This window comes from Microplitis mediator, chromosome 2, assembly GCF_029852145.1.
Source record: "Microplitis mediator isolate UGA2020A chromosome 2, iyMicMedi2.1, whole genome shotgun sequence".
In the NCBI taxonomy this organism is placed as follows: domain Eukaryota; kingdom Metazoa; phylum Arthropoda; class Insecta; order Hymenoptera; family Braconidae; genus Microplitis; species Microplitis mediator.
In genome coordinates, this window is record NC_079970.1 from 1,926,851 (window position 1) to 2,063,516 (window position 136,666).

General features: G+C 31.9%; 24 protein-coding genes across 46 annotated transcripts; 11 read left to right on the plus strand and 13 right to left on the minus strand.

The window, feature by feature from the left end:
* Positions 1-259: 259 nt before the first annotated feature.
* LOC130678794 (ubiquitin-fold modifier 1) lies at positions 260-3,939 on the minus strand. Of its 2 annotated transcripts, XM_057486277.1 has the most exons (4): positions 2,956-3,846; positions 2,707-2,763; positions 1,276-1,406; positions 260-450 (listed from the first exon to the last, which is right to left on the minus strand). In XM_057486277.1, the coding sequence occupies exons 1-4, from the start codon at positions 2,958-2,960 to the stop codon at positions 380-382; spliced, it is 264 nt and encodes an 87-aa protein (XP_057342260.1). In that variant the 5' UTR covers positions 2,961-3,846; the 3' UTR covers positions 260-379. The 2 variants fall into 2 exon arrangements, with proteins under 2 accessions (XP_057342260.1, XP_057342259.1); XM_057486276.1 differs by lacking the exons at positions 260-450; positions 1,276-1,406 and adding an exon at positions 1,418-2,555 and having other exon boundaries at positions 2,956-3,939.
* Positions 3,940-5,330: 1,391 nt separating this feature from the next.
* Positions 5,331-11,048, minus strand: LOC130678791 (serine/threonine-protein phosphatase alpha-2 isoform). Its single transcript, XM_057486270.1, has 5 exons — positions 10,728-11,048; positions 9,674-9,805; positions 9,152-9,382; positions 8,699-9,027; positions 5,331-8,519 (listed from the first exon to the last, which is right to left on the minus strand). The coding sequence occupies exons 1-5, from the start codon at positions 10,780-10,782 to the stop codon at positions 8,280-8,282; spliced, it is 987 nt and encodes a 328-aa protein (XP_057342253.1). The 5' UTR covers positions 10,783-11,048; the 3' UTR covers positions 5,331-8,279.
* A 444-nt stretch (positions 11,049-11,492) lies between these two features.
* Positions 11,493-13,950, plus strand: LOC130678795 (ran-specific GTPase-activating protein-like). Its single transcript, XM_057486278.1, has 4 exons — positions 11,493-11,651; positions 11,800-11,942; positions 12,000-12,286; positions 12,740-13,950. Exons 1-4 carry the CDS (start codon positions 11,637-11,639, stop codon positions 13,054-13,056), a joined length of 762 nt encoding a protein of 253 aa, XP_057342261.1. The 5' UTR covers positions 11,493-11,636; the 3' UTR covers positions 13,057-13,950.
* Positions 13,951-14,099: 149 nt separating this feature from the next.
* Positions 14,100-15,840, minus strand: LOC130678796 (endoplasmic reticulum resident protein 29). Its single transcript, XM_057461815.1, has 3 exons — positions 15,207-15,840; positions 14,446-14,847; positions 14,100-14,372 (listed from the first exon to the last, which is right to left on the minus strand). The coding sequence occupies exons 1-3, from the start codon at positions 15,312-15,314 to the stop codon at positions 14,136-14,138; spliced, it is 747 nt and encodes a 248-aa protein (XP_057317798.1). The 5' UTR covers positions 15,315-15,840; the 3' UTR covers positions 14,100-14,135.
* A 606-nt stretch (positions 15,841-16,446) lies between these two features.
* On the minus strand, positions 16,447-24,616 carry LOC130678793 (alpha-tocopherol transfer protein-like). 4 transcript variants are annotated; one of them, XM_057486272.1, is made up of 5 exons: positions 24,303-24,616; positions 19,577-19,954; positions 17,356-17,719; positions 16,782-16,887; positions 16,447-16,702 (listed from the first exon to the last, which is right to left on the minus strand). In XM_057486272.1, the coding sequence occupies exons 2-5, from the start codon at positions 19,855-19,857 to the stop codon at positions 16,485-16,487; spliced, it is 969 nt and encodes a 322-aa protein (XP_057342255.1). In that variant the 5' UTR covers positions 19,858-19,954; positions 24,303-24,616; the 3' UTR covers positions 16,447-16,484. The 4 variants fall into 4 exon arrangements, with proteins under 4 accessions (XP_057342255.1, XP_057342257.1, XP_057342254.1 ...); XM_057486274.1 differs by lacking the exon at positions 24,303-24,616 and adding an exon at positions 20,702-21,066 and having other exon boundaries at positions 16,447-16,697; XM_057486271.1 differs by lacking the exon at positions 24,303-24,616 and adding an exon at positions 20,702-21,059.
* LOC130678783 (RIMS-binding protein 3-like) lies at positions 20,617-41,523 on the plus strand. 6 transcript variants are annotated; one of them, XM_057486248.1, is made up of 17 exons: positions 22,819-23,489; positions 25,518-25,623; positions 26,397-26,522; positions 27,005-27,330; positions 27,419-28,082; positions 28,160-28,475; positions 28,551-29,128; positions 29,199-29,325; positions 30,084-30,292; positions 30,418-30,822; positions 31,225-31,717; positions 31,813-32,016; positions 32,077-32,276; positions 32,362-32,607; positions 32,708-32,963; positions 34,699-34,961; positions 35,823-41,523. In XM_057486248.1, exons 2-17 carry the CDS (start codon positions 25,585-25,587, stop codon positions 36,333-36,335), a joined length of 4,965 nt encoding a protein of 1,654 aa, XP_057342231.1. In that variant the 5' UTR covers positions 22,819-23,489; positions 25,518-25,584; the 3' UTR covers positions 36,336-41,523. The 6 variants fall into 6 exon arrangements, with proteins under 6 accessions (XP_057342235.1, XP_057342236.1, XP_057342231.1 ...); XM_057486249.1 differs by having other exon boundaries at positions 27,005-27,327; XM_057486250.1 differs by having other exon boundaries at positions 22,820-23,489; positions 30,108-30,292.
* Positions 41,524-41,616: 93 nt separating this feature from the next.
* LOC130678790 (uncharacterized) lies at positions 41,617-43,343 on the minus strand. Of its 2 annotated transcripts, none has more exons than XM_057486268.1 (5): positions 43,043-43,343; positions 42,639-42,954; positions 42,409-42,570; positions 41,928-42,333; positions 41,617-41,847 (listed from the first exon to the last, which is right to left on the minus strand). In XM_057486268.1, exons 1-5 carry the CDS (start codon positions 43,156-43,158, stop codon positions 41,747-41,749), a joined length of 1,101 nt encoding a protein of 366 aa, XP_057342251.1. In that variant the 5' UTR covers positions 43,159-43,343; the 3' UTR covers positions 41,617-41,746. The 2 variants fall into 2 exon arrangements, with proteins under 2 accessions (XP_057342251.1, XP_057342252.1); XM_057486269.1 differs by having other exon boundaries at positions 41,619-41,847; positions 42,651-42,954; positions 43,043-43,341.
* Positions 43,344-44,669: 1,326 nt separating this feature from the next.
* Positions 44,670-47,456, plus strand: LOC130662888 (inhibitor of growth protein 5). The gene is made up of 3 exons (XM_057461838.1): positions 44,670-44,915; positions 44,999-45,627; positions 46,375-47,456. The coding sequence occupies exons 1-3, from the start codon at positions 44,879-44,881 to the stop codon at positions 46,474-46,476; spliced, it is 768 nt and encodes a 255-aa protein (XP_057317821.1). The 5' UTR covers positions 44,670-44,878; the 3' UTR covers positions 46,477-47,456.
* A 49-nt stretch (positions 47,457-47,505) lies between these two features.
* LOC130662883 (beta-1,3-galactosyltransferase 6) lies at positions 47,506-49,384 on the minus strand. The gene is made up of 2 exons (XM_057461829.1): positions 48,551-49,384; positions 47,506-47,791 (listed from the first exon to the last, which is right to left on the minus strand). The coding sequence occupies exons 1-2, from the start codon at positions 49,252-49,254 to the stop codon at positions 47,506-47,508; spliced, it is 990 nt and encodes a 329-aa protein (XP_057317812.1). The 5' UTR covers positions 49,255-49,384.
* Positions 49,385-49,406: 22 nt separating this feature from the next.
* Positions 49,407-52,555, plus strand: LOC130662882 (cell division cycle 7-related protein kinase-like). Of its 3 annotated transcripts, XM_057461827.1 has the most exons (10): positions 49,407-49,460; positions 49,565-49,650; positions 49,736-49,952; positions 50,030-50,123; positions 50,607-50,749; positions 50,824-50,947; positions 51,020-51,200; positions 51,290-51,439; positions 52,079-52,194; positions 52,284-52,555. In XM_057461827.1, the coding sequence occupies exons 2-10, from the start codon at positions 49,605-49,607 to the stop codon at positions 52,404-52,406; spliced, it is 1,194 nt and encodes a 397-aa protein (XP_057317810.1). In that variant the 5' UTR covers positions 49,407-49,460; positions 49,565-49,604; the 3' UTR covers positions 52,407-52,555. The 3 variants fall into 3 exon arrangements, with proteins under 3 accessions (XP_057317810.1, XP_057317809.1, XP_057317811.1); XM_057461826.1 differs by lacking the exon at positions 49,407-49,460 and having other exon boundaries at positions 49,473-49,650; XM_057461828.1 differs by lacking the exons at positions 49,407-49,460; positions 52,284-52,555 and having other exon boundaries at positions 49,473-49,650; positions 51,290-51,442; positions 52,081-52,194.
* A 92-nt stretch (positions 52,556-52,647) lies between these two features.
* LOC130662875 (protein unc-45 homolog B) lies at positions 52,648-56,578 on the minus strand. Of its 2 annotated transcripts, none has more exons than XM_057461816.1 (3): positions 56,303-56,578; positions 54,823-55,583; positions 52,648-54,733 (listed from the first exon to the last, which is right to left on the minus strand). In XM_057461816.1, the coding sequence occupies exons 2-3, from the start codon at positions 55,573-55,575 to the stop codon at positions 52,661-52,663; spliced, it is 2,826 nt and encodes a 941-aa protein (XP_057317799.1). In that variant the 5' UTR covers positions 55,576-55,583; positions 56,303-56,578; the 3' UTR covers positions 52,648-52,660. The 2 variants fall into 2 exon arrangements, with proteins under 2 accessions (XP_057317799.1, XP_057317800.1); XM_057461817.1 differs by lacking the exon at positions 56,303-56,578 and adding an exon at positions 55,795-55,813.
* Positions 56,579-57,066: 488 nt separating this feature from the next.
* LOC130662880 (short-chain specific acyl-CoA dehydrogenase, mitochondrial) lies at positions 57,067-61,543 on the plus strand. The gene is made up of 3 exons (XM_057461824.1): positions 57,067-57,224; positions 57,756-57,852; positions 57,929-61,543. Exons 1-3 carry the CDS (start codon positions 57,203-57,205, stop codon positions 59,034-59,036), a joined length of 1,227 nt encoding a protein of 408 aa, XP_057317807.1. The 5' UTR covers positions 57,067-57,202; the 3' UTR covers positions 59,037-61,543.
* A 996-nt stretch (positions 61,544-62,539) lies between these two features.
* On the minus strand, positions 62,540-65,411 carry LOC130662887 (phosphatidylinositol transfer protein alpha isoform). The gene is made up of 6 exons (XM_057461837.1): positions 65,032-65,411; positions 64,044-64,074; positions 63,458-63,721; positions 63,294-63,371; positions 62,841-63,221; positions 62,540-62,738 (listed from the first exon to the last, which is right to left on the minus strand). Exons 1-6 carry the CDS (start codon positions 65,046-65,048, stop codon positions 62,694-62,696), a joined length of 816 nt encoding a protein of 271 aa, XP_057317820.1. The 5' UTR covers positions 65,049-65,411; the 3' UTR covers positions 62,540-62,693.
* Positions 65,412-66,235: 824 nt separating this feature from the next.
* On the plus strand, positions 66,236-73,274 carry LOC130662876 (E3 ubiquitin-protein ligase SH3RF3). Of its 3 annotated transcripts, XM_057461818.1 has the most exons (9): positions 66,241-67,718; positions 67,790-67,904; positions 67,985-68,083; positions 68,156-69,359; positions 69,444-69,640; positions 69,712-69,863; positions 70,147-70,314; positions 71,008-71,112; positions 71,232-73,274. In XM_057461818.1, exons 1-9 carry the CDS (start codon positions 67,258-67,260, stop codon positions 71,413-71,415), a joined length of 2,685 nt encoding a protein of 894 aa, XP_057317801.1. In that variant the 5' UTR covers positions 66,241-67,257; the 3' UTR covers positions 71,416-73,274. The 3 variants fall into 3 exon arrangements, with proteins under 3 accessions (XP_057317803.1, XP_057317802.1, XP_057317801.1); XM_057461820.1 differs by lacking the exon at positions 71,232-73,274 and having other exon boundaries at positions 66,236-67,718; positions 70,989-71,117; XM_057461819.1 differs by lacking the exon at positions 70,147-70,314 and having other exon boundaries at positions 66,240-67,718.
* A 4,644-nt stretch (positions 73,275-77,918) lies between these two features.
* Positions 77,919-81,834, plus strand: LOC130662884 (transmembrane protein 53-A). 5 transcript variants are annotated; one of them, XM_057461831.1, is made up of 8 exons: positions 77,923-77,940; positions 78,018-78,098; positions 78,180-78,367; positions 79,586-79,750; positions 79,823-80,095; positions 80,724-80,992; positions 81,063-81,240; positions 81,350-81,834. In XM_057461831.1, the coding sequence occupies exons 4-8, from the start codon at positions 79,658-79,660 to the stop codon at positions 81,494-81,496; spliced, it is 960 nt and encodes a 319-aa protein (XP_057317814.1). In that variant the 5' UTR covers positions 77,923-77,940; positions 78,018-78,098; positions 78,180-78,367; positions 79,586-79,657; the 3' UTR covers positions 81,497-81,834. The 5 variants fall into 5 exon arrangements, with proteins under 5 accessions (XP_057317813.1, XP_057317816.1, XP_057317817.1 ...); XM_057461830.1 differs by having other exon boundaries at positions 77,919-78,109; XM_057461833.1 differs by lacking the exon at positions 78,180-78,367 and having other exon boundaries at positions 77,919-78,109.
* Positions 81,824-83,907, minus strand: LOC130662879 (probable ATP-dependent RNA helicase DDX49). The gene is made up of 4 exons (XM_057461823.1): positions 83,696-83,907; positions 83,250-83,443; positions 82,250-83,126; positions 81,824-82,083 (listed from the first exon to the last, which is right to left on the minus strand). The coding sequence occupies exons 1-4, from the start codon at positions 83,766-83,768 to the stop codon at positions 81,824-81,826; spliced, it is 1,404 nt and encodes a 467-aa protein (XP_057317806.1). The 5' UTR covers positions 83,769-83,907.
* A 124-nt stretch (positions 83,908-84,031) lies between these two features.
* LOC130662881 (vacuolar protein-sorting-associated protein 36) lies at positions 84,032-87,090 on the minus strand. Its single transcript, XM_057461825.1, has 6 exons — positions 86,870-87,090; positions 86,171-86,366; positions 85,743-86,098; positions 85,253-85,417; positions 84,874-85,089; positions 84,032-84,684 (listed from the first exon to the last, which is right to left on the minus strand). The coding sequence occupies exons 1-6, from the start codon at positions 86,963-86,965 to the stop codon at positions 84,511-84,513; spliced, it is 1,203 nt and encodes a 400-aa protein (XP_057317808.1). The 5' UTR covers positions 86,966-87,090; the 3' UTR covers positions 84,032-84,510.
* A 73-nt stretch (positions 87,091-87,163) lies between these two features.
* On the plus strand, positions 87,164-88,672 carry LOC130662886 (protein SCO1 homolog, mitochondrial). The gene is made up of 4 exons (XM_057461836.1): positions 87,164-87,477; positions 87,572-87,974; positions 88,069-88,271; positions 88,358-88,672. The coding sequence occupies exons 1-4, from the start codon at positions 87,412-87,414 to the stop codon at positions 88,544-88,546; spliced, it is 861 nt and encodes a 286-aa protein (XP_057317819.1). The 5' UTR covers positions 87,164-87,411; the 3' UTR covers positions 88,547-88,672.
* Positions 88,673-88,928: 256 nt separating this feature from the next.
* Positions 88,929-92,616, minus strand: LOC130662878 (phospholipase A-2-activating protein). Its single transcript, XM_057461821.1, has 6 exons — positions 92,331-92,616; positions 91,369-92,238; positions 90,926-91,247; positions 89,957-90,350; positions 89,474-89,892; positions 88,929-89,363 (listed from the first exon to the last, which is right to left on the minus strand). The coding sequence occupies exons 1-6, from the start codon at positions 92,465-92,467 to the stop codon at positions 89,034-89,036; spliced, it is 2,472 nt and encodes an 823-aa protein (XP_057317804.1). The 5' UTR covers positions 92,468-92,616; the 3' UTR covers positions 88,929-89,033.
* Positions 92,617-93,220: 604 nt separating this feature from the next.
* On the plus strand, positions 93,221-97,573 carry LOC130663692 (speckle-type POZ protein-like). 2 transcript variants are annotated; one of them, XM_057463094.1, is made up of 6 exons: positions 93,223-94,459; positions 94,550-94,631; positions 95,047-95,457; positions 96,027-96,298; positions 96,372-96,582; positions 96,889-97,573. In XM_057463094.1, the coding sequence occupies exons 1-2, from the start codon at positions 93,397-93,399 to the stop codon at positions 94,600-94,602; spliced, it is 1,116 nt and encodes a 371-aa protein (XP_057319077.1). In that variant the 5' UTR covers positions 93,223-93,396; the 3' UTR covers positions 94,603-94,631; positions 95,047-95,457; positions 96,027-96,298; positions 96,372-96,582; positions 96,889-97,573. The 2 variants fall into 2 exon arrangements, with proteins under 2 accessions (XP_057319078.1, XP_057319077.1); XM_057463095.1 differs by lacking the exon at positions 95,047-95,457 and having other exon boundaries at positions 93,221-94,459.
* Positions 97,574-97,920: 347 nt separating this feature from the next.
* Positions 97,921-99,755, plus strand: LOC130663994 (ruvB-like helicase 1). Its single transcript, XM_057463608.1, has 3 exons — positions 97,921-98,194; positions 98,273-98,948; positions 99,033-99,755. Exons 1-3 carry the CDS (start codon positions 98,054-98,056, stop codon positions 99,584-99,586), a joined length of 1,371 nt encoding a protein of 456 aa, XP_057319591.1. The 5' UTR covers positions 97,921-98,053; the 3' UTR covers positions 99,587-99,755.
* Positions 99,756-99,929: 174 nt separating this feature from the next.
* LOC130663992 (glycine dehydrogenase (decarboxylating), mitochondrial) lies at positions 99,930-104,787 on the plus strand. The gene is made up of 10 exons (XM_057463606.1): positions 99,930-100,178; positions 100,609-100,687; positions 101,032-101,167; positions 101,333-101,723; positions 101,793-102,313; positions 102,389-102,671; positions 102,740-103,389; positions 103,453-103,916; positions 103,984-104,129; positions 104,582-104,787. Exons 1-10 carry the CDS (start codon positions 99,984-99,986, stop codon positions 104,690-104,692), a joined length of 2,976 nt encoding a protein of 991 aa, XP_057319589.1. The 5' UTR covers positions 99,930-99,983; the 3' UTR covers positions 104,693-104,787.
* Positions 104,739-107,499, minus strand: LOC130663995 (HMG box-containing protein 4). 3 transcript variants are annotated; one of them, XM_057463611.1, is made up of 5 exons: positions 107,234-107,499; positions 106,092-106,639; positions 105,947-106,022; positions 105,490-105,654; positions 104,739-105,373 (listed from the first exon to the last, which is right to left on the minus strand). In XM_057463611.1, exons 1-5 carry the CDS (start codon positions 107,352-107,354, stop codon positions 104,964-104,966), a joined length of 1,320 nt encoding a protein of 439 aa, XP_057319594.1. In that variant the 5' UTR covers positions 107,355-107,499; the 3' UTR covers positions 104,739-104,963. The 3 variants fall into 3 exon arrangements, with proteins under 3 accessions (XP_057319594.1, XP_057319593.1, XP_057319592.1); XM_057463610.1 differs by having other exon boundaries at positions 105,466-105,654; positions 106,092-106,633; positions 107,234-107,497; XM_057463609.1 differs by having other exon boundaries at positions 105,466-105,654; positions 107,234-107,496.
* Positions 107,500-107,751: 252 nt separating this feature from the next.
* On the minus strand, positions 107,752-108,906 carry LOC130663996 (U3 small nucleolar ribonucleoprotein protein IMP4). Its single transcript, XM_057463612.1, has one exon. The coding sequence runs from the start codon at positions 108,801-108,803 to the stop codon at positions 107,868-107,870; it is 936 nt and encodes a 311-aa protein (XP_057319595.1). The 5' UTR covers positions 108,804-108,906; the 3' UTR covers positions 107,752-107,867.
* Between the last annotated feature and the right edge of the window lie 27,760 nt (positions 108,907-136,666).

Genomic DNA, 136,666 nt, shown 5'->3' on the forward strand with positions numbered 1-136,666 from the left:
TTATCCGACCAATTTTACTAACGGGTCGTAGCCTAAAAGTACCTCGAAACTCTGCACTTAGTGCTGATACTGGTGATTTGCCATGTAGTTGTTTTTTTTTCAGTAGTGACGTCTCTTTGTATCTACTTTATATCTTACATGTATTTCATCAATAAGATATTTCTACCAAATAACATTTATTTTAATTATTATTACTATTAACATTTATCCATTTTTTCCTATTAATTTTTTTAGAAATAAAATATTTATCAAGTTTAAATTCTTAAAACATTTAAATAATATTTTTATTGATTTAAATTTTCAATTAATATAATCAAAGTAATTTTTAAATTTATATTTAAAAAAAATATGTTTATTTATTTATATGTATAATTGTAATTCATCTAGATCCTCCAACTCGGTCTCGTGGTATAAGTCTTAGTTCCGAGCCGTGTTTTAAAAATACATTGCCTGTAATTAAGAATAATTTTTATAAATATTTATTATTATAAGTAACTTATATTTATTTTTAATTATGACACCTTTATTGTGTCTCTAAGGGCATTTTTAGACAATACCTCGTCTTTTTAAGGACATTCTCAGGCAGTGCCCACTTTAAAAAAACTTTCAATTGTCATAAGCATATAAAATTTAATTAAAAAATAATTGAAACTTTAATTGCAATAGAATTTGAAAAAAATTACTTACGGTTGATATCAAATGGGAGTTAAGCGAAATTTATTAAATAAATTTTAGTCTACAAAATTTTAAAATTCGAATTTAAAAATTAACATGAAGATTTCACTGAAATTTATTTTCCAAATTTTGTTTAACTCCCAATTTATATCAACTATAAGTAATTTTTTTTAATTCTATATCTCGGCGAAACTACTTTTACGTCGCCCTTTTTTGCAATTAAAATTTCAATATTTTTTCAATTAATTAATTAATTAAATTTTAATACAGTTACGACAGTTGAAAGTCATTGCATATTTTTAAAAAGCAGGAGTACTGTGCTCTTAAAACCAATAACTTTTGCATACTGAAATTTAAAAAATTTTCTTTTAGCGGGAAGTTTAAAAATTGACAGACGCCTGCTACTTTTAGTGTCATATTTAAATCAATAGACTCAGAAATAATAAAGTTCCAATATTTTTTAAATTAATTAATTATTAAAATTTTTAACAGTTATGACAGTTGAAAGTCATTGCATATTTTTAAAAAATGGAGGGGGGGGGCACTGTCTGAGAATGCGCTTAACTTAACGATATTTTTAAAAAATAAAATATAATTTACCAGCAGTTTGTTGAGGGTTAATACCAATACCGTCATCAGTAATAATAGCAGAAGTTGCTGGTGTGACTCTAAATTCTTCAGCAGCGTATTTCAATACTGCTGTGAAAGGAGTATTTTCTGGTACTTTAAGCCTGAGTAAATTAAAAATAATAAACGATAATTAAAATAAAAATACGTATCAATATAAATTTATTAACATGATTATACAAAAAAGTCATTCCATCATTTAAATAAAAAATATTAATTAATTAATTATTAAAGTAAACAGTCCCGTTCAACTTCGACCCAAATAGATCCATCAATCTGTGCTTTAGCCAACTGCAAACGATCAGCAATAACTTTATTTATTTCATCCGACACAAACAGTAATTTACGTATTATTTTAATTAAATGCAAGTAACTAAATGAATGATCAGCTTTCCACGTGCTGCCGTCCCAGTTCATGTTACGCCCGAAATAAAAAATAGCATCGATAAAATTATTTTTGAAATCACAGTCGTCCAAAAGCAGACGTAGTAATTTTTTATCGACATCAGTGATAGCCAAGCATACAGGAACGTCGTAGTCATGGGTATATTTACTTAAATTATTTAAAATTAATTTTCTCGCTGGGCTGTCGGTATTCAAACTAGAAAAGGTGTCAAGTACTTTGTCAACACGTCCATCGATTACCATTAATTGGATCAACTGATCGACTTGTTCATGCCGACCACAAGAAGCTTCGTGATCCCAGGCAATAGTTCGAGCTTCATCTTCGATTGTTTCAATGGGCAATCCGATGTCGACAAGTGAATTTAATAAGACATTGGCAGCTAACGTATCAGTTAAAAGAGTCTCTATAAAAATATTGAATCTGTCATGGCCACAATGCTGGACATACAAATGCAGTAACTTATCAATAATATCACGTGTCGTCTTACTGTCCTTCAAAAGTACTTCCAGCAACCGGTCACATGCTAACTGTAATTCTGTACACGTGTACAAACGTGTACGTTTCTTAGTACTCCAGTATCCATGTAAATTACTTTCAAATATTTTTAATTTATTGTCGTCTTTAGCTCTGGCAACTGTCGCCTCAACGAACAACGAAACGTCAAATGCTTTTGATATATTTTCAATTGTTATTTTACTATTTTTTTTTTCTATTAATGATATATATGTATCTATTGTTTTTATTATCTCTTCAAAACCTTCTTCAGCCATTTTTACTTAACAATATTTTATTATTTATACAAATAAAATCCTCCCTTCATCTTCTGGCAACACAATATTGGATTTATCTGTTTGAAAAAATAAATATAAGTGAGTGATAAAATATATAAATGAGTAAATAAAAAATATATAAAAGTAAATTTATTTATTGTCGAAGCCAGAAGATTTCAGGATTTAAACTTAATGTTTAAAAAAATATAAATAAAAATGTTTACTTACACTTTGAACGGGAGTTTTGGATCAGACGTCAAGGTTATTTTGAATGTTACTTTAGATCTATAAAAAAATTTAATAAAAAATGTTTATAAATTATTTTCTTTTTAACAAAACATATGGCAATAACAAATGTCCCAACAAGGTTAAGTAAATATTAAAAATATCACTCATATGTATGTATGTTTTTATACATTAACAATTTAATATATAGATAAATAAATATCAAGTTGATAGTAAAAAAAAATTACTTACGTCATGGTTATATTTTTATTTATTTATTAAATTATTAACAAAACAATATATATTTATTTGATATTTAATTAAAACCTCGTGCAACTTTTATTTGACAGATGACTTGTCGGAACACTGAACCCTTTTTTTGTCCTACGTGTCCAAGTCGATAAAACAATAATCTAATTTATCAATTACGATAAGCGGGAGTTTTTAAAAAATATCAAATTAATAAACGTCAATAATTTTACAATTATTTTATTCCAATAATAAGATTTGTATTAATTATTAATTACCATAAATATTTAGTACAACCCACCAGACACAGTGACAGTTACTATTGTCTAAAGCCTTGTTTTTCTTTTATATATATGTATATTGATAGATTTATAAGAATTGTTAATCTTCTTTATTAATTAGTACTCCTCAATGTGCTTAATGACCATGATTTATCAATGACATCAATGTCTAATTACTTTAGTTTATCATAAGTTTATAAACGACGCAATGACACGTACCCTGTTTCAATTATTATTATTTGGGTTATGGGGCACTAGTTCTTTGTTATTTATTATTTTTGAGTCTATTAATTTAAATATGACACTAAAAGTAGCAGGCGCCTGTCAATTTTTAAACTTCCCGCGAAAAGAAAATTTTTTAAATTCCAGTATGCAAAAGTTATTGGTTTTAAGGGCAGACAGTACTCTCGCTTTTTAAAAATATGCAATGACTCACTTGTCATAACTGTTTTAAAATTTAATTAATTTATTAATTTAAAAAATACTAAAACTTTAATTGCAAAAAGGGTGACGTAGAAGTAATTTCGCCGAGATATAGAATTTAAAAAAAATTACTTATAGTTGATATAAATTGGGAGTTAAACAAAATTTGGAAAATAATTCAGTGAAATCTTCATGTCAATTTTCAAATTCGAATTTTTAAATTTTGTAGACTAAAATTTATTTAATAAATTTCGTTTAACTCCCAATTAATGTCAACTGTAAGTAATTTTTTTAAAATTCTATATCTCAAAAATTACTTCTACTTTTATGAGTGTGAATGTAGCAGACATCAGACAAATTTGAAATTATTATTAAATAGAGTTAACAATTAATAAAATTAAATTTTAAAAATTTAAAAATTAATAAGTGCATTTTTTGTAAATATTATTTTTTAAATTATTTGCTCTATTTATTTATAATTTTAAATTTGTCTGATGTCTGCTACATTCACACTCATATACTTTTTGCAATAAAAGTTTCAATTTTTTTTTAATTAATTAATTTAATTTTGATATGGTTACGACAATTGAAAATTTTTAAAAGTGGGCGGCACTGTCTGAGAATGGCCTTAATTCAAACTTTAAAAAATCAAGCCATTAGATGTAAACGTTTTAATAAAAATATTTTTTATTTGAAAGTATGCGCGTAAAGATTTCAAAGTCATTCAAAAATGGCTCATTTTAAATTACGGGAAAAAAACGGAGTCTTGCAGATTTCAAAGTAAAAAAATCGTCTGATGTCTGGTACTTTCACTGTCATATTAATTTTATTGTAATCGGATAAAACTAGGCATCTACGTGATCTATAATTTATTATTGATATATATGTATGTACTTATTGATATTTATTTTTAATGGATTAATTTTAAAAAACAAATTTTATTGCTACGGTAATTTTTTAGGTCCGATCGACGACCCGCGTCGTATACTTTGTTTTAAAATTTATTTTTTAATCAATAGCATTTTATTATTTTAAATTGCACAAATTAATTCATCTATAACAATAAAATTACGTATCAGTGCTAGTCTTGTATTTAGTTTGATTTATCGCAAAAAATCTTTTATACAATTGTATATATATTATTTTATCTTAATTAGTGAGCATATATATATTAATAATAATAATAAATTATAAAAAGAAAATTTTCATTGTCACCGGATTAGAAATCACATCCGGTTTCATCTCACTTGTATATATTTATACATATATAAATATATAAATGATAGAAAGTAGCTGAGCCATATGAAAAAATGACATCGCAGCCGTCTAATAATTTTTGAATTTTTTTAAAAACAGTAAATTTAAAAAAAAATATTTTAAAAAATTGCACGCGTAGTTTTTAAAATTTTCTACATGTGCATATTTTTATTTTTAATTAAATTGTTGAAAAAAAAATTCGAAGATTTTTATTTGTCTGCGAACTTCAAGATCATTCGCATTTATAAAAAAAATGATTTAAATTTAAATAAAAATAAAAACAAGTTATGGATTCAATGAAACATGGAAATTAAATGATGACATATATTTATTGTTATTTATAAAATGATTAAATGAAGTCACAATGATTAAAAAAAAAAAACTTAATTATTTGTTTAAGGTGTTTTTATTTTTGTAAAAAAAAAAATTTTTTTTCATTTAATGTACATATATGAGGGAGAATAAGTGAAGGAGAGTAATTAGGAGGATGTAGGCGGGGCGCGCAAGTGAATAATTATGAATTCTTGATATAATAGTGCATTTTTTGTTTTATGTTTTATGAATAAATTTTAGATGGCATCTCCATGTCCATTTCAAATGTATGTTAATTCTGTTGTGCATTTAAGTTTTTACAACAATGTCATCGAGTCTATTTGTGTTGATGCGTTACAATTTATTTATAATTTATAATCAAAAAATTACAATGAAGAAAAAAATCGCTAATGATTTGATGACAATGACATTCGATGACGCGACAAAAAACAAAAAAAACATATATAGATATATAATTATGCATATATATTTATATATAATGAAAAAATAAAGAGATATAATAATGAATGATACTTAATAAATACAAATATCTCGATATACATTTGTCGAGATGAAAGTTGACCTTTGTTAGATTTATTTTTCATTCTCACTCTCATTCGCTGTTTGTTTTTTTTCTTACGATTCTGCTGATTCGCTTTATTAGTGTAATGTTAATTTATTTTGTAATTTAAGTTTAATGATATTGATGATGATGTGTAAAAAAAAGTTAAAAGAAAAACAAAAAGATTGACAATGATTGGAAGACGAGACCGGAGACATTTTGCAAGTCATCAACATCTTTAAGCAATTCGATAAACTCGGAGCTAAAATCATTATTTTGATAAATAATTAATTAATTTTTTTTTGTCTCTCCCTTCTTTAACGAGGATTTAAACTTAGCAATTTCACACGTACATATTTTTTTTATACACAGCCTCTCTCTTGCTTGCATTCTCTTGTCATGACAATTTACTCATCAGTGCATGGATGGAATTATTTGTTTGCGAGAATTAAAAAAAAGACATTGCGTGCCAAGTTTATATCGCATATTGGATCAAGAAATCTCTTTCTTCATTTTTAGTCTCTCTCATTTTATTAAAATTCGTTCCAAGTATTTAAATTTATTTTTTTTTCAATTTTTTATTGTAAACTTCAAAGAAGGCTTAATTTATTAATCGAGTGTGTGGATGTAAATTAAGCGAAAAGAAAAAAATATTAATAGACAAAAAATAAACTGGGCGTGCGTAGTCAAAATGGCTGATAATACATGGGGGCCATTGGGTTTAATATATATTTAAGTGCGTGGGTGAACATAAGACTCTAAGCGAGGTCAAAATCACATGACGTAACTCACGTTCTCATTATAATTTTTGTACTTTGGCAAAACATTACTACGCCATTAAAAATAAACAGATACAATTATTATAATTATTTATTAAATTAATTTAAATTTATATTCAATAAATTTTAGTATCGCATTACTCATAACTTGATGAATAAATAAATATAATTTATCAAGTTATTAATAATTATAAAAATAATAAAACGCTAGTGAATTAAACAGACAAAAACAATTAACAATAGTAAGACTCAATTACGACCAACGACAACTAATTCAATGATTAAGACAAAGCGACAAATACAAATTTATGTAATTATTATTTTTGAATGTAATTATTTTTTTTTTTTAAATAACATCAATTCTTATTACCTCTCATTATATTCACACGAGTAATTCCTTATTGAATAATTAAGTTATAAAAAAAAAAAAATTATCGTAATATTTATACTGATTAAGATTAACAATTAAACATACTACCACACAATACCGAAAAATAATTAAATCTTAATTTATTTGTTAAAATATAAACTTCGAATTAGCATTCAAAAGTCCAGATAATTACTTAGAACTTTGCTGGTAAATTAAATAATCAGGTTTTTTGTAAAGAGAATTCGCGACGGCGCAAGCTCCGGGGATTGGGATTCTCGTCTTCATTATTATGAAAATCATTGCTCGATCATTTGTTTATTTATTCTTTTTTTTTTTATTTTTCATTTTTATATATTTAATTATTATTATTATCAATATTAATATTCGAAGAGTTGATTAATGACAATGGATCTTTGAGTGTCACAGTGAACAAGGGCCGGAGTCGCGAGGTGCTTCCGTTGTTGAATCAGTAATGTGTTGCGTTGTTGTTATTATTATTATTATTATTATTAATATTAATTCATGTTAGAGTCACTTCCATATAAATGTTATAAACTTAAGTGTATCAGGGAATTAGGAAAATGGTAGTCAACTCCAATTAAACTATTGTTGATTTGCATTGATAATAGCCTCGTGAAGACGAACTACGTCGGATACAGGAAGATTGAAACCATGAGGATGTTCACATACCGGAACATTCGATGACGAATGACTTACTGATGAAATACTAATGGACTAACAAGCTGATATGTGCACATTGCCACTGATTATTATTGGCAGGAAAATTTTGATGACGTTAATAAATGATTGAGCCATGTTCGTTGAACTAAAAGATTCAACCGTGAATGAAAATTTTTAATTCTTGTCAACAATTTGCATTCACGGTTGAAACTTCTTGCTGTTAGTTTCGTAAAATTAAATTTTATATATTCCGGAATTTAGTTCAACGAAAATGGCTCTATCATTTATTAACGTTACCAAAATTTTCTTGCCAGTTATAATCAGTCTATTAGTATTTCATCAGTAAGTCATTCGTCATCGAATGTTCCGGTATATGAACATCCTCATGGTTTCGATCTTCCTGTACCCGACGTAGTTCGTCCTCACGAGGCTATTATCGATGCAAATCAACAATGGTTTAATTGGAGTTGACTACCATTTTCCAAATACCCGTGATAGACATAAGTTTATTAATATTAATATTATTGTTGTTTTGATCAATGACAATAGGGACGGGAGTAGGTGGGAAGTGAATGATGGTGTTGTTTACTGGGTTTGTAATAAGAGAGGTCTTAAGATTCTAAAAACTCCGCGTCAATAAATTACGCTCCCGGGAATCTCATTCACTTCTTTTTGTTTTTATTATTGGGTCCTCTTGGCGGCGTAACCGGTCGACCAGAGTTGAGGCCGCCGTACGTAAATTTCCTTTTGTCTGCTGGCTTTAATATTTGAAAACTGCACATGAGTGTGTCATCGACTGACATCATGGCACCCGCGTTGTCAAATTCACCGCAGTAATTCGGCGCTGAGAATAACGTAACCAGTTGTCGCTTTGCGAAGAATTCGTAGCCATCTTCGACGACCTATTAGATTACAAACAAAACAAAATATATTGTTGAGAAATATACGAGTGTCATGGTCAGATTGCTGACATGCCGGAACTTATTTAAAGTGTACCGATGATTGAGCGACTAATTAAATCATTAATACTCATTTTCATTGTCACTATTGATATTATTATTATTATTATTGTTGGGTTTACCTGATGCGCACGGCATATGAGGTCAAAGTCGTGCTTGTGTAAAAATTTGGCAACGACCTCGGCGCCAAATGTGAACGATACTCCACGGTCGTTTTCACCCCAGCCCATAGTGTCCTTGTCTGGATCAGACCAAAGAAGATCACAGAGTAATCCTTGATCAGGAACATCAGTCGGCCGCATAATACGTCTTATTTGCTCCATATTCTGTAGATCCGGACTGAGCCCACCGTGACAGCAGAATATTTTCTCGTCGACGATCGCTGCCACGGGTAGACAGTTGAAGCAGTCCGTAAATGTCTTCCAAAGTTTAATATTGTAACGACGTTTGCCTATTGTCAATATCATAAAATCCAATAGTTTAGTCAATGATCCGGATAATACCAGATACAAATGCATACATATAATGTCAATGCCAAAGTTATTAAACTTTTTTTTTTTTTTTTCTAAACTTACATTCATCATAAAATCCGTATATCCTGTTGATAGAGGCACACTCGTGATTACCTCGTAGCAGGAAAAAGTTCTCTGGATACTTGATCTTGTATGCAAGAAGCAGGCAAATAGTTTCTAACGACTGTTTCCCCCTGTCGACGTAGTCACCCAGGAAGAGGTAGTTACTCTCAGGCGGAAATCCACCGTATTCAAAGAGCCGTAGTAAGTCGTAGTACTGCCCATGAATGTCACCTGATTTAAATGAACACAAAAAAAACTCGCATCAAAACATCGACTCAACACATGTGACTTTACTATTATCATTATTGCCGTATTAATAATGTTATGAACTAGTACCAATTATGACAAGTATGCTAATGCCACCGATAATTGACATCAATAATTACATCTCATGCTAGTTGTTTTTGTTATTTTTTTTTTCTCTTACATCCCGTGCCGTCATTATGTAAGGCATTGAATACTCGCGTTTACAAAAATAGTTAAAATAAAATAAAAAAGTAGCTCAAGTACTAAAATACTCACCGCATATTTTCAACGGTGCCTCTAGCTCAAGTAATATCGGCTGAGATAGAAATATTTCACGTGACTTGAGACACAGCCCGCGGATTTCACCCTCTGTCAGCTGGACATTTTTCCCCGGTCTTGATCCTCGTACTGTAAACAAATAAATTATAAAATAATAAATATCAATCGATATAAATAAGGCTGTTGGATAATAATACGTAGCGTGTTTTATTGCTCATTATTATTATATTTATTTATATATGTATGTATAGACGTATACATATATATATTGTGTGTCGCGTGAATGTTATATTGCGTGTGCGATCGATTTGTGGCCAAGACTGTCTTTACCAAATAAAATGCCTTACTATGACTGCCAAGGTCAACGGACCATTAACTGGTGACATTTTATGCTTTACTCTGCAATTAACACTGGGGTCATCCATCAATGACTTTCCCCTCCCGCTGCAAACTACTGGCTGCTGGATTTAGCAAACGTAATATAATATCTAATAAAAAAATATTTTAAGTTATTTAAATTTCCCGCGGGATTATAATTAACAACAGACGGATGGACCTCGCCCCAAAACGACTAGCAGTCCCTCTGCGGTTGTCAACGGTGTTTTGTGTAAACAAACTAATACGCCTACAGGCTTTTAACAATCTTGATGATGATCATCATCACCACCATCGCCATTATAATCACAAACTAAATTTAATTCCCAAGTTGCGTAATAGTGAATCTGCAGGACTGGATGTCGTCCGTGATAAAAATATTAAAATTCATTTTTTGGCAAGACGTCATCCTTCTGCAGTGACGGATAAGTCGCACGGAGAATTGCTGGAGTTTTATGCCCGTGGTGGGGGAAGAGAAAACGCGTTCTCAAAGAATACTCCGCAAGCGGGTTAATTGATACTCGATTGGAGAAAAAAAATAAAATATGTTAATTAGCTGATTTAAAATAAATAAGAGGCACAATTAATTATGAACAAATGGAAGCGAAGCAAGAGGAAAAAATACTTGCGAGACGTGGAGCGTCCCTCGTGTAATTATGTCGGATTCACACATTACCTTCCAAGAGTCGAGCGATGATGTTGTCAATGTTTAATTTATCTGTCTCAGCCATCGGGCCGGGTTTTGTTGCGCGTCCCGGGCTTCACAGGGTGCACCTCGCGACTAAAATGGCCCTTTATTTGAGTTTATTTAAAAGCTCTTGATATCTCTGACACTTGGATATTTTAATATAACTTTAGTTCGGTGCTTACGCGGCTCAGAACGTACGACGAGAGATTACTTGCAATGGCCGCCCGGACTCAACCGCAAAACTCCCTCTACCTCAACTTTATACTCTTCTCTCTGGTTTTTCGTCTTATTACACCAACGTGTGCGCAACAAACCAACGCGACGTATGCTCCTGCTCTTGCTCATTTCCTCTCTCTCATTCCTTCCTCTGTCCTTCTTCCCCGACTTGAAAGACCACTTGAATTTGCGCTCATTACTCGTGACTCATCATTGCCAACTGCGCTTTTAAAAATACCGCGCAGTGCTGCCCTCACTTTCAAATTTCCGCGCCATTTTAACTTTTTCCCGCTTTTTTTAGAAAATCGTATTTTTAAATCATAAAAGATTTTTTTTTAAATAGTTTGTTAATAAAAATTAATTATTTTTGCAGTTTTGAGTCTAAGGAGAAGTTGTTTTTTGAAATTTATTTTTTTGTAAAGACCGTTGATTCTGCCAACGAGTAAAAAAAATATTCTGACGGGTTTACATGAACTCTGAGTATTTAAACCAATCAGAGATGAGGATTTTCATACGCATGATCTTGTAAACGGATGGTATGAGTTTTTGTAAAACGCATAGGCATAGATTGCAACCGAACGCTTGTGTTTGGAAAAAAAAAACGTTAATAAATTAGCAGTTGTTTTAACGTTGGTTCTTTTAAATTCAATACAAGTTAATAAGCTCGTAATAATTAACAACATGCCGGAAAATACGGTGGGTTTAATTAAATAAAAATATTTTCAAAGTTTTTAAATTAATTAGATAAATTTTCGTTAATTATGGAGGTTATTAAATTAAAAATTCCAGTCAGATTTTATTTACTTTTATTTAATTAATAATTAAATCTATTTTTGGTTTATAGACAAATGGAGAACATCACGAGCCAAGTAATGGTGAACATCAAGAGCATGAAGAGGAAATAGATCCTCATTTTGAGCCGATTATTTCATTGCCTCTGATTGAAGTTTCCAGCAACGAGGAAGATGAAGTCGAGATGCTTAAATTGTAAGTTAATTTCCCGGTACATTTTTAAAAATAAATAATTATTTTATTTTGTGACAGGCGGGCTAAACTTTATCGCTATGACTCATCAAACAATCCTCCAGAATGGAAAGAAAGAGGAACCGGTGACGTTAAGTTATTGAGACACACAACAAAACATACAGTACGAGTTGTAATGCGACGAGACAAAACATTGAAAATTTGCGCTAATCACTTCATCACACCTTGGATGGAATTAAAACCAAACTGTGGTAGTGATCGTGCTTGGGTATGGAGTGTATTAGCTGATTATGCTGATGAGTTACTTAAGCCAGAGCTACTTGCTATCAGATTTGCAAATGCTGAGCGTAAGTATATTATATACATTATTGTTAAATTTAATGATGATACTGAAGTTAATCGACGTCTAATAATTTTTAAAAAACGATAAATTATTTAAAAAATTGCACATATAATTTTTTTATTTTTCTACATGCGCATATTTTTAGTTTTTCTCTTTTTTTGTAATTGATTTGTTGAAAAAAAATCAAAAAATTGTCAATTGTCTGCTAACTTCAAGATCATTAAAATTTAATAGATCATTAATTAGTTAATTAATTAATTAATTAATTAATTATGAGTGTGAATGCAGCAGACATCAGACAAATTTGAAACTATTAATAAATGGAGTAAATAATTGATGAAATAAAATTTGAAAAAATGCACATTTAAAAAATTTAAAAATTAATAAGTGCATTTTTTATAAATTTTAAATTTTAATTATCACTCATAATTAATTACATATTTTTATTGTACTGCAGATGCTTCACTTTGGAAAGAAACATTTGAAAAAGCTAAAAAAATAGTCGGCACTGAATGCGAGATCTATGCAGGAAAAAATCCTGATGGAGATAATGATTACACTCACAGCGACTCCTGTAGTTACGACGAGAGTGACGAGAGCGATGCTGAGGATAAGAACACAGTAGATAATCAAGAAAAAGAAGAATCCGCAAAAGAGGATAAGGAGAACAAAGAAACTGAATCAAAAAATACAAATAAAACAGACTCGAGTGCTGATCAGGTGACTGAGCAGCTTACGAAGCTTGATGTTAAAGATACTAAAGAAGAAAAGTAACCAAGGACTTTTTGTAATCCATGTAAATTTAATATTAATTACTTATAATTATATTAATGATAGACAAACATTCCCGTATACAAGAATGGTGCAGATGAAAATGTTAAGATTGCATGCTTCAGTTCATTTATTTTCTAATTGTTAATAACTGATAACATTTTAATAATAATCACAGACAATTTTTGATTCAAGTATTTCGCTCTTCATTCATATATTTGTAACGCTTAATTTATACGACTCCGCATACTTATCTGTGATTTTTTTCTTTTTTTATTAATATGATATCGTATGACTCACATGTGAGTGTGATAGTAATAAACAATACAAAGTTTGATGATTGATTGTAATATTGGATTTTTAATTTAAGTATTTGTACGGCATTTATAACTATTGGATTTATAATCACTTATTTTTAAAGCTGTTTATTTTTAAATTAAACAGCCATTCGAATAAAAAATTCAACTTGTTGCTATAGAATGTTTTGTTTGACTCTAAAAAATTTTTATTTTCCTGACACTTCAATTAGTAATTAATAGTTATTAATTATTTGTTTTTATTTCACTATACTCAATAAAATTTTTAGCAGCTTCAGTTTATCACGAAAATGAAAAATTTTTGTATGTACCTTTAAATCGGCCATTGTAATTTCCGAAAGTAAATGCACACTTTAATAAAATAATGATTTTTAATCGATTTATTTATAATTACAATAAGTAAGAGGATATATATGTATATATATAAGAATGTATTTTGAATAGTTGACATGTCAGACTTCTGCTCACTATTATAAACTATAAATATATTTAAATATCCAACTGGAATCCCTTGGAACTTGAAAAAAGTTCATCACAAAGTAATAGCTTGATTGTAACGTTTGGTATACAGAAAACAAATGATTTCTTGGCGCGAAAAATATTTTGCATTATGAATTGAGACAAGAAAATTTTTTCTCGCCCTAAGAAAATTCTGTTCTCAATTTATAATGAAAAAATTTTCTTGGGGCGAGAATAAAATTTTGCACCAAGAAATTATTTTTTTCTGCGTAGCCAACCGTAATTAAAAAATAAAAATAAATAAATTTATAATTCGTCTTTGTGAGCGAAAGACTGTAAAATATTTTTCTTCTCTTCCATTGTGCGTTTCTTGTCATTGGACAATTTTCCTTTAAGCAAACCATCTATTCTCGTGTGCTCTGATTGAACGAACTCGTCGCCCTTTTCCAGTATTTTCTCCATCATCTTCACATAAACCTTTGCCGGAAGTCGATGTTGGTGTGGAAGAGTCGTCTCCAAGTCTCGAGCCTTGCTTAGTATTTCCTGCAACAATAAATAGTATAATGGCCAATTTCCAGCAAAGAAAGTCTAAAAAATTTAAAAAACCAAAACTAACTTGTCTCTCCTTCTCATCAGCTGTTTTGAATTCTTCAGCGAGTCTGTCTAGTTCTTCAACGCAACCAGGCAGTCCCAAATAAATTCCAGTTTTAGCTCTGACCAATCTTTTGATATTAGTACTCGTGAAATCTTGTTCATTCTCTTTACTCAACAGTTTTATGGGTTTTGTCTGTCCCTGTACAAATAAAAGTACCACCGGAAAGTCCTTTTTATCAACGTCAAATCGCTTAGCCAAGTCTGCGTTGTCCTTATCTCCAAAATCCTTGACCCCAACAATAGCAACAAGAAGATCCTCAACATCTTTGGTCGTCTCAGCAACAGATCCAAATTCTTCATGCATATTTCCAAATGGGAATGCCACATCAAACTTTACCACCGCAGCTTTGAATTTGCTAATTACCTAAAAACAATTACCGTTTATGAATAATTAATTACTTAGATTCATAAAATCCTTGATTATCAAAGTCTGCATGACAAATTCAATCAATATTAGCACAATTTCTTCCACGATAGTGCTAAATAATTTATGAACTAATGTTCTAATCGATAATAAAATGACTATCATTATTTCGTTATCATACATGACACAGTTTAAAATAAACGCGGGAATGACATAAACAAATAGCAAGGATCCAGCAAGACAAGTTGTCATAGCAGCAATTATTAAGCTCTGGGAATTTAAAAGGTAGTTAGGAAGTAATAAATAAAGTCATTAATCTATCAAGGTATCAGTATAACAAATGTCTGATATAAACTCACTTTATCAAACGTTATAGTATCCAGTGGAACACATCCTTTGCAATCTTCAGCATTAGCTGATACGATTGCCACCGTGGCAGTGATAAATATCAGCAAACACGACTTCATATTACACTAATATATTTTTTATCTAAATCTTAGTAAAAAAAAAAAAGCAATAATGCTTTTAAAAAATTTTTATTGTCCTATTTAAATATTTTATTGATATACTAATTTTTTGTTTTGTTTTTTATCAGAACTAGACTCCCAATGATGATGATGATGATGATGAATGTAAGCCGGTTCGACGTTTCAATAAAACTACAAGTCCAAAAATATTTGTGAAATGACTTTAAAGGTAAAGTTTATCACCGAACGTGCTGAGTGTAACGCAGTAGTGTATGATACTGAAAAAAGTGTGCTATCACAATAACATGTTTGCTGACGGTGGTAATAATGCTAACACATATCGTATTATATGTAAAGAATGGATGTGGATGGTTAGCCGGACTTGGTACCGTCTACTCTACTGGGAACTGGGAACGCGGTAAGTCGTCGAATCAGCATCAGCCACGAACCAGCATGTGAATGTATGCTTGTTGATGGTTGCTGGTTACTGGTGTTAGATTATACGTATACAGTTATATTAACAGTCACATACAATCAACAGCTACAGAGGTTTACTCTGTGTACTAGAGTTTTCAGTTGGTCCCCTCACCTTTCGCTTCTCTCTCTACCTCCCATTGCCGGTTCGTTTGATTTAGTCATAGGGTAGGTATCGCGCATGCTTCGGGTTCGGAGTCTTTTGATCTTGGTGTTGGTGACTTGGATCAGAGTATTCCTTGATATGATGTGATGCTAGGTGTGGGCGTGATAGACACATACTGAGAACAGTTGACTGGAGATGATGGAGAGGTCATGGAAAAGAGTACAGACACTTACTACCTGGTACCTGCTTGGTAGTAGACTAGTGGGTAGTATATATAAATATAAATATAAATATAAATGTATGTAATACACAACAAGGCATTGCCACACATATTTATTTTGTGTATACAATTTACGCTTACGTTTACGTTTACGTTGAATGCCGGCACAACGACCCACGACTTGGATAATTCAATTGAGGGTAGATTACTACCCTTTGTTTTCCTTCATTCTATACTCTGGTTAAGTTGGAGATGATGGAAAGAACAAAAGTCTTTTTTTTATTATATTATTTATAGTAAATTAAATGTAGGCTTCCATAATAATAGAAAAATTTATTTTTGTTCGAGTAAAAAGTTTTTATTGATTTTATTATTTAGCATTGTCATGATTATTATTGTCATTATCATTGTCATTGCCATTGCCATTGCGATGATTAACGTTATTGTCAGAAATAACACTTGCGTTTATATCCGATACCTCGGAGTCGGAGGGCGAGGACTTTTTTTCGGGTGTTTGCCAGCCACGGAAAAGACGTTCTTCTTCTAAAAAGTAATCTCGGAGCTTGTATAATTTCTCGCAGTGCTGCTCTGTAATAATAGTAAAAATATATATTAAATATTTTATAAAACTGGAATAATTGTTATATTTATATGTAGATTAAATTACCGTGAAGAGTCTCTAATGAATCCAATTCTCCTCCAAAGTCCTTGGGTAAACATTCAGGTGGAATATGTGAATAAATCTCCGCAACATCTCCAGTATAAAGATGAAGCTGTAGTTTTTTAAAATTATCATTAATTTATTTATTACAAGAAATAAAAACAATTAATGGGCGGAGTCTACACAGAAAAAAAGGATTTTTTGAGGCAAGAAATCTCTTTTTTTGTGTATAAGTGACCCAGTTTATACTCAAAATTAAAATTAAAAACGGCTAGATAAATTTTTAATGTTGATTTGCTGTTTAAAAATTTACAGTATAAAGAAAATTCATTTAAATAAATTTAAATAATTATTTTAAATTAAAAAACAAATTAAATTCGTAATATCTGCGGGTACCTGAAGCTGAATAGAATTTTAATATACAGGTGCTAATAATAAAGACTAAAAGAGCAAGCGCACGAGTAAGAGCAGCAGCAAGACAATGTTATATAAGCTGTGAGTTTATGAGAATTATTTATTATTATATTAATAATAATAATAATAATAATAATAATAATAATAATAATAATCGTATACTTACGTTGTCAAATAACTCGCGCTTCATGAAAGGTCGAATAAGCGCGAGAACCTTGTCCATGAACCAGACGGCATTGAGTACATGGATCCCTTTAAGTCTCACTGGTAGACCTTCTTGCAAATATTCAAAGAATCTTCGTATGCTGGTGATTGAAAGCCTGGTCAAGTGACCTAGACGTACACCCTGCATGTCAAAAAGAAATATATAACCTGGAGCACAGCCTTCGTTGTAAAGACTTGCGTCTACAGACATCTGCAGCAGTTTTATCCCGTCATCGAACATGTACTGATTGGGACGCGTGTCAGCAAGACGATGAAATATTATTTGGTTACCATTTTGGTCTCGTTTTGGTAAACTTACAAATTGTCTGAAAAAATTTTTAATTGTCAAATATTACTGATAAATACTCCATTTTTTTTTATTTTTGACTTTTTATCATTTATAATTTTATTTATAAGTAATTACTATTTATTGGAGTAAATATAAAAAGGAGAAAGGTACGATACTGAAAGTTAATGTAGTTAAGTATAACTATTTATAAATATATAACTATAATTATATTTTCATATCATTTCAGATATCGGAAAAGTATAAACGTATTACGTACACTTGTACAGTAAAAAAAAATTTTTTTTTTTAAGTCTAAATCATAGAACGCGTTAGAGACTGAAATAAATATTCATAATGCGTTGGATTTATATAAATGTACTGTGATAATATTTTAGTGTCAGAAAATAACAAGCAGTATCTTTATATATTATCGCAGGAAACGGAAATAAGATAACACCTGGGATGCCAAATCGGCTATACCTAATAGAAAAGTATTAAAAAAAAAATGTTATTGACATATGCTCAGCGGGCAAATTGATCCAATAAGTTGCTGAGAATTTATCGTGGTTTCTTATTAACTTAATAATAATTTACGTTGAGGTACACGTTGTATCACCAAGGTAAGCTGCTAATTTACTTCGCCGCTTCAAGTACGTTTTATAAACTTCGGAGAAATAATATTAAATAAACTGTTAAAACAAATGCTTGTTAAAAATTAACACCTGATAATATTTCAAATAAATAAACTGCAAAAGGCATTAGAGTAAATAAGTTTTAAAAAATAATCATAATAATAAATAAATAAATAAAAGACAATGACAGAATTTTCACAATTATTTTTCAAGCATTTAATTTATTGGCTCGTTAATTTTTAGTTCGTTTAATTCACTTCAAGAGCCTGTGAAGAATGAACTCATGATTTTATTTATCTACTTTTTTTTTCAGTATAACATACACGGACATGAGTATATGAGACAACGTTGAATTGCAGAGAAATTAAAGCTATAATTTTATCCGACTATTTTTTTCTACTATTCATGCACTAAAAAAAAATTTGCGGAGTGAAAGCGGATTAAATCCGGAGTAAATGCGGAGCTGGTGGCCATTTGTTTTATTTAATTCCCTCGGAGTGAATTTCACTCCGAGAGGAGTTTCAATATTAAAACTCTGAATCGGAGTGAATGCAGATTGAAATAAAATCCAGATCACTCCGAATTCATTCCCGATTTTTTACTGTGTATACATACATTTATATATAATAGCATATATGTGTAAAATGAAAATAGTTCACTGTAAAAAATTAGCGGAGTGAACGTGGAGTAAAACTCCTCCCTGATTAAACAACTGAATTCGATCGAATTAAATTTTTAATTCTATTTAATTCAGTTAAATTCTGTTAATTCGGTACCTAACTTAAAAATGAATTCTGTCTAATTCGGCAGGAAAACCAGAATTTGTCAAAATTAAAACGAATTTAAATAATTCTATTCGGTTTAATTCTGATTAATCGAAAATAATTCTCCGATTTCTGGTACTGAATCCGAATTAAACTTAATTAAAACGAATTTGAAATTTTTGAATCGGTTTTATTCTGTTCAATTCAAATTTAAATTTTCAATTCAGTTGAATTCTGTTTTGCAGAATTTGACAGAATATAACAGAATTAAAGTTTTTAATTCGGTCGAATTCAGTTGTTTAATCAGGGCTAATCGGAGTGAATATGGATTTGTATGAAATCCAGACTACTCCGAAATTACTCCACTGAGTATTTTTTTTTTTTAAACTCCTAAGTGACGGAATAAATTAAAATCCTTAATCACTTGCAATTTTTTACAGTGTAAATGTAATACTGTTAATTAATTCCATTTATCGTAATGTATAAATTAATACGTACAGCGCTCGCAGTGAATGTTGGAGATATTCAGCACGAGGGTCACGATTGCTGAAAAATTCAGGGACTGTTGCTCTTAGCTTATAATATACAGTCATACATTTTTTTGCCGCCTCGAGGTCAAAGTAACAACTGTGAGCAAATAGGGCTAACTTTTCGTCAGGAACTTGTGTTACACCTCTGGCTGCTATCCACACACGTAATTCATCCAAGATTTCTTTAGTAAGCTCTGGGTAATTCTTACGAGAGTCTTCAATTGTATGTCCAAGTTTCATTGTATTCATGAGCAGTAATACTTTTAATTATGATAATAATTATAATGACAATACTTATAATTATAATTCAATTGGTGAATTAATTCGATAACAATTGAAGCGGTTTCTGTAAAATTAAATGGAATAATTTATTATTCTAAGATAATTTTACTTTCAATTAGTCGAGATTTAATTGTAATCTAATGAGGCATAATTTATTTTAAATTAATGAGGTGGAGTTTAAATACTGACCTTAAATTTATGTTTTTTTTTTAATAATTTAGTTTTACTGAGAAAAATGATCGATAAATTTAATTTATAAGTGTATTTACATGCAGAGTAAATTATTGGTGACTTCTGGGAAGGAAATTATAAAAACAACTATGCCCGTTTGAACCTCTATTGTAAATCATGTGAATAATTCATTACTTAGTAATTAATATTTATATTTTTTATTTTGCTCAACGCGCAATTGCTGCAATATTTGACTGTTTCGAAATAATATCTGTTGAGTGGATTTTATTTGTTGCGAAATTATTAAAGCCAAGTACTTGAGTTATTTAAAAAAAAAAATAAACAAATGTTTTAATTAAAAAAAAAAAATAACAATGAAGTAATGAGTTAAAATGTTTTGGGTAAAAGTGTGTGTTGTATCACTTGTAAAAGTTTCATAATGGGCAATTAAGAAGTTAGACTAGTAAATTTATAGCGGGTAAAATAAAAGTAAAAATAAAAAAATGAGTTTCGTTATAAATTTAATTAAAATTTTTAAAAACATCATTATATTGATTTATTGATCTAATATGAAGTAAGTACTTCTTGTGAAGACATACCATCTTTTGAATAATATAACAAAATATATGAGCGTGCTTACCAGCTATTTCCTTTACTTCATATGTTTTTAGTCCAACGTTTAAAAATTTTATTCCGTTGAATCAGTGCTTCGGAATTCGATTTCTCAACCACTCAATCATTTGACAATTTTTTTCGTTTTTATTTTTATTGTTGTGATTTTTTTATTTAATCAAAATGCTTAGTAAATATTTTTTTAAAGAGACATGCAGACATCAACGAATGATAAATGAAAGTAAGACTGGTGTCTTACTTACAGGTATATAAAGAAAATAATTCTAATGATTGTGGTGGTCGTTGTCTGAACCGGTTGCTGGTTTAAATCACACACGCGCAATTGCGCGTTTTACATAATCGGAGAAAACACCGATCTCAAACGAAAAATAACGTCATCAGAGAAAGGAATAGATTGTGATGGTTGATAGAGAGAGGGAATTTTTTTTTACTCTTTTCAATCAACGAGTACGAGTACATAAAATAATTATGTATATTCCGGTATTTTATTATTAAACAGTTACTCTAAGTATTGAGTATTTCTAAACACGGCATCAGCAATAATTGATAATGATCCACAGACTCCCAAAATTAATTAATAATTTATTCTGGTAGGTAATTAAGGCAGATAAAAATCCTGAAATAGTGTAATTAATGTAAAAAAAAAATGCATCAACTTTAGCTGAATAAACTTTCATGAACTTTTCTAATTATTTGAAGCTGGCTGTGTCTTATTAAGATGTACAGTTTCTACTTAAATATATCTCTTTGAAATAAGTCTGACCCTCACCCACTGTATTTACTTAATCTAGATTTTTGGTACATATTAAAAAAGCTGGACCTTTCATCAGGTTTCATTACCAACATTTTCATTGACCGTCATCATCATCCTCATTATTTTTATTATTATATAAATTATTCATGAGTCAATTAATCATCATAGTAATGGATTTAATGCACAATAAAGTGATACGTCAGAGAATGGTTGAAGTCCAGTGTCATACTACAAGAAAAAATGTGTGTAGAAGTGGCGGGAGTGAGAGAGCAAAAGAGAGAGAGAGAAAGAGAAGACAGAACCGCCACCGGCGGAAGCTCTCCGTACGTTCATTGATAAGCCCGTACGACCTACCAGGGTGAGAGAGCGAAGGCGGTGGTGGTAGTGGCATGCAGACCAGCCAGAAAGAGAACTCTGTTGGTGGTGTCCACGACATGACGTCATACATTGAAGGACATGAAGGATAGAGAGAAAGAGATGATGTTGCTGGTGATGATGGTGATACATGCACACAACAGCGCCTAGAGTATACTCGCGCCCCTTGTTCTCGACCAATTGACAGACTGGGCTGACGCATGCGTTGTACTCCAGTTTATTTCTGGATACACCGTCGAGGGTATGAGGAGATATAAGAGGAGAAGAAGGAGTAAGGGAAAATAATATTTTACCCCCTTTTCGTTGAAACGGTGGAGGGATGATTTAAACGGCACGCAAGCGCTCTACTGCTTTCCTATACACAAGTCTGTCAATTGCATACTGAGGCAATTAGCTGGAAATCAAATGATTTTTTTTTATTTTTATTGTTTTGTAAAACTATAGAGAAATTAACTGGATGAATGAAAACGAGATTGGGAAAGCTGTCGGCCTTAAAATCCATCCAAATCCCTTTTTAAAATATATAGGCACGAGGAATTTGTCACAGCCAGTAGATTTATTTAAAATTTTTTTTCCTTTTTCGGATCAACGTCAGCGGAATGAAATAATGTCTGTTCATGATGTGAGAGGAATGAGGAATGATCATATCATGTAGGGATCAATGTATATATTAAGAAAATTAAGGTGTCAGCAGGTTGGTTTGGTTGGCACAGGAAAAATCTTATAAGAGATGAGTAAGAAAAGAAGAATAAGAAAAGTCTAAGCGTAGCAGTAAGATATTGGAGATTGCTACGGTGTGTCGTTATTGATTGGTCTTTTGTGATAGGTAGCAGAGCAGTCGGCGTGTGCCAGGCGTCCCTCTCATCGATCCACGAGTGACCCATATCTGCCGTGACGGTGTAAGAAGAGGGGACGACACTACTACTCACCCCCGAGCTTGCGCAAGCTACGAGAGCGCTCGCGCGTCGTCCCCGTCGCAGGGAAGTTTCGTTAGCAGCGGGGGTGGTAGTTAGTGAGAGCTTACAGTGGTAGGTGTCGCTTGACTACTCTCAACTCTCGTCTATGCCTCTCGCGGGGGCCTCGGAGAGCTGGCTCTCGTCGAAATCGTCGTCATCGTCGTCGCCGTCGCCGTCGTTCTCATTCCCGTCGTTATCGCGCCCACCCACCACCGCCACCGCCGAGCAATCCAAAACCAGCAGTAGCACCAGCAGCAGCCCTGCCTCACCGTGACCGAGCAGAGATCACGGGGGCTGACTGAGTAGTCGTCACTCGAGATGGTTGCCCAGTGAAAAATATTTAAATACACGGGATTTTCCCGAGAGCGAGTGTCTAAGTGAGGATTTAACCAAGATCGTGGATTTATTTTAAGTGGGTGTACAGCTAAGGAGGATTTAATATACATAAAGACAACCAAGTTTTAGAATAAGTTTAAGTAACAGGAAAAAAAATCTAAGAAGAATACAAAGAAGAGGGAAAGGGAAATAGAGAATAAGAATAAGCTCAAGTTTTAGGGGTTGAATAAACGAAAAATTACCAAGACAAAAATTGAAACGTCCAAGACACTGACTAACGAGAAACTCCCTCGTTTTCTCTCTCGCCTCTCGCGGAAAGTTTTTCATCACCAGCAGCAGCCCTGGCCTGCCACAATCCCTTCGATTCGGTTATCGTGAGTGTTATCATAGTCTACTATTAATCTCTATCACGTTTTATTTTTAATTACTTTTTAATTTCATTAATTATTTTTTCTCTGTTTTATTTTTTTTTTTTTTATTGGTCGATCAAGTACTTGTCTAGTGGTGTGATTGGTGCGTAGGGAAGATTTAGCAAGTGCTGAAATAAATATTTTATCGACGCTTATTGATAAGATTGTGAGGATGAAGAGATCTGTTATATATAGTTTGGCCTAGAGTCGAGATGGAGCTAAAGTGTAACGATGGCGGCGAGTGAAAAAATTTTTTAAAGCTTTTTTCCCCGTAATTCTTTTTCATTATCTTTTTTCAACGTCTTCAGTGTCTTACACTCTGCTAACTCTACACATGCATGTATCCATACATACGCGCATATTTCCGTACCTGCAAGTCTATATATATATATATAGACATTTGTACGAACATACATACATACATCTACATATATGTGTAATTGAGTAGGATGTATGTATGTAAATGTGTGTAGGTGTGTATTGCGTGTGTGGGAAGACTTGTCATGCACCCGGTGGTAGTACGCAGAGTGGTGTGTGACGCCCGGTGAGACTCGTATATGTATACTACGTATCTTTAGTAGTGAGATCAATAAGCAGTGCCGTGCTGCTGATTTAACCGACCACCCTCATCTGGATTCAATCCCCCTTGACCCACACCCTCTTACTTACTTACTTACTTAATTTACATTAAGTCTAGATAAATTATTGTTACAGAAAAAAAAATTTTTTAATAAGGATCAAATGAAATTATTTTTTTAACTAAAAATGAATTCTCACCGTGAATCAATCTCTGCGGCTTACTTTAGTCGTATACTGGCTTTAGAGTTTATCTTGACCTCACTTTTAAACCACGAATAATCTCTTTCTCTCTCTCTCTCTCTAGTAGTGTGTTCTCGCAGTAGATTCGTTGGTAGTAGAACGTACGGCCACATTTCCACTGGTCGACGTTAAATTGCAAATTCTTAAATTTACCTCCGACTGTCAGGTAACATGTCATTTAAAATTACGAGTTTGCTATTATTCAAAAGCTATCACATTCGTGCATCTACTTCCTCTGCCGCTTCTTCTTATTATTATTCTTATTCTTATTTAAACTCAGATCTTATAACTATCTCTTGAAACTTTAACAAACAATCACGTTCTTTTGGTTGTACCTCTTAGCATTTTTATTTCTCGCTTAATGCATATAAATACTCAAGAAGACAATCGATCATTCGACGAGTTGATTATTTATAGTTTTACATCCAGATAAAGCGACTGAGAGAACAAAAAAAAGCCTCAAGCTGAGCTTAAAAGCTCCTGGTTTTTACCGTGGGGAGGGATCATTGTCGTGAAACTGGATCACTCTTCACAAATGTACAAATCTAAATACCACTGGGATTATATTTTTTTTGATCTTATAAAAATGTACTAGACACTTTTAATTTATTAAAATTTTTTAAAATCATACTAAATTTAAAATAAACCTTTAAAATTAATCAGCTCTAGTACATTACTGCGAGAAACTGCTGCTCAATAGAATGAATCAAAGCTACTAGAAACACATGCGTGTGTGTTACACATTATGCGTACTCAGAGTAATTACTTGGACAGGTATATAGTCCGTCAGTAGTACTAAACTCGATGCGAGTCGACTAAGTAGTAGAGCGTACACGTTAATCAGACGATATGTCGTTTCCCTTTCATTTAAATTAACTCATCACACATCACGTCGCATAATCGTACCGTTTATTCTTAAATTACAATAGATAATCAACCAGTCGATTTGCATAAATTACTCAACACCATTGATTAACCCATCAGCTGTTATCAGTTATCACTGATCACTAATTACTAACTACTTACTACCAATCACCAGCCCATTAATTTAAAAAAAAAAATATATATGTATATATATTTTTGAAAACCGTTTATAATCTCAAGCTCTACAGTAATTCCTGATAAAAAAATCGAAAACATGAACAGTTGGTTCTCTCTGTTATCTATTTCCAGCGCAACTTGCAATTAAAAGCGCGCGAACGTCGCTCATCATCAGCCAAAGGGTGACGTGCTGTTCAATATGTCGTTCGGCACTTCGTATACCTACAAAATGTACAAGGTCAGACTTAGTTGATCATCTAGATAAAATTAAATCCGGCTCTTTGTACGTTATTAATTTTTACACATCAGTATATAAAATAATAATCATTTTTACTGTCATCATTTAATTATTACTTGTACTGTTACTATTTCCATTGCTATCACATACATCATCTCCAATGCCTTTGACATGAGCATAAAACTCAGTACCTCTTTGTACGTACAATTAGTTATTTCATCGTCATTTAGATTGAGTAAGGATATAGTCCAACAATCAATGCCATATTCTCTCCATTGATTTGAGAGTACGTAGAGTGAGTTTAGCTGTAGAATCAAGGAGAGTAATGAGAGTTATAGTGGGTAGTGCGTGTAGGCTAGTATCTCCTCGACATGCGTAGGTGTCTTCTGCTGCTGTTATTCAATATATGTACATATATATAATACAGATATATATCTACTACATTTTCAATGGGATTTTGGAATTTATAGTCAAGATGTATTGATGCAGGAGGTCAAATTGGATACTATATGATACCTATTCAATAATGAGTATGATTATTCCATGGTATTGATCAGTGTCCCAAGAGGACTTGTGATAAATTGTATTATTGCTCTTTAGTTGTAGTTAATCTACAGTATGCTTTGTATATAATTTATTTATTTATTGATTCAATGCTACTTGTTGTCAATTTTAATTACTATTATTTTTTTTTATTACTATTAATGATAATTATTAATATTGCGGACTGTTTGCTGATGGACGAGATAATTCATTGTGGAGTTTTGTTCCAGTGCTGTGGCGTTGGAGGTGGCGGGTCCACGTTACCCCAGGCCGTACAGCATTTGGGTACTGGAGCTGCCATCGCGGCCTCCGGGAGAGCCATCATGCAGGATCCGGTGCTTGAATCTATTTTGGAGGTAATATATATATATGTTTATTTTTGAATGGATATTATATAAAATACGTTTAGTTAATTATTTTATTTAATTAGAGTTGATATAATGTTATGGTTTTTTAAATTTCAAATTAGGTAAGTGAAACAGCATTTTTATTGAATACGAGATGATGGTACAGAGAATAACGCCCACGCGACGGCTCCGGGCAATGCCAGACACAATGAGAATCTCTTTCCCTCAAATTTTTTTATTCTTTCTCTTTATTTTTATATATATGTACCTCTGCTTCAGCAGTTATTAATGCCACGCAAACGATTTTTGTCGTCGAGTCTTTCCAAAATCAGCCAGACATTTCGGTTATTAAAATTTACAAGAAAATGAAAAAGCTCTTACTGATAATAGATTTTTTTTTTTTTTTTTATACATAAAAATGTGAACATATATAAATAAAAATGTAAGATGTGGTTTTATGTAAGTGAAAAATTTTTTTATTAAACTTTCAGCAAATGCGCGAGACGGAGGCTCGCAGGGCGGATTTGGAACGACAGCATGCCGATGCACAGAACCAGTTGCGGGAAAAGCTAGCAGGCAGATATCAAGGACCGGAGTCTGTTGAGGCATTGCAGTCCAAGATACGTGAATTGGAGAAAAAAACAGAGTTACAGATGGTGAGGCACGAGGAATTGTCATTAGAGTTGACGAGTCTCAGGCGAGCACGCAGTCGTGGCCCGGGTTCAACAGCAACTTCCAGTATTACTGGAACCACGTGGCCACCTTCAGGTTCGGAAATCGACAGAATGATCGCCAAAATTGAGCAAGACACTAGGTAGTACGTTTCATTCCTTTTTTACAAAACTTTTCAATCCTCCGATTATCAAAATATTAAACTATTTATCTGGTTTAATTCAATTAATCAGTGGCCGGATTCTTCATGAGCTGGATCACACGAGAGGTGTAACGACTCAGCAGCCATCCTCAGGTCAGCGAATCCTACGATCAAGTGCTGAAAATTTACCAAGCCTAAACCAGCAACACCAGCATCCACCGCATCCACACGCACTTGAGCTCGGTGATCTTGGCGTATCTCATTACGTCGGATCGCCCATGCCCTTGACACCAATGATGCCTGGATGTCCACCTCTTACACCCAATGGACCACCATATCACTACAGCGAACCAATCCCACCCGCCCCGTCGTCACTGACAACAAGCCAATCTCAATCAGCCTTTCAGCAGAAACTACAGCAGTATCATCATCAACATCAGACACACGTCGACATGACTACTTCTCACCCTCAAACTAGTCTCACGTCCCAACAACAACAGCAGCAGCAGCAGCAAAAGCAACAAGCGCACACACATTTTACAAGCAATCAGTATCAAGAAAGTTATCCACATACACACACGCAGTCTTATCAACAGCCTCTGCAGCAACAAAATCAGCAGCAGCAGCAGCAAACTCATCAGTCACAGCTGCCTGTTTCGAGTACGTACCTGGGTTCCACTAGTCAGAGTGTCCTGCCCCATTATAGCCAACCCGGTGGTCAGACTGGGCAAACTTTTCTTAATGGAACTCAACAGGTTCGTAAATGTTTTTCGCTGAATCCAGTTAAAATAATTAAAACTTTGTAATTAATTGATAACTAAATGGTTTTTAGAGTACGAACTATCCAAATTTAACGCTGACATCTCATCCAAATGGAACTTTCACGTCGGGAGTTGTGAGTAGTTATGGTACGACGCATCAGCTGGGTCATCATAATTACTCAGTACCCCAGTCAAATCTTACGCAAACGACACTTTCATCATTACCGCCGTATTCGTCATCGTCTTATCACTCAGCCCTTAGTGTACTCCCAAGTGTATCCCAATCAGTGCTTCCCTACTCAAGCGTTCAAACCAGTTACTCTACAACTGGATCAACTTACTCGACTGTCGGGACCAATGCCTTTGGCACTTCTGGCGTCAGCTCAGGTATATTCAAACTCCCATATGTTACTTTTTTCCAGCGCATCTATTTATTCACATGCTACGTTTACAACATTACAGGATCATCGTCAGGTGGTTTGCTTCAAGCAATAAATGATCCTCTGCAAGCAATGCAGCAGCTGTCAGCGCAATCACAAGCAAATCAGCTCCACCAACAAGCTATTATTAATCAAATCCAACAAAGTTTACGGGCTACATCTCCAACCGCAACCTCCACGACGGGACACCATTTTCTTGGTCCACGTCAGATGCCAAAAATACCAACGGGAATACTGACAAATCCACTGGATCGACTTACCAGTGAAAATATTTTACCCGAAGGTCAAGTAGACATGCTTGACATTCCTGGAAAGGGCAGATGTTATGTCTATATAGCGCGTTTTAGCTATGAGCCTTTTCAACACTCGCCTAATGAAAATCCTGAAGCTGAGCTTCCAGTTCAAGGTGGTGATTATTTATTAGTTTGGGGACAGCCAGACGATGATGGGTTTCTTGACGCTGAAACACTAGATGGCCGTAGAGGACTCGTACCCGCGAATTTTGTACAAAAACTCGTTGGTGATGATCTCTTGGAATTCCATCAAGCTGTGATGGGACTGCGGGATGTTGATGACGCTGCTTCGACGAATATTCCACAAGTATTTTTTCCCTATTTACTATCACCTATTAGTAATAACTTGCAGCTATAATTATTTTTATTGATTGCAGTGTTATCTACAAGACATTGACCTAGAGTTAGCGGCACTAGAGGAAGGTAACAGAAATCGTCAAGCAGAACTATCAGCGTACGCGGAACTAGACAATATCGCTGAGGAGGATGAACAAGAACCGCCAGGTTGGTTAAGCTCGAAGTTGTGTCGTCATCAGTGGAGTAATTTTTATCAAACTAATCTGTCGAACATAAACCATATTATATATATTTACGTATATATTTAGACTAGCGACTGACTAGTAGTAACTAGAAGTTAATATTTGTCTTGACGATTTTATAAAATTATTTGGCTAAAATCGTCATTGCTTATAATTATTAATCACGCGAGTCAAAAGTTTTAGAACTTAGACTCAGAGCTTTATGTATTTTTAAAACACTTAAAAAGCTGGTTTGTGTTCGCGCTGCATGTTTTTCGTTTAAAATTTAACTTAAGATTATTTAAATCAACAAAAGAATGCATTTAAGTCTACCGATGAATTTTAAAAAATAAAAAATAGTATGAGTCAAAAAAGATTGGCATGGAATGTTGCATAGTTTGACAATTATCTCTTAGCAGTGGATGCTTGAGGCGACGTTTGGATCTGAGCATAGTTTTAATCACAAGGTAATGTACTGATAATTGCACAGTCGTCTCACAATGAGTGGATCGTCACGCAGAGCAACTCAGCATCAGCAAATTTCTATGAAAAGAATGATAATTAAAATGATGATAATCATAATAATAATGATAATTATTATTATTAAGTGTTCATCGTTGGTCTGCTGAGTGTGTTGGTTGATATTGAATTTTGGTGGCTCGTTAGGCTCGCTTGACAGTTGTGTATAGCTTAGAGATTTATATCTAGCTACAGCTAGGCTTGTCTTGTCTTTTTCCTCTGAAGAAGTGTACCTGTTTTCGGACCTAGTTCCGGCGCCTCAGCACCTCACCCTCGAGCGGCAACTCAACAAGAGCGTGCTGATTGGATGGACACCGCCGGACAACCAGATCCAGTTGGAGTCTTACCACGTCTACGTCGATGGAGTCCTCAAGGTCACCGTCAAGGCAACCGAGCGGACGAGGGCACTAGTAGAAGGCGTCGACTCAACTCGGGTGTGTATTTATTATGATGATAATCATAATAACATCTCCTGTACATTATCTTCTATAAATATCACGCGCTATTCACTAAGCTGTACATGGTATGTGTTAATTAATCATTTTCCTTTGATGTTCAGCCCCACCGAATAAGTGTCCGCTCGGTGACACACTCGAGAAGAACATCACGGGACGCGGCCTGCACTATGGTAATTGGAAAGGACGTCGCGATAGGTCCAACGGCGGTCAAAGCGTCCAATGTTACCGCGACCAGCGCCGTGATATCATGGCTCCCGAGCAACAGCAATCATCAGCACGTAGTGTGTGTCAACAATGTTGAAGTAAGGACAGTTAAACCAGGTGTTTATCGTCACACTATTACGGGACTTGCACCATCGACAATTTATCGTGTCACTGTGAAAGCCAAGAATCTTCGTGCCACTCACTTTGAGGACCAAAACGCTCAGTCGGCCAATAATCTTGCCTGTCACGTACACTTCAAGACTCTCTCCAAGGGTCTGCCAGATCCTCCGGTCGATATCCAGGTTGAGATATATTTTTTTTCTTACATTTTTATTCATCCCCAAATACATACAACAGTCCATTAGTTATCTTTTTTACTCTTCATTATTATCATTACCATTATTACCTTTTTTTATTCTATACGCCGCTACTGATAATAATAGTAATACGAGTAGTAGTAATAGCAGTAGTAGTAGTGATAGCTGTAGTTGTTCAAGTCAATATATTAATGCTTGTAAAAGTCTATTGTTCATTTTTAAAAGCAAACTGGATATGATGATAGTCCATATCAAGGTTTACCAGAATAGACAATCATATAAATTCAAATTCATTTACTAAATAAAATAACCAGTGTAAATAAAATAGTTGATGATGCTATTAAATGTGAGCTATTATTTATTATTATTATATTTTTAATAATATAGGTGGAGGCTGGACCGCAGGACGGCACTTTGCTAGTGACCTGGCAGCCTGTTGCCCTAAACGGTTCGGCCGTCACCGGCTACGCGGTTTACGCGGACGGCAAGAAGGTCACAGACGTTGACAGTCCAACGGGTGATCATGCATTAGTTGATATTCACAAATTGATGGGACTTAATCCCAAGGCTATCACGGTGAGAACGAAAAGTAGAGAGAGCCAGTCGAGTGATAGTTGTGCTACGGCGATACCCTGCAGCGTGTTACGCGGTGGACCGCACATGCAATCGGGTATGGATCATTCTGGAGATCCTCAGCAGCAGGGTTACATGGGTATGGGTGGTGGCCGAATAGGCCAGAGATTCCCCGGTGCGCCTGTGCCGGCTCACATGAGACGTCAGGGTGTCACGAGAGTCGATGCTCACGGTCAGGTTATTATTGAGACTGATGAGAATCTTTCGGATAAAGAAATTTATCCGGGACAAAGTATTTCACAAATGGGTAAGCCTTTCATTGTGTACTATACGTTATTTTTATCAACAGTTATTGATTTTTATTTAATTTCATTTTATTTTGTACTTATTCTGGGGTTTTAGGCATTCCGGAGATCACAAAAGACTCAGCGAGCGAAGCGAATTACAGTGAAGAAGACGATCCTACGCGAAGAGGTAGAGGAATGCAACAGCATCCTGGACATCACAGATACGGCCCTCAAGGAGGACAACAAGGCCCACCAGGCACTCATAGACCGGTACCTGGTAGAGCAGGCCGCGGTCCTGATCAATATTATGACCAACAAGGTAATTTGTTTGTCTGTTAATTGATTTTTCTTCACATCTATAATTATCCTCGTTGTCCAGGAGCTCAGAGAGGTAGAGGACCAGTTTATCGAGGTGGCCGAGGCGGCCAAGTCCAAGTTGGCCCTCATCATCCTGACGCTCAGCAAAACAAAAGGCCTCGCTGGTTCGTCGCACTCTACGACTACGACCCTCCTACCATGTCGCCTAATCCTGACGCTTGTGAAATCGAACTGCCCTTCTCCGAAGGTGATACCATAAAGGTAATATCATCTCTTCACAATATCATCTTCGGATAACACTTGACGTTATTAAATAAATTATTAAAATTAATTTTTTCTCGGCCAGGTTTACGGTGATAAAGACGACGACGGCTTTTACTGGGGTGAATGTCGCGGTAGACGTGGTTTTGTGCCTCACAATATGGTAGAAGAATTAAAAAACCCACCTCCGGGTGCTCAGGGACCAGGACAACCTGGCAGAAGAGGCCAGAATGACAGGTGGGGTGATATATATACCAATATGCCAGTCAGGAAAATGATTGCTCTCTACGACTATGATCCACAAGTTCTCTCGCCTAATGTCGACGCCGAGGTAATTTATTGTTAACCCTCTTACGGACCCTTCCCTTCTTATCCTCGACTTATAACTTTATTTCTAACGTTAAAAAAATATTTACAAATAATTATTATAGCAAGTTGAGTTACGTTTTCAAACGGGCAATGAAATATACGTTTACGGTGACATGGATGACGACGGTTTTTACATGGGTGAGCTGGACGGTGTACGTGGTTTAGTACCAAGTAATTTCCTAGCAGAAGCCGGTCCAAATAAAGGACAACCTCCACAACCCGGGCGACGACCTCCGGGACAAGGTCAAGGACCCGGTGCTCGGGGACCGCCTCCACCACCCCGAGAACCACCACCTCCAGGACATCGACGTAATAAAGGTAACATTTACCCGCGATTCACACCCCTCAGTACCACGACTTAGAGAGCGTACGTAGAATTTATAAACTCCCACGCGTTTATTTTATTTATTTTTTAAATTTTAACTCTGCGTCATGTCAGCTTGTTAACATAAACAGTAGCAAGCGGTAAATAAAAATATATTAAAAACATCGTTAAAAAGAGACGGCAAGCAACACAAGACACGAGACTCAAATGTGCCAGGCGACAGGCAAAGGGTCAAACTTTTTATCTTTTTTTTTTAATTATATTTATTTATATCCCATAAATATTTATTATTTATAATAAATCGTAGCCAATGTCTCATCTACAAGGTACTTAAGATAATGCTCTCTTGATATATCAATAAGACATAAGACATTACCAATGCAATTACATAAATTACATCAACAATAAACAATCGCTAACGTATTTGTATAAAAAAATATATATATAAATATTTATTAATAAAAGCTAACACGTGCTAACACATGACAAATGCAAAAAAACACTTCGCTGCTTTCGATGTATTTTATTAAGTATCTATATTAATCTATTACTATATATATACATATAATTATATATATATATTTATATATATAGTTCTATTTTTGTCTATCTATCTTTGAGCATTTTCTATGGCTCTATTACTCTACATATCTGTCTTTCTTCTGTATTTTTGTATAAAAAAATGCGGTATATATTAACTGCTTTGTACCGCATTAATAAGTGTACTTATATAATAATAATAATAATTAACTAATAACTCATGATGATAATTGAAACAAGACATTAACAAAATAATTAAAATAACAGCTATTTATTATTATATGAGTATTATAATGTGCGGTAAACATATGGGATATGAGGACACTATTGTTAATCTGCGATCGTGTTGCTGCATTTTATTGATATTTATTTTATTATCGTTACTATTATTACTATTATTATTATTATTATTGTTATTATTATTATTATATATACACTGATACAAATAATTTAATACGTATATATATTAAATATAACGTGGTATATATATATATTTATATCTTTCTCTCTGTGTGCCTGAAACTGGTCGATGGTCGTCGTGTCACATGATTGTCGTTCGTGTCGTGTTGTCATGCTGGCCATTTAACAATTGTTAATACCATTTCACGGTGATGATTAACGAATTTATGTAAAACATACTCATTATTATTATTTACTGTTCATTAACTGTATCGCTCTTTGCTTTCTTACTCTCACTGTCTTTTTATCATCAACTTGAATTCTTTCTTTTTTAAAATCTATCTTATAATAAATAAATAAATAAATAAAAAAATAAATAGACAAATAGATATTTAAATAAATATATAAAAAAAAAGAAAGAAACATTTTCTCTCCGTTACTTCACCGTGAAATGGATTATCTATTTTTCTTTCCATAAAAAAAAAAACTAAAACTTGTATGTCGATATAAAATATTTTTTTAGTTTCCAATAAATTCTAGTCGTTTAATTTTACTATATCCGTTAATTAAAAAATTTATTACCTAGTAATTTTTATTGATACATAAAAAAAAATGAAAATAATTAAATGTTAATAAAAAAAAAAAATAATAAAAAATAAATCTACGGAATTATTAATTAAGTAACGTAGTTTTATTATTTAATCGTGAAAAAAAATTAAAGTAATTGGAGCAAAAAGAAAGAATGAGCCATGAATGACAACACGATTCTGTTCTCTTCTCTGTTGCTAGATGCCTGCATTGTGCCTGTGTCTGTCCCTGTCTGTCACTTAGACTCTAGACAACAACAACCACAACAACATCAACAACAACAACTACAACAACAACAACAACATCAACAACAACAACAACAAAACAATCCACCGCATCTAGCGTACCAACAAGCGAATCACCACAGCTACACAACTGTAACAACGTCGAATCAGCACGGGGGCCAGGGTGTTGGCGTTATGGCCCATCAGCAGGGTGCCGTACCGCCTCACCTTCAGCAGCAGGTGAGTTTATCCACTGCGACCTCTGCCAAATGATATTATATTGATATTATAACCACCTCTATTATTAATTAACAATTACTGTCGTTATTTCATATCTAATTGTTTTTTAAATTTAATTACTTTTATAAATATGCGACTGCTATTTTTTTTTACATGCAACGGCTTACTGCTTTGATATTAACATATTTCTATGCTGCTATGAATGTAAATCAAAATTTATTGTGTGATCATGTCTCAATATCTCGTAACTCGAGACACAGCCTGCTACCAATGATGTTTAGTACGAACATTACGTGAGCAAGTGTACTAATGGAGTTACTTAAATGTTACTATACAAAAAAAAAAATTTTGAATTAAACAAAATACAAAGTGTCAATCAGCACGGCATGTTGCACCCTTGTACAATGCTTTGTGACTCTTGATAACAAAAATTTATTATTTTTTATTATGTTAATTTTATTTACGTGAAACGGGAGTTTAAATTAAATTAAATTAATATCAAATATTCAACACGATCGCTAACTTTATCTTTAAAATAAAGGAAACTATTTTCCGGCGGTAACTTCTACTATAAATATATATATCTATATCTAAATGTGTGCAACTTAATCGTAATGCTGAAGAAAATTTCTGGCTTTGAGTTTGGCAACTTACTTACACATGCTCATACACCATAAATAAACATTATCAGTAAAAGTAAAACGAAACTTAAATAGATAATAAATAAATATTAAATTAAACAAATATATATATAATGAATAATATAATAAGCTAATGATTTAATAAATTTTTATTCTCAGCACGTTAGGAAGACGTGATTATTTAAAATCAACAAAAAAATTCACTGGTAATAATTTACAGGGGAGGGGGAGAGGCGCAGCCAATCGGGTCGGTGGTAGTAACATGCCAGGAGGTCTTCAGCAAGCTCAGCAGTTCCAGCAGCAACAGGACTATCAGCAACAACATCAGCAACAACAGCAGCAACAGCAGCAGCAGCAGCCTAATCAGCAAGGATACAATCAACAAAACCCCAACTATCAGCAACAGCAGCAGCAGCCCGGCCCTCAAGGCTACCAGCAGCAAAATTACCAGCAGCAGCCTCAACAACAGGGCGGTCAGCAGCAGTACCAGCAGAACCAGGGACCTTCTATGCAAGGACCCCAGTCAAGCAAACCCATGCGAGGAATCCCAGCAGTGATTCCCACGGCCCAGAAGCCTCTTGATCAGCAGCAGCAACAGCAACAACAGCAGCAGCCAAGCACTGGTCCCAACCTCATGCAGAAGTTCACTGAAATGGCGGGTGCCAGTGCCGGTGGTGACATTTTATCAAAGGGTAAAGAGCTCATATTCATGAAATTCGGACTGGGAAAGTGAGTCCATGTTAATTTCCATAATCATAAAGTCTCCGTTGTCATTATCATCCTGATAATCAAGACGATGATGATGATGACGGTGAGGATTTCATGGAGACACACAGGACGTGATAAAATAAGCAATCGACTGGTCATTGTGACAAATGATGTCTCGTGACAATGGTTTTAGTACCGTTCCAAATTTATAATCTATTATAGTTCGGAACGTTTGATAATTTGTTATCAAGAGTGAGAAGGTCAACGACTTAATTAATAACATAATATTAATAATAATTAATAATAAAAATTAATAACAATAATAATGATAATAAGGACATATTTAGTCCTACTGTTGATCTTGGTGTATTTATTAAAGATAAATAATATTTGAGCTATTATACATATGTTACACTGGTTATGATAAATGCTGCTGTTGATCTTGCTGCTTCGTGGATTATTAAATACAGTATTTGTATTGTTGTATATTATGTAATACGATTGTTGTTGCTGTCGAAAGCCGCCGTCACCGAAACCGAGTTAATCGACAAAAAATGTTTACCGAGACCCCGGTCTCTGTTTAATTAGTAAGTCTGATGAAGACGTTTCGATAGAGAAATAGGATTGTGTATAACACAAATAACGGAGCAACTCTGCCGTTGGTTACATAAACTTGTCAGTACAGCACGTTATTGTACATCTAAGAGTAAATGGAGAACAAGCTCTCACAATAATAACTTGAGTAGTTATTTACTGCTTGAGTACTGACTTGTGTGGATACTTGAGAGAAGTTGAGTCTTCTTATTAAGCTCTTTATTCTTGATCTTTTGTTACTTTGTTTATCTCTCTACATATGTAACGCTCTTTACCGAGGGCTGATACCTTTTACGGAGACAATGACTGTTGGAATTACGTTGACGATTATATTAGATAGTTATTAAAGACGATGTAAGATGCTTTAAAGAGAGAAAAATCGCGCACAAGAATAAATTCTACACACGCGAGAGGACGAAGCTGCCACCTAAACTATTTAAATTATAGTATTTATCGAGTAGTTATGATGAACAGATTATTAAATTATTGAATTAACGATGATGATTATGATGATGATGATGATGATGATGTGTGAGTTGTAGATTTTAAATTATAGAACGAGTGGACGAGAGGCGGGTGTGCCTTGAAATGCCTCACCCTTAACACAAAACAATAATCATATCTCTAAAAAAACTTATTATTTATAATTTAATCATAATCAATAATTATTTATTTAAGTGATCACTATTATTAAATAATGATAATAATAATAATAATAATAATGATAAGTATAAATGATATAAATCAAGGTGGCGAGCGTTCAAACTCACCCTCCTCGACGCACTTAAATATTGTTTATAAATATTTTGTTTTTTGTTCATCGAGGCGGTCCTCTGATATAAATATATATATATTATTTTATCGAAAAATATTATTATGTTTATTAATTGAGTAATTAATATACTGTGCAACGATCGTTTTCGCGTTCTCGACTTGTTAATTTATATGTTTATTAAATAATTTAAGCGCTAGAGGTGTAGGCGCATGGATTAATTGGCAATTATTATTGTATATGTATAAATATATATATGTTTAAAAATTTTAATAGATATTAATTGATGTTATTATATATGTATATATATGTATGTATATATAGGGGTGGGGTCGGGGGCAAAATGGGGTACCCCAAAAATTTTATAAAAAAAAAATTTTTTTTTAATGTTCTTCTAAATTTCCAAAATCACTTTTGTAAATATAATTAGCATTATTTTGAATTTCGAGTGTCAGTCGAAAAATTAAATGACTTTTGTTTTATAATAAAAACTTTAAAAAATTTTTTTTTCTTCGTATCCAATAATTATGTAAAATATCATTTTTATTTATGTAAATTACTTATAAAAAAACTTGATTTTTTCAAATTTACTTAATATCCAGAAACTTTTTTTTTTCAACAGCAACTGAAAATTTTTGCTATTTATTTTAAATATCATTAAAAAAAAAAACTTAACGTAATTGAGACCTCGAAAACTTAGTAACCCGTTTTACCCCACCCTCCCACCCTATATATATATTAATTTAAATCAAGAACGAAAACGATCGTAAGAATCCGGAAACGCGTAAATGCAGTAATAAAATTATACAATTATTATTATTATTATTAAATAAAATAATATACATATTATAAATAATACATATACATATATATATATTATATTTAACTATTGCAAATTGTTGTTACAAACGCTACTTGTATCGTATTTTGTACAAAGTATCCAATCTTTATTTTTCTTTCGCCAGAGAATCAGAGTGTTGATTAAAAAAAAGAAAAAAAAATGAAGAGTTACTTTACCATTTAAATTAAATTAATTCATTATAAATGATAGCTGGTCTGGTCTGATTGTTATTATTGATTGAGAGGATGAGAGCGAGAGTGATATCGGTAAATAATGAATAATATTGAATGCTATATAAATATATAAATGAAAATTCACTCGTTGCATTTAAATAAATTGAATATGAGTGAATAAAAAAAAAATATGTTATAAATAAGTTAATTATTTAAATATAATAACAGTTAGAAAAGAAATCTAATCGCGAATTACGACTGTAATAGCTCTTGACAATTCATCGATCCCTTATATGTATTTATTATATTATTATTATGATTATTAAAAAAAAAAAATAAATAAACTATTATCGCGTTTTGATGTTTGCCCAAAAATTTTATTTATCAACAAACGTTATCATATTATATAAATATATACATAAAACAATAATTATATTATAAATAAACTTAAATAAAATAAAATAAATGATGATGATGATGACGAATGAATTTAAGTATTAATTTTTCTTTATTAATTAATTATAATCAACGTTACGTTGTACGTGCCATTGAAATATATAGCGATATATATAAATTTAAATTATAAAGTTAATTTTAAAAAATTTAGGAAAACAAATTTTAAGAGAATACTGACGGACTATTATAATAATAATTATAATTATTATCATTATTATTATTATGTATAAATAAGATACGTTCTCTTCTAGTGATTGAGTTTAATTAAGTACTCAATTTTGAAAACTATTGTCCAAAGAGACTGACAGGTAGTAAAAAAAAAAATGAATAGTTAATTAAAATAAAATGATCGAGCCGAGCCTGGAGTGAAAATAAATAATTTCTACACCTGGTCATATAAATTTTTCACTGTATGTGAAAAATAAATAAATAATGGAACAATTAATTATTAAGGTGGCTATGATAGTCTAGTATATATTTAATTGTTGCATTAAATATCAAGAATAATAATAATAATAGTCAAAATAATAATAATAAATTTATTAAAAAATATGCAAACGCTTGATCTTTTGAATGAAAAATTCTATAATAATTATTTCAGATGTAAAACTATAAAACTTGATATTTATAATTTTTATGCATAAATTATCATAGCAGCCTCGGCTACATATCAAATAAAACGCGTAAAGATAAATAAAATAATAATGATAATACAATGATGATGAATAAATACATGAGAAAGTGAGAGTGAAAAAGTGAGGGAGAGATCATAGCGTAAATAAATAATAATTATAGTCTATTCAAAATCATCCTCTCCGATTTTCTTGGTGCTAGAAAAATAAATTATTATTATTATTATCATTATTTTATTTTATTTGATGTTTTTAGTGTTGATACTACGTATGAATTGGCTTAGATTATTGCACTGCTTTTTATTAAAAGTATGAGGGGTGAGGCATTAACGTATGCATCTTCATTCTCATTAGATTTGTATTTATAACATTGAATGCAAACACTCGAATAGTCTATTAGAAAAAAAAAATAATAATAATAATAATAAAAAGGTAAAAGTCATAACCAAATGAATGAATTAATAAAACTAGCTGTTATTTAAATGGAATCCGACATTCATCTTATTAGGAATTACGTTAGACAATAATAATCTAACAGTTATACGACTCGTGCAAAAAACAATAAATATAATTTTCAATTTTTTCGATAAAATTTAAATAAACAATTAATTTATTATTAAAAAAAAATTATTCGTACATTTTTGTCCTCTTTGTCAGTTGATAATTGAACGCTACTGCTCTACTCTTAAAAAAAAAATTTCAAAGTATATATATTACAAAAAAAAAAATAAATAAAAATTAAATCATGTTTTCTCTTTGCTCGTTGATCACCAATAATTGTTGTTGTTGTTATTGTTACGCGTACTACGTACCTATGGCAGAGTTATTAAAAAAAAAAAAAATGAAAAAAAAGTCTGTTGATGCTAATTACTAAACATTAACTGTGAATTAACTGAACAAAAAATGATACGTATGCTAAGTGTAATATGAGTTAAAATTTTTGTAAATCCTTTATTTTAAAATTCCTTAAATTGATAAATTTATCAAACTTGTAAAATTATTTATTTATTTAATTATAATCTTAATGTATATTCTCCGCGCATAAGACTCTTTGATTATTAAAAAAAAAAATAATAATAATAATAAACAAATAATAAGATGTCTGTATTAAATCCTGATCCTTTTGTCGCTGAATTTTTAATTACTAGTTTTAAAAAAATGAATGCTTCTATTAATTAATTAATTAATTAATTAATTGAAATATTTTTATTCAATCATGAGTAAGAGATAAAACAGAAGCCGTAATTTCATCTTTCGTATTGACACTAAAAACTTAACGATCAACGCAAAAAGACGATGAGTGATAAAAAAATTAAATTATTTGAATGGACGTAGTGCAGTCGATATATTTACATATAAATATCAATTATAAATATAAACTACATTACGTAATCATGCATCTTTTAATACATGTATATGCGTCGATTTATGCCAAATTACCCAACAAAATATTGATATATATGTATAAATAATAATAATAATAGTTATATAAATAATGGAAAAATAACATGAATGCAAATTGCCAGGCTAAAATCTCTTAAATTTTACGTTTCCTTTTTCTATGACCCGCGTGTGATTAAATGAATTCATTTCCGGTTGATTTTATTAAAAAGTTAAATAATTAAACTTAGGGAGAGGATGATGAAGCGAGAGAATGAGAGTGTGAAAGTATAAAAATAATAAATAAAATGTTATTATAAAAAAAAAAGTAATTAATAAAAAAAAACGAATTTTGTTTCTTGTTACTTCTGATACTTTTCTTTAAAAAAATTATTTTTCATTAGCAATAATTATTTATATTTAGTTAAAATTTTATTTACGGGAGTCCGGTAGTCTAATAAATAAATTATTGTTTGAGTAATTAGCGTTTATTTAATGATAATAACGCAGTTGATTAAATATTTTTCTTAAGAGATCGAGACATAAATTTATTAATAAGTCAATAGAGAGATTGAATTAATATTCAAGTTAAGGATCTTCATCCCAAACAGTTTCTGTGAGGATTGCGATGTTATCTAGTCCTCGCATTGGCGCGTATTCCAGATTCCACATCAGATTAGTGAATACAACTGCAATTAAAATTGTTTTTCAAATAGATAATTAATTAATAAAAATTATTGTTTATAAAATTGTGGGAATTTATACTGACGCATTTCTCCTCGATGTAAGTCGGCAATAAGTTCTGGACAAGAACTATTACAGGGATTAATAGGAGTAAGTCGTAGTTGAGTAGCACCACGTAGCTGAGCTAGAGCTATCAGACCTGAATCGAGCTCAACCCTCTTGTAGCTCGGACTGTTGTAATCCGAGGACATCAGAACCCAATTGAAGTGCGCCGGGGATACGGTACTTGAGAGAAAGTAAGGACGTTGGTAGTACTTCCTGAGAGCTTTTACAGCATTTATGTCACAGTTCTGCCAGTGGACAAACCATTTAGCGACTTCCGGTGAATGGACACGACGAAGAAATGCCGCTAGATCTGATGAACCGGTTCGGAGATTTGATGTCAGTGAGCAGGGGACCGTTTCCATCAGCCGCTCGTTGCCTAAGTAGAGCTATTGATAATAAAATTATTATTTAAGAACTACAAGTTAAGTTGTTAGTAATATTAATTTTCTAATGATGATTACATGCGTGATGTTATCGAACCAGAAGTAATCGGTGTTCATAGCAGCCCAAGAGTCCATAGCGTCGGTGATGATAGCAGGAGCATCCCGGCTAAAATAATTGTCCACTAGCTGACGATAACGTACATCAGAGAGTCGATCAATCGTTTCAACAGATTCGCAAGTCTGCAATTTATCGATGATTTATTAAAACGCCCTGGATAATTATTTTTTTGCTAGATTAGTTAAATTACTCTATAGCTTACGACGCAATCAACCTCGGCGATGGGATACTCGTTGTAGAATGGATTGTTCATCATGCAATTCTCGCGGTACAGATGCTGCCAGTTCCAGAAAGGAAGAATTTTGACCGCCAGTAGACGAGACATTGCTGAGAAATGAGTCCCGACGAAGTCTAGTTGTATTGCAGCACATGCGATGGTACCAATTACCACGAGAATTACTGTTGCACGAAGAACTAACTGGAGCCAGGAACGTCGCATTGCGGCGACGAGAGGTTGGCAAATTATGTCCATCTCTTCTTCAGTGAACCCGGCTTGCTGGCAATACCTAGAGATATTTAAATGTCACAAATTGTTGAACTGTTTGATAATGATGGTGATGATCCCAGTAGGGTTTTAATATATTAATTACTTACTTGTAGAATGAATTTAACTCATCGTCAATGAGCCTCAACTTCTCTTGATGGCTCATCTCCTGAGGCTCTTTAGTGTAAGCCTTCCTCGGAGCTTTAACGCACTTGTTGCTTGTCATTTTATTCTCAACTATAAATTTACTATGCAAAGTAGTTGCCAAGAGTTTAATACAATACTCTAGGATATGTGAGTAATTTATTTTAAATCGCGACTGGATTTATTGAACTGATTGCTAATTTTGAAAGGATAGATGTGAATTCTATACACTTATATATGGATAAGTTGCACTTGTGCGCTTGCTCTGTTTTTCGCAGAGTTCCATATTGATTACGAATATTACAGGTGCAATTTCTACGTTATCATAAAACCGCATGCGTCTATTGTATTACAGTGGGCTGAGTTCAATTCTTACGATCGAACGCAAATCGAATCGTTAATGAAAAATTTCAAATAAAGGTTCAGTATTTCCGAGTGGTTTTTATTTGACAGGTATCCTGTGACCAACTTTCCCTCAAAAAATTGACAGAAGTTATAACTTTATACCTTAAAAAGGCTCCCCTTCATTCATAATCAGACATGTCACTGACAAACTTGCCCTCATCTATCACTGAGTTGTGCAAACTCGTCTAATAAATTAAAAGAAAAGTAAAATTCAAAATTCAGTTCATACGGCCCAGCCCTAAAACAAGAATTTATAAATTTGAATTTGAATTTTTGCGCGCCATTTTTAAAAAGTATGAAACTCTGTCGGTAACACGGAATTCACCGCGCTCTCTATGATCACCTTATAGAAAAATAAAATAAAACGAATATATTTATAGGCGGGAATTTTTGAATACCCTATATGTGTAGATACAAATAAATAACTAGATATAAAATAGATATATAGATATAGTAGTTATAAAATAAAAAATTTTAATAAGAATATAATTATTGTAATGGTCACTTAGAATATAAAATAAATGAATATTTAGGTAAAACCCATGAGGATTTTTGCCAGACGTTTAAATCCATATTTTTATGACTATAATCCTCTCGTTGGCAAAAACTTTCCCAAAATATTTAAAAACCAATTAAGGGATTATTTTGCTGGGACTAAGCTGCGGACAATATGGCGAGACAGGCAGTGACAGTCATTTTGAGAGGGGATGAAAGCGAGTGATGGTGGGACTCAACAGCAGCACACGAAAATACCCTCACTACTCATTTTTTACCCCCTCTCTTAGAAAAGGATCGCTGGAGAAGACGGAGGCCAAGCTGATTCAACAATTCAGATACGAGATCATTCCAAGTGTGGTAACCAACTTAAACGTTGGTAATTAAGTAACTTACGGTATTTCATAAAGTTCGTCTTTTATTTGTGTAAAGTATATAAATAAAATAATACAGTTTTACTGAAATTGATCGAGTTAATTTTATTTATATACAATTTCAACTCCGTCTAAAATATTAATACTTAATTCAAATTTAAATCGTAATATCGCGCGCTTTTAAATCCGAAGGGCGAATTAAAAAAAAAACATTCACGCTATAGTGAACCTGGCGGCTATACAACAGAAGATAATATAGAAAATATCATACAACATTCTATACATATATTCGAGATAAAAATCCGGAATTTATCTGACACATATTATACAGTGTCTTCCGCCATCGATCGTATATATTTGTTAATAATTAAAAATAATTGCATCAAGTGCTCAATGAGATATGTTAAAGTGATGATTATAAAATAACGGGTACAAATATTTATATATATTACTAACAAATCCTGTTGGTTATATATTGATTAACAATAACAAGCAATAAAAAAATATATATATAATAAAATAGTAAACATGACGACTGCATTGTACTTAGAACATTACTTGGACAGTAAGTATACGTTAAGTAAACAAACAAACATTAATATAAATAAATATTTACTTGACTAACGAGTTTTAAAAATTAATCAACAGGTTTGGAGCATTTGCCGATAGAATTACAAAGAAATTTCACGTTGATGCGCGACTTGGATGCACGAGCCCAGGGTTTGATGAAAGACATCGACAAACTTGCTGATGATTATCTGAAAAATATAAAAAAAGAATCGAATGACAAAAACAATGATCAGTTACGTCATATACAGAGTTTATTTAATAAAGCTAAAGAGTATGGTGATGATAAAGTCCAACTGGCAATACAGACTTACGAATTAGTTGATAAACATATACGTAGACTAGATTCTGATTTAGCGAGATTTGAAGCCGAGATCCAGGACAAGGCGTTGAATAACAACCGTGTTGCTGAGGAAAGTGGCGCCAGCAAGAAGGGTAGGAAGAAATTGAAAGAAAAAGAAAAACGTAAGAAGGGAACTGCTGGTGCGAGTAGCGAAGACGAGTCGAAGAGTATCAGGAAAAAACAGAAAAAAGGTGGTTCTGTTGTGTCATCGGCAACAACTGGTGCTGTTGGAAGTGGTGCTCAGACAGATGCATCACTAGGTCATCCAGCGGATGTTTTGGACATGCCTGTTGATCCTAATGAACCAACTTACTGTCTTTGTCATCAAGTATCTTATGGTGAAATGATTGGATGTGATAATCCTGATGTAAGTTATACTTTTTTAAATTATTTACTACTTTTATAAAATATCGCATTACTAATTTCAAAAGGACATATTTTTATACTCCCTGTTGGCTTTAGGAAACTCTAAAACCAAAAGGGCGTATAATTTTTTTTTCATTGCCAATCATTTTGTTGCTAAAAATTGAGACCTGAAAAGTTAGAGACCCAGTACCCGATCAGGGAACTAGCAACCGATCACTCATGTATTTGTATATCTATATTTACTAAATATATACAAATATACTGAGTAATTGGGTACTAGTTCCCTGATCAGGTACGTCTTTTACCTTACGCCTTTTTGGCTTTCAAAATTTTTTCCAATTTTCAGCTTTAGAATAAGTCTACAATCTGATTAGCAATAAAAAAAAATTATACGCCCTTTAGGTTAAAATTTAATGACTAAAACCAAAAGCACGTATAAAAATATGTCCTTGAGTAATTAGTAACGCGATATAAATTTTTATAGTGCCAGTAATTGGGCTTTTAATTGTTTTAAAAATACTGATAACTTAATTAATATAGATTTCAGAACCTACGCTTATTAATTTCTTTATCACTTAATTCCAATTATATGTTTTTACAAGTGCTGCTTCTATGCTCAATGTTATCATTATCATACTGATAATAAAGTGATTAGTCTACTAATTTGATGAACTAACGAAAAAAATAAAAAAACAAATCTCCATTATTTATTACGTGTAATTAAAATTATTTATTTGTTTCTTTGCAGTGTCCGATAGAATGGTTCCACTTCTCATGCGTTGGATTGACCACTAAGCCCAAGGGTAAGTGGTACTGTCCAAAATGTACCCAAGATCGTAAAAAAAAATAACTTGCGTGCATAAATAATTAAGAGGCAACTTATTATTGGTACGAAATTATCTTCTGTCAGCAAGATTGATAAATAAATTGGACACATTAATTTCATTATATAAAAAAATGAGAATTAATGGGTCTTAGATAGAAATAAAATGAAATTTAGTTAGTTAGTTAATTAATCAATTAATAAAAATAGGTAAATAAATGGCATCTTTTAATTAAGACTGCGTTTGCATTGCATTCAATGTGAATATATTTATGTGATTGTTTAAGAAATATATATTATTTGTCTATCAATTAATGTAATGGTATTACAAAGTATTTATTTTATATATTAATGATAGATATTCATTTAGGATGTAATGCAAAAACAGTTTTATCGGGTTTATCGCAGATTTATTTAAACGTTTTGAGAATTGGCCATATTATTATTATTATAATTATTTTTTTTTACAAATTTATTAATACTAGTTATGTAAGTCTCAGTTGATTTGTGAATTTTATACTCATCTGGCCCATTCTTGAACCTCTGTGATTTACCAATTGATTATTTATAATAAATAGGTAAATAAATTAATTAGATTGTAATTAAAAAAATGTATTTAATCTATAATTATATAGCTATAATTCTTTACAACTGTATATACATTGTGTTTATTAATTAACTAGTTTAAATACTGTTTTTATATTTTTTAAATGAACTAATTAAAATAATTAATAATTAAGATAATTATCATAATATTTCCACCAGTCTTGTAATATAATTATTTTTTTTACATTTTATTTAAATTAACAATAACAATTTTTTAATTATTTATCTTATAAGTTATAAAAAAAAATTTTAAACGAATTATTTAAATACGTAAACGTCATTGGAAATTCATATTTTCGTTATGTATTTTATTTTTAAGACAAGTAATAAAAAAATTATTTATAAATCCTATGAAGACTAGATTTTTAATCATTTATCAAGTAATTAGATCATTCGTTTGTTTGTAAAATACAATTACTTGGTGAGCCGTGAGCTTTTTCTGTTTATTTTTTATATTATTCCGGGCTTACGTACGCAGCATTGACTAGGCGGTACTGTCCAATTGTAGTGATAACTCATTCTGTTTGAAAATTCTTTGCTACATAAATTACCAGTTGCTGTATAGTAATCATGAAGTGCTTTCATGTTATCAGGCGATTGTTTATGTGTTATCAGATAGTCGTTCGAACATCCGCGAGAACGGTATTCAGTATCAAATCTTATGTCATGACGACGTTCGATGTTGGCTACTGCTGACAGCCATAGTCCTACTGATACATCTTCGGAATTAAATAATCTGTAATAATAAAAATAAAAGTAAACAGCCAGCTTATTGATTATACTAATAAATTATGTGTTTTAGTTACTAATTGTAAAATTTAATAGAAATATTTGAATTTAAAATTATCACTAAGGTTTTTAGAAGAACTGAGGACTGGGTAGTTGTGCCAAATTTTAAACTTCCCGCTGTGAAAATTGAAAATTAGAAAAAAAGGTTTAGATCCGGTTTTCGAAAGTCGAGTTTTCATTAGATCTTGATGTTTTGAGATTCTTGGAAACTATTCTGACCATTTTCAGACAGACGTCCGTGTGTGTGTGAGTTGTTTGTAAATCTTTTCTGTTCGACGATATCTTTGGAACGAACCAACCAATTTGAACTTATTTGGCGACAATCGAAAGGGCTTCCAAGACTTAGAACTCATTAGATGTTGAGTAGTTTTCGGTCGGGTAGTTAACAAGTTAACGAACAATAAAAATTTCATAATTTTTGTTGCAGAACTCATGAATCGCTTGACCGATTTATTTCTGTTTGATAAAATTTAACTATCAACAAGCTCTTTCGATTGCCGCAAATCGATTGATTTGTTCCAAAGATTGTCGGATAAAAATTACTTTTTTTCAGCGAAATGTATATTTTTTGTTCCACCCGTTTTTTGAGCTCGAAAACGGCCGGAAGTTTTGGATTTGGCTGACAGGGTCAACCATTCTTCAGATTTTTATCAACATCTACACCTATAAATACGTAAATCTAAAACTTGCTGTATTAAAAAATTACCTCAAGTTATCAGCATTAATAGCAATATATTTAACAAGATTATAAGCCAAAACATATCCACCGCCAACAGCATACGGCAAATAGTAATCACAAAGATTCCATTCAGACTCTTTCCACGTGCCATGTCTCTTAACTTGAGCTTTTCCATTAAAAAATCCCCAGTACAATTCCTTTCTGTATCCTTTAGCTTCCCAAGTGTCCAAATTAACCAGCAACTTGTGTATCAAGACGAAGGAATCATCGTCAACTTTAAGTAAATAATCGAAATCATACTCATCATTAATTCTCTTGAACGACTGCAAGACTTTCTTGGTCAAGGTTCCATACGCGTCGCGCAATTTCGGCAGCAGAAGCAAGTCTTTGAATTTGAGCTGCTCCGACTGTAGGGTCTCCTGATTTTCCAACTGAATATTTTCTGTACCAATTGCAAACAAATGTTTGACATTATCACTCTTATCAGACAGCCAACTTTTACGTATCATCACCCGTTCTTTCATATTATCCGGGGCCGTTATTATTAATATCAGTAGTCTGTACTTTTGTTTTTTTAATTGTGAATTATTGATGCTGTCTGATGATGATCGACATTGTTTTAGTAACAATGAATAAATTACCATTATTATTACTATTGTAAATGTTATTGTCACTATATTTATACGTATAGTTAATTTTTTATTTGATAATCTTGTTAAATTATACATCATTATTATTATTATTATTTTATACTCTTATTAATTATTACTCATTAATTTTTTTTAGGCAATTTATTAATTTTTCATTAATAAAAAAATATTTTATGTATTTACATTTTATTTTGTGTTGACATAACCATAGGTAGACAACTGTCAGCTGATCTATAAATATATACCATATGTGTAATTTAAATGTCATGGAAATTCGACTTAAAAATGTGAGATTACAATTAAATTGAAAAAACAATTTCTATAAATTGGCGCCCAAAAAACTTGTAGATCATTTTATTTTTTTTTTTCAAATTTAACTTATGATTTATAGATTATAATTTAATTTATTTATGTAAACATATATTTATAAAATGAATAATGTCACTGATAATTCGGAAGTTGCTAAAAATGACAAAGGTAAAATATAAATAATTTATTATATATTTATTTAATATCAGAGGTTATTTTTGTATGTTAATTTATTTATTTAATTTTACTGCAGGTAAAAAGGATGAAATAAAATTATTGATGGAAGAAATACCTCTTTTAAAAGAATTATTTGAAATACATTACAAAGTAGGTGAGGGTACATTCAGTTCTGTATATTTAGCAACAATGAAATCAAATTATGATTCGAAAAAGTTTGCAATTAAACATATAATTCCTACTTATCCACCGGCTAGAATTGAACGCGAGTTAAAGTGTTTGCAAGAAATCGGGTACGTAATTATTTGTTTATTGTAAATTATTTAATGGGTAAATAATACAGATTTGAGTATTTGTATAATTATTTCAGAGGCGCTGATAATGTCGTGGGTGTAGAATTATGTATTAGAAATGGACCGTCTGTTGCCTTTGTGATGCCTTTTATGAGACATAATAAATTTTCGGTAAGTTCTTTTATTAATTTTTATATTTTGCTCTTTTTTAAAAAGTTTGCTATCTATGAGTGTGAATGAAGAAGACATTAGACAATTTATGAATTTTAAATAAATAAATTAAGGGGGCTAAGAGGTCTGACATAAAAAAAAGAGCAAATTTTTGTGACCAGAGTACCTCCCTTAGGAAAATTCTTGAAATTTGTGACATTACTAAGCATCATTTCAAGAATATTCTGCTAAATTTTCTAAACAAAATATTGCAAAATAAGTCAGTGGTAATGGGGAGAACCGAGTCACTTAAAAAAAAGTCATGCCGTAGGCAGGATAACTCATGGCTGATTCATCTGAAATAAAAAAACTAAAAGATTTCTTTCGTACATAAGTTTATCTCGGATTTGAACGAAGGATTTTTTTTTACTTCAATAACTACTTGTTTTTTGATCAAACAAAAGCATAGATATGAATATAATTTATGATTGTTATTTTTTATAGGATTATGTAGGTGATATGAACCAAAATGAGCTCAAACATTACATGAGAGCTTTATTGATAGCGTTACGAAAAGTACATTTGTTTAATATTATTCATAGAGATGTTAAACCGAGTAATTTTTTGTACGACCGCCGTCATAAAAAGTAAATACTTTATTTTTATTGAGCTTTTTTTTTAGAGTTATGGGATTTAATTAACATACTTATATTTATTATAGATATTTATTAGTTGACTTTGGGTTGGCCCAAAATTATGTTGAAGAAACTCCGAACAATAATAATAATGGTAACTTGACTGAGCAGTTTGAAAGTTTGTCGATGAAAAGGAAACGCGGTGATGAGGTAATTTTAATTGGTAATTATTTAATATTTTAATGGCGTGTAGTAAAATTTGGGGATGAATTTTATGTATAGAATAATCAAAAATCGCAAGCGGCCTTAAAAAAGTCTACGGTAGAAAGTAAATGTTACTGTTTTGGTAAACCGAAGGTTTGCTCTGTTTGTTTAATAAAACCGTCGCAAGTTGCTTCGAGAGCTGGGACTCCCGGGTACAGACCACCAGAAGTTTTATTAAAATATTCTCATCAGACGCCAGGTTTAATATTTTTTATTTCGTTCTTTAGATGAAACTTTCTATTAAGTTTAAAAAAAATAATAAATTGAATTTATAAAATTATAAAACAGCAATAGATGTATGGGCAGCTGGTATTATAATGCTGTGCATCCTAAGTGCCACTCAACCATTTTTCCGCTGTCCGGATGATTCAACGGCATTGGCTGAAATGATAACAGTATTTGGGACCAATAAAATGCAACAGTGCGCCCGTAAATTGGGTAATTTTATTTTATTAATTTATTTTAGAGTAAGCAATCCAATTACCAGCCCCCCTGATAGTCACCTTAACCGTAAGTTAACTACAAGCTACTGCCGTATTCTAAAGGCAACTTAAAGGAAAGTGTTGGAGAGCAAGCAGTGACCTTTAAGTTGAAATTAAATTGTCTGTTAACTTGAATTCAATTTGACTACAAGTGTTATTGTCAGACAATGATGTTCAGTTGATTTAAAGTTTCACTCCAAATTGATGGCAAGTTCTTCTGTCAAATTACATTCAGATGACGGCAGTAGATTTGCATCAACTTGCACGCAAGTATTATCCAGTCGAGGCTTACCAGAAACTTGTTCAGTCAGCCGTAGATGCTTCACTGCAGAACTTGCTAAGCAATGATATTTAGTGTGGCTATCAGGGCCTCAAAAAAATTATTTTTATCCAATTACATGCCACAAAAACGTATTAATTTTTCTACTGATCCTTCAATTATATTTTAAAATAATTTTAATAATTAAATATATAAAAGCACTGGATACTTGTAGGGGCTGGCAATTGGTATTTTACTCCAGCAATTATTTAAAATTTGACATTTAAAATTTGATTTCATTTATTTATTTAATTTTCTGTAAATTATTAAACGCAGGTAAAAAATTAATTTGTAGTGAAACTATATCAGGAATCGATTTAGTAACACTTTGTCAAAAATTGCGTCAGAGAAGTTTTAATTCTCAGCAAAATAACACTTGTCATAATCGCAAGGTATTTTATTTATTTTTTTTATTTTATATTTTATTTCTTTATCAATTATAATTATTTTTATTTTTTATAATTATTTTATTATTTCAAAGAATACATTAGCCGAAAATTATCCACCAGAAGCATATGATTTATTGTCACGTTTATTGGATGTAGATTATAAAACCCGAATTACAGCGAACGATGCGCTCGAACATCCGTTTTTGAAAGTATGACATATATTAAAATACTAAATATAAAACTGTAAATAGATTTATTTTTATTATTTTATTTTACTTGTAAAAGTTATACAAATTATATATATTTTGTGTACAATATATTTAAATATGATATAGTATAAATAAATACATTAATTTTTCAACAATTAACGAGTCGTCTTTATAAAATAATTAGTACATAAACTATTTTAAAAAATGCTATCATCTAGCGTTTAAAAATAAGTACTGATAAATTAAATACATTAGTAAAACTATTCAACAGATTCCAAATTATTATCTGATCCACTGGGCTGTTCTTCAGCTTCCGGTTTCTTCTCAATAAGTTTCCACTTGGCAGCAGCTTCCAATGCCGATGCAGCCGCATCCTTTATTTTCTTGTTCTTAACATCCTCGCTCTTGATAAGCGCCATCAGTATCTCCATAACATCTGTTTCAATAAGCTTGGTCGCTGTTTCTTTCGTACTGTTTATCATATTAGCGACAATAACGACCCCGCGATGTTGTACATCAGGATTAGGATTAGCCAGTAAGAAATGAATAGACTCAAGCCAATTGTCGCTGTCAAATATTTTCTCGCAAGCTTTGTGGCTGACCGAAGTGAGCATTGCAAGCGCTCCAGAAGCAGCGAGACTCGTGTCCTGGTCTTCGTCACTTGATAAAATAACTAAATACTTGACACGGTCATTCTCGCCTTCAAATAATTTTATAGTGTCTTCGCACATCATGAGATTGTTCACAACCTGGGTGGCAGCGCGTTGTAGCATCAAATGATCTTCGTACATGTAAAATTCTATTTTAGGAAACGCTCCTTCCTTCAGCATGTGCTTTCTAATGGCGTCGTTAACTCCAGCAATATTACAAAGTGCCATTAGTGCTTCAAAGTTCTCCAAAGCTGAGCATTCTTGATTCAATAGACTCAATAACGGTCTGATGACTTCCATTATTCGCTGACCAGGGAATGCAACTTCTGGATTTATCGTGATACCAATTCTAGCTAAGGCTTGTGCTGCTTGTTTCTTTCCTTTGGCAGTTCCATTTATAGCTAGAGGTAGCAAAGCTTTGGCACCGCCTTGCTGTACTACTATACCACGTACCTCTTGCTGCCCACATATTGCATTAAAAACACGTGCTATTAATTCTTTACTATTGTCACTGTCAGTTTTAGCGAGTGCGACCAATGCAGTTGTGATTCCTTCTTTGGCCAGAGTAACGAGCCTCTTGTTAACGAAATCCGGATCATCGAGCTCGTGTTCCTCGGGCACGTGCTGCTTTGCGAACTTAGCCAACTCCAGCATCTCGGGTATTATTTCTTGCTTATCATAAGCGTTGCACAAATTAACTAAAGTAGTAACGCATCCATAGATAACAGACTTGTCACCAGACTTGGCAAGTTCAATCATCGCATGAATGGCTCCTTTATCTTCTATTAATTTTTCTTTAACTTCCGCGTCAAATGTCAAGTAAGAAAGACCTTCGACGGCCCACTTCCTCATATCTTTGTCTTTCTTGGGGTTTATCAAAAACCTACGGCAAGCCTCTGCTAATTTTTTAGTTGCCCCATCGGCAAAGGGTTTTACTGAGGCATCTGTTCCACTTGAGCTTCCTAATTTACACAAACCAACAAGAGCTCGTACACGAATAGCGTCGTCTTTAGATTGGTACAGTTTCTTCAGGATATTAACGCCTTGATTTATGATAGTCGTTGCTTTGTCTTTTTTCGAAGCTGCCGCCACGATGCACTCGCAAGCGACTTTCTGCTGCAAAATGTCATCTGTACTGGCCATCACGAGTATCATCTGCAAGATACCGTCTCTCGCGACGATCGAATTGCCCACATCAAGTGGACCAAGAAGCAGAGTCGTTATCGCTACGGTAACACGTACTTTTGACTCGACCTCCGGGTCCAGCAGTTTATCTTTTATAAATTCATCAATTGCTGCACAGAACTTTTCCTTCGCCGCATCGTAGTACATGTTCTCGTAAATTTTCGCCAGACAAACACTCACGACCGTCCGTGTTGACGCTGTTATGTTCATAGCAGACTCGTATTTATATTCTTCCAGTTCACTCGCTACTTCCATCAATCTCTGGAGACCTCTGATGTCTACCAACCTCTCGGCCCAATCCAGTGCCGAGTAATGTACGTTCCGCATTATCAACTCAATAAGTGCATCTCTTGCCAGCCCCGTTATCGTGCGATTTGTCGTCGAGTAAACTAAACATGACAGCAGTGTGTCTATTTCATTTTTATATTTTTCACACAATTCTTTTTGCGGTTTAGAGTCTGGTTTGTTTTCCAGTCCGCTGTAGCTGTTTAAAACGATCTGAAAAAATAATTAAATTTTAATATTTCAGACATTAATTAACTCAGGGTAATTTTATTAAACTCATTACAATTAAATAAATACGTTACCTGCATACAATATTGTGCAGCATTGACTCTCTCTTCATTATTACTATTAATCATTTCTAGAAACCAGGGTATGCCGATTTCACGTATGATTACTTCAGTACGTTCGACATTATTTTTGCATAACTCGGCAATAATTCTTATGGATGCAGTGATAATTTCATCATTATTTTTTTCAATTTTCAATAGTTTTAAAATCTTAGTAATAATGCCCTCTTTGAACATCGCTTCTGCACCAGCACGTTCACGAGACAATACCAGCAAATTATTCATAGCAGCAGCACGTTTTTCTTTATCGCTTTCCAAATTGAATGCCATCTCGAACATCTGTGATACTTTTGCGGAGGTACGTGAATTCTGACGCAGCCGTTCCTCTACTATTTCGAACAAACGTGCTAAGATTGGCTGAATCGCTTTGTTCGAAGGATCGGAATTCACGACGAAACGTGCATCGCGGTAGGCCTCTTCATATTTTTCTAACGCCTCGTAAGCTTGGCACCGTCTAAACAAAGCTTTTGGGTCATTTGGTGTTATCTTCAAAGCTTCATTGCAGTCTTTTATCACGTTATCATAATCTTTTTGTTTCAAATAAACGGCAGCACGGTTTTTACATAAAACAGCCTTCTCATTAGTATCATCTTTGGTTATTTTAAGTGCACTTGTATAGCAAGACAATGCTTCATCCCAATTACCCTTTTGAAAGGCTTCATTTCCTTTTTCTTTTAATTCCAATGGTGATAATGTTGATTTCGTCATTTTTAATTCTGAAAAATATTTAAATAGATAATCAATAAACTAATATTATATTCAATTATTGTAACTTAATTAAACTAGCAACCAACGTCCTCAGGTGACTGCCCGAGTTTCAGTAATAAAATAAATCAATGTTTTAAATTTAATTAAACAAAATAAATATTATTTTTTTAATTTAAAAAAAATGGCTGACGTTCCACTTTTAAATAATTTTTTACTCACTTATGTCCAACTTTTTTTAGTTATTCTAATTGGGATGACACCGAAAATAGCAGACGTCAGAAAATTATTTTTTTCACAAAAAAACTAAATATTGTTTTTGAAATACGCGCATAAATTTTAAAGATTTTGGTATAAATTAAAAAAATGTTTTTTTTATTAATATTTGCTTTGTTTACTGACAAATAAAAAAATTTATCAGATGTCTGCTGCTTTCGCTGTCATCAAATTATTACAATTAAATTAAATTAATTGAATTAAATTGAATATCAATAAATTATGACACTGAGAGTAGCAGAGAATTAAAAAATTTATTTATTTTAAATAAACAACTAAAATATTTATAAAAAAAACAGAAAAATTTCAAATCAAAAACTAAAAACTACCCGTATATATTAGAAAAATTATATTTTACTTACAAGTAACTAATTTATAAAAAATTTAAAAAATGACGTCTGCTACTTTCACTGTCATAATAAATTATCAAAAGTTTAATAGAATAAATAAATACCTTTTATAATAAATGTTTTTTAAATATTATTGTTGATTGTTAAAAGTTGTATGTCATGTAGCAAAACAGTAACTGAATAGCTCACGAGCATGCATTACTTTTAAATACCTAAAGAATAATCTAGACGACACTAGAATCAGCTTGGATGGTTTATTTTAATACACATTAATATATATCTCCAAAACCCAATTCTAAATAAAGAATTGTATACTTCTAAACCCAAGTTGCATGATGATGTTGATTCTCTGCTACGTCCATTAGATTATTTTTAGGTTGTGTATTTTATTTCAATGATTCTATTAATATTTCATTATTAATTTAATTATATCTTCTGTCAATGGAAACTAATTACTGGTAATTTATATTAATTAACACTTTGGTAACAATTATTTTTCAAAATTACTAGATAAGTAACCAGAGATTTTATATTTTAAATAATAATTAAAAAATTTTAGTGTTCAATCCAATTGTAAGTTTAAATTTTCGCGCGCTTTTTCTAAAAGTTTCATTGGCTAAACTTTTAACCAATTGGGCGATTATAGTGAATTTTGAATTATATTTAAGTCAATGTCGATTAGTAATTTCTCGATATAAATTAATTGATAATTTTGAATTAATTTCACTCATTAAAAGTTATTTTAAGTAAATTAATTATGAGTAATTTTTAAATGAGGTATTTATAATTTGAATTGAATCTTAAAACTTCCGCCATCTTTTTGTAAGAATTTATTTATTTAAATTTTCAGACCACGTTCGAGTTGATATATTTTCTCACAGATGATGTTACGAGTATCAATTTTGATCTTTGGAACGACACACAAACATACTGGATAAAAATAAAGTAAAAGATAATTAAATGTATTGAAGGCAAATATTACGAGTTGAATTTTAATTGTAATTATGAACAGCTTAAGAATTTTTGGTAAGTTATTTATTTATTCCATTTCGTTATTACATTTCACTTACTGATGATTCTGAAATTAATATGAGTGTAAATGTAGCAGACATCAAATTTAAAATTATAAGTAAATGGAGTAAATAATTTAAAAAATAATATTTATAAAAAATGCACTTCTAAATTTTTAAATTTTTTAAACGCGGATATTTCAAAAATTTTATTTCATTAATTATTTACTCTATTTATTAATAATTTAAAATTTGTCTAATGTCTGCTGCATTCGCACTCATAAATTAACAGACTATTAAAAATTTTTGGATCTGTTTTTTAACAAATTAATTACAAAAAAAAAGAAAACTAAAAATATGCATGTGTAGAAAATTTAAAAAACTACAAGTGCAATTTTTTAAATATTTTTTTTTATAATTTATCGTTTTGAAATAAATTCAAAAAGTCATCAGACCTCGGCATAGTTCAGTATCATCCTCATTAGCATTAAATTTATTTGCTTCTTGTGTAATTTATTTAGCAAAATTTAAATTTATTTGATAACAGGTCTTAGGACGATAAATAAATTACGTACTGACAGAAGATGTATCGCTTCAATAGCAAGTCTACCAGAAACTCATCGCATGCTTCAAAAAACCGTGAGGTAAACGAATTATTTTAAAATCAAATGAAAATTTATTATTCTTGCTGTAAATTTGTGATTGTTAAAAAAAATTTAGAGATTTTGCGGAAGCTGAGTTGAAACCGATTGCGGGACAACTTGACAAAGAGCACAAATATCCAGCGGAGCAGATAAAAAAGATGGGAGAGCTGGGATTAATGTCGATAGCGACATCAGAATCTCTTGGAGGCACTGGTTTGGATTACATGGCCTACGTGATTGCCATGGAAGAAGTATCTCGCGGATGTGCCAGCGCTGGTGTAATTATGAGCGTAAATAATTCATTGTATTTGGGTCCGATCGAGAAGTTTGGTACTGAAAAGCAGAAAGAAAAATACGTAACACCATTTACAGACGGTACTAAAGTAGGATGTTTCGCACTGAGTGAGCCTGGAAATGGTTCTGATGCTGGTGCAGCATCGACAGTTGCTAAAAAAGAAGCTGATGGCTACCGAATCAATGGAACCAAGTGCTGGATCACTAACGCCAATGAAGCTAACGGTATTGTACTGTTTGCTACAACTGATAAATCAAAAAAACACAAAGGAATCAGTGCAATAATTGTCGATTCACCAACAAAAGGTCTGGAGATTGGTAAGAAAGAAGATAAACTGGGCATTCGTGCAAGCAGTACTTGTTCATTGATGTTTGAAGACTGTCTAGTACCACCAGAAAATATTCTTGGTGAACCCGGTATGGGTTTCAAAATAGCCATGATGTCTCTTGATGCCGGGAGAATTGGAATTGCAAGCCAAGCACTTGGAATCGCTCAAGCTTCACTTGACTGTGCCGTCGAGTACTCAAGCAAACGTATGGCATTTGGTAATCCGATAGTCAAATTACAGGCAATCCAACAAAAAATCGCCGACATGGCATTAAGACTTGAAAGCGCGAGATTATTGACATGGCGAGCTGCTCATCTCAAAGACACCAGTAAACCATTTACCAAAGAAGCCGCGATGGCTAAATTAGCAGCTTCCGAGGCCGCGACTTTCTGCTCGCATCAGTGCATTCAAATTCTCGGTGGCATGGGTTACGTGTCTGATATGCCGGCAGAACGTCATTACAGAGATGCCAGGATCACTGAAATTTATGAAGGGACTTCTGAAATTCAGCGACTTGTCATTGCTGGTAATATCGTCAAAGAATACGGAGTCTCTGGTTGATAAGAATCTCAAATTTATATTTTTTAAGACCCACAGCCTTGATACATATTTTTATGATATTGATTAAGAAAAAAAATTTATGAAATGAAGATATTTTTTATACTGAGATTTAAAAAATTTTTAAATCTATATATCGATCAATGCAATTTTAAGTTATAAGTGACGTTTATAAATATTTTTTTTATATATACAAATATATGTATACATTTATGGTATGAAGAAAAAAAATGGAAAAGGGAAAAGGAAGACTATAAATAAATCGAGATGTTTTTATATATATTATATATATGATATTAAAAGATTTTAAGGAATCAATAAACACTTTGTGATTTGCTATAGATACTCTTGAATTTTATTAGCCTCACGATCACGTGACTTTGACATTGTATATCCTATTTTATATTTAATTGTACACATGTATGTACATTTACATACATTTTATAAGGATTAAATCGTCGGAGCTTTGGCAGCATTGTGGTGAACACGGACCACAATTATAACTCTTTAATTTATTATTTATTAATTAATAATATTTATTTCAATTCAATTGTAATTTTTTTTTACCTCAATTTAATTAAGAACAGATTAATTTTTGCTAAATTAATTAATGAGTTAATTACTAGGACACAAATAGACTTATTGCGCACAGTGAAATTCAATAAAATAGTAACGATCACATTTTATTTATTAACTTTTTTTTTTATAACGACTTTTGACGAATTATTTATTTTGCTATCGTGTAAGCACAAGCCTTTTCTTCAATTCAATTCAATTGATCAATTAATTATTTATCTCTGACTATTTTTAAACTCTACCCATTTATCTGTTTAAACATTTTATCAACATGAATTACAACTGACGAGAAAAAAATTTTAATCCATTAAATAAAATTGGTATTGACTTACATTTATCTAGAGAAAAATAATTTAATTCAGAGAGAGATACCTGTTACAGATTTCAACTTTTATTACTACAGTTATTTTTTTTTTAGAATAATATTTTGTTGTGCAGATGACAATTACGATCTACTTTTTACCTTTTCTTTAACTTTAAATACTGAATGCAGTATTCCAAAAAAATTTTTGAAAAATTTGAATATTCTAGACTTCAAAACGTGAGACGACGATTAACTTTTTTTAAAAATTTTTAAACTTTTGAAAATTCAAAGGAAAAATAAATAAATGACAGGGGCAGTTTTTCAAACCGGGTTTTAATTATTGCTGATATATTTATATATCATAAATGTTTCGATATCCCAGCAATATTAATTTAAGCCCGGGTAAAAAGAAACCCCATTTGTAAAACTGGCCCTTAATAGTAAAAAAAAAGTTTAAAATCAGTTTTTACTGACCGTAATTCGCACTAAAAAAAATGATAAAATTTATCATTTTAAATGGAGAATCAAAAAAAGTTTACAAGAGTCTAAAAAAATTTTTTTAGTAACAAGTCAATGTTTTCTTTGTATTGTCAGAAGTTTAAAAAAAGTTTGTCGTTGTGTCACTTCTTGAAGTTTAGAATAAACTTTTTTTACACGGGTAATTAACTACATTACTTTAATTATTTTATTAAATTTCTTAGACCGGTTTAAGATAATCCTCCGCTAATAATACAAGCATTAATCGGCTTAAATAATTATAATTTAAAATAATAAACTAGATAATTAATAACAGTAATAGTAATTAGTAATTAGTGATTAAATTCACAGAGATCGTAATGTATTCAATTGTATATATATTGGTAGCAAGTACTCTCTCATCGGAATGCAAACGAAGCTAATTAACGCACGCATCATCATCATCATCTCCATTATCATTATCATATATTTAAATCCCTTTGAATTTCATTGTTGCTTCTTATTTATCTTCTTCTTTAATCTTTCAGTAATTTTTTTACTATTATTATTATATATATGTACAACGTCTTGCTCTTATTTAATTTTTTATCATAATAATTTTCATAAAACCCCAACACATCTCTTTGTTAAAACTCTTTACTCTATTCCATAAGTTTGTTTTGTTTGTTTGTTTGTTTATTTATTTTCTTAAATCTTTTATTCTTTAAAACTTTACATAATACCCGCGTTCGTAATAAACTCACGCTCAGACGCAGATTAATTTACATTTATAGAGAAATAAATTTAAATATCTAAATATTTATTAAATATCTCTAATTATCTTTCGTAAATAAATCGAATAATTATAATTTATATTTTAAATATAAAGCAGCCGACATTCATTTAACTTTGATATAAATTTATTTATATCTTTTATTTTATTGATTTATTTATAAATCGCAACTCGCGAGTCAAAGAAAAATTTATTTTACCATAAGATTATTATTATTATTGTTGCAATCGATATACAATTAAACGTGATAATTAATAATTGATAATTAATTTTCAAAATTCATCCTAACGAAATTTTTTTTCCACTATTATCATCATTACAATTTATTATTAATTATGATTCATTTTTATAATTTTTTTTACTTTCATATCGTTGACGTAAGCATGAGCTGCATCGTGACACTTAATTTTCAAAACAATATTTCATTTTTAAATTACAATGCGTTTAAAAAAAAAATATTTAATTAACAAAGTGATCGACGATAACAAAAATCGCGATATAAATCTGCAGACGCTTACTTCCGGTTAAGTTTAATTGATTTTATCAAATAAAAAAAAAAAATAAGAATATACGCATTACAAAATTATCAATAATAGCAAACGCATGTCACATTTTCATATAAATAATAATAATTAATATTATTAAAAAAAAGCTGTATAAATTTAATGAATGTTTAACTTTTAAATTAACATTAATACAAAATAGTTAATAGTAATACATGAATTAACTATTAAAAAAAAATAAATTCCATCATTGATGATTAACATCCTTGTCCTAATAATTTTCTTTCGTTATCAGCTCGATTGCCAGTTAACAAATGTTCATAACTATTACTAACTACTCTACACTATCAATTAATTAATAATTATTATTATTGTTATTATTAAATTATCTATATTTGTATCGACATTTTAAATTTAAAAGTCAACTTTTGTGTACGTGGATGTGTATTGTATTTATTTATCATTTAAACTCTTATTATTCATAGAAGTATTGATCAAACGTTCATATGTAATTAATCATTACGTCTTATTTGTTTTTTCTCACGTATAGTTACGTTACATTACACAATTATTATTTGAATTAATATTAATCATTGACTGTAAATACATTTATCTAATACGTTTAGTTTTATTATTATTAATTATTTTTCTTTTAATATTTTCGTAAGTTGTAAATAAATTAAAATATAAGTAATTGTTATTAGACACTGATAAATATTTATATTTAAATATATAGATTTATAAATCTAAATAAAAGTTTTTTGAGGAAAACTGTCTCGTGTGAAAGGGATCACTTTGTGGTGGACCGAACAATTATTAATAGTAATACATTCGTTAAGATATTAATTTTTTTTACAATTTTTTTATTTATTTATTCTCTCTCGCTCTCTCACTTTCTTTCTCTCTCTCTCTCTTGTGCTCTTTGTCTCAAATTTCTTTTAAATCATTCTCTCGGTGTCTAATATATTGAAGATAGGGAAAATAAATTTAAAATTATTTAAAAGTAGCTAGACACTTCGACCGTGGGTTCATTCATCAGCTCGCATACCGCGTACTTCTCCTTCGTGTCTTTGCTGAAATTGAAATAAAAGTTTTTAAAATTTTAATCTACAGTACAAAGATTTAGTGGTAAAAATAAAACTTAAAAATATTAAGTATTGAGTAGTAAATTTTACCCTATCGAGTTCTTCCTTGGTGTTGTCTTCAATCGCTCGAATGTCTTCCATCGTGAGTCCGTACCAGCGGTCTGTCCAGCAGAATACCTGCCGATGGAAGTTGGTAAAGAGACGTCTCTCAGCTTTCTGGATGAAGCTCTCGACTCGTGTTTGCAACCCAAACCATTTGAACTCACATGTCACGAGTTTGTAACACGTCATTACAGGAGACACGTTGTTCTTCCAGTCTTTGCTGACTAGCGGTCCTCGGCCCGTTTTTTCAGACTTAAATTTCGTCGGATCCTCATCCTCCTTGTAGTCCGCACTGGCTATCGGATCATGGGCGATGTCTATGTGTACCACTTCACGTATTTTTAATTTTTCTGGTGGTAGTTCATGGACCTGCAGATTTAAAAATAAAAATTTTAAAATTACACTAAAATATTTGCAACTCGACTAATCTTTGAATCTTACGTTGCTCTGATTGCCAGTGTCTGCAATATGAAATGACTCAATCATGATAAAAAAATTATCTTTCATGTATCCAGGATTCTGCGGGCATTAAATAAATTATTGAAGCATATAATCCACGTGATAAAATATATATGTATTAATAGATATGACGAATAAATACTAACACTGATTACTGTTTTGCAGTATGGATAAGCATTCCATGCCTCCTCGTGGATTTCCAACGAGTTCTTTGGTAAAAGGACGCGTATGTACGCTGGTACTTTACTGGCTAGATGATAAATCTTGTAGGTGTATTGTCCCGAGGAATATTTACCTCCCAACAGTGGGTAGTCCGTGAACGGTTCATTCTTTAATACCTCGATACCTTCCCCGCCGCCTGTGTTATTTTTACTTGCCTCTGCTACAGAGTACAGTTGAGCCACTTGGTACTAAAAAAAATTACACATTATTATTGTAATGTAATACTAAAAAAATTTTTTTGACTTAAATTTTATTTAAAATAAACAAAGTGCTGATAAAACATGACATTGAATTTTTATAGCCTGATTATTTAATAATCACTCAGATTACGCTGCATTTAGAAAAAATATAATAGACAGTAATTAGCAAGCAATTAATGCAGTGTCACCGAGAGGACAATTATTATATTAATTGTTTCATATTTTTTACTAAATGTCAGGTGTATCATCAATTTAAATATACATCAATATGGTTTAATAGCAGACTAGGATCAGGTATTTCGTGACATACCTCTTCAACAGTAAGTGGCAGGGTGACACGGCTGTAACAGAAAAAAATAATAATAACAATAAATAAATAATGTATTTTTAATTTATAAATAAGATAAGATTATAAATAAATGATGGATGTGCCTAATTTAACTCACACTCAGTGATAATTAATATTAAAATAAAAAACTCAAGTGTGCCCACAGAGTGGAGTCTCCGGAGAAGTTTTACTTAACGACCTTGCTCCCTAATCACAAGCACCCGGTTGACGTCGTCCTCCACGACGTGCTCTAACGTCAAGTGATAACTCTAAGTCACGTTGGCAGATCGCCGGGCGCGAATTCTAATCGTGAGTAAAACTAAAAATCGATACCTCCGCATCATAAGGATATTTACGAGGATGTTTAATATTTTTCGGCCAACCTACACCTCCATTCTATCGTCATGTCATTTTAACCACCATTTTAACGGTGTAAATATATTTTTCTCCATTATTGAGGTGAATCTCTCGTCTTAGCAACCCTAGATCTCCACTAGATGAGTTGACGTAAAGGACAAAAAAAATCGTATGTAAAATAAATTTCTTTTTAGGCCACCAGTGGCAGAATGGGGAAGCAGAACGAGGGGGTGATGAAGGCCAACCCCTCATATACACGCTATCCATTAAAGATTAGCAATAAGGTACACGATTAGTTCCTAAAATAATAATAATGATGCGGTAATTAGTAGGTAAAAAAATAAATCAACGTGTAAAGAGGCAAGTCTCGGTGCGGTATACGTGTTTGACGGAACGTGCCCGGAAGTATCGTCACACGATAAATCCTTTTTTTAAATCAATCTCTACACATACTATATATATCTTTCTCTGTCTTAATAATTTTCTCACAGCATGACTAAGACACGTAGTAAGTGTACAAGTTGAGTTTGAGTTAAATAGAGTAACAAAGACGCGGTACTTAAAAAATAATTTAACGTAACAAAAAATAAAATAATATTAATAAGTCACTCACAATTCCTTGATGAGCATTTTAATAGTCACTAGATCACATGGACCGTATATCAGGTAGATGTTAAATAATCCCGCTTGTTCTTTATATTATTTTTGAATTTAAATTATTGTAGACTCCTTGGCGTTGATCAGTACCAAGTAATAAACTTGTGCGTACTTAATACTAAAGTTAACTTGCCAGCAGATCCACTGGCTGAATAAGGAACAAACTGACGAATGCAACGATGGGGCCACTACTAACACACTGGCAAAACGATACTACGTCCACCCTCGACCTTCGGTAAATTCGCACTAGCACTGGCCACGGCCTCGACTTGCTCGCTTTTATCTACCTTCGGGACCGCAGTGTCTTACGCACACAGGCACACACTATACCTCTGCTAGATTGTGTGGTGTCCTTTTATGTGTATGCTTCTGCACACACACTCTTTAAATATCTGACAGCCCGTGTATCCAGTACAACTGACACAAATCCCGGACACACTCTATGACTAACACGCGTCCGCGCCAATGCCTACGACTGGCTGGTAGTCTACGGTTGTCACCAACCAAGAAGGAGACAGGAGTATTGACTCAGCCAACCAACGACAACGTTATTAAACGACACGTAGACACGGACTATACACACAACTGTCTAATACAACGTTCACTCCCACTCCGCTGCTGATACCACCACATATTTAAAGCTCTTGTGTGCGACTGTGCTCTTTTATTTGGCTGACAGAATTGACACACACACCGACACCCCCGCGTTGTCTTTCCTCACGGTGACGTCATTCGCTCTCTTTTATCACTTGCACTTTTTGTCCACCAGAGTGTTGTGTAGATCAGTACTGGGGGTACGGAGTGATGATGCTGTCTAACTCTTGTCTTTACTTTTATTGACACGTTCAATAATACTGGTACTCTTTTGTTATTCTGCGACGCGATAACTCCTTTTGTTTATTTGTTTTCTATTATATATATGTATATATATTTATGTATTGTTAAATTCAATATTTGTTTCGTGGAAATAAAATAAATAATTGACATAATATTATTTATTTTCTTCTAGTTATCGGAGTATTGGTAATTTGAAATTTGAATTTTTGCCGCCAGTATTGTTACCGAGCGGGAAAAATTTAATATTTGTCTTGTAGAAATAAAATAAATAATTGACATAACATTATTTATTTTCTTGTAGTTATCGGAGTATTAATAATTTGAAATTTGAATTTTGCCGCCAGTACTGTTACGGAGCGGGAAAAATTCAAATGCCCGTTGTGCGAGCGCCAGTGTTTGAAGGACCAATAAGATGTCGCCGCGAGTTCTGTACACTTACATGAGTACTCAGATGGTTAATAAAGTATTCTAGAGGACAGTGTGTGAGAGAGGAAGGGGAAGATAAAATAAAAAAAGTATATAACCGGAAATGGCGGAGCGTGATTGATTTGATAAAATTAAATCTGTGATGTGTGTGTGTTATCACTAGTCCCCGGGCACTCTCAAAGTCGCATGATAATGTCATCGAGCACATGGAGGAGATTATTGATTATCTATTGTTACTATGATAATATTATTATTAAATTGTGTAATGAGAGAAATATGATACTGCTCGTGCCGCAATTTATGTTGTCGCGCTGACAGTGCGTTGGTCGTCGTTGCTAACAGTAATATAGACAAGTAGTTTTTTTTTAGTTGCTCCGGTATTTGGATCTGAGACTGAAAAGTTAAATCGTTGGTTCATCAAGATGATAAAGTTTCGGCTGTGATGACTTGAGGGTGGAGGTGAAGATTTATTGGAAAAGAGTTGAAAAATAATTACAGCCTCGTGGGGGTTTTAAGATACAGCGCCATGGGTATGAGTTTTTTTTTCTTGGTTTAGTTTAACGACCGCCCCCGTGTCCATGCAGCGAAAGTGATGAGAGAGTGATAGTGCGACGAGGTTCGAGGAACTAGAGAAAAGTGTTTAAATAAAGTGAGATTTACTGCTAGTGCCTAGTTTTATTATTATGAATTATAAATATATTATAGACAGTATAATTATAAATAGATATTGATAATTACTAATCACTTGACATCACACATGACGAAATTACCTTTTTAAATTAACAGTATAATAAATTATGACGTTAGACAATAAATTTATTAACTAAATTCAATAATCTGATAGAAAAAGTATAAAATTTTAGATATAGACACTGTAGATAGTAGAGTGTTGACAATAAAGTAAAAATAAACTATCAAGATGGACGAGTGCATGTTGAATGATCTGCTGGAGTGCTCCGTTTGTCTTGAGAGGTTGGACACCTCGAGCAAAGTCCTGCCATGTCAGCATACCTTCTGCAAAAAATGCCTCGAGGAAATAGTCAGCACGCATCGGGAACTGAGGTGTCCAGAATGCCGCGTGCTGGTGGATGCAAAGGTGGACGATTTGCCGCCCAATGTTTTGTTGATGAGGATACTGGAGGGTATGAGAAATGCGACTCCAAAAAGTGCTAAACCCTATGCTCGAACAACAACAGGACCGCAGAGACTTTTTGGCGGTCATCAGGTGACACCAACGCCCGCTGCTGTCACCACGACCATGGCACCAGTTGTCCTTGCAGCTGATCCAGCAAGACACGCAAATGCTTCCGCTAAGCAGGTGCACCTTCATAACCAACCCTACGGCCGGGCTATTTATGATTACATCTCAAAAGTCCCGGGGTAATTATTTTATTTTTAAATATTTGTAAGGTCTTTTTTGTATATTTAGTTATTTATAAATATTTTTTCAGAGATTTGAGCTTTAAAAAGGGAGATATTGTGATTTTAAGAAAGAAAATTGATAATAATTGGTATTTTGGTGAGTGTGGAAATAATCATGGCGTGTTTCCGCTCTCTTATGTCCAGGTAATGACCTCATATAATTTTATTTATGTGTCATTTTATTTCCAAGTAATAAATAATTATTTTTAATTTTTAATTATTAGGTGATGACTCCTTTGCCGCCGCATGTTCCACAGTGTAAAGCCTTGTACGATTTTAGAATGACTAATGATGAAGAGGACGGATGCCTTACGTTCAACAAAGTAATTTAATTTTTATTATTTTTTTATTAATCTAGTAGTGGATATTAACATTGAAAATTATTTCCGTTTAAGGGTGAAGTAATTAGTGTAATACGAAGAGTCGACGAGAATTGGGCAGAAGGAAAATTGCTGGATCGTATTGGAATTTTCCCGCTGGCTTTTGTTGAGTTAAATAGTGTTGCACGAGCTCTGATGAAGTTGTCGACAAATGTGCAGCCAGGGCCGTCGAGAGTTGCACCGCCGACTCCAACGAATGAAGAAACAACACCGCTGATACCAACAGACCATACGAGAAATGTCCAGACGACCAGCAGTCAACCTCAGCGGCCACAAACGGCACCAGCGGCTGTGCTGCCTGTGTCCGATTCGAGCTCAACAGTTTCCTCTGGCGGCAGCTCCACTACCACTACTCCAAATACACCAAATAGTTCGACGACCTCAAGCAGCTCTAGTACCGCACCAAGCAGTCCCAGTAGTCCGGCCACTTCCCCACCAGCTGTCGGCGGTAGACACAACGCTAAACGTCACAGTTTTACGGCTGTTAATACTGGACACCATCCACATCCTCATCACAGACACAGCGCTGAAATTTTAAGTCCACCGGCAACTGAACAAAATCTCTGCGGAAGTAGTAATAATGCTGCAAATACCACTGAGACATTCGCTCCGTCACAACCAACCACAGGAACTCAAGAACACAATTTACGTCATCGTAGGAGTGGCAGCAGTGATCTTGTCCTCTCTCAACCCTCTTCAAGTTTACCTATTGCTAATTCTACGACAAATTTACCAGCTGCCTATGTTGCTCTCTATCCATACAAACCTCAGAAAGCTGACGAACTCGAGTTACGTAAAGGAGGTATTTATATGGTGACTGAACGTTGTCAAGACGGCTGGTTCAAGGGTACATCAAATCGTACACAAAAGTGTGGAGTTTTTCCGGGTAATTATGTTACACCTGCTAAATGTCAACGGGGAATTTGTCGAGTTACTTTAACGACGACACATCAGACTGCGACCCTGACAACTGCCCAGGCAACAAATGATTCACGAATGACTATCAGCTATACTAAGAACAAAGGTGCAACAGCACAGCCGTACAGTCCTCGTTCTCTTCCACCTCCAGAGTTACCACCACGTGCAGTAAGTCCTTCACCAGCTGTATCAGCATCTTGGCACGGTCAGGGACAAGGACAAAGCCCTCCACGGCTTGCTGAGCAAGCTGCTGCCAATCCACTTGGCCGTAGTCACAGTGCTGTGATGTCATCTAATATTGGTAAGGCTACTACGTAATATTTTTTTTTTATATTTTATAATTAATAAAAATAAACACTTGGATTAATCTTGATTGTCTTTAAAGCTTCACCAGGCAAAACAATGCTATCGCCACCATCAAATGTGATCTCACCGGCGACTACAAGCTCCGACATTAATCGAAGTCCAAGCAATACTCTCAGAGTAACCGGTGGTGTAACACCGCCTCCTAATGTTTCAGTTTCCGCCGCCGCTGCTGCAGCCACAACTCCCACCGCTTCCAAGTCCAGCGAAAAAGCAAAGGTTCAAAATCGTAGTTATTTTTTTTTCTCATTAACCATCAAAATATTAATATTAAAAATCACCTTTTTTAGCCAAAAGAAAAGAAAGAAAAAGGTGTTTCACTAATGCGCCGTTTAACAAACATAAAAAAATCAAAATCTCCACCTCCCGCGACTTACTCAATGGACAATCCAGTCTTTGAGGATGGAAACTTTGTGGCTTCTTCAGACGCCGTACACGTACGGTATGAATGACTTTCTTTTAATTACTACAATCACTAAAAGTTTGTCGTATTAGCTTTACATAATAGCGCTTGTATTAAACGTTAGAAAAAATATTCAGCACGTTGTTCAGTGTTTAATTTTTTCGTTTTTTTAAATCACAATTTTATAATTATAATCAAGAGCCATGTTAGTTTTTTTTTTTCAATTAATTAATTAATACGACTAACGCAGCTGCCTAACAGCTACGCGAGCCATCAGGAAATATACGTATGTATCTATCATATTTAAATATAAAAAAAATAGATCGGGATCATGCCCGAGTCAGTTGTTAGAAGTCGGGTCAAGTCAAGAAAGAACGAGTCCCAGTAATCAGCAGCGCTTACATCCAGGAACTGTCCAAGGAACATTGACGACATCACAAAGAGCTAAACCTAAGGAACGGCCCTCATTGCCTATTACCTTTCTACCGAGGTTAGTTAGCGCTCGCAGATTTGCTTAAAAAAATATCTAAACTTGGAGCAAACGAGGGGCCGTTCATAAAATACGTCACGCAAAATTGTATCTTTTTAGACTCCCCCACTTCGTCACGCTATGACATTTTCTGCAACCCTCCTATCAATTTGCGTCATAAATTATAACCCCCCCCCCCCCATCATGACGGAAATATATACATAGAAATATTTATATAAATACGAATATGAAACGAATGACTTTCTATCGTAACTGTAAGTGAGACCCCGTCCTCCTCCATAAATGCGAACGTATTTTATGAACGGTCCCTTATTATTTATTTGTCAATAATCTCTCCCCCTCATTTGATCTCAGAAATTACGTCTCAGACAAAAAAATCTCAGCAAAAACATCTCATGATAAAATATTTCCATGAGCAAGCCAAGGATGCATGAAAATTTTACATCGAGATATTAGTCACTGAGATATTTCACCTGATATATTTTTACTGAGATGTAAAGAGAGGTCACCGTCAATAATAAATAAATAATATTTATTTTGAATGCTTGCATGTAACGAGCTTGTGCTCTGATTGCATTTAAAAGCACTTGTGCATGTAGTTGCTGATATTTTATTTAATTAGTAAACAAAACAACATATTTTTTTTTTGTTTTTTTACTTTAATTGAATTGAAGTAAAAATAAATTTTGATAGATCTGGAGAAGCTGGAGTAATAGCAGCGAATCATCATCGCAAAAGCAACTCCCTGGATGCTGGAATGGGAAAGCAGAGCAAACAGCAGCCGACGATGCGTGAACGGTAACTTTGAGTCTTTAGCTTTGACTTTGCGTGACTTTACTGTCAGTGTATAATTAATCAAAGTTTATTTACCTGTTAAATTTGCTTAAATATTATTTAAAACTTTAATGTTTATACAGAGAACGTGTAAACAGATTCCGTTGCATCGTACCTTATCCGCCGAACAGCGAATTCGAGCTGGAGCTGAGAATCGGTGATATTATTTACGTTCACAAAAAACGTGATGACGGATGGTACAAAGGTACTCAGCAGCGCACTGGACGCACTGGACTATTTCCGGCGAGCTTCGTTGAAGCTTTCTGAGATACAACTCAAGGTCGTCTTGTCTTGGAGACTTGCATTTAGATCAAGTCTTCTTAAGAAAAGACAACCTCAGCTCCTTTTTATTTGTTTATATTTTTTATTTCAATACATCACTAATTATTTACTAGTGATTTACTATAATTACTATTAATATTATAATTATTATTATTATTAGGAAAGAAATAATTAATTGCATCACAATTGACTGAGATAAATGAGATACTAAACTGCCATGGGTAAAAAAAAAAAATATTAAATAAAATTAGTAAGCAGAACGAGAAATTATATATTTATTGACTCGTATATGCTGAATTTGCGTGCAATGTATTATAACTGCCATTGGTGTGGTTCAAATTTTTGTTCTGGTTGTTTTTTATAGCAAAATATTAAATTAAATTAAATAATTAATAATGATAACAAATATTAGTATTGTTATTGTTATTATTATTAAGTAAAATTTAATAAGCTAAAATATGTTGACTCAGCAATTTTTAAATATAATATTATAGCTGAAAGTTGGTAATTTAATTGCTGAGATAGACAAAAAATTAAATATTTAAAAACAATTTACCGCGTATGACGCTGGTTTAGTTTTAAATATTTAAAATAATGTATACCGATAAGACTAATTTCATTGAGACTTATAAATGCCATTTGTATAGTTAGGAGTATAGATAACAAAATAACTCGCTTTATTTTATCATCACATCTCTTTTTATTGTTACCGCTTACGTAGAAATTGACTGAAATCATTTTCTTTTTATCGGTTTTAAAAACGAATAGGAACGTCCTCATTAGGAAACCTCTAAACTCGAAATTTTTCAGTTTTTTGTTAGCAATTGTCATATATTTTACATGAATATGAGTGATAAATAAATTTTTTTAACCCATTTTCTTGTTCTATGTTTTATGTTTCTATAAGTATAGAGACTTTTATATGACTAATTGAATGTTTATGAACTCTCAAGTTTTTAGAGACGTCACAAATTTTTTTTCGTCCAATCTTTTGTATTATAAACTAGAAATGCATTTCTTAAGGTTGCATTATAAATTGTAAAAATATTTATGACTTTTAAAGACACTAATAATTGGGTATTTTGCCTTAAGGTATGAGCTCGGTATGCATTTATTTATAATGTATAAGTTGTAAAAGTTGTTGCACGTAAACCGTTGTCTCAAAAAAAAAAATTTTAAGAGACCAATCTTAGAAAAATTAAAGCGAATAATTTTTTTATGCACATTAGTAGAGAATATTAAATTCTCAACTAGTTCTTCTCTCTCTATATATTTTGCATGTCTAAATGTATTTTTTTAGTCGAAAAAAATAGCTGGTTCTTTTTTTTGTGAGTAAAATTTTAAAAAGGAGTTAGTAAGTTTGCTACTAAGGACGTCGATGTCTCATTACTTTTTTTAATTTTTTCTAACGCTTGTGTTCAAATGATATCGTATTTTATCAGCTGCCGTGACCTTTACTATTACTTTTTATAACTTTTATTTTATATTTTTTATTCGCATTTAATTATCTAAAGTTAAAGAGTAAAGAATAAAATTTTTATACATTTTTTTTTACATAAATATTTTTAAAAATAAAATCCCAGCACATAAAATATAAATAAAATTTTATTTATTTATCCGGTATTAAAGTGCTTCCAGTGTTCAGTGGACAGTATTTCCATTAACTTTTATTTCTACTCTTCTTTATTAATCAATAATACAAAATTTTTTTTTAAATTTCATTACATGACGTAAGCACACAATTTTATTACTGCAATTACTAGCGTACTTATCACTCATACTTTACATTTCTATTTCTATCTATTTTTTTTATTATTAATAATGAGTGTAAATGCAGTAGGCATCAGACAAATTTAAAATTATTAATAATTAGAGTAAATAATTAATGAAATAAAATTTTAAAAAATTTTTAAATTAATAAGTGAATTTTTTATTTATAATTTTAAATTTGTCTGATGTCTGCTGCATTCACGCTCATTATTACTATATAATAATAATAATAATTAAAAAAAAATATATAAACATTAGCACAAAAAAACGTATACGTTATAAATAAATAACTAGATAATAACAATAGTATATAATAACATTTAATAATTCACCACTTGTACCTAATGCTTCTTTCAACTCCCGATAAGTTGTTACTTGAAGCCGATCAATTATTTTTTTCTCATAATTATTATTATTATTAATGAATAAATAACTAATATATAAATTACTCATGATAAATAATTAAATTATTTAATCAAAAGTTATTTATCTTTGAAAAATAAATTGTCATTTTATTAATAATTAATTATTAATCAATAATGTTTACAAACATACGTTATAAATAACGTAATAATTTTGTGTTCATATATAAATATAAGATAATAAAAAAGCACAAGATATTTAAAATGAATATTAAATAATAATAATGGATTATAAATAATTTTAACAAGAAATACTGTTTCTAAGTCTTACTCTGTACTAGGGCACCAATCTTAATCTTCGCACAATGTCAAATGTAACTTAATCATGACAGAGCTCTTTGTAATATTCAATTGCACTAATTATCACTTAGATAAAATGTCTTTTAATCATCTAACAATGACCACTTGATACGCTTTTTTTAAAATTATTATTATTGACTATTAATTAATAATTATTATTATTTTATTATTTATATTACGTTGTATTGTAATTACTCATTATTTAAAATATTTATACACTCATTTTATAAAACTAGTTAATGAGATAAATCACGTATTATATAAATAGTTTTTAAAGTTTAATAATGAAGTGACAAGAATTAATAATTGTATAAAATATTTAAATCTTGACAGTTGTAAAACTTTTACCGTTATTTTTTATTTTTTAAATGAAATGTCAAGTTAATTTTTTATGGTACTGAAATCAACTTTGAGTGTAAATGTAGCAGACATTCAATTTTTTAATTAAATTTTAAAAAATCCATGTACTGATTTTTGAATTTTCTACACATGAATTTTTTTATTTTTATTTTACAAACATTTTAATTTATTATTTCAAAGTTTCAAAAATTGTCAGATGTCCGCTGACTTTACTATCATAAATTAGCTGAGGTCTAATCAATTTTTGATTTTTTCAAAAATGATAAATTAAAAAAATAAATTTTTTTCTAAATATTGTACACATAATTTATTTAATTTTCTACATGTGCATATTTTTAGTTTTTCTTTAAATTAAATTGTCGAAAGAAAATTCAAAAATTGTTGTCTGCTAATTTCAGGATCATATTTTATGGATGTGAATGTAGCAGACGAGACAATTTACAAATTTTAAAATAATGAAATTTAAAAAAATGCGCGTACTGATTTTTTGTTGATGTAAATACGCATTTTAAAATTTTAATTCCACTTACATTTCATTTGTTTATTCAAAAATTTGAAAAATTGCCACCTGTCAGCCACATTCACACTCATAATATTTTTAGTCATAGGATGCCTTGTATTAATAATAATTAATAATGTAATTATTTAATTGTCTTGGTACAATTTTAGCGGTGCCCGATTCCATTATTATGATCCGTACCAAAAAGATAATTAATTAAATTTATTTTATTAATTATAATATTTAAATGGTCATGCAGATTGTAGGGAAAAAAATATCTTGTCAATAGACTAGCATTAATCAGTATAATTACACAATTAATTAATTAATAATTTACCAAGTACGAATTAATTATTTTTATTAATATAATTGTCGCAATGTTATAATTTTTTTTAGTTTTATTATTATTTTACAAAAGCAATAATAGAAGAAAATAATAATAGCAATCATGTCTATAACTTTTGTATAAATTAAAATTGTGATTTAATATTACATTGTATTGTATTGTATATTTTATTAATTTGCTTATTTTGTCTTTTAACGTACATTAATATATATTTAATCATAATTATTGTTGTAAAACAGAAATAATCACAAATAAAACAAATTTTGAGAGGAAACAGAATTAATAAGAAGAAAAGAGACATGAGTATAATTAATAATATAATTAATTGCTAAATGTAATCACTGGGAAAAAAAAAAATACTCAAACAATATCTCAAACTATAAATGCTAAAAAATTTGAATGTTTTGTCTAATGTAATTTAAAACTCGTATTGTTTAGTAAATGTAATAAAGATGAGAATGTGAGAGAAAAATATGTTTTTTTTATCGTCTTTTTTTTAAATATTTAAATAATTCATTTAAAATGGTTTCAGAAACTCAGGCGGGTGACAACTCGTTTTTTTATATCACATGATTACAATATTATGGAAGAGTATTTTTATTTGTTTAAGTTTTACATAAGTACAGTTTTTAAAAATAAACTGTTACTTTTCCCATCCTGGTATGTCAAGCAAAGTAACATCAGATTTAAAAAGGGCAGGGGTAGAGGTACCGTTTTTGTTTTGGCCACTTTAGGTCCAGTTTTGGACACTTGAAGAATTTTAATAAGATCATTTTTAAAAGACGCAATGACAATCAATTTTAAAAATGTGATCAAAGATACTTTTGTCTCACTATCAAAATGGAAATTTAATTTTATACTTTATGAGTGAATGTAGCAAACATAAGATAAATTTTAAATTACAAATAAACAAATTAAATAACTAAAAAAAATGCACATAATGATTTTAAAATTCTATAAATGTGCATTTTTTTAACTTCTAAATTTAAATTTAATTCGCTTATTTGAAAATTTTTTAAATTTACAATGGTCAGCTACATTCACATTATACTTTTTCATTAATTAAAATAAAGTATTAAATGTCAAAAAATGAAGCAGGCCACAAATGCTACTTCTACCTTACATGTGCTGAAGTCTAGATAAATATAATTTGTCTTCTTAATTAAATATCTAACACTAATGGGAAAGTTTTTAATTAATCAATCGATAAATTGAAATTTTGATGAGCGTGAACTTAGCCGACAATCGGCGACGTTTTTGGTTTAAAAATAAATAAATAAAATTTAAGGAGAGTAAAAATTACAAAATGCGTATTTAGATAATTGAAAAATCAGCACGCGCATTTTTTAATTTTATTAATTAATTAATTTATTTATTAGAAATTTAAAAATTGTCTCATCTGCTACATTCGCGCTCATAAAACTTTTCAATAATTTTTTAATTATTAAAAAAAATCTTTTGAAGCCTATGACATAACAAATATGATTAAAAAAATATGCAATCATCAACAGAATGTGAAAAACATACTTTTTAATTCATCATCACATCAATTACCAGCAATCATACGATCTATTTTTTTAGCGCATGCGATCTCGTGATTATCGTTCGATGCCAATTTAAATTTCATAGTCACACAAATAAAAGTAAAAACAAAAAACCTAAATTAATATTATTTTTAGTATTTAATTTGCATACGCAAATAAATTTCTTGACCTCTATGTTATTTTAATAATTCACTAAGTTTATATATTAAAGTTAAAAACTAAAACTCTTATAATTTAATATCTCAAATAATATAATTTAAAACCATTTATTTAAAGTGAATAATTATCGCGTGTTCAATCATAATTTTAATCAACAAATACTTCAAGGTTTATCTTAAATATTTTTATCTATTTACGAAACCATTTTTTTTTTTTCTAATGAACCAATTAATGAAATTTGAATTTATATTTAAAATAACTAAACAATAGATAAGAAATATTTAACATTGATCCATTTTTATAATCAGTAGTTTAATTATCTCAGATTACTGAGTATTTATGACATTCAAATAAATGATATTTTATAACTAAACTCAATGAGTGTGAATGTAACAGACATCAGACAAATTTAAAATTATAAATAAGCAGAGTAAAAAATTAAAAAAAAAAAATATTCGCTCATTAATTTCAAAATTATTTAAATGCGCATTTTTTTAAAATTTAATTTTATTAATTATTTACTCTGATTAATAATTTCAAATTTGTCTAAGTCTGCTACATTTACACTCATTTAAACTCAACTTTTATACATATATATATCTATAAATTCAAAAAGAGAATATTGTAATTTTAATTATCAATATTTCTCAAACTACAATAGATAGACACGCGATAATTCTTTAGTTTTTATAAAAAAATTTAATATTTTATTACAAAAAATTATTTAAAAATATGCAGACAATTTAAAAAAAAAATCTTGATATTCTTTTTCAAAATTTCTTTCTTATCTCATAATATTTAATTTATTTATAAGTATTAAAAAATTTTATCAACTCTAAAAATTGAACTGTCATATTTTCAACAAGGCTAATTTTCATATATTATATCATGACATGTTTGTTATTTTTATTACTGCATTTTATCCCTACTTTTATAAATTACAAACACCGCAATTTATAATCAACCATTACTTGTATAAATATATATTTATATATATACATATACTTGTTACATGTACATGAACTATAGTTCAATTGCATTTTTATTTGAGTGTCTTGACGACAAGAGTGTGGAATAAAATTGGAGATTGGAGTTGGTACCAGTATCGTGGTAGCTGTCAAAGAGAAACAATTGTTTGAATTATTTAATCAGTAGTTAAAGTAAAAATAAAATATTTTTGTTCACAGGATAACAATTATTAAATATAATAATCAATAATATCAATAATTAAATGAGTTGACAGGAGACAAGAGACAATAAAATAGGAAGTAATTAAAAAGTACATTGTTGTTTTTTTTTATTTAAAAAGTTTCTTTGTGTAATTTAAAATTTATGATTCTTTATTTTAGACTTATTATTGTTTATTTGCATGCATGTCTGCACAAGTAAGTGCATACGTGGCTTCCTGTCACTTATGTGTTGATAACATAATTCGTTTATCGATAGTAAAATTTATTTAATTGCATCGCACGTTAATTTATTTAAAAACAGTGGAGCTGCGAGCTCCATTTCCATTGTGTTTGTGACGGATGTCAAGGTAAATTAAATAAGTTTTTATTAATAAATATGTATATGCTGATATATAAATTAAAACTCATGCATTAAATGTATATGTAAGTATAGATATTAAGTTTTGTGATGATGTGATACTTTTACTTTTATTAACTTTCTCATATGTGAAATGAATTGATGGATTCAATGAGAAACTGGTTATAGAGATTAAGTGGAAGATGGACATTTTAGCTTTAGACTTTGACCATCTCCAATTAACATATTTGATGCTGATTAATTGTTACTTCTATTTATTATTCGTTATTGCGCCTGTAATTATTCAAACTTTTTGTTGTAATTTTATTTTCCTATCATAACTTAGTGGCAATAAAATGTATTACGTAAATTAACCAGTTTAAAGTTTTTGTTGTATTAAACTAAAAATAGATTACAAGTCTGTGGCAAAAGTAAACATTTTAGTAATTACTTATGACCTTAGTAATTTATTTTTATTTTTGTCATGGTCAATTTTAGTATCGGTTTGTACTTTAATTGTTGCAATGATCGTGAAAGTATTTTTTAAAATTATGAACCAGACTTTTTACTACCCAAGTAGAACGACAACTTAAAGATGTATTTTAAATTGACAAGAGAAATTTTATTTTGTCTCAAAGCCAAGTTTTTTTATATAAATAAGACGCACAAATGTTGGTCCTGAGTCATAGGAAATTTGTCTTCTTTTTCCCTTCTTAAAAAAGTCATTTCAATTAAAAAATCCTTTAGATGACATATTTGACAATTATTTGAAATTTATCGAAGTCACTTGGGTCAAGTCTTTTAAGCAGATGTTTTTTCAGTGAAATTTCTGATTGTTTTGTCAACATTTTGGTGCCTTATCAATAGGTCAATAGACAGCCTCAAAACTCCTATCTGTCACAAATCCAAGTGTGCTACTTGGGTAGAGAGAACATGTCTTGGTTCATATGGTGTAGAATATGATGTTCAGTAATTTAAAATACGGAACAAAAATTTTTTACTATCAATAAAATACCATCATATTTAAATTTTGACTTATGACCGCGCAAGTCTTGGTAAATTTCGAGTCAACTTTCAAAATTTCTATTATATGATAATTTATTTTTCTGACAAATAATTTTTTAATATGAGTTGTAGAGTTCATTGCTTCCAGAACATCTTTTTTTTATTATAAAATTATTCCGCTTGGCTGTTATTATTTTTATTATTATTATTATTACTGTTGTAGTTGAAGCGGAATCCATAATTGCGAAGTAAACTCTCAGCTGAAAATAAGGAAGTGAAAAACAATATTGTAAAAATGTTTTTCATGCGAAAAGTCGTTTTTAGTGCTGTTAAAAGCCGCTGGACTGCCTTGAGGCAATCACCACTTGCTGGAAAAAAACATAATTTGGTAAAAAGAACAAAAAAAATTTAACTATTATTATTTAATTACAAGTAATAATAAATAGTTTTACTTTTACAGTTATTCGGGTTCGTTGCCTGCAGACTAGTATCGACTCACCATGTCAGCAAAAATATTGAAGTTATTTGTCATGACGATAAACCACCAACTATACAAAAGCCTTACACTTTAGATAAACCGATCGACAGACCATTGCTTGTTATTCTTTCCTGGTTATTTTCAAAAAGAAAACATGTTATGAAATTCGCTAACTTGTATCTTGAACAAGGTTTCGATATTGTCACTGTAAGTGTTTCGCCGTTTCAGTTGATGTGGCCTGTCAAAGGTACTCGTGTAAGTAAAAAAATAAGTATAAGTATATACTGAAAATAGTATATTGTGTGACGAGGGATGAAACAAAAAGATTTCAGACCAGGATGAAGTTGACTGACATCATCCGCAGTTTGAAATCGTGTTTCATTCTTACACACAATACTTTTCATGATTACCTGCATTGGAATTTAAAATTTCATTGTCATCAGTTATTCAAAAACAAGTTAATTTAAGACCAACTATTAGCGTAAGCGTAAATTGTAATTTGCAATTAATAATTAAGCAGAAATTATAAATACTATTTATTATTGATACTAATTTTTATAAAACTTAATCACAGTCAGAACTGTCATTTACGTAAATAAAATTAATTTTGAAAAAATGACAAGTATCAGAATTTAAATTGCGAAAGCTTTCAGCCGGTGGACAGAAACATTAATTGTTTTCTTCCCAAGAGACGAAACGCAAATGTTTCTGCCCGCTAACTGACGGCACTCACAATTACGCGTTTGCTAATATCAATTCGCGGCAATGGTCTGAAATTAACTCATTTCGACTGGCTGTAGTGACACTGAAACTTCAAGTTTCGATTCTGGTATTATGGAAAAATAATTAAAGTTTTAATAATTAGTAATTTAAAAAATAACAGCTAGTAGCTCAAGACTTGTTGACATTTTTACACCTAAACACAAGTTATCAGCAAATAATGCTCCATGGATTTTCAATTGGCGGTTATATGTGGGGCGAATTACTAGATTTCGTGCATGAAGATCGCGATAAGTATAATCATGTTATCGATAGAATTGTTGGACAAGTTTGGGACAGTGCTGCAGATATTACTGAGCTTACTATGGGTACAGCGAAAGCTGTTTTTCCACACAATGAAATGATGCAGAATATTGCCAGGAAATATTTGGAGTGCGTTGTTCATATTTATTATTAGACCATTTATTTATTTATATAATTAACTAAATGAATGAAATTATAGGTATCACTTAAGGACATTCCATGAACAAGCAACGCGATACTACATAAGATCTAGCCAACTTTTTCATTTAAATCTCGTCCATACTCCCGCATTGTTTTTGTTGAGTAATGCCGACCCAGTTGGTGCAGTTGCAAGTAATATGAGAGTTCGTGATTCGTGGGATTCACTCGGTACACCGGTAAGTTTATTAATTAACAATTTAATACAAATGTGATAATTGGGCCCATATGCTCATTGGGACGATAGCCAAGGAAAAAAAATGTGATAATTAATTACATCTGTTACAGACTTACGTCAAAATATTTGAAGAGTCACCTCATGTTGGACACTTTAGAAAATATCCAAAGGAATATGTCAATGAAATTTATACGTTTTTGGATAAATTAAATATGATAAGAAATGAGGAAAAAATTAGGGCGCGTATTCAAGCATGACCCGATAATGAAAAATAATTTACTACAATCATATAAGTTTGTTACTTTAATTATAAGAAAATTTTTAAAAACAAAAACGAAATCGATGTTTATCAAGTGACTCAAAAATAAATTTTTGAATGTGCCTTAGATGCAATTTTAATTATCATTTTTCATGATAATGCAGTGTTTATTTTTTTTGTTGGAGAGGTTTTTAAAAAGACTTATAAAATTACGACTGGGGATGGTTTGAATTAATATAAATAAAGTTATTTTTATGTAATTAAAAATATATAGATTTTTTGTACTTGACGTATATTCATATATCATATAAAAAATAAAGTATAATCATATATTAATTGTTGGTATTAATTTTGTTTTATCGTCACCTTCATTAGTCTCAGTTGATTTTATTTTCTTTTCTTTTTTCTTGTGTTTCTTTTTAGGCGCGAGAATTTCATCTATTTCTTCTTCAGTCTTTCCTTCCATCAGTAATTTTTTTCGCTTGTTTATCATTTTCTTTTCATAAAAATCTGTTTCATCCAATACTATTTCAGCTTCACGTTTCGTTACCGATACTTGGGTAAATATTGTCGCTATTTCTTTATCTACAATAAAAAAAAAATAATTTATTACATAAATTTTATCACCTAGTGATTTATCTTGTGATAAATCGACATTGATTTAAATTTCAATGCATAAATATTCAAAAATATTTATCTATAATAATTTGGTATATCTATTAGTCATTAATATTTAAAAAAAATTAATTACCATCAACTTTAAACTCTTTAAGTTTAGTTCCGATAGTTTCTTCAATAGCATGCAATAATTTAATATCATGAGGACTAATTAAACTGATAGACATCCCACCCCGACCAGCTCTGGCAGTTCTGCCGACACGGTGGATATATTCCTTCGGGACATTAGGGATCGTATGATTGATCACAAGCTCAACAAGAGGGATATCAAGCCCTCGAGCAGCGACATCCGTAGCGATCAATATTTTAATATGATTAGATTTGAATTTTCTCAGCGCTGCCAAACGTTCGCGCTGTTTTATCATCGCATGTAGAGCAGCGTTTTCAAATCCCACGGTATTGAAAGTCATCGATAATAGCTGACAATTTTTGCAGGTATCAGTAAAAATCATAATAGACCCACTGGGATTTATTCCTCTAAATGTACGAATTACTTCTACTAGATAGGCGTCACGTACGTCTCCTCTTGGACAGACAACGTAACGTTGATCTAGTTCTCTTACTGTCGCAATTCCACTGTCGTCTTTGTCTTCAAATTCAAATACGTTATTGCGCGCAACCTTTTTAACCTGCTCCAGTGCATCTGTCATAGTGGCACTGAATAAAAGAGACTGACGTTGTTTGGGTAATGCTGAGAAAATTGTTTTTATTTGCTCATCAAAGTGTCCACCAAGTAGTCTATCAGCTTCGTCCAGTACCACAAATTTTATTTTTTCCAGTGAAAAAGTATCACAGCTTTCTAGATGATCAGCAAGACGTCCTGGTGTCGCGACTACTATGTGCGGACGTTTTGAAAGCTCTTGTGCCTGAGCCATCATATCCATACCCCCTAATATCACACATGTCTTCAAATTAATTGGTTGTCCTATTGCAGTAAATTGTTCACCAATCTAGGTAAAGTTTTATTTTAAATTGTAAAAGTAATTATTGATAATTATTACAAGGACGTGTTCAGAAAAACACTAGAGAGATTGATAAAAACCCAATCAGATGGTTAGTGATTTATTTTTTACCTGACTTGCTAATTCACGTGTTGGTGTCAACACAAGTGCAAATATTCCGTAAGGATCTTCACATAATTTTTGTAAAATTGGTAATACAAATGCTAGCGTTTTACCACTTCCTGTTTTAGCGCAACCAATACAATCATCACCGGCTAAAATTCTAGGTATACAGTTTTTTTGAATTGGAGTAGGTTTTTTTACACCTAAAAATAATTTTATCTGCTGTTAATATTTATATGATAGTAAAATTAGCGGACATCTGACAATTTTTAAAACTTTTAAATAATAAATTACAATGTTTATAAAATTCAAAATTCAGTACATGCATTTTTTTATATTTTATTGTTTTAATTATTTAATTTTTTTAGATGTAATTAAAAAACTGTCGTATGTCTGCTACATTTGCACTCATAATAATTATTTATTAGTAATGTTTTTATAAAATTCATAATTACCAATAAGAGTGCATTGTTTTACTATCCAAGAATTAAGATTTAAATCCTGGAAACTGTTTATTTCACTAGTCATTATTATTAAATGCTTAATTATATTTGTAATACCGTACAGTTGTGAATTAATTATTAATTAAAAAAAAAATATAACAATTAAAATCCACTGACATTTGTAATGCGAACACGTGTGTACTCTGTTAGAAAATATATCAACATTTGAGGTTAAGTGACAGCTGATTTTGATGTTGCAGTGACACTCATTTTTGGCGCCAAAAGAATAGTTTTTTAAAATTTAACACAGTTACAAATGTCAGGGTTCTTATAATGCAATTACAGAAATACTTTTATAATATTATATTAAGAAATACATCATTTAATTACATATTTATTCAAGTTATTAACAATCGTTCTTCATAATCATTAATTAATATATAAATTTGCTTATAAATTTATAACAATCAAGCACCGTAGATACCCAAGTAGCACAGAGACAACTTTAAGATGTTTTTCAAAAGAAGAAGACAAATTTTTTTTTGTCTCAAAGCCAAGTTTTTTTATATAAATAAAACATACAGATGTTGGTCCTAAAAGTCATAGGAAATTTGTCTTTTTTTCCCGCCCCAAAGTCATTTCAATTAAAAAATCCCTTAGATGACTTATTTGTAATTTATTTTTTGTCGTCACTGTCAAGTCTTTTAAGCAGATATTTTTTCGGTGACATAAATTTGAAACTGTGTTACTTGGGCATAATTTAAAAATTTTAAACTTGGCGGTTAAAGTTTATTTATAATTTAAAAATATAGTTTGAGAAATTTAAATTATGTTTCTTGTCGAAGGAATAAGTTTGGATAAAATCTCAGTGATTCAATAGAGTCATCGCGGCAAGCTCGTCCGTATTTTTCAGTTACAAAAAGCCTTTCCCGCGCTAACAAAACTGATATTCCGCTTGATTGAGCTAGTTCTTCGGCAGTTATTGATCCTCTTTCATCAAGCTGAGTAAACAAACAAGCAAACAAATAAATTAATTAAATTATTAATGATTAATAAAACTACTTTAAAAAGTGATGGTGAATGCAGCAGACACCGACATTTTTAAACAAATCAATTTAATATCGATACTTCTTTCAGTATAATTTTTAAAAGACACTTTAAATATATCGATTTATAAAATTAAGTCATACCAATTCAGCAATATCTTCAACGACCGCATTATCATCATGTGATCTAGCTTGCAGTACCATAACGCCGCTGTCAAATATCCTCAGTACTAATGGTTGATTCAAAGGACCCAATTGTCTGCTAGCATTCAGTAAATCTTCCGGTGACAATAATTCCAATCCACGTGCTCTATTTACGCGACAATAGGCGTCGGTTAATGTCATCATTCCTCCTACTTCCTAAATAAATAAATAAATCAATCAATAAATTTAAATGTTTTATTCACTTTTACTAGTGTAAATAATTGTGACTTTAATTTTTAAACTTTTATACGTTTTTAAAAGAGTGAGACTGAATAGTTTACTCTAGTTGAGTCAGTAATAAATAATAAATAATAAAAACCTTTACTGGTTCTTCTAGTATCTGAGAAAGCTGAATAGCCAATTGTTTAAAATATTCATTGCTACTTTTATAAGCATCACGTGTCACTGGATCGTCAATACCCATACTCATTAAATATGATTTGAATCTCACGGTCTCATCTTCAGTGATATCACCTTGTCTTTCCTGTAATTATCTTATTAATTAAATTTATCAATAAAAATATACATTTTTTGCCGTCAACTGATCCCAAGAATTTTATACCACGACAAGTGATCCCTACAAATTGATCCCACCGACATTCGGTAGAAAATTATGAAGTTAAAGGTTTTGAAGATGATGAAGATAAAGGTTTTGAAGATCATGATGATAAAAGTTATGAAACTGATGAATTAAAAGATCACTTGTTAGTTGGATCTAGTCTGTGGGATCAATTGTCGCGTGATCACTTGTCGAGGATCAATTGTCATAGAACCGAATTGTAATAATTTTAATTATCTATAATAGTCACCCGTATTTTAGTGGATATTGTTTTAGATATCGAAACCATATCTTTAGCCATCTCCATTAATTTTTTTAGATCTTGAAATGCCATAGTGATACTTTGATCAGTAGCTTTCTGTCTCTCTTGTAAACTTCTCTCGATACCAATTATTCCAGTTCGTGTTTTAATTACTGGAAGTTTAGTTTTACTTGATTGGTTGCTCGCTTCAGACTCTAGTACTGGCGGGGTTATCGTAACAATTTCCCACTGTTTCTTCATTATCACGTCAGCTAATTGGGATACATAATTTGGGTCTAGACCTTCTTTAAATGATAACTTTATGTGCATGCTTGTGCTGTTATCAACTGGTCCAGGTAATTTTCCTGTAGTTTAATATTTTAGTTAATTAATTAATCAATTAATTAAATAGAATTACTAAGCAATAGACTAATTACCGATTGGTGGTTCAGATAAATGTAAAATAATTTTTTTACTACGTCCAAATGAAAATGCACTTGGTGCTTCTTCTTCAAAGAAAATAACATAACGCAATGACAGGGAGAGACAAACTTTTCCACTCGGTATATCACCAGGACGTCCCCATATTAGACGATGGCTTGTCAATACTAATTCACCACCAGCAAAATTTGTCTGTATAAAAATAATATATGAATAAATATTCAAAGTATTTTAATTAATATTGTAGTAAAAAAAATTTTATGATCTCAAAGGTAGTAGAGAATTAAAAATTTTTGAATTTTATTTTCAACAAATCAATTGCGAATAAAAAAAAACTAAAAATATGCACATGTAGAAAATTAAAAAAACTCTAAGTGCAATTTTTTGGAGTTTTTATTTTTGAAAAAAATTGTAAAATTAATAGACTTCACGAGCTTCAGTAATGAGTGCGAATGTAGCAGATATCAGACAAATTTAAAATTATAAATAAAAAATGCACTTATTAATTTTTAAATTTTTTAACTGCGCATTTTTTAAAAATTTTATTTTCTCAATTATTTACTCTATTTATTAATAATTCAAAATATGCCTGTCTGCTACATTGACACTCATAATATTTTTACTCCTATTCAAATATTTAAAAAATTATTTACTATATTAATTAATATTTATAAAATATAAATAAACAAATATACCTTAGTATCACCATCATAAATTCTCACTGATAAATCTCTTCTTACATATATTTCATTGGGCATAAGCCTTGATTCCGCATATTCAAATCTATTCATATTTATTTATTTATTAACTTCATTAATTAATTAATTAATTAATTACAATAATAATAATCTATCCATTTAATATTTAACTATTGCTAAAAAATAAGAGGTTAATGTTTCAGTTTGACAGTATAAATATAGAAAACTAATTTATCAACATGACAAGCATCGTCATCAGCTGTTTTAATTTTTTCAATCCCTCTTTACTCCTTTTTTTCGTGTGCACTCATGTCTCGTTCATATTCCCCGTTAAATAAAATACCGGTAATTAAATAAATTATTTGTTTACTTATTTAACAAAATCGTCCATTGTTATGTCAGCAATAATTTTGTAATTAATTGATTAAAATATTACTCATTATTGCAAGTGAGTTGCGTCAGTTTTCAAATCGATTTATAAAAATTTTTAGTAAATAATTTAAATATAAATTAAAAATTGTTAATTAAATATTTAAAAAATGTCATCATTAATTCTACGATCTTTACGTAAATTACAATCAAGTCCAAAATTAATTCCTATGACAGTAAGTTATTATATTTATTTATTGTTTATTTTAATTTAAATTACTGAGTACTTTATCAGATCACTAATTGTTGATTTTAATTAATTTATTTCAGAAACAAGTAGCTCGTTATTCAACCCCGCGAAAATTATCACCACCTGAACCACCGGCAGGACTTTTGGAAAAAATAAAAAAAATAAAAAAGTTTCTTGGGTCATCACGTTATTCTCCAATAACATGGCGCAGTTTTGCTATCGGTGGAACATTGGGTGCTGTTTTTCTGTTATATCTTCGGTATTTGAAGGAAAAAAAGGATTTGGTAGTCGATCGGGAGCGCAGAAGGTCTCTGGGAAAAGCAGCCATCGGTGGGAAATTCGAACTGATTGATTCGAATGGTAAACTGGTTAAATCTGATGATTTCTTGGGTCAGTGGATATTAATTTATTTCGGGTTCACTCACTGCCCGGATATTTGTCCCGACGAACTAGAAAAAATGGTATCGATTATAAACGATCTAGGTATTTTATTTATTTATTTATTTATTTAATTAATATAATTAATGTAATTAATCACAATTACTATTTAGTTTAATTAAAACTCTTTGTTTTATAGAAAAAAAGGATATTAAAATTCAACCGATATTTATATCCGTGGACCCTGACAGAGATACTCCAGAAGTTGTTGGAAAATATTGCAAAGAATTTTCTGATAAAATAATTGGATTAACTGGAACTAAAGATCAGATTGCTCAAGCTTGCAGAGCTTATCGTGTTTACTTTAGTAGCGGACCTAAGGATACTGATAATGATTATATTGTTTGTATTTTTTTTTTAATTTACTTTCAAATTATTTTATCTCTGAACATGACTAAAATTAATGTGATTATTTGTTTAAATTACAGGTCGATCATACAATAATAATGTACTTGGTAGATCCAGATGGTCTTTTCCTCGATTACTATGGACAAACAAACACCGCCGAGCAAGTTATGGGCAGCATAATGCTCCACAAAGCTAAATTAGCAAGAGTTAAAGACGAAACGTCATGGTTCCCGCTTCTTGGTTTCAAAGAAACTGAAAGCGCGGCGTAATTTAACTTTTTATTAATGTATATTTTTAAATTTAAATACTTACATAAATACTAAAATTATTAATTATAATTTTTGTTACTCAATCGTCCTGTAGAGAATATAATAACTTAATCATATTTATCTATATATAAGCGAGATACTACTGACTCACTCACTTACTCATCTCGAGATCTCCAAAACTATAGGTCTTATTGGCTTGAAATTTTCTGTAAAAAACTAATCGGATGGTCCAAAGCTACACAAACTACAATACAACAAAACTCAAAAGGCTCAGACTGTTGGATAAAATAACTAGCCAAATAAGTTAGACCGATAATTAAATTCTTATATTTTACATATATATTTTTTTATAGATATAAATTTAAAAAAATTTATTTAGAAATACGGCAATTTTAAATTTTTATTATTAATAATATTAAAAGCAACATTTATCAATAATAATAAATTGAAAAAATATTATTTTTTAAATATATAAAACGTACTAATGTTAAACAATCAAATCAAGTATTTGTTTAGAACATTTTGAAATTTTACCATGAGCATCAAGCATTGATTTACTTGTAGATGATGATTTTAATAGAGCGATTGTATTTTCTGAGTGCTTCAGTAATTGGACTAATGTATTTTTATCATCGGCGTTATTTGTTAACGCAATCAGAGTCCCAAGAGCAACAAGTCCTCGGAAAATAGCTTCTGGGTCTTTTAATTTATCCAGAAGGACTGCCATTAAAGCAAGTATTCTAAGACGACTTGATAAGTCATCTGGTTTGTTATTTAATGCCACTGTTAAGTTCAAGACGTAAGTGGCAATTGCAACCTGAAAAAAAAAAATAATAATAATACACGTATACCTTCAATCAATTCAAGCCAATCTAGTCCAGTCTTATATATTTTGATTTAATAAATAATAAATATCCAATGAAATACCTGATTATGTTTACTGCCGAGCGAGGGAAGTTTAAGCAACACATCCAATACCGAGTCTGCATACTGGAGACCAAACTTTTCACCCGATTCGTGATTAAACATATTAGCTAATAGTCGGAAAATAAGCATTTGATTTGCCGCCACTGCATCAGGTGATAGGTGACGTTTAATAACTGGGACCAAGTTGTCATTGCAGAGATTATCATTTGGTGACTTTTGTAAAACAGCTAATCGAGCAATGTCCAACACTGGGAACACAAATTCGTTGGGCCACTCAAGAAGTGTCCAAAGAGTGCTGATTGTTTCGGCGTCAGCTTGTTGAACTTGACCTCTAGCTACATTAACTACAGCTTCCAATTTAACGTCAGGTATCCGTTGCAAACATTCTCCCAGTTGACTATTGAACTCTTTTATTTTTTCTGCAAGTACCGCATTGATATTAATTATATTCTGTTTGTTAACATGATAAATTAATTTTATTACCTAGTATGGCAGCATAATTAGCTTGCTCAAGCTTCAAATAACTTTTATGCGGGATGTAAGAGTGTGTGGAAACACTAGATGACGATGACGATGAAGATGATGCAGGCATCGCCTCGCGGGGTGACAAAGTAAAGCTGGTTTGAGGTACGTAACTATTACTACCAGTAAAAGGATCTGGATTTGAAGTCGATGCTTGTACTCCTGGTGCGTTGGGTAAACCTGATCCAGGTATGTATCGATTACCACCAGTGAAAGGATCTGCTTGTGCTAATGGGGCATTTGGCAATCCTGATCCAGGTATATAACGATTACCTCCAGTAAACGGATCCGCGTATGATGAATTTGGATTAAATGATGGTGTACTATCAGAATTTTTTACTATAAAGTTAGCAATCTATAAAATTAATAAAAAATTATTTATATAATTTGAAATTGCATTTTTAGTTTTATCTACTATACAAAAAAAAAATCAAATTAAAAAAATAAAATAAGTAAATGTGTTGATAAAATCTATAGATTATTAATATTAAATATCCTGAATAAATTATAATCTCTTGTAGTGTCAGTAATCAGGACTAGTATCTCGGTAGTGTTACAATTCTACTCACAACATCTCTACTCAAGTGAAGTAGCTACAACTCTACTCACTCACAATTCTACTCAGCCTCAACTCTACTCAGTTTTTTTTACTCAGTTATATCTTTACTCAGCTTAAACTAGACTTAGTTACAACTCTACTCACAAAGAATTGCTAGTTTACCGATAGGCTAAAATACGTGAGTAGAATTGTAGCTTAGTAAAGTTGAAGCTGAGTAAAGATATAACTGAGTAAAAAAAACTGTGAGTAGAGTTGAGGCTGAGTAAAATTGTGAGCGAGTAGAGTTGTATCTACTTCACTTGAGTAGAGATGTTGTGAGTAAAATTGTAACACTGCCGTATCTCAATAAAAAATTAATTTTTACAACATACCTGATCTAGGAACATTTGGCTGAGTCCATTCTGGTGAATGAATGTTTGTGCGACATGCCAAGGATCTTCAGTTCTATTGTAAGGCAACTTGAGCGGAGGTACCCCATCCTGAATGTCAATCGAGAACACATAGTCATACTCTTTGCCCTCATAAAGTTGCTTTTGCGAGTCATTATTAACGGCTCCAACGACATCGCCGACTTTCACCCATTGCTCCTCGCTCTGAGACCACGAGTAAGCTATAGCTTTACCGCCTTCATTGATCATTTTGGTCTGACCATCTCTGGTTCCCGGTTGACCCAGTGCCCTCATCGACGGCAGCCTATGGAAGATGCCGTTTAAATCCGATAGACATAATTCTTCAGCATCTGTTTATTATCATTACAACTATTCGCTCGACAAATAACTAACATATAATTATTTTAAAAATAACAAATACTCACTCATTTATCTTAATATTGGCAAGTTCTTTTTGTGCTTTAGCTTGATCATCAATTATTTGTGCTTCATAGACTTTCATTATTTCCGGACTCGCCCAGCGTGATGAATCTGACGAAAATATTCTGATAATTCCATCGGATGAACCCGAAACGATGTCACCATTCGGCAGCAACTCGACGCACCAAACTGAGGTCGTCGGTACCATTATCGTTTGGTCAACTTTCCCATTTTTCCAAACTCTTATTGACTTGTCTTCGCTCGAGCTCACAACAAGACTCCCATCAAACGTCGCTGAAATACTATAGATATAGTTCTCATGCCCATAGTAAACACCCAGACTACCTCCAGTAATAGCGTTCCAGTGTCTGATAGTCGCGTCATTTGCACAAGTCAGAAACTCATCAGCTTTTATTGCCGCGATATCACGGACGCAGTCAGTGTGACCTTCAAGTTGATGAACTTGTGTCCCATCACGGCTCCAAACAATGACGTTTTTATCTGCCGACCCAGTAACTATCGCCTTGTTGGGCAAGTCAGCAACGCACCAGATTGCTAATGAGTGGCCATGCAAAGTCAGCAATGGCTCCTCTACATTATCAAGGCTCCATAGTTTAGCGCTCATGTCCCATGAGCTTGACAGAAATGTTCCTTCCTCAATACCTATCCGTAAATTACAAACGGTGTTTGCGTGCGCCTTTACTTTTTTCATTGGCTCACTTTCCCCAAGTTTATATATACAAATATGATGATCATTGCTACCAGTTATTATTAAACTATTTGGATATTTATCAGTTGGATTTAGCACACAAACTGAGCTCACAAAATTGGTGTGTCCTTGCAAAGTAGCCGACAGACTGAAGTCAAAATCATCTCTGCAGAAAAATTCATTAAAAAAATTTGATTACTATTTTTTGGTGACGCTGGAGTAATTAAAATTTATAATAATTAGCGTATGAATAATTACCGGTTAGGTATCCATACACGTGCAGTTTTGTCCCGAGATGCAGAAACAATTGTTCCATTTTCAAAGGCTGCAATTGCACGGACATCTTCACTGTGCCCGACTAATGTGCAGCTCAATCTATACGGCAATTTGTCCATTGTCTTTTTTCTTTGTTTTAGAGATTTTTAAAAATTACGCAAGTCACCCACAGATAAATATTTTAAATGATACGGGTAGGATTGATGCCATTGAAATAATACCACAACAGTAATCGTCTCCTTCTAGCAATTTGCCAAAGCTGTTGTTTTTTTTTTGTTTGACAGGTAACTGATAACGTCATCTAGCTGCTGGCTGATAAATTATAACTGTCAACGAGAACTTGGAATTAAAAGCAAGTGGAGATGTCGGCACTGAAGAAAGATGACTTTCAAAATAACGGGCGCGAAAAATTAAATTCAAAGTACTTACGATTCCAGCACTAGGTTTCAGAGTATTTGTGTTCCATTTAAAATGAAAATGACTAAATAATAGTTAAAAATTGTTTTTCATAATAGGACAAATGCAATTAATGATCGGACAAACGTTTATAGATAATTATAGACCAAATATAATAGAATAAAATTATAATTTGCATGGGGGGGCTAACCTAAACGTAAATTTTTATTTAATTTTTTATAAATAAACAAAATTAGAACAAACAATTATTAATGACGAACATTCAAGGAGAAACGACGGACAAACGATTTATAATAACCAAATTCCAAAAAAGTGTCAAAAAAAATTTGAAAGGGGCCAACTTCAACGAGCCGTATGAATACACGCCGCTGATTGTAAGTGTAGTTTTCAAATCTATGCCGTTTATTGTAATTATCCCTTGGCTCGATAGGGGCGTTCAGGTAGTTTATTGAAATTGGTGACCAGCAGAGGCGTATGACGTGTGAACCTGAACCGGCGTCTCTCAGCTCTCACTCACAGTCGAGCTGCCATTTTGATACGTAAAAAATATCTAGCTCTATATCTCGTGTTTCTTTAAAAAATATAATTAAGAAAAAAAAATTGTTAAGTATAAAAAGTGTCGAGTTTAAAAATGCCGTTAAAAAAGATAGAACGAAACGTTCAAACAGAATATCGTACATGGAAATTAAAAAATATAAGTGAAACATTCGCAAAAGTAGATACGTGCAAGATTGATTCTTCAGTGGGTCCTGTCGAAGAGACTTACTTCTTTTCTACAAATTTTCAAGATCATGAAATTGACTGGTACGTCAAGTTGGATTTTCGTCATAATGAATTGCGTTCTGGATTCCAGATATTATTCGACGCTGTTGAAGAATTAAAACCTAAGAATCATGTCACCTGTAATTTTTACCTGGTCGACGCCGACGATAATAAGTTTTTCATTGGACGTAAGAACCGGAAATTTGATTCGACTTATTATTATGGACCTGAAGTTGGTTACAGCATTATTCTTAGTCAGAGCGAATTACCAAACACTGAAGATAAATTATTGCCCAATGATACCATGACATTGTTGATCGAACTCAACATTTACTTGGATGATAATCCTATATTTCCTTTAGAAGAATTAATTTATCAAATTAAACAAGTTTTGAATTTAGATGATATCTCGCATTTGTATCCACTTAAAGGTGACGGTGACATTAAGATTTATGTGCAAGGTGTTGAATTTTCAGTCCATAAAACTGTTATAGAAATACGATGTCCGACACTATCTAAAATTATTGCTGGTCATCAACAAATGTCTGACAACAATGATAACCAATTGGTTGTTACGGATATCAAGCCAGAAATATTTGAAAAAGTTTTAGAACATATCTACACTGGGAAAGTCAAAGATTTGGATGATCATGCAGAATCTTTGCTAGAAGCTGCTTCGAAATATGAATTATTAAGACTACAATATATGTGTGAATTATCCCTCGTCAACCACTATCTTACTTACGAAAGCGCTAAAGAGGTTAAAAAATTGGCTGTTCGTTGTGATGCCGTTATGTTAGCTATAAACGCAGAATTAATAATGAGTGAGTCACTCATTTCACAAATAGATTTTTCTTGTACACGTGATGGTACACTGATTGTAACAAGACCCAGTGGTAAAAAAAAGGTGTATGAAAACCGTTTTGAAAAACGTATGTATTTTTAAATTTTAATTATTTAATATTTAATAATTATGAAATATTTAATTTCAATAATTAAATCACTTTTAATTTTTTCTTTAGCTATACCGAAGGGAATTAAGATTGTACCAGACAGATTGTCTTTGCATCACTAGATGGCAATTCATTTATTCATCTCAGCAAGGTTTTTCTTCATAAAATTTAATGTTTTCTAAACAAATTTTTGTGCTTAACTTGAGTTTGCATTTTTCCATTTTAATTGAAACTTCCAATAAGGAGTTACTCTAAGAATTTACTTACTTTCAATTTATAATTTAAATTTCTATTTAATATGTTCGAAAAGTTTTTATGTCGGTCTTTAATCGATGTAAAGTATAAACTCAGTAATTTTTCATTAAACAGGAAGTTGTAAAAATTACATACAATTACAAGCGTACTTTTTATTTCTATACACATGATACTCTACCAACATACAGCTCTCTTAATTAGATTTTTACGCGAATTTATCAATATTAAATATATTTATGCTATATAGTACGCTATTTAATCATAATCGTTTTTTACAACTTGTAAGTATTTTTTTTTTATAATTGTTCCAGTGTATAGCCGCATGTACGACCTTTTACACTTTTTGCCTTTACATCGCAACTGCTTCCTTTCTTTATCTGCTTTTCATTGTGCGGCTGTGGCCCGACTTGTGCTTATACTGTACTGTACCATTACGGTGATACCCTATCCTCCACCTTGGCTGTGGGGGTATAGGGGCAAGGGAAACCACAGAGAAAACCATTGCCAGTACAGTTCGGTTTGGGTGAGGCTTCAGTGATCGGTAAAATTCCCATTTTACCGATCACTGGATCTTCATCCCGAACGCCCAGAGACCTCCGATCGAGCTCAACGCGTGGCTAAGCGGTTACCCAGCCAAGTTGCGACCATGCTCGGTGCTGCTTAACTTCGGTGATCGCCCGAGCCACACGAGAACCGATCGGCTGTCTCTGCCGCTCCAACTTGTAAGTATTTAATTAAACTTTATTATAGTAATTAATTAATTTTCTGGGGATTGATATGAATTAAAAAAATTTTTTTTTTAATAATAAATTAAAGCAAGTAAGGTAAGTGACCCCTCTATTGGCCACCTTAGTTTTATTTCTTTTGAGATTATCAGCATTTATATGCAAAAAAGTCAATTTAATTTGTTAATGTCAAAATAAATAAACAAATTGATTAAGTTATATTTCAAAATAAATATAAATATCTAGAATAGATGTGAACAAATTATATACATCCGATCAGCTAAAATAGAGGGGTCACTTACCTTAATAGCAATAGAAAAGGGTCCAATATTAACAAAATCTGAAAAATTACAACGTAAACAAAGTCTTGTGTTGGCTTATAATTTAAACGGTTCATTGGGACACTCGTTAGCATCAACGGTATCACCACTTTCAAGTAGTTCATTTTACCCAAATGATACTGTTAAATCAGCAGTAGCTGAGTAATTTTTATATTTATTTATTGATAATACTCAAAACACAAGAATTTGCAATTAACGATTTGTTATTTGTAATTTTGATTTTAGGTAACGCATTGGACGAATTGCATTTAGACGACCCATTAAATCTAGTAGACTCGATGCACCGAGTCACCAACTCTCCAATAAGCAATTTAATATCTGCGGGTCTCGCGAGCTCTGGATTACTCGATAGTTCTGCGCCAATTAATATTCCCGGTATGGCTAAGCGCTCGGTTTTATCGAATTCTTCACCTTCTACGTCTAGTCCACTACAGCATTTACAATCCGCTGGATTTTTAACTGAATTAAGATTTTCCCATCAAGATCCAATTGAATCGGTAAGTTTTATTTTTTTAATTTACTGAATAATTTTTATGAATTTAAAAATAATTTTTCATTATTTTATTGCAGACGATGCCATTTTTAAGTCATTCAGTATCAGATCCATTTTCTAATCATATATCTCAATTAAGTAGCTCGACATCAAAACTCAGCGGTTTCAATAGTAGTCAATTTGATTTGCAAATCAAGGATTATCGCCATCGCGTACACAGCCATTAGGAGCATCACCACTTGTTAATGGATTTTCAATAAACCCTAGCAATTCTGGATCACTGTCAGAGTAAATCCATACTTATATTGAAATTAATAAATACATACATCATTTTATACAAAGAAAAGGCTCGGAATGAGCCTCATAAATAATTTTTTTTTTTTTTTTTAACTTCATGAAAAATAACCTGGATATGATGGGTCAGTGCGGGCTACCCAAAAATTATTATTCAAAGTTTTCATTTTTTTAGAGAAGCCCATTTTGCCCAACATTAAAAAAAAAATTTTCATCTTTTTATTGCTGGGTTATGTTAACACCAAATATTTACATGGGGACTGGAAAAAAATAATTTTATAATATTATAATTTTTTTTAGAAAATCCACTTTGTCTCTCCCTCCTGTTTATTATTACTTGTAAAGGGAAAAGTAAGTTGAACAGTGGTAAATACAAGGCAATAAGTTGCATGTTCAGAGGGTGAGAGAAGAGTTGACTTCAAGTTGCGCTCAACTGGCTACTTGGGATGAGAGGATAAATCAAGCACGTGCCGCTTGCTCGGCTTGGCAATTGGAGAGTGAACAGGCTAAAAGAAAAGCGTCAGTTGCGGAACAACAGCAAGATGAGGCACTGATGCAAGTAAAAGCACTGAAAATGAGAATGAAGCAGCTTCCTCAAATAGCAGTTCACATATTCATTCAATGAATTAGTAATGAGCTAAGAAATTAGTCAATAAGCGCATTGAAATCCATTCAGTCACAGAAACATCAATATAAGTTTCAGTAATAAGTAATTACTGGTTTATTATGTGTTTTGCACGCCTCATAAGCGAAGCGTTTTTTTGTATTGTTTTTGTCAAGCAATTTTTTTTTGTATTGTTTTTGTCAAGCAATTTTTTTTTTTATTGTAAGTTTAAATTTTTTTTTTCAAATTATTGATATGAGAGTGTATTAGGTGCTAAAATTATTATTAAATATATTTTATTTAGCGCTTTAGAGAAATTAATTAATTAATATTATTTTAATAATGATTGACAGATTATATAAATAAATTTGTAAATAATTTTTTCAAAGATTTATTTATTCTCGATACCTCTTCGGGATACTCTAGATAGTGTTCATTATCCCTCGCTGGAATTATTTTTTTTCTCTTAGATATTTTTTTTTCCCGATAGTCTCTACTGTAAGTCGTCAGAAAATCCCGACCCGGCTTGCCAGAAACTTGTCGTTAAGTTATCAACTTAACGTCATTGTCGGACAGTAAGGTGCTTTTTCATGCTGACGCTTGACGCTGCTTTTTAACGTCAAAATCGGTCACGTGATGAGAATTTAACATGCGCGCCACCCAAAAAAAATGTAGCGATAAAGCTAAATTTAGTTGACATCTAGATGTTCGCTTGTTTAAGTTTTGATTTTTTTTTTGCTCACAAACTGAAGGCGGTAAATAGCCGGTTGTTTTATCAATAATCACGTTGCCGTTGGATTCTTGGGTTAGATTGTCAGTATTAAGACTATTGTTACTGTAATTAATTAATTACAAATTAACATGAAGATCGAGGAAGTTAAAAGTTCTGTTAAAACTCAAAGAATATCAGCCCATACTCATATCAAAGGTCTAGGTCTTGATGAAAATGGTATCGCAATACAATCAGCCGCTGGTCTTGTTGGTCAAGAAAGTGCACGAGAGGTTAGAACTTTGTTTAATTTTTTAAAAAATAAATTAGATACTGAGGAAATTATTTGAATGAACATTAAAATATTTCAGGCTGCAGGAATTGTCGTGGACTTGATAAAATCAAAGAAAATGGCTGGCCGCGCTATCCTGCTGGCTGGACCACCGGGTACTGGAAAGACAGCAATAGCTCTAGCAATTGCCCAAGAACTGGGTAACAAAGTGCCATTTTGCCCGATGGTCGGGTCAGAAGTCTACAGTTCGGAGATCAAGAAGACCGAGGTGTTGATGGAAAATTTTCGTCGCGCTATTGGGCTGAGAATAAAAGAAACCAAGGAAGTTTACGAGGGTGAAGTTACAGAACTGACGCCAGTTGAGACGGAAAACCCGATGGGCGGGTACGGGAAGACGGTCTCACATGTCATCATCGGGCTGAAAACAGCCAAGGGTACGAAGCAACTGAAACTGGATCCTTCAATCTATCAGTCGCTTCAGAAAGAGAAGGTTGAGACGGGAGATGTCATTTATATTGAGGCTAACAGCGGTGCTGTAAAAAGACAGGGTAGAAGTGACAACTACGCAACTGAATTTGATCTCGAAGCTGAGGAATACGTTCCTCTCCCTAAAGGTGACGTTCACAAAAAGAAAGAAGTTGTTCAAGATGTAACTCTTCATGACTTGGATGTAGCCAATGCTAAACCACAAGGTGGACAAGACATCATGTCGATGATGGGGCAGCTGATGAAGCCTAAAAAAACAGAAATAACTGGTAATGTCTTTTATCATTTTATTTATTTTATTATCCAATCAATTTTACGCTTAAAATCTTTAACTGTTTAATTTTTTATCGCAGACAAACTGAGAAAAGAAATAAACAAAGTAGTGAACCAGTACATAGATCAAGGAATCGCTGAATTAGTACCCGGAGTTTTGTTTGTCGACGAAGTTCACATGTTGGACATTGAAACCTTCACTTACCTCCACCGTTCACTCGAGAGTGCGATTGCACCCATCGTAATATTCGCGACGAATCGTGGCCACTGTGTCATCAGAGGTACCGAGGACATTGTCGCACCACATGGAATCCCACTGGACTTGCTGGATCGTCTTCTCATCATAAAAACTCTTCCTTACTCAAACGCTGAAATAGAACAGATCATTAAGTTACGAGCGATGACAGAGGGTCTTCAGGTTGACGACGAAGCTTTTGCGGCTCTTGGAGAACTGGGAACGAAAACTACTCTTAGATATGTCGTTCAGTTGCTCACTCCGGCGTCACTGACCGCTAAAATAAACGGGAGATCGACGATTAAAAAGGAAGATATTCAAGAAGTCGGTGCTCTTTTCCTAGATGCTAAATCTTCTGCTAAAATTCTTACTGAACACAAAGATAAATATATGATGTAGTTTTATTTCCTTATATGTATCAATACTATTATTTTCTTTCAGTGAATAATTAATTATATTTTGATAAGATTGATAGAATTATTTGTTTATATGCTTTCTAACAATTGATATGTTTAAATAATTTTAAGATTAATAAAATATTTTTGAATTTTCTCAGGTAAATATATAATTAATTTATTCATTTATTTATTATTATTATTATTGTTTTTATAAATATTGTTTATCGTTTATTAAAGAATATGTCAGGGTCAAAAAAGTTCATGTGCAATCAGACAATTGTGATATTTTCTCGTGATGTCACAGCAAACGTCAATATAAAACGTCTTAGCCCATTGACGTCTTTCAGTTTACTTTTATTCTTTGAATTTAAACTATCGTTCGTATTTTAATAAAAGAGATGCAATGTACGTGGAGATTTTCCCGCTGTACCAAATTTCTGGTCCAGGATAATTTAAAACGTGTTCGTGGATTAGCTCTGAGTACCCGAGCTCATAAATTTGATGAATTATTTCGTGAACGTGAGTTCCAGTCACGGCACATCGGCCCGCGAGATCATGAACAGTTGGAGATGCTCAAGACTATTGGATTTAAGGTAAGATTTGGTTGGGTAATTATGGAAAAGTCGGGTAACTGATATATATTTTTACTGTTGATGACAGTCATTATTTAGTAGATATTAGTAACTTGTAATTGCAATGAAAAATATGAAACAAATTAAGATTTATGATAAATTTATTGTGATTTGTCATAAATGTCAGGACCTTGGAGTCTAATAATTCATTTAATTACAAATTTATTTATTTTTTTCGTCACTCTTTTGAAGTCTGATCATTCAAAAATTTACATTTCTCATAAAATTTCAAAAATATTTCTCGTTTATTTTCGTGAAATTCCCTGACTTATTGCTCGTAAAAATTACAAAAATAAAAATGATTAAAATTTGACTGAAAAGTTACCCAATTTTGAAAAACTATTAATTTATTGTGCAATAAATATTTAAATAAATTTAAAAATTGCTTTAGTCATTAGAAGAATTAACAAACGCTGCGGTCCCCAGTAATATACGAAGAAATAAGGATCTAGAACTGGATCACCCGATCAGTGAGTATGGAAAATTTAAATATTTATTAATACTGATGAAGAAATAATTAAAACATTTTATTCTGCAATAAATTTTATTTGTTTATCAGTATTTTTCAACAATAAGTTGTGTAAGGCGGTTAATTTTTTAAAATTCGATAACTCGTGGCTCTAATAATAATTAAAAATTGATTATTTTTAATCAGCGTTGATATGCTGATATCTTGGGTCATTGAGTTCATGCTCGTGTTGCTGCATTCAAATTCACGTGATCTTTCAATTTCAAATTATCTCACACGTGTTTTTATTCATTGATAGTAATATATTTCATTATTTATTTATTTATTTATGTTATTACTTTCCAGCTGAATATGAACTGATTAAAAGAATAACCGAGATGTCGCAAAAAAATAAAGTATGGAGAACATACATTGGTATGGGATATTACAATTGCTGTGTTCCACTGACGATTATGAGAAATATATTTGAAAATCCTGGATGGTAATTTTTTAAAATTAAATTTATTTACTAGGGCCACGTGCCCGATATACCCGAGTAAAAAAAAATCTGAAAAACTCCAAAACTTCCCGCTGTTGAGAGCTCGAAAACTTTACTACTGGTAAACTTTTGAGCTCTTGAGGTAAGCTCCATTAAAATTTTCAACAGGACCACGCAGTATACGCCGTATCAACCGGAAATAGCACAAGGAAGATTAGAAAGTCTTTTAAACTACCAGACGATGATCTGCGATATGACAGGCATGGAAGTAGCAAATGCGTCACTTCTCGACGAAGGAACGGCAGCAGCCGAAGCTCTGGGTCTTGCATACCGCCACAACAAACGGAAAATATTGTTCGTCTCTGACAAAGTCCATCCCCAGACTATCAGTGTCATTGCAACCCGGGCGAACTCTTTGGGATTGACTCTGCAAGTTGGAGATGTCTTTAACGTCGACACATCTTCGAAACAAGTTGCGGGTATTCTTCTTCAGTATCCAGACACCACTGGAGCTATCTATGATTATCAGAAAGTAGTTGATAAAGCTCATGCTGACGGAGTGAGTCATCGAAACCCAATAAAATTTATCTAAATACTAATATTTGTATATTAATTTTTTTTTAATTAGACTTTAGTGTGCGCAGCAACTGATCTTCTGTCTCTGGCAATTCTTCGTCCTCCCGGAGAGTTTGGTGTCGACATTTGCGTAGGAACCAGCCAACGTTTTGGAGTTCCTCTGGGCTATGGAGGACCACATGCTGGATTTTTCGCATGCCACAATAAGTTGGTGAGACTGATGCCCGGAAGGGTAATCGGTGTGACTAGAGATAGTGATGGCAAGGATGCGTATCGTCTGACTCTTCAAACACGTGAGCAGCATATAAGAAGAGACAAAGCTACGAGCAATATTTGTACCGCTCAAGCACTTCTTGCAAACATGTCAGCAATGTACGCAGTTTATCACGGCCCCGAGGGCATACGTGATATTTCGAAAAAAGTACATCACTTGACTCTTGTCCTTGCGCGCGGTCTTCAAGCTGCTGGTAATCGTATGCATAATGATTTCTTCTTTGATACGATTACCGTTACACCTAAGCAACCGTTAAAAATTATTAAAGACAATGCTCAACGTCTTGAAATTAATCTGAGGTAATTTTTTATGTGATCATGATTATCTGAGTGTTAGACTAGCATCATTATAAATATAAATATAAATTTTTAAAGGTACAATGATGATGGGTCTATTGGAATATCTCTTGACGAAACGACGACACCGAATGACGTTAACGATTTATTTAAAATATTTAACGCCAATCAAACTGTCCAAGATATTGTAAATAACGAATCACTTGATGAAAATAATCTAGAAAAATCTCCGTTCAAACGTACGTCAACTTATTTACAACATCCGGTGTTTAATATTCATCATTCAGAAACACGGATCGTAAGATACATGAAAGCTCTAGAAAATAAAGACGTTTCTCTAGTACACAGCATGATTCCATTGGTAATTAAACTCTCGTTTACTTTACCATAAAACTTATAAATATTAAAATCTATAAATAATAAATATAGGGTTCATGTACAATGAAATTGAACTCAACTACCGAGATGATGCCAGCCAGTCTACCGGGTTTCATCAACATGCATCCTTTCGCTCCGGTAAATCAAGCCGAAGGTTACCGAGAATTGTTTGCGCAATTGGAAAAAGATCTCTGCGCGATAACCGGTTACGATGGAATAAGTTTCCAGCCAAACAGCGGAGCTCAAGGAGAGTACGCGGGTCTGCGAGCTATTCAATGTTACCACGAGTCCCAGGGCGACATTGACAGGAAGGTTTGTTTGATACCGATTTCTGCTCACGGAACAAACCCAGCGTCTGCTCAGATGGCCGGTATGCAAGTCGAGCCGATTTTTGTTCGCAAAGACGGTTCTGTGGACTTGGAACACCTGAAGGAGATGATTGACAAATTCAGACAGACTTTGTCGTGCCTTATGATAACATATCCGTCTACCAATGGAGTATTTGAAGAAACAATCGGCGACGTTTGTGATCTGGTGCACAAATCTGGGGGTCAAGTTTATCTTGATGGTGCCAATATGAATGCCCAGGTAGGTCTCTGCAGACCTGGTGATTATGGTAGTGATGTTTCACATCTTAATCTTCACAAGACATTTTGTATTCCACATGGAGGCGGTGGACCTGGAATGGGACCTATTGGAGTGTAAGACATCTACTAAGATATAAATTAACTTGTTAATTAAATTTGATATTTAATTGATTATAGGAAACGTCACCTCATGCCATTCTTACCTGGACATCCGGTAATTGACCCCGCGAATGGTCAAAGCAACGACACTGCTGGTCTAGGAACAGTATCCGCGGCTCCGTATGGATCTTCAGCAATTCTTCCCATATCATGGGCGTATATCAAATTAATGGGACCTAAAGGACTTCGTAAAGCCACTCAGGTCGCTATATTAAATGCTAATTACATGAGCAAACGATTAGAAAAGTATTACAACACTTTGTACAAAGGAGAGACTGGTCTAGTAGCTCATGAATTTATTCTTGATGTGAGAGAATTCAAAAAGACGGCAAATATTGAAGTTGTCGATATTGCCAAGAGATTGATGGACTACGGATTCCATTCGCCGACAATGAGTTGGCCCGTTCCTGGTACTCTGATGCCTGAGCCTACTGAGTCGGAGGATAAAATTGAACTGGATAGATTTTGTGACGCAATGATATGTAAGATTTATAATTATATTTAAATATATTTGTTTATTTTACTGAGAGTTTTGGTTTATTGTTGCAGCTATCAGGAAAGAAATAAAAGACATTGAAGACGGAAAAATGGATATAAATGTGAATCCATTGAAAATGGCACCGCATACTCAAGAGCAAGTCATTAGTTCGAAATGGGATAGACCTTATTCACGAGAATTGGCGGCTTTTCCTGCAGTAAGTTATTTTTAATAGTGTAGTGGGTGGCAAGGGATCGAACAAGACGATTTCAGATGAAGCTGAGGTTGATTGTCATCACATTAAGTCTGAGATCGTATTTTATCCCGTACCACATACTTTATTTTTTACAATTATCTGCATTCAAAGAGTTTAAGTGTCTGAAATTTAAATATCAACTTGACTGGTTAGAATAATATATGATTTTTCATCACACTTGCGCGGAAAGTTTGAATTCCTATCTTGTGCAGAGGCGACAAATGCAATCCTGTCGGTTAAACTAAAATTTTAAATTAATTTAGCCGGTAGAAATTAGACATTTTCTGCTAAAAGAAATAAATTAATTAAATTACAATTGACTTTTGTCAACTGATTTAACAGACATTAAAATTCTTTGTTTCAATGCAGGTAACATGAGATATAAAAACAATATATTAATAATTATTTTTTAGCCATTTTCAAGTGTTCCAAAAATATGGCCAAGAGTTGGTAGAATAGATGATATTTATGGTGATAAAAATCTCTTTTGCACGTGTCCACCAATTCTTCCTCCTCAACAATAATGATAATAAATTAATTAATAAACTAATTGATAATTAATAATGTTAATTTTGTTCTATAAATATAGTTTAATATTTATTAAAAATTATTTTTCTAATGCTATCAACAATTTAATCTAAAACCATTAATACAAATTATAAATTTGATTTTTGTACAGATATTTAAATTTATTTAGTTTCGTTCTAAAAATAATTTAAATGATTAAAAAAAAAAAAAATCAAATTGTCTTAAAACTAGAGGAAGTTTAAACAAGAATCACGTGATGTAATTAAACTACAACCCTGGCATGATGTACGCAATGTTATCGAGCATTTCGGATAACAATTCAGGGTCTGCGCCATCAGTTTCCGGCACTTGCTGAGTGAGACACACGAGAGGACCCAAAGCACAGAGTAGAGAATCTAGTAAAACTGATAGACTACCAGAGACGGCTATTTGACCCTCGTGTTCTTTCAAACGTTCGCCGATAATCGTCAAACTCTCGCCGAGAAGTTTCAAATGAGCGGCCACGTCCACCGGCTGTGTTCCGACAACTTTGTACATCCCCGTCCCTATCACCGGCTCGTTGACGAGATCTTTTCCAGCGCGATTAGACGTCGGCGACATTGGAGAATTACCACCTACGGAAGCTATTCCTGATTGTGCTGTTTTCTTCGTTGGAGATTTTATTTCTTTTCCATTTCCTGTTGATAATAATTGAGTTATTTATTTTGTATTGTAATTTATTTAGGTATCTACGAAAAAAATAAAAATCGGTGACTTTAAAAGGTCTCACCGATCTTATTGATGAACTTCTTACGAGAACCGGGTGGTGAAATTTTCTGCATTGGGTTTTCCTCTTTAAATGACGTCTTGCAATTGGGTTGGGTGGCTAAACGTTTGGCTCTTCGTCTCCAGTTGTATTTCTCGAGGTTAGGGACCGTTGCCCAGAGCTCACCCAATTTTTTAGATATTGTCGCAAAATCTTTAAAGATAAAAAAAATATTTAAATTATCCGACAAATTAAATAGTGCAGTATTATTATTTAAAAACAAATTCATTTTGAAATCTCGTAAATTTATTCCATCAAATTAATTTGAAATAAAAATTGGCTTTTACTGGATTTCAAAATTAGACAGTCGTCCAATCTTTAAATCAGTGCTGATATTTTATGTAATTATTTAGATCTTGATTTGATTTTTTAATAATGAATGCAAGACTCAGAAATTGAGTATCGTATTTCTATAAATAAATAAAAACAAAAATAATTATTTTACCCATATTAGGATTTTTTTCCAACAATTCTTGTCTAACTTCTTTGGACCATAACATGTACGCAGTAAATCTTGTTTTCTGTAACAAAATAAAAATTTTAATAATTAAATAAATTAATTGGCTTGATAATAATAATAAATTAATTACCCCTTTATCCTTTCTCTGAGCTTTGATACGTCCAATGACTTTTCCATCTTTAATAATCAACTTTCTCCTACACTTCTCTAGCATATAAAGACTATTAGCTTGAGAAGGAGTCTCTTGATCAGGCGGCTCTAATCTTTTGAACCCCGTTTCTTTCTCATCAATAAGCAGAGGATCAACTTCTTCATCACTGGGGGTATCAACCGAAAATCTGTCATCGTCATTAGAAACTTCCTCGGAGTCTGACCCCGAGGTTTGCTCTTCCGGATCAGACAGCGGCTCTTGTTTAAGTTTCTGCGAACCGCCGTGAGTTCCTGAATTTTTTCTACTCCTCGCAAGTGCCTGCTGTGCAGCATTCGCTTCTGCAGCAGCAGTAGCCGCGGCAGCTTGTGCTTCAAATCTCTCCAGCATCTGCTGAGCATGAAGCTGCTGTGCTTTTTGCTGTCTTTTCAGTTTGTGGTCTGCTAAATCATCCGGTGATTCAAAGTCCATCAGCTTCGATGATTTTTTCCTGACACGGCCACTCCTCGACACACCCGTCACTTCTAAAACTATAAATTATAAAAGACTACATCTTGCCAAGTAAAGTATCGAGACCAGATTAATTGGCTTGTCATCTAACTACAGCAATCAATCAATCAACTAATTAATTAATTATTAATCATTCAATTTAAATTCAATAATTTTTTAAATAAACTACTGAAGCAAAACAAATATTTAAATAAATCCTCTACCATTCATTGATAAATTAAAAAATAAAAACCAACAAGAGACCAAACAAAAATATAAACTACATATTTATATATATTTAATATTTACTGAAGCTCGGTTTAAATTTACAGTCAACCTGCCAGTAAACGATCGTTAAATAAATTATCCTCTACAAAAAAAATAAAATAATAATAAAGTTTAAAAGCTACCAAATGTAGAAATAAAATAAAAAAAAATTTAAGAAAATAGTTTAAGAATCAAACCACCAAAGGTCGCTAGTGATAAAACTAACCTACAAGTTCACCAAAGGTCATTAGAAACAGGATAATTTGTAAAGTTTAAATAACAGTAAATCATGCAATAAATTTTATTGATGCTGAAAAATTCCCTCAACTAATAAAATCATTCTTATATTATTTAAATAATAAACATACCGTCTACTTTAGGACGTTTTGGAGACGCGAACAAGTCCATTGCGCCACTCGACTGATCTTCAGGTTTCTTGCGCCGCGGGGTCTTGTCATTTTTCGCGGGCTTGCGAATTTCAGATGGCATTTTTATTTTATTTAAATAAACAAACACTTTATTTTAAATATCACTGATATTTATTTATTTAATTAAACTATTTACGATCGTGTAATGATCGCTTTAAAAATATTGTTAATTCGTTGGTGTTTTTAAAAACACCCTCACAATAACGACGTAGAAACTATTTATTTATATCTTGTGCGCATGACAGTACGATCTCAAAAATTATCCCGGGAAATTTGAATATGAATATGAGTGTGAATGATCAGACATCAATTTATAAATTTTAAATAAATAAATTGATAAATTTAAATAATTAAATTTTAAAAAATGCGCGCGCTAATTTTTAAATTATTTAAATACCCATTTTAAAATTTTATTCTATTTACATTTTATTTATTTATTTAAAAATTAAAAAAATTCATAATAGTCAGTTACATTGTCATGCAAAAACAGTAAGAAAAAAGTATTGGTTTTATTAATATTTTATTTCATAATAATATTATTTAAAAAAAAATAATTTTACAGATAATTAATTATTTAAAAGTCATCTTCTTGGTGCCAGCCATCATCGTTGGATAAAAATCTTCTTTTGTGACTCGTATTCATATATGGCCTCAAAGCCCATTCGGTATCAGCAGCACCAACAGCATCAAGAGTACCCAATTTTATTTGATATAACTTGAGAGTAAATCTGGGCCCAACTTCAGTCATTTCAACGTCTTGTCCACCAGATTTTTTGTAAGTGTAATGACGGAATGAAATATGGTCGTCGTGATTCGCAAAAGTTATTACACGTTTACTGTCTTCTTTAGGTACTGGGAATAAATGCTTCAGTATATTCATTGTCCTGACACCAAGTGGTGTTTTTAAATTATGGAATATCAAGTGAGGATACTGCTCTGACATGGTACCAATGTCTGGAATGTCATGTCGCATTACCACGTTGGACATGTTGAAGTAAGCGGTTGGACCGTAGGGTAAATGACAAATTATAAGAGTGTCTGGATTACCACGATGCTCGTGGACGACAATGAAATCAGTGACCTCGTTAGCACGACAGGCGTCAATTAGTTGTTTCATTTCAGCATTACCACGATTCAATCTCTGTGAGTTGGGGAAAATTAGACGTATCTCCTTGGCGAACATCTTGAGTCGCGAGCTTGGATCACGTGAAGTTGTCACGACTATTTTAGGATCTTCAACACCAGCCCAACGATACTCATCATCTTCATGGGTTCCAGTTGTTCCGCCCATTTCTGTTCCCAGTGCGACAGCCATTTCTGGACCAGCATCTTCCCAATCCAATTTACGCTGGAGATACAGAGCATCTTTTCTCAGATCAGGATGTATCGGTATATTATTTTCTAAACTTTTTTTTAGTTTATCTTTTTTTTCTTGAATTGTTTTTATTTTGTCTTCTTTTGATTTTCGGTAGAGATACTCACGTCTCAAGCGCGCTTGTCTTCGTAACATTTTTTTAAATTATTTTGTTATTTTATTTATTAATTATTAATTATTACTTTTATTTGTCACCACGTGTTTACACTACTGTGTATTTAAAAACGTAACCTCGAAAATGACACAATATTTTTTTTTTATGAAATTTTGCCACGACATCTATCGGATAATTGAATTTACTCAGGAAAGTTTCTTTATTACCGACGCAAGTTTGAATTTACCGGTTTATTTTAATAGTTTTATTTGTTTGCTGCAGATGTCGCGGCGTGTACTATTTTTTGGTCCAACAGTTTTTTGAATTGGAAGCTGATTCAGTTACTAGTGCTAATTAATATGGATGACATGATCAAAAATGAGAACAAAGGAAATGAATAATTAAGTGATGAAGTGATATGTAGACTAATGCAAGCAATTATTCAAATTGATATGATTTTTGCTCCTGATGATATCGATGGCGATGGATAATTAAATAATTGATGCGAGAATGACAATAAAATGGCTCATTAGTTTGGAAGATGAATTGGAGGGAATGAAGGAGATTTAATTGTAAGTAAATTTTTTATTAATTTATCTTGTATATAATTAAATATTTTGAATAAAATTTAAATTATTTAGTTTGAAATGAATGAGAAAATAGTTTGGTTTTGTGAAATTTGAACAAAAAACGAAATAATTCGGGTAAAAAAAAATGATGTCAGCCAGAGTGGAAAGATTTTTGAAAAATAATTTAAAAAATTTTGAATCTTGATGAAACCAGTAGCAATGATGATAAAATAAAAATGCTTAGATTATTAGATTTAATTAAATTTTTTTTTTATTTAAAGTAAGAGACCTAGTACCCGATCAGGGAACTAGTACCCGATCACTCCATGTATTTGTATAACTATATTTAGTAGAATTGAGTAAATATAGATATACAAATACATGAGTGACCAGGTACTAGTTCCCTGATCGGGTACTAGGTCTCTTACCTTCTATAAAATAAATATATTTTTATAAAATCACCACCAGATGAGTGTGATAAATTTTTTTCATAAGTCTACAGTACATCTATTAAAGCCGTATATTTTTATGGAAATAATAATTTTGATTTAAATTTGCAAAAACTATAGTAATTAATTTCCATATTTATGAAAAAATTATACTATCAATTTGGAGATTTCAAAAATTACATCCGATCACTCGGTATGATTTTTTACCCGCGTTTTTTAGATAGAAATGTATCTTTAAAATTTGAAGTGGCAAATAATTCAATATTGAAAGTATCGAATTTTTTAATTCTACTTTTTTTAACGGACGTAAATTTGAGTTTAAAAAAATTATTAAAATTTTAAGCTTTGATTTTCTCACGGATTTCAAAAGCTTAGAAAAAAAATTTTCAAAATTAGATTTAAATCATATCTGAATTTATATAAATTCTTAAAGTACACTGATAATTATAGAGGGTTTATAATTATAATTATTTACACTTGAAAAAAAAAAATTAGAACTTATTTTCACACACAATACTCATTATTTGTTATCAACTGTTAGTTGAAATAAAGAAAATACCATAAATCATTTTTTATTTTAAAATTCATAGAATCTAATAATTACCCAACAAACAAACAAATAAATTTTTAAACTCTAATTAACCATATGATGCCAGTTATAACAACAATAAGTCTGATATGATTGAAAACAATGAAAGCATAAATAAAAAAAGCGGAATGTATATATTTGTATATACATGTATATTCGTACACATCAGACGCCTCGTAATTCATTTAAAGAGCAGACTGCGTGCGAGACAAGCTCAATTACAACTGGGTGAAAATAAAAATAAAAATAAAAATAAAAAAATAAAACATGTATACACATATTTGTCGGCAGGACCTAAAAACACGAGCTTAAGACAACTTCCTGGTACGACGTGAGTGGTCCTTAGGGTGTTATTGTGAAGTACTATGTCACTATTCTGTCATACTCGTGCCCGTCACACGCAATTATTTAAAATACTAAGCTCTGCCGACTGTCCCAGTCTGACATTAAACGTCAATTCGCCCCGAGTCAACTTGAGTTCAATCAATTGACATTTAATTTATTACATTATATTTTTTTTTAAATTAATAATTTTTGATGACGACGATGATGATGATGATCGTGTAGGGGAATAGTGAAAATAAAAGACAAAGTTTCTCGCCTTCAAAGACAAAGTATCGTTTATATTGTAGATTCTATAACGAACTGAGCTAAATTCTCAGTAAATGTCTCATCCACGGCTAGCCGACGATAAGATTTCAGGCGTAAATGCTAAAGAGCATACAGCATATATCCAAAGAGAGTCTGAGTAACTCTGTCGGGGTGAACTGGCTCGTTTGCGAGTAGACTTTTAAGCATGCGGGTGTAAGAGAGGTTACATACATAATATCATATACATACATACATATATATGTCTGTATAAGTAGTATATGTGTTCATATGAGAGTACAGTAGTTGGAAGCGAGCATCAACACAGTATACAAGTTGGAAGGCGCCACCCAACCACTGATTTCTGCTTACCGATATCTCCACCTACAAAGCAGCCTTCATCATCATCCTACAGACCACTCTCCTCGAGACTACATTTGACGTTATCGTGTATATAGCGTAGCAAGACTACCTCCAAGACCTCCTTGGCTCTCTTAACAACTCATTTTTAAAAATTTATTATTATTGTTATCATTGAATCCCCTTAATCCCAAATTTACTTTCGTCAATATCAGCATCAGCTCTCACGAGATCGAGCGTCAATAAAAGACAGACAGAGCATCATCTGGGACTCAGTAACACCAGAATCATCAGCTCGGAATTATTGAATATTGATTGGATTGCTCTGATAGAGCCATTGAGGAGGTTGGGATGGTAGTGGCAGGGACGTCTTAATAAAAGCATATGTAGCCATTAAACACTCACGTGGGCAAACAATCAGCTTAGCTGATGTATGCTAAAATCAGTGTCAGAGTAGTGATGGCACACACATCAGTTTATGTGTCCCGGGATTAATTTGATGGATGTATCATCATTATTATCATTTATGCAAGCAACTGGCTTTAATACTGAGCCCGTAAGCATTCGCAGATTTGATCGTTTATGTTGATCTCAGATGCTTGCGAGATGGTTATCATTTAGTTCCGGCTCGTCGCTAGAAGAATTACAATCTCTTGGAAGATCATCATCATCATCAATATAATCATCTTTATCATCTTCTCTTCTTTGATCGCGTCAATAACTCTGCGCTTTAATATGTATATGTATGGTCGAATAATCAATGGTCACGGTACTAAATGTCCATGAAATTACATATTCACGCCAATTGCTTGATATTTTATGATGAAAACTTATACATATTGGATTATATGTAGGTTGAGCTTTATTCTTCTTCTTCTATATAAAGACTCTGTGTATATACGCACTGAGAACGCATTCAACTGTATTCATATATATATATATAAACTAGAGATTCCCGGATACATATATATAGTTCAAGCTCTAGCTCTGAGGGCTTCCAGTTTCTCCGTGAGTCGCAGTAGAGTCTCCTGAGGGGGATATTAAGGCCAAAGCTATCTTGATGATACTCCTCTCTATATACCATCTCCTTGCTGTTCTATCCCTCCGTTTTCCCATTTCCAACGGGTGTTTCCTCCTCCCTCTTAGCTATATATACATATATAACCAGGACTAGCTGGAGAGACACCATCTGAAATTACAACATCGATCCGTAGCAGACTCACGAGAGTTGAGTTTAATCTATATAACTGACGCAACTAAATTTTACCTTACTTACATACGGGTTTATACTATTTCCCTGGCATATAAGGAAATAACATTATATATATATACATACATATATGTATAATGTAATAAATTTTTATAAGCCTTGAAATACATAGACGCTTATAATAAATTTTCTGAGAAGAAGATGAATAATTTTACCAGTCATCGAAAGTCTTTCAATCGTTAGGATTTTTTTTCTTTTTACGAGAATATAAAGACTTGAGAGAACTGCACGGATAGATGTGATGCTGGGTAAGTGTCTCTGGGGATAAACATTTTCCCTCGTTCAAGTGCTCTAGAGCTACACTAGGTTTTTCCGAGCTAGAGTTTCCAGCCACTAGCTTTTGTAAGTGTGTATATATATGTGTGTCCATCTCGTGAAATCCCAGACATAAAGGTACAGTTTAATGTAAGGGATTACGCGGTTTATGGTTTCTACAACCAGTCGATTTATCTTCCTCTCTCGTTACCAGTACTCTTTATCTTTATTTTTATCTCACTCTCTCACTAACGTTTGCTTCTTTAACTCGATTTTACGTTTTTATCTCGCTGCTATTATTATTTTATATACATATTTATATATTACTATCATAAAGTTTATCATTTAATCATACTTCATATCCATCCTTCTTGGATTATTGCCTAAAAAACAATTTACGCGGTACATAATTCATTTTTTTTTATCAACTTTGTTGGCATTAGTAAATAAAACAAAATATAATTCATATTTTATGTAGTTTTTCTGCTTTAAAAAATATTAAAACGGTAATTACGAGCATTAAGTGTAAATAAAATCATTAATTTCAATTTAAACAAGAATAATAAATACTAAGTATAAAACTTTAAAGCTTTGAATTACTTTAGAGTTAATAAAAAGTAACTTTCTTACCCTTGTTTTCATTTTCGATTCTTACAAAGTGGATTCTTCTTTCTTTTCTTGCTGGTTCTATCGCTCAAACTCTCAACGAAAGATATAAAAATTTAATTCCTCGAAGGAGAATGACGTGCCAGCAATATGCCCGAGGCCACCGTGGATTTCTTTTGAATCCTTCATCAGTCCCTGAAGGTATTGCTATTTTTTTTTCTTCTGCTCATGATCTTTTTATCTTCACTCACGGCTTCCCTATTTTCTATACAATACACATATGGATCCATGAGCATTTTATTATTTTACAAAAAATTCTACGGTCAACAAAACCTAGACCCGGATCATCAGCTTCATACCAAATCACGAGAATCGTGAATAAGCGCCTGAAATAATGAGCTTGGGTGTTGGCTTCACACAATTAGCGAGCGATACGTTGATCGATCCGCGAGTTTGGAGTACATATATAGAGTAGAGCAGAGAATAGAGGAGAGGAAACAGACGCACGGGCAACAGTCGAGCAGAGACGTTGTTGCTGCATGAACGACAACGACGGCGACGACATTCCCGGGAACTCAGTCTCTCCTTTGTTCAGTAACCCTATCGATTTGTGTAATCTGTTCTTGGCCAGAACATCCCCCGTCAACCCCTCTGGCCTATCCACCAGTGACGTCACTGGGCCATACATCAAATCGTTATCAGTTCGCCAAGTCGCCCTTCTTTATTTTATTTTTCATAAGAAAAGGGACGTAGGAAAAAATGCCTCAAGGGAAGCTCTAAAAATAAATAAGGATACGTTATATATTTAATAAATAGCTAAAAAAAAAAAAAAATTATAACATGTACATGTAATTTAAATTTTGTTAGCGATATAATAATCTTAAGAATAATTAAAGCTTCTCTGGTTCTTATCAACTGCTAATTCAATAATTTTATTGAAGATTAAATCTGCGTACGTGGTTGCATCTTCTTCGTCAATACGTTGAGTTCAACATTCCAGCTGTAATGTCGGCAATATAAATGTATGTGTATGTAAGGGCAAGATGGAGATAGGGTGGTGTAGGTTGAATGGAGGTTGAAGCAGTAGCAGCAATAACGTCGAGAATATAAGAGGGATGAAGAATATCCCCCAGGTTGTGTCTTGTGCACGAGCAAGATGGAGTCTGGTAAAGCTTGACAGGATTGAGTGTGGTTTGAGGAGAAGTAGCACAGAAGGAAGTAGAAGTAGTAAACGTAGAAGAAGTGTACGAAGAAGAAGAAGAAGAATAAGGAGAGAATAGTCGATGGTGGAATGATACTTAGGAGGAAAAGAGACACGAGAAACTCTTCTTCGCTGAGGGTAGGAGAGTGAACAAGAGGAAATAAGAGATAAGAGCGCAATCTCTGGGTCTCTGCGGGGGTTGCCAGCACGGAAGGGGTTGAACGGTTGCTTGGCAACCTAAGCGAGGGGTGCTGCAGAGCAGTATAGATCGCTATCCACTGGTAGCCTCGCCGCCTCCATCTTCTCCTTTTGAGGGAGCGCACGACGACGACGACGACGATGGGGTCGGGGTGGAGCACAAGATGGCTTTATTACCCTCTACTTCAAGCAGAGAGACAAGGACCAAAGACAGTCAGTTTAAGAGAGAAAGACTTTTTCGATGTTGCCTAACGTTAACTCGCTAGTCGAGAATCGGGTGCACCGACCCTCTGAGGCTGTTTCTCCTCTTTAACTACCATCATCTTACTCACACATACACACGTACATACATTAGTCTGTACGATACTTGGTGTGTACTTGAGAAGGAAATAACTTTGCTGTGTGCTCTGTTCACTCTCTGGCGATTTATCGTCTTGCTAATATTACGTGAGCGTCTTATGTCGAGTCTTCTGCTTCACAAGTTCACTAACAAACTTTGGGTATATGAAATAACATCAAATATTTGTCCTATGTAAAATTTCATTACTAATTTTGTTTTTATATTACTATTTGACGATAAAGTTATAGTAACAATGATAATATTACTTGCTGAGTAAGTTATTAGCATAGAGTTTATTGTAATTTATATTATAATAAACACTATGCCAGTGTGATAGCAGAAGCTAGATGGTGTATTACAACTTTAATAACTACAACTCTCTGCAAGTAAGTTATATATACATATATATGTATATACATTTTGCGGTTCTCTGGAGAGAGAGAAAGAGGAGAGTAAAAGGAAGGGGTGAGAGTTTGTTTCCAACCCCTGCACCACCCACTTGTCTACAGCCCTGCGGGCTTGGTTGCTCTCTCCTCGACTCGCGAATTCCTCGGGAACTTCGCATAACACCGGAGATGAAACTCGAGACGTAATTTCCGGTTTCGCGAGTACCGAGTTACTTCATCTCATCGGTAGCCATGTTAGTACACAGCCAGTGCAGCTCTATACCGAAAGACGATCGCTCACTCAGAACTACTGATAAAACTGAAAATCTCGTGTTTAGTTGGATAAAAAAGTATATAAAATATAAGTCCAATGTCACTTATGTTTAAATGCTTATCAGTTTATTTTTTTCCCCTTTTTTTATTTAGTTTCATGAAAAAAAAAATACATCATGCGACTAAATTTAATGTTACGGTTGACCGAACTTATTTTCCCGGGCAATTATTTCCTAAAATTAAATTTCCCAAGAATAATATCCGACATAATTTTTTATGATAAAATTTTTTGGGTTATTTTCGAACCTGGGAATCGTTTGTTTGGGATTTTTTTACATGAAAATTTATTGGCAGGTTTTTTATGGTGATCCACTTTAATGATTTTATGTAATATATAAATATTGTTGGTTTACTATACATATATACTTATTATAAATATTTTAAATTACTGTAATTTGTGCAACATACATATCTACATACGTACATTAAAAGCGTAAGATGATATAAGTATTAAAGGTACACTGTACTTTGAAATCAATCTATATAAAAATCAATAATTAGAGCATGTTTATGCAGGTGCGTATGTAATGCAAGCATCAAGGTCTTGTTAAACCTGCACCTGTAAAACTCACAAATTATTCCGCTATTTAATCGGCGATAAAAATTCTTTAGAGCACGTAATAAAATTTTAAAAGCTGTGATGTTTAACATATAGCATAAGAAAAACATTAAAAGGGGTTAGAGTTACATTTTCGTTTATTCTTCAGTTCGTGATTCTGTTATTATTATGTCTCTCATCTGTATACCCATCTTGTAAATATATATATATTTTTGTTGACTTAAAGTCTAGCATTATCATAACACGCGCCAGACAAACGGCAATTTGAAATGCCATATCGAGAGGCAAAAAACCCCAGGTGGGCTGAGTTTCTTGTTTCAATCTGTGGATTAAAGCATTTATTTAATATATACAGTAGTATACTTTTGTCCTTTTTCAGACAACGAACATTCGTGAGGAGATTGTCGATTCACCTTTTTGTTTTCGTAACCATATATACACAATCTTATTATTTAATACTTAAAGGCTTTAATCTTTTGTCAAGACAATGAATAATATTTTTCAGCTATGATACATAAATTGTTTCATTGTTTCATATTTATTGGGACTGAAAAATATTTTCAACTATTTCATTGTTGATTGATTTTTTCTCTTATTATTGATAAATATATAACTTTAAGGGCATTCTCAGACAGTGCCCCCCCCCCCCACTTTTTAAAAATATGCAATGACTTTCAACTATCATAACCGTATTAAAATTTTATTAATCAATTAAAAAAAAATTAAAATTTTAATTGAAAAAAGGACAACGTAGTCGTAATTTCGTTGCGATATAGAATTTAGAAAAAATTACTTACAATTGGGAGTTGAACGAAATTTGTTGAATAAATTTTAGCCAACAAAATTTAAAAATTCGAATTATAAAATTGACAGGACGATTTTACGGAAATTTATTTAACGAATTTTGTTTGACTCCTAATTGATATCAAGTGTAAATAATTTTTTTTAAAATCTATATATCGTCGAAATTACGACTGCGTTGTCCTTTTTTCAATTAATGCTTTAATTTTTTTTTAATTAATTGATAAAAATTTGATACCCTCATAACAGTCGAAAGTCATTCAAAATTTTTAAAAAGTGGGGGGCACTGTCTGAGAATGACCTTAAATATCAATAATGAATCTAGTTTTGAAATTTAAAAAAGTCGGTAGTCAAACTGGGGCAAAATAGTCATTAAATTTTTTTTTTTAAACGCTAGTGCCAATTTTCGAAATCAATTTAATCATTTATAATTAAGATTATAGTATTGTAAGTAATGAGAAAAGAAAAATTGAAATTTTTCAAAATTTTGAATATTATTTTTTATTTTTGATATGACTGACTTTGTTCTGGGTCGCGGTTTTTCCCCTTACTCGTATATATTTTTGGCAGTACGCAGCCAATTGATTGAAATATAAAAAGTTTACTCGATCACGATCTGGACCAGGAAACAAATCGTAAAATGTGAAGTAAAGTGTACATGTCACTAAATTCAAAGGGGTAGTTAAATTTAAAGTGTGCCAGGGGCATTAGAACGACGCGTGGCGTATTTCGAATTTAAAAAAAAAAAAAGTATATATATAAAGTAGTGTACGACGGCAATATATATAAAGTAAAATAAAGAAAAAAGCTAAAGTTTTTTGTCGGGTGGCTACAAGTCGAACTGGTGACGTTTACAGATGATGGATGTGTAAAATTTACTCCAGCAACCCCTTTCACGTGAACGCCATCATCGGGGTGTGTTTTTCAGTTGCGTTTTAAAAACATTTATTTCAAATAGGCGGGTCAGTCTATTATAATTTACAAATTTTTTATTATTTAATTATCGCAGAATTTCGGATCACGTGTTTCAGAATCGTGTGAAATTCGCTCGAAATTATTGTCAACTCATCTAGAATTTAAATTGAGAAAGACTTTACTATTTTTTATTTTAATTCAATTGCAATGTAGCGTTGCTGTTTTTTATTGTCAAAAAATAATAAAGTAGAATTAAGAAGTAGAAATTCTCATGGGTATCAGATACAGCATATATGATGTTACATTTACATCGCTGTCACTGTCGATTGGCACTATTCAAATGGTAAAAGAGGGTGCGGACATGTAGTACGCCCTCATGTCATTGAACATCTTCTCTCTTCTCTTCTTTTCTCTTCTCCGCTACACATCAGCTACTCCACAGTTTCATTCGTCAGCTCAATATAATAATTCAACCTCCGCGTATTTTTATTCCTACAAAAATATTCATTTAAAAAAAAATTAACAATGTAATAATACCGATAAACAAAAGAAAAAATTCTTTAGCTATTTGTTACCGGGTATGCTTTACTGCTGAAATCTGCTCTTATTGTTCCGCGAATGATCAATTGTCCTATTATAGTTATATACATATATATATAAAACGCGATTGTTCACACGCCCTCAAACAGCCCCTTGTAAAGTTTAAATTTAAAAAAGGGTTCTGTTACTTATTTATTAACCTATCGATTTATTAGGGCGACTGTGTGGTTTTTATAAAGGGGTTTTAAGATTATCCGGATGCGGATGTGTTCTAAATTACATCTCTTTGTTTCGGAATATTCTAACATTGATCGTAAATATAAATAATAATAATCTATGTTATTAACATGATATAGAATTAGTGAATGTTATTAAATTTCGTATCATAAACTATTTTTTTATTGCCAAGTATCGAGACAAATTTACTTATATCATTTGAAATACATTTAAATTACGCGCGAAAAAAAAGATGATCGAATTTATTTTTTTTAAATAAATTAATATTATAATTATTAATAATTTTTTTTGTATCAATGGCAGACAGCTTTTTAGTAAACCCTCAGAATTTAGTCAATTTTTTTTATTTTTTATTGTGTAGTTGAGATGTTTTAGAAAATAAATATATTAGATGACTAAAAAAAAATTTGATCGTGCGTAGATTTAAAAAAAAATCTCATGATTATAAAAGTATCAAAGTCAGTAAATTAGCGAATCAATGACAAAATTTTTTTTTACTAAACTTTAATGATAACAAAAATTAAATGTCTGAAAGTTATTTGGTACACAGAAAAAAAAAATTTCTGGACGCAAGAATTTTTTTGTATTATAAATTCAACATAAAAATTTTCTTGGAACGAGAAAAAATTTATTGACTCAAAAAGTTTTCTCTTGCTCTGAGAAAATTCATTTTCGCCGTAAGAAAATTTTTGTTTTTAATTCATAATGCAAAAAATTTTCTTGGGGCGAGTAAAAATTTTTTGTGTCAAGAAATCCTTTTTTTCTGTGTAATTAAAAATATATTTTATAAATTTGGTAATGATACTCGGCAGTCATCTAGTGACTGCAAGTTTCTCGTAATTATTATTGTTAATATTATTAGATATCTCGATGTAAGTAGATAATTGAATGATGAGTTATCACTTGTGTAAGCACGTGTCAAACGTTATTTAATGTGATGCATGATGTAGTCGAAGTAGGTGTCTAAGTAAACTGGTTATCTGGTTAATGGAGCGAGAGTTACGCGTTGATGTTCGTTTCCCATGTCCAGTAGACAATAAGAAACTATACCCGATCCAGTCTCATACTCATAGTGGCTAACCACATATTACACATTATATACATTATTCTTCTACCCCTTGTATAATATATGTAGCTGTTGACTAGTCTCTGTGTGATGGAGTATTTATGAACACGATTGTCACTGGATCTTCATTAAATGTATTTCATAGCAATCCAAGTGTGATTAAAAGCTACAATCACACGTGATCGTATTATTGTATATCAAAGTTAGATACATACAAATGTATATATATTTATCTAGGAACTGCGTGGGAGAAAAGAACAAATGATGTGTCTTAATGAGATTTTGTATTGTTGAAAGTACAAATAGGAATAAATGTTATTGTTATTATTATTTTAATGGACTGCAAAAATATTCAGAGTAATTTAATGCCCATTTTGTTAATATAACAAGAGTGCTATTAAAGCGAGAGTATTTTTTTTTTCATAGGGTATGCGAGCATTAGTTGAATAATATAAATTTATGCGACATAAACGTAAGTGTGAGCATTTAAATACACTTTAGGTGCTTTTTCAACGGGTCTCCTTCAGATGTTGATGACGACTATGACGAGTTATTGCTGCTACACACTTCAGAATGGGGTGGAATAAATTGAGAGAAATATAAAAGACGTATGTTGAAGGAGGCTTAGTATTGTTATGTGATAAAGCCACGTGTACATTTATTTTATTACGAGTGTATGTGATTGTTACATGTGTACTTTTAAATTGCCTCGTGAATGTAATTATTACGTATATATATATATGTATATGCAATGACAGTCGAATGTGCGTTGATTTAATGTTTTACATTTGTTGCGAATACTTATTACCTCTGGTAATTTTAAAATTCCCTTTAATCCGTTATTTTACTTTTAAGTTTAATCTTCACATTGTGTGTATTATTCTGTAGCTTGATACGCTGGAGGTATGAAATTAAACAAATTTATAAACAAATATTTTGTTGAAAATATATAGTAGTCCGGCAAAAGCGATAGGATTCATTTCGTGGCACGAGCGATGATAATCCTTTTGGGTAGAGCCCCAGTATGGAGCCACAGTATAATATGAGAGAGAAAGAGAGAATATATCCCACAGTAAACCGTGGCCGTATGGTATACAGGAGTGTTTGTTTTATGTCAACGGATCAAATAGGATTTACGGAATTTGCCGACTCTGATCCTTTTACATTATTAACGGTTGGTCGATGGCCCCCCGCACGTTCCCATGATCATTATACCCCTAAACGCGTGTGTCCCATCTATAGAAATGACACTTTTATCGATTGCCCTTATATCTATCGACATATTTATAAATTACAAATGTATGTTGTATCACATGTGTATGCATACATGTACGTGAGACTACTAATGTTAATAATGCGGACTAAGATCTCGATTAGTATCAAAATGTCGAATTTAATTTAAAATCCATAGGCAGGTGGTTCTAAATGTGAATGCGCGATCGCGATTCAATTCCGGTTGGAAGACCTTTGCGTGGCCCATGTCGATTTTTCTCGCATATTTATATTATCTGCAGGTATATATTTTCTCAGTGTTCTGATGCACTGATAAATCGTTGGCCTGACGGCATGTTGAGAAATGAGAGAGTCTAATGTATTGCATTATTAATATTATGTGCAGTATCACATACTGATATCTTATGGTCACTGAAATTGGAGTCATGATGCATCTAACCTCTGGTAAGCCACCCCCTTTGAAATAATCCTCATGGCTTTTGCGATGTCGCAGGAAACGCAGATGCCCAGAGTCCATGACACCCGTCGCTGATTATTATGAAGAGATTACGTATCAACAGAATAACCATTCGCTAATTATAAGCATAAATTTTAGTACATGAGCGCGTGCATATCATCAACGAGCTTAAAACTCAGAGCATTATTGGGCGGTTCGTGATGTTACTCAGACCGCCTTAATTGCCGGATATACTGCCGCGACAACTACTACCTTTAAGTCGAGGTCTGCCGATAGAATCAACCAGGAACCCCTGAAAAATTCACTGAATATACTTAGCATAAGTTAATAATGTTAATGGCGTGTTATCGTACTGTACTTTATTTCATTTTTTTATTCTCAGAGAGATACTTATTACGTCCGAAAAGGAATTTTTTTATCAATTGATTAAAGTGTTAAAGTGAATGATGTGCCACAAGGGGAAAAGGTAATTGCAAGCGTTGGATAATTGTGGTGTACGAGCAACTACGTCAATTCGTTTTGGCTTCTACGTCGTAGTTATTCCTTATTTTTTTTACTCTTATTATTTAATAAACTCAACCTCCCTTTATATTATCTTCTATCTTGGGCTCTATTCCCTCGGTATTTTATTTTAGCTGCTCGGGTAGTGAGTTTCAGTCATACTTAGGGCCACTTGTAGGTTTAGACTGGCTCCAAATACGATTTGATCGAACGCCAAACGGCTCGCTGAACTGTAAGGGATAGTTAACTTTCGGGATACTGGTTATTTAATCTCTAATCCTGGTGGCACTCGAGGGTGACTTTGTCAACGATACGTGCATCAAATAGACGTGATGTTGCCCTGGTTTAGTGTGACCCTATAGCCTACACTGCTACTACGACCACTTCCCCATAATCTAACCCCTCAAAATATTTTTAGGGGATTCGGCTCAGCGGGGGCTGCCACCGCTATTGCAACACATACACAAATCTCAGCATTTACTGCCAAGCAAATCGCCCACTAAAATCCTGTCTTAAATTCCTACGGGCTATTGTTGTGCTTTACGAGTTTTTTTTTTTTTTTTATTACTAAAAGAATTATTTTTATTTTTTGTTTCAGAGTGGAAAGCTGGCACGCAAAATGCTAAGTAGTGGTAGATTTGACGCCGTAGAAAGTCAGTGGTGTGCGATGAACAAAAGAAACGAGTGTGATATGAGCCGCAGGGTAAAAATGTACACCCAAATAACAGCTCGGGCCGCGAACGAGACTTGGCCTAGGATATTATTATCGGGTGAGTTGTGATTCGAAAAATGACACAAGGTTAAGATTTATCGTGTTACCCGCACTGTGATTAGGTTCTTCCTCATCCTTATGATGGAGATTTACATATACAATACCTTCGGGTTCTCTTTATTTATATTTATACTTACATATACATTCATTTGAATCCTCTTATCGGTGTTTATTTATTTATTTTTTTTTTGTATTAAAAAAAAGTCCTAGCCGATGCACTCGGACTTGGAAGTATTCTCTGCAGTACTAAGGCGATGACACTAAAACTATTGTTTGCAAAAAACAACAATCAATATTAACCCTTCAGCACCCGCACTACGAGTTTTTTTCTCACATTCGACTTCAAATATTTTTTTCTAAGTAATTTCAAATGGAATGACCTAGTGAAAATTTTTCTATCTTAATAAAATTTTATGCTTTTTATGATTTTGAAATTTAAAAATTATTTCGAACATAAAAAATATTATTAAGAGATTTTTTTTAAAAAGCCATGAGACTTTTTCTCATCACGCGAGTAAAGTAAGGCGTAAAAATTAATACGGTTCGGCGCAGTTCGGACAGTTCCGAATCTTTTCGACAATCACCGTAATTTTTTTCAGCCGTTACATCTGTCATTACTTACAAAATTAAAAAGTAAAAAACAAGTACATTATAGAAAATTTAAAAATAAAAACAAGCGAAATATTCAAATAAATTATAATTACGTCATAAGGGAAAGTGCATATTTTTGTTTTATTTAACTTAAAATTTACGATGCGCCGAAGCGTGAGACTTTTTCTCATCACGCGGATTCTGGAGGGTTAACAACTTATTTACGCGAAATAATTTTGCAAATCTTTGATAAAAAAATTTAAAGCGGTCCTAAACGTCCCCACACACTCGCAGTATTATTTAAACTAATAATTGAAGAAACGAAAACTTTTTGAATTAAAACAAAAAAATACTTTTTTGTATGCATTGATGATATGTTAACGAGATAATAAGTGCGCTTTGTTCACCCGTCCGGTAGCTCACTAGCTGTTCCGGAAGATGTCCAACATATTGTCGTAGCTTTTGTATAGAGCCACCCATATCGAACCCGCCGCTCGACGCTTGATAGTATATATTTCTCCTTAACCCCAGACCCCCCATGGGAACATTTCACACCGGTAACCACCGTCACCCTCTCTTTAAGCCACCCTCTTACGTTCATACAACGTCAATTTAGTAAGGGATGGTTTACTCGTGAATTTATTACGTTATTTCACTATACACACACTTTATCCATATCCCATATAAATATACATACATATACATATATATTTCTGATGACAGATAATATATTTTTTTACTGCGTAAATTAATTCACTCGTTTAATTATTTTATTTTTATCGCTGTTTTTATTAGTAATTTTTATTATTCTATTGAACGCTATCGATCGAAATATTATGTTTGAATAAATATATCTATACATATATACATTCATGAAACACATAAAATACAAACATGTTATTATTAATTCGAATCGAAGACTGTGGTGATGTTTATCGTAAAAAATGCTGATGGAACGCAGGTGTTTTATCACTAGGGCGTGTGGCGGTTTTTTGAGGTGGTGGTTCTGCGCATTTGCGTATTAGAAAATGTTACTAAATCCCTGCGAATAAATATAAATAATATAATATATGAGTAATGTAATAAAACTTAGCTGATGATGGACACATTGCATTTATATATACTAAAGTAGGACAGATCAAATCGTTGATTAAATGTCGCTTACGATCGTGAGTAAACGACGTTAATGTGCGGCTATAAAAAAAATATTTAAAAATTTTAAATAAAATTATTTTATATACTTGTTTAAGTATGACTTGAAATATATAATTAACAAATTATTGTGTACTACACTTATGAGGAGGAGTAATGGTGTAATTTTTCTTATTTTTATCAAAAAATCAGTTTATTTTCATAACGCATATTTTAAACATGAATTCAGGTATTTTAGCTTTTGTACGCTAAGTATATTTGTACTAATTTATGTAATAACAACTTTTTATCTTAATGCTTTTATCAATACCTAGTTGCCAAGGCTTGATACCACTGATGATTATATCGTAAATGTGGTAAAAAAACAAACTATTTATATGGATAGAAATTTATAATTTTCTGGTTTAGTTTAATATTATGATAATTTATTTAATCAATATTTGCGATAGTAACTGCAGGCTTCTATTGAATGATTGCGTTATTAAATATTTGAATCTTGAGTATAAGGAGAAGAAAAATATCAAATCTATGGAATTTTGATTCCTTTGGTTTTTATTTTAAAAATACCCTCTGGTGTGATTTTTTGTTATAAGGGATTTCCTTTTGTGTAAGTCTCAAACTGGTACATCCTCCCGTCGAGGAGATTAAGATACTGCTTAGAGGGCGGATTCTTTATGCACTATAAATCGTGTTAGCAAGCATTCAAGTACTATAGAAACGATGCGCTTTGTTTTATATTATGACTTATTATCACAATATATAAATATATATTTTTTATTAATTTTATTTTTGTTTTTTACTCTTGTTGAACTTTTGAACCGTATGAATAATTTTTTCGGGGAGAAAAATTTGACTTATCGCTGACCCCCAAAATTTGATCTGCTACCAAAGCTGCGATATGTCAACAGAGTATTTGAAGAGCTACTCACTGACATGAGTATTTATTCGGACAGGATTTGATAATATATATTACCAAAGAAATAACCAAAAAATCCGTACGGTTTTAAATATTTTTGGATAATGGAAAAATTATCTGCGCGCGCATTTAAAATATTTTGATTAATATTACCTTGAAAAATATAAAAACTTGATGAGTATTGACAAAAAATTTTATGGAAATTTTGATCGAAAAAAATAGAAACATGCGTTTGGATATTTTACTTTTTTTCCAAAATTACATGAAATTTTAATGCTATTGCACTTATGTTTACAGATATCGAATATTTCCGTAAAGTTAATTCGGTATTTCCATAGACGTATTCGTAGCCAAAAGTTTTTATAGTTGAAATATTTAATGAATAATCAAACTTTACGTTATTATGTATTTGGACAGAATTAACGGTCGTTTTTTCCGAGTGTATCCCATTCATCCGGCAACTATAATTTTTTTAACGACAACACTGGCGTATATAAAGTCCGGTCTCTTTTAAATTTTTATTGTGTTCAAAGACATACTTTATAAAACAGAACGTTCTGTTTGAGTTTACTGAATAAACATTTGTTGAAAAGTTGTAAGCAAATAATTAAAAATGCAAGTGTTCGTTAATAAAACTACTGTTATGAGCGCATTGCTGTTATCAGTGTGCATAATACTGATTTTGTCAAGTATCACAGCTGCTCATGTTTTAAAAGAAGGAGAAATAGAAGTTCGATCGATTGGAAATTCAACATATGTAATTATACGGGGTACCAAGTTGGCAACCAAGCGAGAGGTTCAACACTATTTTTTGAAATTTGGATAAAAATGATTTTGAAAGGTAAGTTATTTTTTCAGTTGACTCTGCTTTATCTCATTGTTTAAAAATAACGGGCTAAGGGCTTTTATTTTTTTATTCTATTAAATTTTATGAAACTGATTAACATCAAATTTGGTGGGTGTACGTTACTTCGAAGCTTCAGATTTGAAAATTTCAAAATTATTATTATTATAAATGATATTTTTCCTAAAATAATTAAATTATATTTTTGTTTCAGATAATAAGAACTTGGTAATCTATCATGTCATCTACGATGCAGACTTGTTTTTATTTTTTCATATTAAACCTCAGTATTGATTTAATTGTTATTTTATTGTTATCAAAATTTTTTTGTAAGTCCTGAAAAAACCAATAAATAAAACAGTAACAAAATTTTAAATGAAATTATAGTTTTTTTTTAAGTCCTACAAAATACCTGAAATGAATTCCTATATATTCTGGGATATATATCCCTCTAAAAAAACCTATTTTTTCGTTGGTAAATAGAGTTGATGTGTTATTATGAGTTTATAAAAATAATGGAACGATTATTTTTAATTTTAATACAACAGTTTTGAGCTCGAAGAAATTTTCTTATATAATATCGTCAAATTTATCACAGATAAAAATATAATTTTTTGATATTCATCAAGAATTATTTATTTGAAAATTAATATTTTCATCCATAGATTTTATTCCAATTTGATGGTGATTATTGCCAGAAATTTTTCATCATATTGTTCTGTTTTTATCGTGAAAAAATTAAATTGCATATGGATTTTACTTGCGTTCTAATACAAGAACATTTCTACAGTTAAATATCTATTTTTAAATTGGGCAATTCATTCATTAAAAATAATGACTTCTATTGAAAAAATCCTTATGCTCTGTGTATAGAATAATACGAAAAGTCATTAAAATTTTTCGACTGACACATTCGATTTTTGAAAAAGTTTAACAAAAAAAAATTGCAAATATTATCAAGTTGATTATTGAAATACATTTGAAGTAGTTTGACACTGGGAGTTCTTTTATTGTAAACTGATAAAGAAAAAAATTAAATTGATTTCATACTTTTTTTTTTACAGAAACAAAATTTTTCGAAAACAGTCAATAACAAATTTGAAATTTTTCTCAATTATATTTACAAAAGAGATTTTGAAATATTTAATAAACATACGTTTTTATAAAACTTTGCGGGTAGGCCTCCCCCCACCTTGTTTTGCTCCTTCCTCCCTTGCCTAAGAAATTAGCTAAATATTAGCGCATTTTATTAAACCTTGAATTTTTCAAACTTTTTTCTGATCACACGGAAAAACGTAAACGTAAAAAAATCCGGAACTGTAAAAATTACCATAACTTAGTAGTATGGGTAATAGGGAAAACCGGTAGATCATGAGACATTAACAGGAAATGAATCATTGTATTTTTGATAGTTGTCCGGGGTAAAATGAGACACCATTATTGAGACGTAAAAAAAAAATTGAATTTTTTAAAGATGCTCAAGTACAGAAATATGAGGTAAGTTGATCAGCCTAGAACGTGCAGCCAATCCAAAATTTCTGAAAATAAAATTTTTCTCAAGTATATTTATTGGTATTATTATATTTAAAGCAACAAGATGCTAACTTCGAGGTAAAATGGTTCATGGTTGTTTAAAAATAAAAACAAAACTTTCCAAAATATTAAATTGGCCACACTGTCTGAAATGACCAACTTGCCCCATTATTTTCTATTAATGCGCAGAATATTTATAGTTAATTTTGAATGACAATACAAATAATTTTTGTTCGGAAAATAATTTATTTGATACAATTTTGCTTTTTTATATCCTGTTTTGTTACAAATTATCGATTGTTTTTTGATTACATGATTGAATGATTAATCAGTATAATTATATCCAAATAATAGTGACATATATATTATGTAAGTTTTATTTTGTTCACATCGATAACAAAATTATTATTTTTATTCATATTCCAATTGATCTCTCAAGTATATTGATAATTTTTTTCCACATCTTATTCAAAGATTGAATTTTTAGCCAATTCTCAAAAACTGATGTACGACATCTTGAGGCTTTGCCACAGCCATAGTTAATGAATAAAAAATAATACAGATCAAAACAACTGTATAAAAAATAGCACTGCTCACAAAAACTTTCATTTCACAAATAAAAGAACTTGCCGATTTTTATAAAAATTTCACCTGTTCAATATTATAGTTTCTTATATAAAATATTTTGAACGTACTGAAGCTTATGAACTCTGATGATAGACTGAAGTATTTAAAGCTAAGCTCTCCGTTTTTAATCGATGGAATTTTATGTTTGTAACTACGTCATTAATAATTATTATAAAATAGTCGTAAATATGATTCCAATAATAATAGTATTTACAGCCAATTACATAAATATTTAATTATTTATAAGATTAAATATAATAATTAACAAATAAACAACTATAGTAACCACATATATGATTGCAATACGTAAAGAAACAGTACTTTGATATTTTACGAGTATATATCCGTCGTAGAAAATAAAAATTATCGTGTGATAATAAAATCTGAATGAGTCATTTTTACATATGCACTCATTTATTATATACTCACACTTAAGTCATAAAAAAATTTTCCTTAAAATAAAAAAATTCACATATTTTTTTTTTATTTTAAGTAAAATTTTTGAGTCATAAGTGTGAGCATGTATGAGTTCCGGTTTTTCCTACTTCTGATACTAAAATAATGTAATTTTTACAGTTCCGGTGTTTTTACGTTTCCGTTTTTCCGTGTATTAAAAAAAAAAAAAAAAAACCATTAATAAAATATAAAGTGATATTTTTTGAAATGAGAAAAATTCAGCCAATGAAATGATATAAAAATTCCTAAACGATAAATAAAATAAAAATTAGTCACAGTAAGACGATTTAATAATTATTCCCACAGATATCAAAAATAAATCCTCTACAAAGGACTGACACGTCTTTTCGAGAATCGCGTCGTAATTCTCGCACTTAAGGGCTAAAAACATATACGATCAAGGGTATGGAGTAAAGGGATCATCCACTAGTGTTCCCATATCACGCATGCAAAGCTTGATGTATCGATGCTTTATGACGGCACGAGTCACATGAGCACACACAAACCGCCTACTACCATCATCACCATCACCACCAGCTATACCACTACCCTTGTTCGATGTTCCTAACATTATCCCCGAAGCAAAGTCACCCCTAATGGTCGGATTATGTAATTTCCTATATACATGGCCACGTAACTCGCACGAGAACGTCAAAGAGAGACAAGCATCTCAGCTTATAAATCTGCATTCATAGAGTCAACGATTAATGCCAGATTAATCTTATATTATTCATGATTGAGAGTTTTATTTTTATACCCACGATAAAACATATTTATATATATATATATATATAACTCACGGTCAGCAATATTTTGTTTGTTATATATTTAAAAAAAAACATTTATTATTATTATCAGCGCGACATCGATCATTGGGTAATGAGAAATTGAATAATTGAATATATTTGCAATGGATCTACTGTCTAGTTGATTGCCCGTAGATAAAAACGAGACTCATTCTTTAAAAAATCTATATATATTTATATTTATAGTTATAGATACGTCTTTAAATATATTACTCAAGTCAAATCTTGAGTCCTTTACTCATTTGCATTGATAAATCACCGTCAGTAGCTGAGTAGTAAAGATTCTTTAACACAAAATGTCAATGACGAATAACAAGAAAGAATAACGAACAGAAAAAAAAAACGTCGCCGGTGGGTTGCGACCATTTCCCGACGATATTTTACTAATAACCTCAACGGTGGTTTACTCTACCAGTCTTTCATTCTACTCTCATATCTCGATAACTTCATCTTTCATATTGGTATCGACTGTCCAAACGACACGACAAAAGGACAAGAGAGAAAGATATATATATATATATACTATATATATATATATATATATAAAATATTCGATCAACTCTACCTCTACTACTCTCTGGCTTCATCACAAGAGTTATACTCTTCAGTTTAGTTTAGTTCAGTTTCTCTCTTCGTTATATTACTATATATACCACAATATATATCTCGCCGGGAAATCTTTCTCCAGGCAGCTCCAACCGGAGCAGGATATGGCCCTTCGACGTAGATACATCCTTCTTATTCTTCAGCTCCTTCTTAACTATTTTTCAACTCATTCATCCTCCTTTTTTCTTTCTGCTCATCGATTTTGTTTAATTCCGTGGAGATTTCCTTGTATGGTGTACAGGTCATACACCGTAAAAAAGCGGTGTTCAAAATGGACTCAATTTAACACCACGTGGTTTTAAAATGAAATAATACCGGTCTAGGTGGTGTAATTTGGTGGTGTTAAATCGGTGTAGAAAAAAATTCTACGTATAGAAATTAGAAAAAAAAAATGTATTAGGGGAGGGTGGGGCTGAGCGGCCCCCCTGAAATTTTGATCAAAAAAAAATTTTTTTTTTTTACTAATTACTATAAATCCGATATGTTTGCACATTTTTACCCCTACGCATGACATTTGGAGCAAAATGAACAAGCCCAAAATTTTGAAAAAGTCATTTTTTCATATTTTTATCTTCAAATTAGAAAAAAATTATTATAATTCCACATTTTTAGCCCTACGCATAACACCTGGGGCAAAATGGACCAGCCGAAACTTCCGAAAAAATTATTTTTTCATATTTTTCGGCTGTTTCTCTATGTAAGAGGCAAATTTGGTCACTAAAAATTTATAAAAATCAAATTTTTTTTTTTAGTTGATAAATTTTTGAAATAAAGTAAAGCTATAGAATTGTTTTTTTTTTTTTTTATTTATTAAATAACAGTTAGTAATTAGGGTAATCGAGAGTGAACGATTTCTTATACCTTAAAAAATTTTTTTCGAGAAATATAAAACCAAAAATAGTTGTCAAGAGAAAGAAATACATTCTTAATGATGAAAATAATTAAAAAAACAGAAAAAAAAATTTTTTTTTCAGAATTTTGGCAAAATGTCCATAAATTTGTTCGAAATAGGACAAAAGTAAAGTGATCTTATGGTTGAAAGCCAAAAAAAGTAATAATTGGCTTAGGGGGTAATAATTGCCTTTCTGCCCCACCCTCCCCTACATCGAAAAAATATAAAAATTTAATGAATATCATCTGGAGGTAATTTCAATTTCGCTAGGTACTTATATATTTATATAATTATTTATGTTACACGCAATTTATTTGAAACCTACACAATTTTAGGCCTACCGGGAAATTTTTTTAACACCGGTAAAGAATATTTACACCGGCTGTGTTGAAATTTAACACCTACACCGCCTGGACTTACCCCGTTTTTTTCCAGTGTAGTTTCTTCAGTTTTTTATATCAAACTTTCAATCATTCATGTGACAATTTTTCATCATAAAATTATTCTACTTAATTGTCAATTCAATTGTTTGATAAATATTTATCTTTATAGAGTGTCATTAACCGTTAGGTATGAGAAAAATTTCGTTATAAAGACAAATCAGTTGCTTACAATGCAGGAAGAATGTTTCGAGATAATATATTTCTTTATTATTATAATACTCATACCTTGTTTTATGATAATTATAATTGTAGCTGTCTATGATGTATAAATCGGTTGTTTGTTTATAATTAAAGGTTGAGAAAAAATAATAGTTTAAAATAAAACGAGTAGCCTTCTCACGATTGTTAACAACTGGAAAACAATTTTAACTTGGCTTCTGTCAAATTGCTCGATGGATGCAGAATAATTGCTCGCTGCTCCAAGAGTATATAACTTGGTTATCTTCAACATTAGCTGGTTTTTTTTATTATTTTTCTCTCAGCCTATTAAACTTCCACAGTATCTCGGGTTATCGCAAAACTATATACTCGTTTCTTCGTCCAAGACTTGTTTCCTCTTTAAAAGCCTTCTTCTGGTGGTGTTTGGTGTTGCTGTTACTGTTGGTTCTTTTTCTTTCTTCTTGGTCTTGGTCTTGGTCTTGGTCTTGGTCTTGGGTTGCTTCTTGCGCTTCTTACAACCCGAAGAATCCTCATCACCTCAGGGCCAACAAGAGAAACGATGAGTGGGAATGCGCCGAGTGGGAATATCCGACGATAAGTGCGATAAGTAAGGGAGAGAAAATAAGTAAAGAGATGTTGAGGCAAAGTAGACGCGATTATACTTGCGGTATGGGGAATAATGACGACCAAGATCATAAACTCGTTTGTGGCACGTCGCTACTTCATAAATCCCTCAGGCAATAAATATATAAATATTCACAACCAATTTTATATAAATTCAATACACATATTAAATATTTTATAATTTAAAGAATACTCTTATATTTTTGTTTAAAATAATTATGTATTTATTTTTAAATGAATCTGAGCTGAGACTTAATGATGTGAAATATTTAAATAAATAACGATCAATGGAACAGTCGTACATGATCATTAGTCCATTTGACAGTGCTGAGAATTAAAACAACTGTCTCCGTATACTTGGCGTGTTTTATAAATCATCTTGTAATTTATCCTCGGTAAAGTTGATTTAATTTTTTTTTTTTTAATCATCATTGAATCAAAGAGTACTCAGACTGCTAACCAGTCTGATGAGAGAGTATGTGCATACTTAATGTATGAATTTTAAAAAAAAGTTTAATATTTATTGAAGCTGTCATTTACTGTAAAAAATTTTTGGAGTGAACGCGGATTAAATCCGGAGTGAATTTGGAGTATTTTTACTCCAGTTTTTTTTTATTTAATCCTCTGTCGTGAAATTCACTCCGAAGGGGAGTTTATTTTAATATTCAAACTCTGAATTGTTGTTTTCTGCAAAAAAAACTCCTGATTTACTCCGTATACAAAGTGATTTTTTTTTAACTCCGGGACTTAGAGTGTCGGAATGAATTCGAATTTAAATAAAATCCGTAATTACTTTGAATTCTCACAATTTTTTACAGTGTATACTATATATGTATATATATGTATATATACATTTAAAGAAAAATATTTTATTGAATACTCATCATTATTTACTTTACTCACTATATTTATAATCTCATAAATATGATAATTAATAAGTACAAATAAATATTTATGTGGATCTTCATTGTTGCTTTAAATATATATACACTGTATAGCATATAGTGAAACTGAATATATATATAGAATAAAATATAATCTATATATGTTTCTATATAAAAAGAACTATCGCGTGCTCGCGAGGTGGAGCCTTCAGTAAAGCGTGGAAAAGACCGTTCTATGTCACGCAATCTTCTGTATTCCCATTGGTTAAAGTTAACTTCAAGTGTGTGACGCCCCCACGCACGAATAATATTTTTCTACCCATTATTTTTATTGTTATTATTTTATTTTCGGCAATATATTTTATTGACATGAATAAATGTGAGATGGTATACCAGCGGTACTATTGGGTAATGCCATTTATTTATATTTTAGCTTTTGATTTAGTGAAATAGATATCTGGTGTAGGACTGGATGGATAAATAATTATTATACATCAGAGCGGGATATATAATCGTGTTAAAATAATCTTACATTTGGATGGAGTACGTATGCAAAATGAGGGGAAAATAGGTAACCGGTGGGTCAGATATCGGAGTAAGCATAAATTCCTCAAGCAACGTGACACTCGCAGTGGCATAATCTCGGGCTGGGCATGCCCAGGATGTTAAATTTGCGTAACCGCGAGCAGCTCTCTAAACACGCAACGAGAATTGTGTATTTACTGCTACAACATGAATCTATATGTATACATATATACACGAGTAGGGACAATGTATACATATATACTGAGTAATATTGTATCTCAGATTTATGGGACAAAGATACTGGCCAGTGGGTACTATTTGTTATACAATCAAATCACTCTTGACATAAAGACCGGTCGTTAATTAATTTTGTCTCCCTAATTGTACCCAGAACTACTGTTTAATCGATTACAAACATCACCAATAATGTCTCCTGTTATCATTTGATTAACGTTATGATGAAATTCAGCTTCAATTTTATTTTTTTACTTTCAAATAAATCATTTGCTCGAATGATTTTCAACAGGGATGAAAAATAGGATGAGTAAGACGAAGTTGAAGATTGAATTTTTATTAAAGGATTATTCATGTTTGAGTGATTTAAATCCCAGTTTTACTTCATCTTCATCTTCAATTTTTCTATTAAAAAAAACAATTCATTTTAATAACTGTCACCAACACTAAATGTCTGAGATTAATTGTGCTTCATCGACCATTTTCATTGAACCGACAGGTATTAAATTTACCCGGGTCAAAAATAAAACTTGATTTAGACTTGGTTTACCAAGTCGAAATTTGAAGCCCGTTTTTCACAAGACAAACTCGACTTTTTTTACGGAGATATGAAATACATTGAGTTTTCGCCTTGGTTTAGACTTAACTGGCTTACTTAGTCACGATTTAAGACGAAAAAGTTGAAATCAAGTCGAAATTGACTTGGTTTAGACTTTTTCGACTTAAAATATAAGGCGAAAAAGTCTAAACCAAGACTTATTCGACTTAAATTATAAGGCGAAAAAGTCAAAACTAAGGTGAAATAATTTTTATATATTAAGGCAAAAGTAAGACGAATAAATAACTTTTTTCGACTTGATCCAGCAAGTCAAAAGTAAGGTGAATGACTATCGTGCTCGAAGTAAAGACGAATAAGTTCAAACTAAGATCAAAAAATACGAACAAGTTGAAATAAGTTGAAACTAAGTTGAAAAAATTTAATTTAAATCGAAAAAGTCGAAATCTTATCGGAAAATCATCGGGAAATCGATAACTTCAAAAGAAAATAAGGTGAAGCGAGCCTGAATCAAGTTTTATTTTTGACCCGGGTAAACGGATTATATTTAAAAAAAAATACTTATTTTTTTTTTTGAGCCTGGCTTTTTATGATACATTTCGTTGTTACGCATAGCCTGTATGTACAATGTAATGATAATATAGCTCTGAAGAACTCTTTAGTGCACTCAAGGAAGAAGTACTCATTGTATGACACGCGCTGGCACTACAGATGCCCAGCGCACTTGATGGCTTTCATCGAAACCGACCACGCATATGCTTCGAATCAGTTATGAAACTTATACTCGAACTCTTTAGCTGCGATCACGGGGGTCGATACCACCCGGAAATCTTCTAGACCACTCGAGTAAAGCTTCCGGATTATTTTATAAATTTATACATTTGCGAAATTGTCCAGTTTAATTAAAATTATTTTTTGCTTGGATAATATTCAAAAGTGACGTATGCTGTAGGTTAAAAATTGAACCAAGTGCTGGAGCTGGGTCGTGCGAGCATAACACGCGGGGGTGCTCATTGTTTTCTGAGAGTATAATAGAGACTTAGGTTATGATTGTTACGGTTACTGGCTCTCGTATGCAGTGTGGTCGTTGATAGGAGGTCCTAGGCCACCCCGACGTCGGGCCAAAAGGGTCCAAGTGTCACCCGGAGATCAGGGGATTCAAGTTGTTCAAGTATAATACCTAATATCATGCTCCACACTCTACTCTCCAATGAACGTCCCTTATTTTTTTATATATTCTTCCGGTCTTCATCACTTTGTACATGTATATCAAACATTGAATCAACTTTTAATCTTTGCCTTTGTGTTTTTTAAATTTTATTTCTATAATTTTTGAAAAGAAAAATTTTTAATCAGAAATTATTATTTTCATATTTCAATTTAAATCCTTGTCAAAGATAATTAATAGGCTTATGTCTGTAAAAATAATGAGCTTGATTTTTTTTTCTAATCTTTAGTTAAAAAATGAAAATTGAAAAAAAAAAATAATTAAATGGAAGCCATCAGTGAATTGACAGTAGTGTAAATAACTTTGTTGATAAAGATCATCAGCATAGTGAGGTTTGTTTGGAGTTGGTTATATATATGTATATATATGGAAGAGAGCATTGAGGACAGAGAATTGACGTTGGAGTATATATGTATGTATATATAAAGCTGCAGGTACTCACGTTAATTTGCGTGTTCAACGGATTGAGCATATATATATATATATATATATATATATATATATATATATATATATATAAAGAGAGAGAGAGTAAATCTGACACAGCCCGAATACTCGTCTCCTCGTTGGTGGTGGATATGGAATGGCGACCGCGGGGTGATG

Excerpts from the sequence above, each read along its gene's own strand:
- LOC130678794 (XM_057486276.1), bottom strand. The coding sequence starts at position 2,478 with ATGGCTGAAGAAGGTTTTGAAGAGATAATAAAAACAATAGATACATAT.
- LOC130678791 (XM_057486270.1), bottom strand. The coding sequence starts at position 10,782 with ATGGCTGAGACAGATAAATTAAACATTGACAACATCATCGCTCGACTC. Across the intron at positions 9,383-9,673 it reads GGCACCGTTGAAAATATGCG|GTGACATTCATGGGCAGTAC; the intron begins GTGAGTATTTTA and ends CATTTAAATCAG. Across the intron at positions 8,520-8,698 it reads TCATATGCCGTGCGCATCAG|GTCGTCGAAGATGGCTACGA; the intron begins GTAAACCCAACA and ends GTAATCTAATAG.
- LOC130678795 (XM_057486278.1), top strand. Across the intron at positions 11,943-11,999 it reads GAAGTCGAGATGCTTAAATT|GCGGGCTAAACTTTATCGCT; the intron begins GTAAGTTAATTT and ends ATTTTGTGACAG. Across the intron at positions 12,287-12,739 it reads CAGATTTGCAAATGCTGAGC|ATGCTTCACTTTGGAAAGAA; the intron begins GTAAGTATATTA and ends ATTGTACTGCAG.
- LOC130678796 (XM_057461815.1), bottom strand. The coding sequence starts at position 15,314 with ATGAAGTCGTGTTTGCTGATATTTATCACTGCCACGGTGGCAATCGTA. Across the intron at positions 14,848-15,206 it reads ATACTATAACGTTTGATAAA|GTAATTAGCAAATTCAAAGC; the intron begins GTGAGTTTATAT and ends AATTGTTTTTAG. Across the intron at positions 14,373-14,445 it reads CTGATGAGAAGGAGAGACAA|GAAATACTAAGCAAGGCTCG; the intron begins GTTAGTTTTGGT and ends TTATTGTTGCAG.
- LOC130678793 (XM_057486272.1), bottom strand. The coding sequence starts at position 19,857 with ATGAATACAATGAAACTTGGACATACAATTGAAGACTCTCGTAAGAAT. Across the intron at positions 17,720-19,576 it reads CAACATTCACTGCGAGCGCT|ACAATTTGTAAGTTTACCAA; the intron begins GTACGTATTAAT and ends AAATTTTTTCAG. Across the intron at positions 16,888-17,355 it reads AGCGCGAGTTATTTGACAAC|CTTCATCTTTATACTGGAGA; the intron begins GTAAGTATACGA and ends AAAAAACTACAG.
- LOC130678783 (XM_057486248.1), top strand. The coding sequence starts at position 25,585 with ATGTCGTTCGGCACTTCGTATACCTACAAAATGTACAAG. Across the intron at positions 28,476-28,550 it reads CACTTCTGGCGTCAGCTCAG|GATCATCGTCAGGTGGTTTG; the intron begins GTATATTCAAAC and ends ACAACATTACAG. Across the intron at positions 32,277-32,361 it reads CCGAAGGTGATACCATAAAG|GTTTACGGTGATAAAGACGA; the intron begins GTAATATCATCT and ends TTTCTCGGCCAG.
- LOC130678790 (XM_057486268.1), bottom strand. The coding sequence starts at position 43,158 with ATGACAAGCAACAAGTGCGTTAAAGCTCCGAGGAAGGCTTACACTAAA. Across the intron at positions 42,571-42,638 it reads ATTGCGTCGTAAGCTATAGA|ACTTGCGAATCTGTTGAAAC; the intron begins GTAATTTAACTA and ends GATAAATTGCAG. Across the intron at positions 41,848-41,927 it reads CTTACATCGAGGAGAAATGC|TTGTATTCACTAATCTGATG; the intron begins GTCAGTATAAAT and ends TTTTAATTGCAG.
- LOC130662888 (XM_057461838.1), top strand. The coding sequence starts at position 44,879 with ATGACGACTGCATTGTACTTAGAACATTACTTGGACA. Across the intron at positions 44,916-44,998 it reads CTTAGAACATTACTTGGACA|GTTTGGAGCATTTGCCGATA; the intron begins GTAAGTATACGT and ends ATTAATCAACAG. Across the intron at positions 45,628-46,374 it reads TTGGATGTGATAATCCTGAT|TGTCCGATAGAATGGTTCCA; the intron begins GTAAGTTATACT and ends GTTTCTTTGCAG.
- LOC130662883 (XM_057461829.1), bottom strand. The coding sequence starts at position 49,254 with ATGATGTATAATTTAACAAGATTATCAAATAAAAAATTAACTATACGT. Across the intron at positions 47,792-48,550 it reads ATTAATGCTGATAACTTGAG|ATTATTTAATTCCGAAGATG; the intron begins GTAATTTTTTAA and ends TTATTATTACAG.
- LOC130662882 (XM_057461827.1), top strand. The coding sequence starts at position 49,605 with ATGAATAATGTCACTGATAATTCGGAAGTTGCTAAAAATGACAAAG. Across the intron at positions 50,124-50,606 it reads TGAGACATAATAAATTTTCG|GATTATGTAGGTGATATGAA; the intron begins GTAAGTTCTTTT and ends TATTTTTTATAG. Across the intron at positions 50,750-50,823 it reads TACGACCGCCGTCATAAAAA|ATATTTATTAGTTGACTTTG; the intron begins GTAAATACTTTA and ends TATTTATTATAG.
- LOC130662875 (XM_057461816.1), bottom strand. The coding sequence starts at position 55,575 with ATGACGAAATCAACATTATCACCATTGGAATTAAAAGAAAAAGGAAAT. Across the intron at positions 54,734-54,822 it reads CTGCACAATATTGTATGCAG|ATCGTTTTAAACAGCTACAG; the intron begins GTAACGTATTTA and ends TTATTTTTTCAG.
- LOC130662880 (XM_057461824.1), top strand. The coding sequence starts at position 57,203 with ATGAACAGCTTAAGAATTTTTG. Across the intron at positions 57,225-57,755 it reads GAACAGCTTAAGAATTTTTG|GTCTTAGGACGATAAATAAA; the intron begins GTAAGTTATTTA and ends ATTTGATAACAG. Across the intron at positions 57,853-57,928 it reads ATGCTTCAAAAAACCGTGAG|AGATTTTGCGGAAGCTGAGT; the intron begins GTAAACGAATTA and ends AAAAAAATTTAG.
- LOC130662887 (XM_057461837.1), bottom strand. Across the intron at positions 63,722-64,043 it reads TGCCACTTACTGTTGAAGAG|TACCAAGTGGCTCAACTGTA; the intron begins GTATGTCACGAA and ends AATTTTTTTTAG. Across the intron at positions 63,372-63,457 it reads ACTGCAAAACAGTAATCAGT|AATCCTGGATACATGAAAGA; the intron begins GTTAGTATTTAT and ends TAATGCCCGCAG.
- LOC130662876 (XM_057461818.1), top strand. The coding sequence starts at position 67,258 with ATGGACGAGTGCATGTTGAATGATCTGCTGGAGTGCTCCGTTTGTCTT. Across the intron at positions 69,360-69,443 it reads TGTGATGTCATCTAATATTG|CTTCACCAGGCAAAACAATG; the intron begins GTAAGGCTACTA and ends TTGTCTTTAAAG. Across the intron at positions 69,864-70,146 it reads TCAGACGCCGTACACGTACG|ATCGGGATCATGCCCGAGTC; the intron begins GTATGAATGACT and ends TAAAAAAAATAG.
- LOC130662884 (XM_057461830.1), top strand. The coding sequence starts at position 79,658 with ATGTTTTTCATGCGAAAAGTCGTTTTTAGTGCTGTTAAAAGCCGCTGG. Across the intron at positions 79,751-79,822 it reads CTGGAAAAAAACATAATTTG|TTATTCGGGTTCGTTGCCTG; the intron begins GTAAAAAGAACA and ends TTACTTTTACAG. Across the intron at positions 80,993-81,062 it reads ATTGCCAGGAAATATTTGGA|GTATCACTTAAGGACATTCC; the intron begins GTGCGTTGTTCA and ends ATGAAATTATAG.
- LOC130662879 (XM_057461823.1), bottom strand. The coding sequence starts at position 83,768 with ATGACTAGTGAAATAAACAGTTTCCAGGATTTAAATCTTAATTCTTGG. Across the intron at positions 83,444-83,695 it reads AAAACAATGCACTCTTATTG|GTGTAAAAAAACCTACTCCA; the intron begins GTAATTATGAAT and ends AATTATTTTTAG. Across the intron at positions 83,127-83,249 it reads CACGTGAATTAGCAAGTCAG|ATTGGTGAACAATTTACTGC; the intron begins GTAAAAAATAAA and ends AACTTTACCTAG.
- LOC130662881 (XM_057461825.1), bottom strand. The coding sequence starts at position 86,965 with ATGAATAGATTTGAATATGCGGAATCAAGGCTTATGCCCAATGAAATA. Across the intron at positions 86,099-86,170 it reads TTTATCTGAACCACCAATCG|GAAAATTACCTGGACCAGTT; the intron begins GTAATTAGTCTA and ends ATTAAACTACAG. Across the intron at positions 85,418-85,742 it reads CAATATCCACTAAAATACGG|GAAAGACAAGGTGATATCAC; the intron begins GTGACTATTATA and ends AGATAATTACAG.
- LOC130662886 (XM_057461836.1), top strand. The coding sequence starts at position 87,412 with ATGTCATCATTAATTCTACGATCTTTACGTAAATTACAATCAAGTCCA. Across the intron at positions 87,478-87,571 it reads CAAAATTAATTCCTATGACA|AAACAAGTAGCTCGTTATTC; the intron begins GTAAGTTATTAT and ends AATTTATTTCAG. Across the intron at positions 87,975-88,068 it reads ATCGATTATAAACGATCTAG|AAAAAAAGGATATTAAAATT; the intron begins GTATTTTATTTA and ends TTTGTTTTATAG.
- LOC130662878 (XM_057461821.1), bottom strand. The coding sequence starts at position 92,467 with ATGGACAAATTGCCGTATAGATTGAGCTGCACATTAGTCGGGCACAGT. Across the intron at positions 92,239-92,330 it reads CGTGTATGGATACCTAACCG|AGATGATTTTGACTTCAGTC; the intron begins GTAATTATTCAT and ends ATTTTTCTGCAG. Across the intron at positions 90,351-90,925 it reads GCCAAATGTTCCTAGATCAG|ATTGCTAACTTTATAGTAAA; the intron begins GTATGTTGTAAA and ends TTAATTTTATAG.
- LOC130663692 (XM_057463094.1), top strand. The coding sequence starts at position 93,397 with ATGCCGTTAAAAAAGATAGAACGAAACGTTCAAACAGAATATCGTACA. Across the intron at positions 94,460-94,549 it reads TGAAAACCGTTTTGAAAAAC|CTATACCGAAGGGAATTAAG; the intron begins GTATGTATTTTT and ends TTTTTTCTTTAG.
- LOC130663994 (XM_057463608.1), top strand. The coding sequence starts at position 98,054 with ATGAAGATCGAGGAAGTTAAAAGTTCTGTTAAAACTCAAAGAATATCA. Across the intron at positions 98,195-98,272 it reads GTCAAGAAAGTGCACGAGAG|GCTGCAGGAATTGTCGTGGA; the intron begins GTTAGAACTTTG and ends AAAATATTTCAG. Across the intron at positions 98,949-99,032 it reads TAAAAAAACAGAAATAACTG|ACAAACTGAGAAAAGAAATA; the intron begins GTAATGTCTTTT and ends TTTTTATCGCAG.
- LOC130663992 (XM_057463606.1), top strand. The coding sequence starts at position 99,984 with ATGCAATGTACGTGGAGATTTTCCCGCTGTACCAAATTTCTGGTCCAG. Across the intron at positions 102,314-102,388 it reads CGTCTTGAAATTAATCTGAG|GTACAATGATGATGGGTCTA; the intron begins GTAATTTTTTAT and ends AAATTTTTAAAG. Across the intron at positions 104,130-104,581 it reads AATTGGCGGCTTTTCCTGCA|CCATTTTCAAGTGTTCCAAA; the intron begins GTAAGTTATTTT and ends ATTATTTTTTAG.
- LOC130663995 (XM_057463609.1), bottom strand. The coding sequence starts at position 107,354 with ATGCCATCTGAAATTCGCAAGCCCGCGAAAAATGACAAGACCCCGCGG. Across the intron at positions 105,655-105,946 it reads GGAAAAAAATCCTAATATGG|ATTTTGCGACAATATCTAAA; the intron begins GTAAAATAATTA and ends TTATCTTTAAAG. Across the intron at positions 105,374-105,465 it reads GAAGTTCATCAATAAGATCG|GAAATGGAAAAGAAATAAAA; the intron begins GTGAGACCTTTT and ends TATTATCAACAG.
- LOC130663996 (XM_057463612.1), bottom strand. The coding sequence starts at position 108,803 with ATGTTACGAAGACAAGCGCGCTTGAGACGTGAGTATCTCTACCGAAAA.